Source organism: Notamacropus eugenii, chromosome 3 (genome assembly GCF_028372415.1).
Source record: "Notamacropus eugenii isolate mMacEug1 chromosome 3, mMacEug1.pri_v2, whole genome shotgun sequence".
Lineage (NCBI taxonomy): Eukaryota > Metazoa > Chordata > Mammalia > Diprotodontia > Macropodidae > Notamacropus > Notamacropus eugenii.
Genome location: NC_092874.1, coordinates 5,786,383 through 5,918,626, shown reverse-complemented (window position 1 = coordinate 5,918,626; position 132,244 = coordinate 5,786,383). Strand labels below are relative to the sequence as shown.

General features: G+C 46.1%; 2 protein-coding genes across 3 annotated transcripts; one reads left to right on the top strand and one right to left on the bottom strand.

Annotated features, from left to right (window-relative positions):
- Positions 1–13,611: 13,611 nt before the first annotated feature.
- Positions 13,612–57,936, top strand: VWDE (von Willebrand factor D and EGF domains). The gene is given in 32 exon segments (XM_072650320.1): positions 13,612–13,800; positions 15,556–15,784; positions 19,439–19,686; positions 21,660–21,749; positions 23,504–23,639; positions 25,705–25,922; positions 27,125–27,198; positions 28,695–28,965; positions 30,847–31,055; positions 31,288–32,246; positions 33,555–33,691; positions 35,595–35,750; positions 36,779–36,883; positions 37,515–37,616; positions 38,845–38,959; positions 39,640–39,890; positions 40,266–40,485; positions 41,072–41,096; positions 41,417–41,517; positions 41,752–41,877; positions 43,322–43,450; positions 47,372–47,751; positions 47,753–47,918; positions 49,341–49,436; positions 49,519–49,614; positions 49,832–49,927; positions 50,580–50,675; positions 52,191–52,286; positions 53,387–53,482; positions 53,573–53,668; positions 54,241–54,336; positions 55,105–57,936. Coding segments are annotated over 32 exon segments (5,529 nt in total). The 3' UTR covers positions 55,230–57,936.
- A 38,771-nt stretch (positions 57,937–96,707) lies between these two features.
- TMEM106B (transmembrane protein 106B) lies at positions 96,708–119,242 on the bottom strand. Of its 2 annotated transcripts, none has more exons than XM_072650797.1 (8): positions 119,111–119,242; positions 115,394–115,622; positions 110,028–110,091; positions 107,155–107,314; positions 101,267–101,407; positions 100,937–100,986; positions 100,288–100,341; positions 96,708–98,248 (listed from the first exon to the last, which is right to left on the bottom strand). In XM_072650797.1, the coding sequence occupies exons 2-8, from the start codon at positions 115,611–115,613 to the stop codon at positions 98,110–98,112; spliced, it is 828 nt and encodes a 275-aa protein (XP_072506898.1). In that variant the 5' UTR covers positions 115,614–115,622; positions 119,111–119,242; the 3' UTR covers positions 96,708–98,109. The 2 variants fall into 2 exon arrangements, with proteins under 2 accessions (XP_072506898.1, XP_072506897.1); XM_072650796.1 differs by lacking the exon at positions 119,111–119,242 and adding an exon at positions 118,120–118,231.
- Positions 119,243–132,244: the final 13,002 nt, after the last annotated feature.

Sequence of the window (132,244 nt, the reverse complement as noted above, 5' to 3'; positions counted from 1 at the left end):
TGTCACATTTCTTCTCCCGCTGTTTGCCAGTTGCCAAGATCTCAGTTGGTTTTTTGTGTTTGTTTGGCTTCAAGCCAGCTGTTACCCTCTCCTCTTTCATCCTCATTAAGAGGCTTATTAATTCACCTTCACTTTCTGCCATCGGAGTGATATCATCTGCATATCTGAGATTGGTGACATTTCTCCAGCTTTTGATTCATCCAGCTTAGCATTTCACATGATGTACTCTGCATATGAGTTAAATAAATAGCCTTGGACTCCTTCTCCAGGCTTAAACCCATCAGTCGTTTCATGTTCAGTTCTAACTGTTGCTTCTTGGCCTGCATACAGGTTCCTCAGGAGACAAGATGATCTGGTGCTCGCATCTCTTTGAGGCCTTGCCACATCTTGTTGTGATCCACACAGTCCAAGATTTGAGTGTAGTCAATGAAACAGAAGTAGATTTTTTTTCTGGAATTATTTGTTCTCCAGTTCCTCTGCCTCTTTGAAAACTACCCTGCTCTTCTGGCCATTCTCAGTTCCCATATTTCTGGAGCCTAGCTTGCAGAACTTACACACAACCTTGCTGGTGTTTGAAATGAGGACAATTCCATCGCCTCCACCAGTGTTACTGTTGGCAGTGCCAGCTTGACTGCATTCTCCAGGATGTCTGGCTCTAGATCAGTAACACCATTGTGGTTATCGTGATGCTAAAACCTATCTTGTGTAGCCTGTATTCTCAGCATGAGACCAAGGTATGAGACAACAGACACATAAAAAGCTGATGCTGCTCTAGGAATCGGAGAGGCACTGTGCCCGGTACAAGGAGGCAATGGTTCTGCTGTACTCTGCCCTGGGCAGGCCACCTGGGTAATGCTGCAGCCACTTCTGGGAGTCCTATTTTAGAGTACATGGAGACAGGATTACATTGTGGTGAGGCGGCAAGGATAGTGAATTTGGAGTCCTAGGACTCAGGATTGTATCTTGGCCATGTTATTATTACCTGCAACCCTGGAAAAGTCACTTAGCTTCCTTAGTCCTGTTTCCTTATAAGTAAAATGAGGGGCTAGAACCAGCTGGCCATGGAGGTCCCTTTCAGCTTGTGCTCTGTTTTCCTATGATTAGATGAGCTCATATAGAAAAAGGAGAAATTTTGGATGCTGTGGGTAAGTTCGCTCCCCTTGGCAGTACACTTTCCAGGGATGGCCACATAGATGAGGTCAATGCTTGCATTGTCAGAGCTAGCTCAGTGTTTGGGAGGCTCTGAAGAAAGTGTGGGAGAGAAAAGGTATTATACTGACTACCAGTCTACAGAGTCGTGCTGACCTTGTTGTATGACTGTGAAGCCTGGACGGTCTACCAGCATCATGTTCTGAACCCCTTCTATTTGAACTGTCCTAGGAAGATTTTGAAGATCGTCTGGCAGGATGAGGTACCAGATACTGAGGTCCTTTCTCACACTAAACTGGCAAGCATATAAACTCCACTGCAGAGAGCACAGCTCCCTCTTGGCTGGCCCCATGGATCAAATGCCAAATGTACATTTTCTTAAAAGACTATTTTACAAAGAACTCACACCAGGCAAACGCTCACATGGAGGGCAGAAGTGATACAAGGACACTCTCAAAGTCTCATTGAAGAACTTAGGAACTGATTGTGAGGCATGAAAAACACTTTCAAAGGACTCCCCAGCATGGCGTGCCCCCATCAAACAAAAGTACTGTCCTCTAAGTGAAGCTGAAAAGAAACACGAAGTGAGCAAATTTAGAGAATCCACCCCAAATGTCTATATGGCCTACTTGTGCCCAACTTGTAGTAGAGTCTCCTGAGCTCATATTGGGTTGATCAACCACAGCTGGACACACCGAACCTTGACTCCAACATAATGGCATCATCTTGGTCCTCTTCCAGAATGGACAACAACCAGAGATAACCTCTGATTTCTTTTCTATTTCTTAATATGAGATCTTAGGACTTCTAGTACAAAGGCTGATGTTGGCGGAAAGAGTTGAAATTGCTAGGAAGAAATTAAGGATGTTTAGCTTAGGAAAAAAAAATCTTAGGAAGCCCATGCTAGCTAGGGAAGAGGCCAGACTGCTTAATGAATTCTGTTTGGACCCAGATAACAAAACCGGGACCAAGAGGGAGGCAAAATTAGGATTTGTGTCAAGCCATTTTGAGCTGTCTCAAAATGGAATTAACTTCTTGGATAGAGTAGTGAGGTTCCCATGCTGAGAGGTTTTCCAGAGTGCTAGATGCTCACAGTGGGGTATTCACATTTGGGATTTGCTTATTGGGTGGCCTAGACATTGCCAACACCACCATCCTGGGATTCTTACAGTGAAGTAGACTTGCCTTGGGCAACCTGATCTCATAAATCAAAAGGAAATTCCCTTTGAAATTTTCCTGGGCTGTTTCAAATTACTCAGCCAAGAGAAACCATCAGCCATCATTGAGAACGCTGTTTGTCCTTAAACTGCAGGCTCTGGGCTGCTACTCAGGTGTGCCCTTACAGTTTCTAAATGCAGGGAACTGCACTGATCCTGCCACCCTTGGGATGACTTTGAGGCTCCAAAGATCTTGGGACTTGGACAGGAACCTAACAGACAGGAGCAGGGACAAGAGACTTCCAGCATCTCCCCCCTGCCCACACCTCTGCTTCAGCTGTCACACAAGCCTAGATCAAACACTCCAGCAAGTCAATTATGAGGGGAAAAAAAACAAATAGGAATTTGCAGCATTAAAGACCTTGAAAAATGTCAGAGGGAAATGACAGAAATCCTGTCTCAGGCAGACACTTCAATTAACAAGGCATTTTGTAAAGTATATGCCCGCTATAAACAATGTTTAAGGATGAAAACTGCTTTGAAACCCTTTGAACACATGTTTAATTTAGTCCAGGAAGAGACAGTCCAGCTTTTAAAAAGGCCTAACTTCCAATTTATGTCGCCATGAAACATGGTCAATTGAAATGGAGGTGGAGGCTTGCAGAGCCAGTGGTTTGGTTGTGAGAGATGTTTTGCTGGGAAATCCCGGCAGCAGCTGCTTCCTGGGAGCTACCCCTCCCCAGGCAGCATCTACACGGGCAACTAGAGGGCATGGAGGATCAGGTTCAGTTCATGGAAAAATCCAAACCAGCCTAGAAACCCATTCCTTTAAACCGAAGCACCGAATTCCATGGAAAGGAAATTGGCAGTCAGACAATGGCTCTGATTCTCTTTCCACTTCTTGGTATCACTTAACACCCCAAAGAATCACAGACTCTCCAAGGGAGAAGAGAAACTTAAACAAGGATCCTCTCTGAGACATGGAAGACACATGTCCACACTTCCCTGGACCCATGAGCAATGCCTAGAGGCTGGCCTCAAAGTCAGGAAGACCTGAGTTCAGATCATACTTCCCTGCCTTCCTATCTGTGTGACTCTGAGCACAGCATAGAACTTCTCTGTGCCTCAGTTTTCCCATTTGTAAAGTGGCTGTGCCACTTAGCTGCCTCATTCTAATCAGATGCCCCTCTTGGGGAGGAGACATCCCCCAGGCCTTGCTTTCCCCTTCCTCCTGTCTCCTATCCACCCTGCTAGACTGAATACACACAAGTGGTTGCATCTTTCAAGAAGGAGCCTGACTAGCCAAAGTTGGTCCAGAAGAGATAACCAGGAGGGGGAGGACCCAGAAGACCAAAGGTTGGGGAGAAGAGGGGGATGTGATGGCAATGTTCTTCTTTACAAGCCTGTCCTCTGGGACAAGGGTTGGGTTTGTTCTATTGGGTTCAAAGGCCGGAACCAGGAGCAGGGGGAAAGACACAAAGAGGTTGATTTTGGTTGAAACCAAGATTAGAACTTCAGCCATCAAAGATGCCCCAAAGTAGCTGGGGCTGCCACAGAGGGGCCCTCTGGGGGAGCATCGAACTACCTGGTCATTGAGGGCCCTCCCAATGTGAAAATGAGGGTGTCAAGGTTCCAGACATTCTCCCCAAGAAGCGTTGCTCTATACCCTCCCTTTCAGCACCCCCACTCCATTCTGATGCTACCTTGTCACCTTGAACATATAACTCTCATAAGAACCCAAGTGCACAGATCCCTCTTCTGGGGCTAACTCCAACAAGATGATTAACCTCTCGGGTCTCAGTTTGCTCACATGTAAACTTCAGGGGTTTGAATATGAGATACCAGGAGAGGCTTTGAGGGGACTGGAAAGGAACGAGGTTGTTGAGAGGAGAGGACCAGAGGAGACCAGTGAGCTTCCCATGGAAGTGGGATCATGTAGGTTCTGGTGGGAGGGCAGTCCGGAGGGATGTGCAAGGTGGGTTTGGTGGGAGCTGCAGGAGGCAGATTCCAGCTCAAAGGTAGGAGAAGAGCTCTGACTAATCCCCTGTCCCCCATGGGGGCTCCAGGGGATGGGACCCCACCATGTGAGGCTGCAGGGTGTTGCCTCCTCTGGGCAGTGATGGCTCCTGGATTTGGGTCCCCCTGAAATTGATGTGGTGGGAGCTGGGCAGGTGTTCATTACTTGTATGATATCTCCCCAGGGGGATGCTTTGCCTTTATCCAAGCCAGACTTGTTTCTTGTCCCTTCCCTGACCACCCCACCCTGTCAGTGCTCCTGGGCTCCTTGAGTGACTTGGCCTGAGGTCAGGCCTCCCATGGGGCTGAGCTCCGTTCTTCAGGCCTGTTCTGCAGTAGAAAAGCTGAATCAAGCTGGTCACAGAACCAGCCTCTGAGCTTGGATAGGACATGTCCTCTGTGTCCTCATCAGCCCCGTGGAGCCCCTTCCAGCCATCCTCTAAGCAGATTTCCAGCTGTCCAGCGATCTGGACTCTCTCCAGATGTCCCTGGCTCTCCTCAAACTGACTTCCTTCTATTCCTGCAGGCCACAATGACTTCCTTTGGGGGCGGCCATCAGCCAGTAGAAGGTGGCTGATCCCGACTCTGCTGAGACTGTACATGTGGATTCCAAGAGTAAAGCAGGTCACTGGCAGGCACTGGAGTGCAGAGCAAGGGCTGGACGTGATGGCTGATGGGCCCGCCCATTCAGTCGCAGCAGAAAAGGGGGTGACACCCCGAGATGTCAATACCTGAAGATGATGACATCCCGAGATGGCTTCCTGGGGCATTCGCTCCACTCCAGCAAGCATTTATTGAATGCCTACTGTGTGCTAACCTTAAGACACAAAGTGAAAAAAACACGACAGTCTGCACCTTCATGAAGTACAACAAAAACGCAGGGAAATAGAATAACACCAGCAGTGATGAGAATGGATAGTCCTGTTTCTGTAGCACTTGGAGGTTTTCCAAGTGTTTCACACACAGGCATGGATATTTGATGTGCAATGAAGAGGGTGCCAAGACCTGGGAGGGTCAGGAGAGGGACCCTAGGAGGAGGCACTGGGGCCCAGGATTCCAGGGGCAGAGCGGAAGAGGGAGGGCAGGCCTGGCATCAGGCCCAAAGGAGATGGACTAATCTGGCTGGGACATCTCATGCAGCGTGATGAATGTCCAAGTCTCAGAGCAGCTGCAGAATTGCCCCAGATGGCCAAGTCAGCTTCTCAAGGAAAGCCCCACCCTGAAGCCTCCTCTGGAATGCAGGTGGCCTTGAGCCACACAGAGTTGGCACCAGGAGAGAAGCCTGGACAAACCAAGGGCTCCCATCTGCACCAGTACAGGGAGTGACCCATCCATCACTCCAACCATAAGAAACAATAAAATAATAGACATTCAGACCATGCCTTTATACATGCGGAGCACTTAATGGACAAGATCTCACTGGACTCCCAGCTTTCCTATGCCAAAGGGATGACAAATGTTCTTCCTGTTTTACAGATGATAAAAGGGAGGCTCAAGGATTTGTCTAAGGTCATCCAGCTCCTCCAATGAGCTCATCCTGGCAGTGTCTGTGACTTTATGCTGAATGATTTTCCTCTCTTCAGCTGAGGAAATCACCATTTATCCTCCTGATCCCCTGGGACCCCAATATAAGGACCTACTTACAGACCCCATGAACATGGCCTGAGGTTTTCTCCTTTGTTTGAGTTCTTTTCTGTGTCCCATGTGGAGTCTCTTTCAAGTAGAGAATAGTTCATTACTGTGATGTGGCTTCCTCTCAGTAAGCTGACATGGGGATGACCTGTGTGTCTTACCACTCTATAACTGACTGACCTTGGGTGGCACATGCAAATCTCTTCAGGAAGACAAAGAAATAACTAGGAAAGGCCAATTCACAGGAATTCCCAAGTCTGTCTGGTTCTCCCTGCTCCTTTATTTTTACAGATGATGAACGTGAGGGACAGACCTAGCTATGGGGTCACACAGTGAGCGAGTGTCCACAGCAAGCTTCAAGCCCAGGTATCTCCTGGATTGATGTGTCTCCAGCATCATTTCCACTCCAGTACAGATAAGTTGTACCAAAAACAAGAGAGCCTCAGATAATGGTGGGATTGGATAGAAGCCTTAGAAGAGAGTCCGGATATGGGCAGGAAGACAGGAGGGGGATGAACATTCCAGGGGAGATGGAGGTGAGAAAGCACAGGCCTCTGTGGACATCAGGTGGCTGGGGTGAAGGGCTTGTGTACAGGGCCAAAGAAATGTGAAAGTATTTATTAAGCACTTACTGTGTGTGAAAGGCTGGGAACACGAGTGGAACGTTGGACAATCATTGATCTCAGCTGCAAATCAGACAGAAGATCTCAGGGTCCTTAGGGCATGGCAGCCATGGAGCAGGCTCTGCTTCTTCTTCAGGTCATCTCCAGTGATGAAACCATACCTGTTTACGACATCGAACCAGCTGACAACACCAAGGACTCTGCTGGGGGAACACTTTCTTTCCTGGTTCTTCATTAGCCATGACCTCAACACTCACCATGCTGTTGGGGGGGGGGGGTAAGAGGAGGACATCTACATGGGCACCTCTCTCTGGCATTGGGAGACATTGAAGCATAGTCCAAACGAGGCTTTGCCCGATTTGGCCCAATTCACTTGAAAGAATTCATTTTTACAGCGAACTCAAGTATTGAAAGGATCTAAAATCACCCATTCCCTTGACTTGTACAGACACAACTTTTGGCAAAGGATTATAGCAACTTTACCCTCAATCGAGGACAGATGACGATAATGACAGTTCTCAGTTCTTGAGTGATTTAAGGCTTAGAAAAACTCTTTCCTCACAACAAGTATCATTGTCCGCATCTTATAGATGAGGAACATGGGGTTCAAAGAGATCCACGGTCACAGACTTGCCCTGGAAGAAGTCTGAGAGATCATTTAGTCACACCCCCCCCCCTCCATTTTACAGAAGAATAAACAACCTCTTAGTAAAAAGCAGTTACTTAAATGGTAGAGCAAGAACCTTAGTTACAAAACATTTTCCCCAGAAGCCTAGCATGCACTAGTCCATCAATCTACACAGTATCCATGGGAAATGTGGGTGGATGTGGGGATGTAGGAGAGAGAGAGAGTGTGTGTGTGTGTGTGTGTGTGTGTGTGTGTGTGTGTCTCAATGTCTCCTGATTCTCAAGACGAGAAGGTCACTGTACACACACTGATTCTGGGGATAGGAGACAACTCATAACCACTCATAAATGGTAGATGGGAGCATGATGAGGCAACAGCCTGCTGTGCAGATGCACAGGAGCCCCTCTACATTCTTTTCATTTAAGATCCCTCCCTCCTCTGGATTAGAGTCAGAGCATTTGGCAACTTCAAGGGTATGCAGAAATAATTCTGACTCGCTCACCTCTCTCTCAGGCTTCATCTACCAAGAGGAAGCAGTACAATGGGAGTCTTAAGGAGAAACTGTCCAGGGTCCCATCTCTCTGGAACATATGGAAGTTGGGATAGAAGCCTACCCAGACAGGAGGTTATAAAGACACCCATTAGGGGAGGTGCCCTCTTCTTGCTCTATACTCTTTGGTGTGCTCAGCATCATTTCCACTTAGTTGAGTTCAATTGTTGTCTCTCTGCACATGCCTCACAGATCTTCCTATCTAGGTTAGTCCTAGAGGGATCCCAAACTCAACATGTCCAAAAAACTAAGCCTATGTCTCCCTCCAAACTCTTCCTCCCTTTCTGAAATTCCTATTAGGGTCAAAGTCCAATGGCATATACAGTCCTTGCCAAATCTTGAGGTCGTTTCTTTCTCCCTAATGTCTCTCAAACACGTCCCCTTGTTTTCTGAAGCCCTGGACAAGTACTCTCACCACCAAGGTCCTTGGCACTGCCAAATGGTTCAACATCAGAAATGAACACTGTGAGGAAAGAAGTAGCCTGATCATCTGCTTTGTTGCTGCCCACTGGAGGCTTCCCTTTGACTTGCAGCTGAAACTTCACCAGGTGTGGTCTCCCCCATTAAAATGTGAGGTTCTTGAGGGCAGGGACTGGCTTATTTTTTCTAGGTGTATATCCAGTGGTTTGCATATACTGTGCATGCAATAAAATCTTTCACTTCCTTCTTCTCTCCCTCCCTCCCTTCTTCTCTCCCTTCCTTCCTTCCACCATCAAAGTTATTTTCCTAAAGCACAGTTCTCTGACAATGTAATTCTCGTCCCCCCACCCAATACATTCCACTGGTTCTTTGTAGGATGAAATATAAACCCCTCTTTTTTGTCATGGAAAGGTCTTCACAACCTGCTTCCTCACCCTACCTCCTACCTCTTCCCCATCTCTCTCTCTCTCTCTCTCTCTCTCTCTCTCTCTCTCTCTCTCTCTCTCTCCCACTCCCTCTCTCTCTCTTTATATACATATATACATATACACACGTACACACATATCTATAAATCCCTGATTTCCTTTCTTCCACACTTTGCTCCACATAGTGCTACCCAGTTTGAGGGGATCACACCTCAGAGGATGAGTGAGCCTCCACTCTGGGGAAGCCCAGTGAGTCAGGACCAAGGTAGATGGCAAAGATCAGTCAGGAAGACCAGTTCTTATCTGAACTCTTACTCTGCCTCCATGACTTTGGACAAATCACTTGGTCTCGATTTGCTTCAGTTTCCTCAGCTGTAAAATGGGGATTATAAGGGCCCCTGCTTCCCAGGGTTGTGACCAGACTGGTAAAGTGAAGTGTCTGCAGTAGTAGGTGCTATGCAGATGCTATCATCACTATCTTTTGAGCCTCAACGATTTCTTCAGTGAAATGGGACTGATGATTTTAGCTGTCCATTCTGCCCGCAGCAGGGGTGCTGTAAGACAAGGGCTGTCTCCGGCAGGAGCCTTCCCCAATGGAAGAACGCTGCCCCTTCTCCATCCCTCAGCCCTGTCTCACAGACAGACCCAGGAGGGGGGGCAGCATATCCCCCTTTTAGGGGCAGGCCTGTCTTGTGTATAGAGGCAGGTCAGGTCTGGATCCGCCCCCCCCAGCCCTGGTAGCTCATGTTCCCTGCACCCTAAACCCAGAGGACAACAAGCTGCTGGGGAGGGGACAGAAAAGGGAGGGGAGAGAAAATCAGAGGGAAAGGGGTAATGTGTTCAGACATCCTGGCCCAAGCTGCTGCTCCCTAGCAGCAGAGAAGGAGGAAGTGGTGGGAGGAGAAAGTAGAGGCTCCAGGGCTAGGACCAGAGCATCTTGATGCCCCTAGTCCCGCCCTGAGACAGCTGCAAAGCCAGCGCTGCGCCTCAGTTCTGTAGGACGGCGGGTCTGGTGGAAGGGCTGGAGAGTATCTCCGAGCGGGACAGGGAGGTGCAGAAGGAGTGCCAGGAGGCTGGCAGGGAGGGGCGCTGGACAACCTCTCTCCTCCCTGAGAACTTGGGGCTTGCCGGTGGCCACGATGGGTCTGGGGACCCCAGCTGGAGGCTCCCCGGTGCTCTGGGTACTGATCATCGGCTCGTGGCTGGTGGAGCCAGGGGCAGAGGCGGGTGATCTAGGTAAGAGCCGTGGGGAGCCTGGCGGGGGGAGAGGGGCTCCTGCCAGGGCATCTGCTGCCCGTGCCCCGAGATCCCGCCGGGGTTGGGGGTTATGGCTCTGGGCTCCTTCTGTGTTTGCCTGGAGCACACGTGCTTTCAATCCCGCTCCAGGCCAGTCCCCCTTCTGTCCAATCCCCCAGCCACAGGTGTCCTCACCTGCCCCGAAGTGGCCAGTGGGAGGTTCCCAGGCTTTCCCATTGACTCAGCGGGAGCACTTCCACCCCAGAAATCCACAAGTCAGGCCGTGTATTATTTTGTTGTCTACCTAGATGTAAAAAAGTGTTAACAATGCCGATAGAGCAAGTATGTGCGCATGCTTTTTGAAGCTTTCTTTCCTGGAGAGCCCGGTTGTTAAATACTACCCGCACACCCTGTAGTGCTCTAGACTTGCGGGTGCTCAGCAGGAGGGCTGTAGAAGGCTCTGGGAACAAGGACACCAGCAGACTAGAGGTCTGGTGACTGTAGGCTAATGACTCTAATAACTGGTATTTACATAGCGCTCTAAGGTTTGCAAAGTGCTTTGCATCAGTGTCTCATCTGACCCTCAGGACGCCCATTGTCCCCTCCCAGTCAAAGGAGTCCGTGCCTGTAAAACAGAGCTAGCCTCAGTATCCCGGGCAGGAGAAGGATGCCTAGTGTCCCAGTCTCTGCCTGGTCATCAGAGGGTGGACCTGCTCTTTGGGCTCCTTCCTGCCTAGACAGTCACTGGATACATCCTGATAGTGTCTTGGATCTGGGAGGGACCCCCTCCCCCCATTCCCCAGTTGCTTTGACCTAGAATAGACGACTGAAATAAAAAGGAGAAAGACCCTCACGATCAATCTGTGAAGCCCATCTAACAGCTGAGGAGACTGGGGGCACTGTATCCACTATAACAAATCGCCCTTCAGTCTTTCTGGGAAAGCAGGTTGACCAGCGAACAGACTAGGACCTGCTTCTGTTTTTCTCCCCCTACCCAGGAGCCTCTGCCTCTCCTCAGCATCCCAGGGGCTCCAGCGAGAGTAGAGGTAGATGTACTTCAAGTAGTAGAGCACCTTGCCTCTTACCTGGTATTCATTTGGGCAAGCTGGGTCACAGGGCAGGTGAGCTCACTTGTAAGGCACTTGTGGGCTAAGATAGCCCCTTTCACAGATGAGGAGTAGGATTTGGATCTAATCCAGCCTCGCCCAGACCGGCCCCCTGACTTTTTTCAACTTATATTGGTTAATCAGGGCAGCTGAAGGCATTTTGTCCATCCCAGACGTTCCTAGCAAGTGGGGTCCTTTCAACCTTTCCTAAAATTCCAGACATGGAATTCTTCTGGAAGCAGATTCAAAACTCACGGTCCAAACCTCTCTTAAAGCCCTTTATAAAAAGTGTTATGAGAAACCCTGCTCCAGACTAGGAGAAAGGAGGTCACCCCAGTAAAAGCCAGTGAAAAGTCTGAGCTAGCCTCAGAATCCCAGAAGGGAAATTAGGGGAAGGGACTTGCTGGGGGGAGGGGGGAAGGGCTGGAGAAAGGAGGAGCTGTCTGGTTAATGTTCTTCATGTCCTCACTTTGTTTCTTGTATTAGTTTAGAGGATGAGTACAGGAAAACCTCCCAGAAGGAGGCAGTCTTCTCTTGTTAACTATTTTTCCTTTCTTAGAGGGGATTTTGCAGTTAGTGGCTTTGGTAACCATCCTCTTAATACCTACCGAATTACGATTTTATAGTACCATGAATTGGGAGGGCTGGTGATTAAAGGAGTGATCACAGGTTGCTTTTAATTTCCCCTTGTGATGCACTCCTTGGCATTTCAGTGAACACCTAACTCTTCAGTATCCATTCCTATCCCGTCCAGCAAGTCAAGGACCATGGCTTCCTTGTAATGGTTTTTATCTTTGTACAGTGATATCTTCATGGGGGCCTGAGGGGGGAGGAAAGGCAATTTTGATTCCAATTTAGCTAATATTTGTAAGTATGACATTCCCTATTTGACAAGAGACCCGTGACTCTGTTTCTGTCTTGATGCCAGATAAAATCACAGCCAATACATCCCTTTTTCACAGTGCTGAATGTTATTCCATCACTCCAGGAAAAGTAAAAGCCAGGCCTTTCTCATCAAGACGCTGGCTTATTTCCTAGAAGAAAATGGCTGACCAATTGAGATATTATCTCATCCTCAATTAGTTTTTATAAATTTAGGATTATAGATTTCTCTTTCTCCTACTAGATTAAATATATTCAAAAAATGAAATCCTAATGGATACGAATGAATTATTTTGTTCATTTCTCTGGGCATAACTGAAGGGAAGTTACCAACTCCTTATTTGTCACGTGATCAGTGTCCATATCATGGGAATTTTTTCCACCCAGGAGTTCTTAACCTTTTGTGTGTTATGATCCTATTTCCACCAAGTCTTTGAACCCCTTCTTAGAATCATGTTTTTAATTTAAAAAATAAAATACACAGGATTACAAAGATAGTCAATTATGTTGAAATACATTCCAAAAGATATTTAAAAAAACCATTTATGGACCTCAAGTGAAGAATCCCTATTCTACAGAGTACCTAAGACATATTAATGCCCCTAATACATTTACAATGTAAACTATTTGATCAAGATTGATTTACATAAACATTTTAAAATGTCACATATGTAAAGTCAGACATATATATGTAATAAATCCTATGACCAAAGAGGTTGGAGCAGAGCAAAGGGGCCCCAAGGTAACTTCTGTCTTCTACAGGAAAATTCTATGTTTAAATATATTAAGTAGCTTGACAGAAGCAGGGGCAAATTGCTTTCTCACACACAAATGTTGACCTTTCCAGAATCCATCACATTTAGAATTGGATGAAACCAATGAATCTAGGAAGGGAAGATGACTTTCCATTAGTCTCCTTTTTGAGTTTCTTTTAAGGAGAACCATGAGTGGCACTTTGGATAGAGTGTCTGACCTGGATTCAGGAAGACCTGAGTTTTCAAATCCTGCCTCAGACATTCACTAGCTATGTGACCCTGGACAAGACATTGAAACCTGTTGCCTCATTTTTCTCATTTGTTAAATGGGAATGATGATAGCACCGGCTTCCCAGGGATCAAATCAGTTAACAAGTGCACACGATGCATTCACAAACCTCAGAGCACTTTGGAAATGCCATTTATTATTTACTTCTTGGATGAATCTGTGACCCTGATGATCTGGTCCTCCCTCTGATCCTGGCTAGCCTCGTCTCCTCTTGGTAAACCTTGTCCTTGTCCTCATTCTCTAGGGCAGGCTTGGGTTCCTTCCCCTGAGCTCCTGGTGTGTGGATGCCAGGGGAGGACATGGGATGTCCTGCATTCCTGCGAGGGGATGGGCATTATTCTTCTCTCTGACAGCCTCCTTTCTGCTGCTTCTCCTGCCCAATTCTTCCTTGGAGAGATGCTGTAGCAACTCATGGCCACCATGCACCCTCCATTGCCCTCTGGGTCACCCTCAGTTCTCACTTCAGGGATCATGGTACTCTAGTACCAAGTCATGTAGCATCACTGGCACATGGACTTTGTTTGAGGAAGAAGCCTCAAGTCCAGACTGTGACCTGGATGGCCCAGGATCCTGGGTAGATCCTGAGAATGGACCAAGAGCTGGAGGAGGGGAATGGGCTGGTTGGCAGATCTTTAGGAGCTGGCCTAGTGTTTGTAATGACCCCCAGGCTTACACTGGAATCAGGGCTCCTCCTAAGTATGCCTCCAGACAGACAAGACAGACTGCATTCTAAAGCTTCATCCATGTCCCCAGCTCAGGAGTGCTCTCCTGAAGGTCACCAGATCCTCCAAGATCCTCGGAGGAATGTGCATTTTGGAGCACCGGAAGGGCAGCCGTCGGTGGGGCTGATTTGTGACCGTTCCCTTCTCCCAGGCTGGTACCGCTTCCAGATCTCAGACACTCCTGCCGAGATGCCAACTGTCTGTGTAGAGGTATTGTCTCACTTTATCTCAGCTGCACAGAAGGACTCATGATGTCTCCTGTGCTTTTCTTTCATGGTCCAGTGAATCATTATGGCCTTTGGATTTTTTGGGGAAAAGGATGGGGTAGGAGGGAAGAGATGAGAGGCTGCCTGCTGAGCAGAGTGGCCAGGAAATTGCAGGAAGCACCGACCGTGTAGGGGGAGCCATATCTTCAAAGCCCAGTCTCAGCTCTCTTTGGAGGTACTTCCAGCAGGCAGACGCACACCAGGGAAATGCCCGTGGTCAGGTGGAGGTAGTGGAGGAGGAAGGCAGGGCTGCCCCACTGAAAGGGAGGAGGAACATGCCACTTACGCTGAATTCCTGCTCAGTGATGTTTAAGCCTTCAAAGGTTAGAATCCAGGAAATAACAATGGAACTTTCCAGGCTTAGTGAGCTTCCTAGGGTGGGAACGTTTTAGCCTCTGGTTTTCTTAGGGTGCTTGAGGATATGACTGTGTATAAGTAGGTTTTTCTTGAAACTCAAAAATGCCATCCCTTAATTTATGCAGAAGGTGTGTTTTTGATAAAATATATGTAAACAAAGTTTTGTAAATTATACGACATTTAAGTGAACATGAACACACAAAGCCTGGGGGACAGGTACATAGTGTAAATATCGTTATCTTCATTTTACAGATGAGGAAACTGAGGCCTAGGGTAGTCCAATGCCTTGTCCAAAGTAATATTGCAAGTATAAAAGTCAGCATTTAAACCTGGGTTTCTCTTTATGCTGCCCCTTCTTTTACTGAGCAGAAATTTACTTTATCCATAAATAATTTTAACTGGACAAACCATAATTGGTTTTTGGAAATGGAAATCAATTGGAGAAAAAAAAGATTTTTCCTGATTCTTCTGCTCCAGGTCTGCAGAATGAAGGCCCTGCCAGACAGGGGAGCACCCAGGAGAGAGAAAGCAGAATAGAAACTCCTGGAGCAGGGACCACTTGCCTTGGGTTTTGGAATTCCCAATGCCTGGCATGTGCCTAGCACAGAGTAGGTCATTAATCAGTGCTGGCTCCTAGGAACCCCTGGGCAGTCCTGGGTGGGGGGCTTTTGTGGTGTAAAGTCCATGGTGGGATCTAGATCAAGGTCTTTGTTGAATCAGAGCGCATTTAATCTCATTCCTTCTTTCGTGCCTTGGATCTCCTTCTCTACTTGGTTTCCATTCAGAGAATCAGGGCATGTTCCACTGGAAACCTGTAGCGAGCATGGAAGCTTTTTTGTGCATCCAGCTGATTTAGAAGGAAATCCCCTGGTATGTCTGGCTTGGGATGGCCGTCAGCCTGGAAGGATGTGATGCTTGGTCTTTTAAACCCACCGATAAGTACAAGCACAACATATGCTACAGCATTTCTAGTACTAGCAGCACTCCCGAAGCTGGTGGTGTGCTGGTCTGCCCCCCCCCCCCCCCTCCACTCCACACACACACTCACACAGACACAGACACAGACACACACACAGACACACACACACACACACACACACACACACACACACACACACACACACACACACACACACCAGAAATAGGAATCTGCTCAGGCTCGGCTCCAGTGAGAGCTGCCTGGGCCGACTTTGCTGCTGCATGAGTCCTTGTGCCTGCAGGTTCTTGGGACGGGCAGATGCTCGATCCACCACTCGTGTGCCCCTTGGGAAAATGACCCAGAAACCTTTCTTGTCCCCTCCGTTCCTGCTGAGTCTTTGACTCTTTTTCCTTCGTGGAATAGGTGAACCGCTGTGGTACCCAAGTACCGCTCTGGTTATCGCTGAGAGAAGGGGAGGCCTTGCCCCTGCCAGGGGAGGCCAAGCAGCTGACAGCCTGTGCTTCCTGGGAGTTCTTTGGGGCTGCCAAGGACTGCTGCTTGTTCCGGATTTCTGTGACTGTGAGGAATTGCAGACACTTCCTGGTCTACTTCCTGCTGCCCACCCAGGGCTGTATGGGGTACTGTGCAGAAGGTGAGAGAACTCCTCTGGTGCCAATGGCTGCCATTCACATGGGCTTTCATTCAGAAATGGGGGAAAATGTCGCTATGGCATTGATGAATGAATCTAGTCCTTGTGGGTCACTGGGATCCCAGGGAGTATGAAGGTCAAACAGGGAGCATGGTCCGTATTTGAACCCAGCACCCTGACTCCAAATCCAGAGCTCTTTGTATATCTTCAACCTGCCCTGCCTCATTGACTGAACAAAGAGTGATGAAATGTTTCCCAGGTGCTCTACTTGGTGCTGCTAGATGCATAGGCACAGACACACAAGCCTGGGGTCTTTGCTCCAAACCACTAGGTGGGGGCAGGTGAGGTAGATTAGAGACCTGGTGATAAACCTGGTATCCTGTGCTTGGACAGAGTCCCAGGCTGCAGAGCATTATGGATGTCCATGGTATCTTGGGTTTCCTTGCTCTTTTTGGTCAGTTTTCCACTGGATGGTTGGAGAAAGAGTCCAGAGGGGCAAAGGAGAGAAGGGGGGACATATATAAAGTGCTTACTGCGTGCAGGCCTTGTGCTCAGCCCTGGGAATACAATACAAGCCAACGGGACAGTCCCCACCTACTATGCATTATTTCCTGAATTTTCCTATAGTGCTTCATTTGCTTTTATAGTGGAAAACCATCTTGCTACTGGAACATGCTTACAGGACTCCATTCTGTTCTGAGGCCAATTACTGTGTGGAATGGAGAGCTCTGAACTGAAGAAAGAATTATGCTCCAACTCCAAGGTTTATTTGATAGATTGGTCATATATCCTGAATTAAAATGCATTTAAGGAATTTGATAATATTGGAAAGGGATAATATTTAAGGTTTGTATTACTTTCCTCTTTTTTCTGGAATTTTAAATATGTACATTTCTGTGTCCCCTGCAATCTTTCTTTATACAGCCAGGCTCAAAGCTGACGCTTGTATAACCTTACAATACTATGGATTAGCTCAGCCTGATTTTCTTTTTTTCCTTTCTTTTAAAATTAGTTTTTGCTTTGTATTTTGAATATAAATATCCGATAGAATGGGCATTTACATAGACATAGGAGAACAGAAAAGAGGATTGTACACATGAAAATGCATAAAGCTCACTTGTCCTATTTAAACAGATTAGTTCAACCTGTTGACTTCCAAATGTGTTATGCTTTTAGGGTTGCTTCCTCACCTTTCTGTTCATTTCTCTCCATTAAAAGAGGATGTCTCAGTGATTGATCTTCATTCCTTCCTTCTCTCCCCCTCCCTCTCTTTCCCTCTCCCTGTCCCCCTTCCTCTCCCCTATTCCTAGTCTCCTTTGTCCCCTACCTCACCCAATTGGGGGAAAAATAAGAAAATCAAGGCCCTGTACAAATATGCTTAGTCAAGCAGAGTAAATTCCCACATGGCCTAGTCTGGTTTCACATTTCTGAGTTTAATAGAAGAACTGGTTTCTTTCCATTAAACAGTTAACTTATATTTGCATCACTGGAGCCTAGCATAGTGCCTGCCCTGTGGTGGTCACTTACTGCTTGCCTCATATCAGATGTGAAGAGGGTGATTGACCAACATCAACACAGGTCTGGAATGGGTCCAAATCCCAGGACTTTGTTCCAGATGAAAATGACAAACGTTCCCATTTACAGATGACAAGGCCTTTACCCAGTGACAGTCAGCGCTGCCCAGTGGGGTGGAGTACCCCGAGCCTGTACTGTGACTTTGAGCATGACATCTTGCTGAAGGGCACTTTCCTTATTTGTAAAATGAGAGAGTTCAACTGGATAATCTGGAAGGTCCTTCTCATTGCTAAATCCTATGATACTAAATTTTATTATCCCCATTACAAATTATGAAATTGAAGCTCAGAGAAGTGAATCACTCTCACCCCTAACTTCCTGTGATCCTGTAAACCCATATGGCCGGTGGGAGCCCGGGCTTAAGCCCATTTCTTTGTAGTCCAAGTCTGGGGCCTTCCCATCATGTGTATGTGTGCTTGTGTGCACACACATATTGTGCACATGCAAGTATACACATGTGAATACTGTGTGTATATACATGCATGTATTCTATGTATGCCTCCACAAATAGACATATACATATATATATGTGTATAAAATCTTGAGGTCATGGTGTCTTAGATCTAGAGTTGGAAAGAAAATTTAGAAGATATCTAGTATAAGATCATTTTATAGCTGTGGAAACTGAGGCTGTACCTGAATTACCTAAAATTTTAGTGTGTCATCTCTTACGTTATTGTTTGAGACATGTTGTTATCTGAACTGGGACAGAAAGTAACCAGCATGGAATCACTGTGGACACAGCTCCAAGTTTCTTCATTCTGGGTTAATGTTTATGACCGTCTTTGGCACTTAGTAGGTATTTAATACATGCTTATTGATTGATTGATTAATTAGTTGATTGAGTCTTATTCTTAAAGCTCCTTTATAAAAATAGACTAAGTTTAGATGTGTTCTTATAGCTGTTTCTGTCCCACCATCATCAATGTGTGCCCTTGATGAAGCAGATGTTGGCAGTACCTGTCAAAGTATGGATAGGACTTGGCTTTTCATGATGGGCTCAATTACCTTGACCTTTTTCCAGCAGACTTTCAGGATAATCTGTGGTTTGGGCTAGTTATCCTGTGCTGTGTCCACAATGGTAGAGGCATGTGCTTGGCCCAGATTGCCTGTCATTGGATGTGGCTCAGAATGGATCTTCCAGCTCAAGACCCAAATTTAGAAGCACGGTGTTTTCTTTTGGAGTACATGGGCATGAATCAATTTTCCCTAATGTTTCACAAATCCTTATGTTCAAAATTATCACTTAATAAGGGACCTGCTCTTTTTATTTAAAACAAAATAAAGCAGAACAGTGAGGCTCTTAGAAACTCTCCAGCTCTCGGAATCACTTTTAAATTTAAAATTGTAAAATCCTACTTCAATTTCCTGAAGGTAATGAGAGTGCATGCTCCTGCAACCCTGAGACAAAAGACTAGGGTCGGCTGTTTCTTAGCATTTCATGCATTTCATTAAAAAACTGGCATCACTCTTCGAAAGAGCAAGTCTTGGAACAGAGCATGCTGGTGAAATAGTATGTCGTTGGGTTTTTAATTAGGAAACTGTCTCCTTGGTAAGCTGTGGAATTGTAATGTTATCCAACTGGGGAGGTTTTATGTCTTTGGGCCACCCTTTGGAACAACATCATTGCTTCAGGGGCCAGAAATTGGTTTAACGCTCAGTCACTGAGCTTATCTCATGAGTGGAAACAATCAATGCACATAGTTGGTAGTTAACCACGCTGCCATGGAGAATTGCTGTTCCACTGGGGTTTGAGGGGAAATACATCAACAAAGAACATTTTCCACCTTGTTGAGGACTAGAAAATTACGGTGAGTTCCTTGAATTTTCTGAAGGTCATATCTCAGGTGGTCCCATATCAATGAATGGGGTCAGGCTCTTTCTCAGCAGCTTCCTAGGACCCATCATGTTTGCAATGTTTGATACTGTTTTTTATTCTAATATTTGTTCTAATGGCATGGAGGTAATTTTACTAAGAAAAAGTCATTTAAATGACTTAAATCTTGAAGCAGAATTGTTGTCTTCTCCGTGCTCCTATTTTTTTTAAGAAACTAAGCAACATTGATAAGATTTTCCTCCTAGGTCCTCCTGCTATCCCATCACCACCCTCCCCTCCAGGAGCCCCAGAGGTTGAGGTCAAGTTGATTGCATCCAAGATCTTTCTCCAATGCACCTTTGAGGGGTCCCCCACAAACAGCTCCCTGGGATTTGTCATTGCTTGGTCTCGACTTTCTTCAGAAGGACTCCGAGAAGAACTAAAGGAGGAAATCACAGTAGAGGAGTCCTCCCTTATAGAACTTGATGGTGTGAATCTTCGGCTTGGAGACAGGGTAGGTTTGAAGGATGGGACTTTCCAAATGTTATTTCCTTATCTAAAAATGGGTTCTTGTCTCCATCAGAGAGAGTGTCTGGAGTGGTTGCCATCACTTTCCTTGGCATTCATGATATTTCCAGTTATAAATGGGTGAAGGTAGAACTGTCTGTGAATATGTGAATGGTCGTTATTCACAACATCTGCCTAAAGATTTTGGTCAGTGTCTCTTGAGGTGAATGCCTTCATCTTCTGTTTCAGATGGACACACCCATACACTTTGGATCATTTCCTGATTTTCACACCTTTACTTCAGACCCATAGTGTTTAATGGATTTGCTGACCACCACTTCGTGGTGTGGGGGGACCCTGGGATGTCAAAACCTGTGTCCTTGGAGAATCAGCTCTGGTGGGCTCTCCCAGTGCTGGGAAGGCTTCATCTACTGACCTGGTGATTAAGTTCTTCAGCTGGGAGAGACTCATCACCTGCTTGGTCAAGGGAGGTTTCATTTGGGGACCACAATAATTCTCAAACACTGTCTTCTAAATAAACAGTGGGTTGGGTAAATATTCAACAATTCAAGTGTGATTCTTCATTGTAAGAAAATAGACCTCAAAGCTGTTTCATAAAAATGAACATCAAGATTTTAGGGGAAAAAAATCCAGTAATGTCCATGACCCTTTCCTTCCCCCAAATAGAGAACATTCTGAACCCTAGAAGTATAGATCATCTCATTCCTGAAGGGAATATCCATAAGATCTTAAAGAGAAAGCTTATACATTACCTAAAACACACTTTCTTTTTGAAATTTCACTGACTTTCAAGGTCAAACTTTCAAAACACCACATTATGAAGCTATGAAATATAGATTATTTTGTTAGTTTAAGCCTTTTGTCCGAATGCTGAATCTAACAGAGATAGGAGATGGGATCTTCCTCTCCCTGGCATTATTCTGTAAAGCCTGGTGCTCTGGTAGATAAAATAGTCACTCTCCTTATTGGCATAAAAGTATTGGGAAATAAATTCATCTCCCATAGGTTCACTGGAGGAATCACAGCTCTGGGAGCAGAGCAGGAGGGCCTCTGTTTCTTCCACCAGATCTCTGCACCCATTATTGGGGAAGGTGACCCCTCTTTAAAACGTTGTTCTTTAATTTTTATTGAATGGTGTTTTGTCTTGGGAGTCCAGGACAACAGTTTGGTCAGTGATAATGGCCCAGGACTAATACAGTTTGTTCACTGAATTCTCAAGGATATTCCACGGTCTGGATTTGTAGAATTGGGGACTGGGTGTCTATTACTTTGGGAAAGAGAGCAAGCTTATCCTTACCAACATCTCCACTGTAGCCAAGGTCAGCCCTTTGGTGGCTCTGCCTTCCCTACAATCCCTCTGCTGGTTGGCCTCTGGGCCTGGCCTCTTGGACTTCCATAATAATAGTTTCTTCCCTCAAAAACAAGCATCCTAAATTGAAATATCTTCTGATCCCTTTAGCCTTGTGTCTGGGTTCAAGCTGCTCAACCATGAACTCAGTCATGGTGTGTGCGTGGCTGCCAACCAAGCAATTGACCCCCAGTGTGTCTGCTCTCCTTTCTTAACAGCCTCCAACTCATGACTTCTTGACCTAGAAATGGGCTACTTTGGGGGAAAGGGTCTTTCCCTTCTCCCCCACCCCGGCCTTCCAACAAAGGCTGGATAGCCTTTTGTTGGGGATACTATAGAAGGGAGTCTTGTTCAGGGACAGGTTGGATGTGATGCCTTCTCAGGTTCCGTCCCCTTCTGAGATACTAGTATTCTGGGACGTTCACAGAGAGGCTGCTCTAGGGCTGACCAAGGAGTTTGGATCAAATCTAGGGTGAAGGAGAAGATTGAGTTGGGTCTGTGATCTTTTCTACTTTCCCTAGTGTGAAATAGAGTTAATTAACTTTCAAAATAAATGCTTTAAGAAAATGTCCTCAAAGATTTTATTGCTAAAACAGCAACTCTGTCTGCAGATTTTCTGTAGTGCGTCTGCCTTTTTCCGGGAGAACCCAGGTGTGCAAAGTGTGGTCATTGAGAGTAAAGAATTCTTTGCTGGTATTAAGGTAGGTGGAGGATAGACCTCTGGGAGGTGTCGGGAGGGAGGGAGGGGTGAGGATGTCGAGATGGGAAAGGAAAGTGACAGTGGATAGTTGTGATCTTCTATGAGCATTTCCTAGGGATACTGTCCTTGCTCAGGAGACCGAGTTCAAATCCTGACGCTGACACTGCCTTCAGTTTACCTGCTTGACCCTGTTCCCTCATCTGTTACTGGAGAAAATAGTGCAAATATGATTGGCTTCATGGGGCTGCTGTGGGGAATGTGCTTTGCTAACTAAGTTTAAAGCAGGATATCAAAGAGGATATAATGGACTCCTTGATGCATTGCTTAGAGAATGATTTAGTCACTTGAGTTCTAACCGGAAATGAAGAATGGGGAACATTTCGCACCTGTCTTATTTGAAAAGAAAAAGATGACATCCACTTTCCATAGCTTCTTGCTTGTGTGCCCCTTGCTTCCTCCCCCACCTTTGCTGTGAGGACACAGGGAAGCCTCTGAGGGACCCGATGAAAGCAGCTCACGTGTAGAGAGTACTTTCAGGTTGGCGATTTTGTTGTTGTTCAGTCATTTCAATCATGTCCAATTCTCCATGATCCCATTTGGGTTTTTTTGGCAAAGATATGGGAGTGGTTTGCCATTTTCTTCTCCAGATAATTTTGCAGATGAGGAAACTGAGGCAAACAAGGTGAAGTGACTTGCCCAGGGTCACCCAGATAGTAAGTGTACGAGACTGTATTTGAACTCAGGTGTTTCCAATTTTAGGTCCAGGACTATATCCACTGTGACACCTAGCTACCCTGGGCTCTCAAATAAATATCAACAAACAGTGAATGGCACTTCAGTTCAAAGTAATAACCATTTATTAAGCTTTCCTACTATGTGGCAGACCCTTATAAGCACTGAGGATACAAAGGCAAAAATGATAGAGAGTGGGCCTTCAAAAACCTTACATTTTTCAGTTGTTTAGGCCGAGGGGCCCCCAGAGGCCAAAGATGATCGGGAGTAGCTGGTCACCATGGGGCAAGCCTGCCTGGGAGGTCACTTTCAGCCTTTCCGTTTTCATTTTGAAATGAAATCTAGTGCATTGCAATGCTGGAATGTCGCTCAGTCTGTTCTTTTCGTTGACTGATCATCTCCGGATATTCCAGGTGGATTTTTTGACATAGTTTCACTTTGTGATGAAGCAATATGGTTTAGTGGCTGGAGTCTTGGACTTGGCCTCATGAAGGCCTGGGTTCAGATTCAGCACCTGACATTTACTAGTGATATCAAGTACCTTAATGTCTCTGAGATTCACTTTCCTCATCTGATAAAGAGGAAACCGTTATACTACGAGCCATTTAGAATCATTGAAGGACTGAATGTGTAAAGGGTTTTGCACTTCATGATGTTCTAAGGAACATCAATAAATGTTAGTCATTTCTATTACACAAAATACTTGCGAAGTAGAGTCCAGCATTCATATCAAGCACCTACTATGTGCCACGTACTACACATGTGGGAGCTACAAAGAAAGGCAAAACCAGTCCCTGCTGTGAAGGAGCTTATGATCAACTGTGTTCAATTAGCACAATGCTTGATAGCTTTCCTTATCTGTCCATATTATTGGCAGTAAAAGGAGTTACCAGAAAAGTTCCCCATTAAAATCCTTATCCTCTAAGGGAAGTAAGCAACCACAACGTAGCAATCAAGCAATGTCTCTGCAGCAGGTGCCATTACATTTACATGGTCAATATTCTAGCTTTCTCTCCATGCCAGCTCCAGCCAGAGGCAAGCACTATCTCTGAAGATGGACGAGAGCACCGACTGAAGATACAGAGCACGGTTCCTGTTCTCTGTCCTGAGCTCAGCCAAGGATGCAAAGTCTCATTGATATTGAAAACCATTGACCGGGGTAAGAGTATCTCACTGGAAGCTGTGTTACCACAACCCTCTTGGAATATGTGTTTCCCGTAGCCAGAAGTGGACAGGTGGTTATTAGGGGCAAGCCTAAGTGAACCCCAAGGAATCCTTGCTCTGAGCTGTTGGGTTCCACTGTGTGACCTCTGAGGCACTTTGAAGCAACATTTAAATGCTTCTATAACCCTTTAGTGCAGACTCAGCTTCTCTATTCACAGAAATATCTACTTCTCTGCACCGAATGAATTTAAACTCTTGCTAAAAAGGGCACCAATGACAGACCTTTTCAATCCAGGGACTGTACACCCTGCTACCAGAAGCCATCTTCTCAGAAGACCCATTTAGGTAATTATTCTTAGAGACTGATAAACACCAACCCCTGGTACACAGGCAAGGAGTCTGTGCCCCTCTCTGTAAGACTAGAGCACCCCTCTCTTCACATCCCCACCTGGGGTGAACAGGCTGAGAGCACAGCTCACTGTGCCCCCTGGCACTGTAGCCATCTGTCATGGTGTAAAGTCAAGGTGCCCTCCCAACATTGCTGAAAGTTCTCTCTGCCCTCAGAAATAGATTTTTCTGCATTGAGTCTAAAACTTCAAATGGAAAAAAGTCATTTCTAATGAACAAGGTCTTACCCATAAGAAAGAATGGCTGAGGTTTTGGACATCTACCTCTGGACTTGGCACAAGATGGTTGTCAGTGAGCAGTGCCTGACACTTCAATGCTGGGAGAGAGTGCTGCTGAGTCATCTCTGCAGTCCTGAGACTTAGGCAGCCTCCATTATTTCGCTGTTCTCACCTAATTTTGAAAAAAAGGAAAGCTCCTGGTCCCATTTTGGTCTAATTGACTCCCGAGGAAGAGAGTAGATTATATTTTCTGAAAACAAAAGTGCCCCACAAAATGCAAAGTCTTAGTTATATACACCAGGCAGTCTTGGCTCTATGGGACAGCCCGAGTACCTTGCCCTCATGGCCAATTAGGTGGTACAGGGGATTAAATGTTGGACTTGGCATCAGCAAAACCTGAGTTCAAAATCTGTCTCAGATGTTTTCCTAGCTGTGTGATCCTGGGAAAAATCACTAAATCTTTGCCAGACTCAGTTTCCTTGTCTATCAAATGGGAATTATAAGAGCTTGTACCTCACAGAGTTATGAGGGTCAAAGATAATGTATATAAAGCCCTCTGCAAACCTTAAAGTGTTCTAAAAATGTTAGTTATAGGTACAGGCAATACCCCTAAATGCCTTGCCCCTCTCTTCCCTCCACTCACAACCTACCTCTAGTCATGTGCTTAGCCAGTGAACTTTTTAAAGAAAAAACCAGCACCAACACACAATTAAAAGCAAATTATAGCCCAGTGAATTGATAAGCTCCCCAACTCATTTTGATACCGCCTCAGAGCAGTCATGATTCATAGCCCAGACAAGGCTCGATGCTTTTCCAGAGGCTCTTTTGTTGCCAGAATCACCAGATAGACTGAGTACATAAAAGACCTTGATGCATAATTTTCATTCCCCACTGTGGAATTTTATCCAGGTGTATAATATACAGTATACAGTACAAAGTAAAATAAAGTATATTGAATACTTTAGGCAATGGGTAAGATAGAAAGAGCTAAGAGGAACTACGCTGTAAAAAACAATTGGAGTTGATGCTAAATTCTGAAACATTTTGTATGTATCAATTTGTCCAAACATTCCTTTCCTGATGTACTTGGTGGGGAGACTGAGCAAGGTATCCTGACAACTACCATGAGCAGCCAAGCCAAAGAGGCCATTTCTTTAGATGGATCAATTCCAAGGGAACTCCAAGAAAGATGGAGTGGGATCTCTTCCTGGTCTGGGACTTCCTCATATCACCAAGTTGCCTCATCTTTATCAAAAGTCATTGTCCAGCAGCTCTGTAGAGTAGGAATGACCATCTGTAAAGGACAGAGAAGTTTTTCTGTCCCAAATCTGTCCTCTGGCATGTGCTAAGTCATTGATCCTAAAATTCTTTGCCATGTACATGTCCCTCTTAGAGACAAACTCTGATCTTTTTTTTTTTTTCTCACTAAAACAGGTAATGAACCACAAGGTTTCAATCTGGCTCTTTCTCATTGTCAAGTGGACCTTCCTGAAACATCATCCTGTGAGAATGGAACCTGCAGCCAGGCCATTATTTATTTCACAGCCATAATAGACTTTTCACGGGATGGAGACAGAGTTACTGAGATTGTTGCAGAGCCCGTTGTCAGTGAGAACTTCCTGTGGAGCGGCTACATTCCCAGAAGCACACAGGTGGACACATAGCCAAGACCTCTCTGAAGAGAGAGTCATACAACAAACACACATGCACGTGTTGGGGGAGGGGGAAGAAGGCTATCCATGAGGAAGACCTTGCACCTGTCACTTGCATGGGACACAGGGACACCTGCTGTCTGAGTCTGCTTGTTCTCCCATAGGCAGCTCTTGGTCCCGGAGAAGGCTCATCACCAACATGTGGTGACGTTCATGTTCTCCCCGGGTTCAGAGGAAATACACTTCCCCAGTCACCTCTGGCTCCCGAGTCTTTACCCATAATTTACATTAAATGTATTGACGTAGTCAGTGACTCACAATGACGCCTTGAAGATCTTCAACATAGCCATTGCTTAGCAATAAGGGAAAAGAAATACTTCATGATAATAATGTCATATCTACCCATATATTAAAGCAAACTGCCCTTTTTTGAAAAATGTATATATGTCTACAAACTCCCTCTTAGAATTAGATGTCAGATTCTCATGTTCAGTCCCTGCTTAGGGCACTTAAATTTAACCCCAAACCATGCAACCTTTCAAGTGTCCATATCTACAGTTTCTGGTGATAATAATACTGTCAGTTCTATTACATGTAATCATGTATTGTTAATATGTTAAGCAGTATGTGTTACATTTAATATCTTAATTATTGTATTCATAATAGTAGCTAACACCTATTTGGGGCTCTAAGGTTTCTGAGGTACTTTATGTATGGTCTATGTTATATACATGTTGTATGATATAAATACACACATATACATACTCACAGATATATTTGCACGCATGTAAATGTGTGTGTGTATATGTATATGTGTCTATTTGTCTATCTATCACATGTCACAGTCAGAGGGGACAGAACTTGCTTGTCCCAGAATCCTCCATCAGACTTGACCTTTTTTTAATAACAAAAGTTTTTTATAACAACAGTTTGTTTTGAAGCTCTGAGCAGTCTTAATTCAGCTACAAAACAGGAAGAGATGGCATATGATAGACACATAAACATGTATGTATTTAATACAGTTCGTGATTTCTAGCTGAAAAAATCTGCTTTATTTTTCATTCATTTTCTGTGATATTTTAGAAGAGAAGTGAACAATAATTCAAACAGAAGATTAATCGTGTTGAGGTTATTTCGTGATTTAGTCTCTCAGAAGACAGTAAGTGGTGATATAACATGCTGAAAATGTCTTTTCTTTCCAGATCGAAGTAAAGGACCTTCCCACGGCCAGCTGCTACTCGTTTACTGATCCTCATATCATTACACTGGATGGGAGGTAACCCACTAATTTTGGGGGGGAAAGAGAGTTCTGACATTTAGGGGCCCACAGAACCACTTGGTTATTTCAGTGGAAACCCTGCCTACCTTAAAAAAACCTTAAGGGTCAGTGAGGACATATTTAAGTCCACACTGAGTTCTTACAGTATTTGTAACCTTTTAGTTGTGGACGTGCTTGGATATTTCCCCTAACATCTCAATTGTATCATCAGGAAGCAATGATGAGTTCTGTTTCCTCAAAATGTGAATTCCCACCTGAAATTTCCCTTACTGGAAAATAATCCTCACTGTGTTGTTGGCATCTTACTACTGGGTCACAAGGAACACAACTGTTCTTTGTACCAGAATTCTGTCTACTAGACGTCTTTGGGTTATTGGAATCTTATTCAAGGGTGGAGCAATGGGGCTGGCTAATGTTCACCAAGAACAAAACAGAAAACCCAACTCCTGTCTTGTTTGGGCATAACTTGTGTTGGTCATGGATAGATTTCTTCAAAGAAGGGAGTGTTTATCTACCTTTAGGAAGGGAGGGTTATGTTCCATAGGATGATAAAGTGTCCTAGATTTGAAATCACAAGGTCTGGGCATGACCCAAGCTCTGTGTTATCTTGGACAAGTCCCTCCTATCTCATCTGGGAATGAGGAGGTTGGTCCAGACGATCTCCAAGGGTTTTTCCACTTCTAAAATCCCACTCTGAGATGGGCAACCACCACATTCCATCTGTGCTTAAAGCTTCTCACCTCTCACTTTTCCTAGAGGATAACTGGAATCTCCAGCCCAGGGCTGAGATAAGCCAGCAGCATCACGAAATCCAGGCAGCACATGAGTGCTAGGGAAACCACCTCTTAATCCACTCCACAGATGGCAATTCTAACATGATCAAGTTTCATTGAATGTTAATGATGCTGGACTAAAATGACCACATCTGGATGCCTAGAAGATAACTATGGGACAGCTCCAGAAGGATGATACTCTAAGCATTCAGAAATGTAAAACATATCTGGAAATGGTGCCATACACAGGGACATTATTTAATGACCAAAGCTCATTCTTTCTTCATCCTGGTGGTTTATGCCTAATAGTGTGTGTGGGGGGGGGGGGGCGGGGGATTCCAATAGTGAAATTACTTTTTCAGATAGATTTACACAGGTAGTGTGGAGAAGACTATTTGCTATTTATAGTTTGTCAGTCAACAAGCATTTATTAAACATCTCCGATGTGCCAGGTGCTGGACATGTAAAGAAAGACAAAAGCCAGTCCATGCCATTAAGAGGCTTACCTCTCAATGGGTATATTACTAATACAACTGATGGAATCTTAACAGGAGGTAGAGGCCATGCCAACTTCCTGAGAAACTGAGACCCAGGGGAGTTAAATAATGGTTTTCCTAAATTTCCTAAATAAGATTTTCCTAAATCTGAACAACACTTATAGCACTAATACTTTGAGAGATAATTATTTTCAGCCTGAACCTTTTTCTTCTCTCATGAAAGGCATTATGAACACTTCAAGACTGGAACTTTTGTGCTCTACAAGAGTGTGTCACGAGATTTTGAGGTCCATGTTCGCCAGTGGGACTGTGGAAGCTTTCACTACCCTGTGTCTTGTAACTGTGGGTTTGTGGCTAAAGAAGGAGGCGATGTGGTTGCGTTGGACATGTGCGGTGGTCAGCTCTATGAGTCACAGCCCTATTTATTTGTGAAGAGCAGAGACCCCACCAGCAATATCAAGATTAGGGAATCTTATTTAGGAAGAAAAGTCACGGTATGTAATAGATGGAATTTATTGTGAGAATCCTCTCATCAGATGTCTTTGTTTTCCTGTACAATTGATAGTTTCACATCCAAAGTGTTTTCTGACTTTATGATAGCACACATCATAAAATTGTTCAATTGGTCTTCTGTCCAGTATCAAATGCAAAATTAACTCTAATCTTCAGAAGCATTACTTCTGTCTCCTACAGATATTTTTATGCTGGTAAAACTTGAATCAGAAAAATCAGCAAATGCCTTATTTGATGCAAAAGAAGGTTCTTGTTGCTAGTGAAGATAGAAAAATGTCGAATTTATAATCTGAAAGCTACTATTTAACAGAGATCAGAAGGATATGATCAGAAGTTTAATTTGATATATATTATTTAATTAGTATTCATAAACATTTTAGTTATGGCATGAAATTGGCAAGATATCAGACGCTTTGATGGGACCATACCTAAAGGGGCCAAGGTCTCCCAGTGCATCCTGGGCCATCTCCAGTCATCCTGAGGAATATCAGGTCTCTGGATTCAGATGGCTCTGGAGGAGAAGTGAGGCTGGTGACCTACACAGCCCTCCCTCACTCAAAACAAAGTCAAGTGCAAGTCATGTCATCATTTCTCTAATGGCATGATCTTCTTCAGCAATGAAGGATGAACACACAAAACCTCCTACAAAGACATTCCATTCAATATGTACCTATTAGTCCTTACAATGTATGAGGCATCAGAAATTATACAAGGGCATGGATGAAATAGTCCTTGCCTACAAAGTGCTTCCAGTCTACAGGGATTATCATCCATTATCTTTTCATCCTTTCCTTCTACGTGATTCTTTTCTATGTTCTTCTACAAATGCTGCAAAGACAATTTACCCAACATACTAGAAGCCTTTCTCTGCAGTTTAAAAACAATGTCATAGAAACCACGCCCCCATGTATATGAGGTCCTTTCTTATCCTTCTGGCTGTATCTCCCTGCCGCCAAATTTATTTTGTGTGTATGTCTGTATCTACATGTGATTTCCTCCTATAAAATGCAAATTCTTTGAGGACAGAGACTGATTCATTTTTACTTTGCATCTCTTGGGTTAGCCCAGTGCCTGACACATGGTAGATGCTTACTAGATGCTTATTGGTTGGTACCATTACAACCCTTTGGCTATCCATGTCTTACCTTTCACTCTTTCTATTGGACCAACCCATCTCCTTTTCCAGTCATGCATGTGCATGCAGAAGTCTTTTCTACCCCTTCTTGTGCACAAGTCATTGGTAATATGCAGCAACCAACTTACATGCCTACCATGCATGCTCTGTCCCTTACCTAAGTCACCCACAATTTTGAGTCATTGTGTCTCTTGATTCATCGCTATCTAATATGATCAGAAGGATTATTTGTGTTGAAAATGTGCTTTCACAGCCAGATATGGGATAGTCTTGAAGAAACATGTTATATTTGAGAGATATTTTAATGAAATATCAGTAATATTTAATAAATGTTTAATATTTAATGAAATATCAGAAATATCAGTATCTGTGGGATAGTGGAAAGTGGCTCAAGTTTGAGGTCAGAAGTTGGTTCAAATCTTGACTCTGCCACTTAAAAACTATGTGACCTTCTTGGTCTCAGTTTCCTGCATGGTCTAAATAAGGCGCATGGGCTAGACAACTTCTTGGACCCCTTCTACCTCTAAATCTGTGATCTAGGAGCTTTACATTTAGATGACAAATTATGAAAATGCCTTATCACCTAGTATGGATGCAAAAGTCAGCCTATAATCCTGAGTCAATATTTATTCACCCACCTGAACCTTTCAAGCGGTGAGTACACTCAGTGAGATATGCTTAGATGCCAGATTGCCATCTGCCCATCTCTCATTGTGTTTGTGTTCAGATATTCTTTTCTTCTGGAGCTTTGGTTCGTGCCGATCTTAGCGAATGGGGCATGAGTTTGACGATCCAGTCTCCTAGCTCAGACTACAAAAACACCCGGGGACTTTGTGGCACCTTTGATGAAGACCCAGAGAATGACTTCCACGACAAACATGGCACCATGATCAAGAACCATCCCAATCCATACCTCTTTTTTATTAATGAGTGGAGGTAAGGAGGTCAGTTTTTTTTTTCCATTAGGGTGTGTGTAGGTAACAATTTGAATAGTACAAAGCTTTGCATTCAGTAGTGCTTAATTAATGCTTCATCCATATCTTTTAAAGGCTCTAACATACTCTGTATTTCTCACTTCCATACCCTATGTTCTTTTGTAGTGTGAATGCATCAGTGGGTCAACTGTCTTTTTTTTATTCTGTTATCTTGTCTTTTTATCCCCTGGAAGGATATCACCAGGAAAGAGTATGTTTGATAAACTTCCAATCTCTTTGAAATCTCCTGGAAAAACCTCCTACTGCAGTTGTGTAGGAGACAAGGCTAGATTCCAATCTGTCAATCCTCTGGAGAGTCACCTTCAATCAGAAGTCACTTCAGGCTGCAATGACAGTGAACATGTCAGACGTCCTTCTTTGATACCAGATCTAGACATCATTATGGAGTACATCAGCGCTGACGAACTGAGTGGAAGTTTAAAGAAGCGTTCATTGAAAGAAGAAAAAAATCCAGGTTCCCTTTTTTCAAACCAAGAAAAATATGTCAATCTAACGAAAGGAGATTCCAAGGGACTGAGTCCTCATAAGGACAAAGGGAAAACAGTCCCTTTGAAAGTCAGGAGACGTATACAAAATTGGGACTACCGTCTCCAAGAAAGACAACCTGTCCAAAACAGGCAGAAGAGACAACATTTGCATGAATATCCTCCCACATTTTCTTTCCCCAATCTCAGCCCCACTGACCTGGAAGGATTAAGCTATTTTTTTCCTGAGGACCATGCTACCGACACACACCAAGAGTTTGTACCCTCATGGCCCACACCTTCTGGACTGGTGGAAGCCCATGTGTTGGAAGCTTGCCATCAGACCCTGGCTAATTCCAGCATTGGAAGGTACTGCGCAGAGTTTCTTGGTGAGAGAACAGACAATGTTGTTGAGATGTGTGTGAAGGACGTGCTGCTGAAAGATGACCTTAGCTGGGCAGAAGCGGGTTTGGCACTCTTAGAAAATGAATGTGAAAAGAGAATTTTGGAGGAAAGAAAGTACAACACAGAAGGTTATGGCCAAGCCATTGAAGAAATTCTTCTCGTGTTAAAATGTCCTAATTTGTGTAGTGGACACGGACAGTGTATGGAATGGGGATGTGCATGTTTCCAAGGCTTTAGTTCCTTTGACTGCAGTGTCTTGTCTGGTAAGTAAAAGAGCTGGAAAATATCAGTGTGCATTGTATAAAGAGAGGCCATGTTGGTGTTATTAGTACTTTCAAAACACTTTCTTAAGTCTAGAAAATCAACACAATAATAAATCAAGCTCTTGATTATAGCATTTGCAGAGATGTAAATGTTCATGCTGAAAACTGAACAGTTGGCAAAACTTGACCCTTGGAGACTAGCCTCTCTGTTCTCCCTGATGACTCTCCCTGTCTCACCTCCAGGCGTTTCCGCTAGTCTCCCTGTATGCCTGGGAGGTGCTCCCCTTTCCCCTTGGCCCCAGTGAATCTCTCGCTTTCTTTGAGATGAAGCTAAAGGATCATAGGCTACATGAAGCATTTCTGATCCCCAGCTTCTGGGGCCCTGCTCCAAACTACCTTAATAATGTTTGCTAAACTTTGGATGGTGCTCTAAGGCTTAAAAAGCACTTTATAAATATTATTTCATTAGATCCTCACAGCAACGCTGAGAGGCAGGTATTACTCTCATCTCCATTTTACAGAAGAGGAAACAGAGGCAAACAGAGGTTAAGTGACTTGCCCACAGCCCCATTGGTACTAAGTGTCTGAGGCAAGATCTGAGCTCAGGTCTTCCTGACGTAAGCCTAGTACCTTTACCCACTCTGTTTCCTGGATTTAATGACTGTGTATCTATGATTATTTATCCCCTCTATCCTGACGTGGTGCGTTTCCAACATTCCTTTGTTGTCCCCACTATGAGCATGTAAGACCCCTGTGAGCAGGGATTGTTTCCTTCTTGGTACGTGTGTCCCTAGCATCTGGCACAGTGCTTGGCACTTAGACAATACTTGATTGATTGATCCATGTGTGCCCTTGGTGACAACATTCAGGAAAGCTCATCACCAGCCCCTCCCTACCACCTCCTTCAGCCTCTTGGTTACCAGCTCGCTCTCTGTGCAGAAAGGACAGGGAGGAATGGAGGAAGCTTCTTAGTAGCCACCGAAGAATGAAGGTGGCACCAGAAACATGTCTTTGGCATCACCGCAGGGAGCCAAGGCCACAGCAGTGCCCAGTGGGCTCCCCCTCCACCCCAGGTGCCCAGTGGCTGCACCTCATCCCTTGATTGATGCGGCACAGTTCTATTTAATGGATCCCAGGAATTTAAAACAATATGTGATTAGCACACACCTTCCAGCAGAGGCTACATAGTATTTCATTCGGGCCATTCAAAACATTTTGTGGCTGGTTTTTTTTTTTTTCCTACCAAGTACATGTTTTCAACCTTTTTATCAATGTTTGATGTACTCCCCTCCCTTCCTCGCCCCCAAGACCAGGCTCCAACACTCACTGAGCTTGAGAATGCTGGCTTGTGTGACGTCCACCTGGACAGCTGTTCAACAGTGAGAGTTTTTGGGCACGGATTCCGAGAGTCACCAACCCTTAGATGTGAGATGAGTCGGCAGCAGGTAGGTCAGTTCCTTTCAGTACAGAGAATGTTGGCAAGGGGTTCTCCTCACCACTCTTCCTTCCTTCCCCAGGTACCATGTCCTCCCTCCCCTTACATACATGAGTCTTCTTCTCTAGTAGAATGTCACCCGCAGGAAGACAGGGATGGTTTCCTTTTTGCCTCGGTGTCCTCAGCACTTAGCACAGCGCTCAGTAGATGCTGATTGGCTGGAAGGGGAGGGGTGGTCTGGGCTCCCAGTGTGAAAACAAGATGTGCCTAGCAGCTTGTGGTGTTTCATGATCTTCCGCGCGGCCCATCCGGTTCTTTACTCACATCCCATTCCATTATAAGACAAACAGAACAACTTTCAATGTGGGAGGTCATTGTTTTTAAGGGTGATTTGACCATTAACACGTTAATTCATGACTTCACGTTGCTCTCAATGAAGTATGGAACAGTTAGATTTCATCTACATGGCCCCAGAAAACTAAACCAGCAGTAATTAGTAATAACAAAGTGGTAAAATGTGTCAGGAAAAAATATATCCTAAGAAACCAGGAGAGCCGTCCAGAAAGGGGAGGGGCCACCTGAGGAGGGAAGGAGCACCTCTCAGAAGTCTGCAGGCAAGGGCTGGCTGACCATTTGTTGGGTATGGTCTAGTGAGTCCTTCTAAACTGATTCTGGATAGGACTAGATGGTCTATGAACCCCCTTCTAGCTAACATTCTGTGACCCTGAAATGGTTCTAGATGAACAAAGCCACCCCCTAGTATCTCCCATAATAATAGCATGCAGCAAGGAAGATTGTTAGCTTTGTACCCAAGAGCAGTGACTCCCAAGAACTACAGTTATTCAGAGAATTTGCCCTAATACCCTATGTAAACAAGCAATGAATTTATGAACTTTTGTTGCCTTCATAAGAAGATAGTGTGTGAAACAGTAAAACTCAGTAATGGGAAAAAGATAGTTGGACTCACAGTGTTTATTTGAGTCAGTATCTCTGAAGAGTGCGCAGTCTCTTGGTCTTGTGACAAGATCCTTAGAGTGACATCAGATAACATTTTTATGACTTGTCAAGCCCAAGCCCAATAGATGTGTGCTGTCAGGGAAGGTCTACCAAGTACTGGTTTTCTGACCTGAGACCATTGTCAATGCCTTTCTCCTGTCTCCTAAATACAAGGGAAGTAGAATGAAGAGTAGTCATTGATGTCAGACTGAAGGATTGTCCTCAACCCAATCATATCTGCACTAAAAAGGGAAGAAGTCTCACACCAGCATGGTAAAAGACCCACCAGACCCCAACGAATTCACTGCCTCCTGAATTCATTGTCCTATTCTAGTTTCAAATATCTTTAATAATTGGGCGGTTCCACTGCAACTGCCAACAACTCTGTTCTGGCTGGGTTTTCTTAGTCCAGTAGATGCTGTAGTGGGGGGCTTCTGGGACCAGCTGTTCCTCAGCTGCCCATGATGGGGTCATCCCTGCATGTCAACAAAGCTGTCATTCCCACTCAGTCCTTCCAAGACCACTCTACCTGCCCCACATCTTCATAACTAGACATCAAGAGCCAACATTTTGTGTTTGCTGCTGAGACTTTCATTAGACAGTGACAAGTTATATCAGATCTTGTCAAATGAAGGCAGTCCTTTTTTGCCAATTAGAGGGAAAATGACCGCCTCCACAGTGTTACACAGTGTCAGATTCCCTGGTGTTTCAAAATGATTTATTTTTATTCCTTGATGTAGATTGGGAATAAGGTTTAAATGAAAAAAAATTAATACATTTCTGGGCATAATGTGACATAACCCATCTAAAATCTTTTCAATTTAAGAACTTCATGAAGTGGACATTGATTCTTCTTGAAATTTTCTGTGATTGAAAAGGTGAAATACAATTCTTTAACTTTTTTTTTTTATTTTTAGTATAACAGTAGCCAAGGGATCCTTGAAGCACCTGTATACACAGATGCCATCTTCCAAAATAGTACATTTGTCACTTGCCAGCTGCCCGCCCATATCCAGAAGTTACCCACAATGGATCTGAGGTGGGGTGGGCCAACTGCAAAGTGGCAAGTCAAGGTAAAAAGGCAACCACAACCAAAAAAACGATTTCTCTAAGAAAATATCAGAGACCTGGTTGTGAGATGGAGAGTTCAGAGAGAACAAACCATCTGGCACATCATTCCATCTTTTAAAAATATATATAATATTTTATTTCCTCCCAATTACATGTAAAGACTATTTTTAAAATTCATTTTTTTAAAAATTTGAGTTCCAAACCTTCTTCCTCCCTCATTTCCCCCCTCCCTGAGACAGTAAGCAGTCTGATACAGGTTATATATGTGTGGTCAGTATTTCCATTAGTCAAGTTGTGAAAGAAGATGCAGACTCAAAGGAAAAAAAAAACACAGAAAGTGAAAATAGTCTGCTTGGATCTGCCTTCAGACTCCATCTGTTCTTTCTCTGGAGGCGGAGTCTGCTTCATCATGAATGCTTCGGGATAGTCTTGGATTATCCTATTGCTGAGAATAGGCAAGTCATTCACAGTTCTTCATCAAACAGTACTGATTCTCCTGGCTGTGTCCTATCACTGCCTCAGTTCATGCAAATCTCCCCAGCTTCTTCCGACAGCATCCTGCTCATCATGCCTTATAGCACCATAGCATTCCATTACAATCATATACTATAACTTGTTCAGTCATTCCCCAACTGATGAGCATACCCCCAATTTCCAGTTCTTTGCCACCACACAAAGAACTGCTATAAATATTATTGTACAAATGGGTACTTTCCCCCCTTTTAAAATTTTTCTGTGGGATATGGACCTAGTAGTGGCATTGTTGGATCAATGATGTGCACAGCTTGGTCACCCTTTGGGCACAGTTCCAAATTGCTCTCCAGAATGGCTGGATCAGTTCATAACTCCACCAACAGTACGCGTGTCCCAGTTTTCCCGCATCCCCTCCAGCATTTATCATTTTCCATTTTTGTGACATTAGCTGATACAATGGATGTGAGGTGGAACTTAAGCATTGTTTTACTTTGCACTTCTCTCATCAATAGTGATCTAGAGCATTTTTCCCCTATACCATCCTTCCTTTTTACAGGTTTCTAATGATGGCTTTGGCTTCAGTAACCCCCAGATTCTGACAGTCTATGATGGCACTTGTCAGACATGTGACCCCCACGCTGAGGGACGATGTACATTTAAGGTATCCCTTTATGATTTGGGCTTATGTTCATGTTTCTACCTGAGCTGGCAATGTTCCAGCCTCCAATGCTGGTGGTCTCTCCCCATTTGGTTCCAGGGACAGGTTATGGACCCAAAGAAAGCCTCCTGAGGCTGACAGTGGGGGACTTTCCCCTGCATCCTGCTCTCATGTGCTCCCTGGGGGGGGGGGGGGCTGGAAATGTTTCTCCTCTCCACCATTTGGGAGGGTGGGTTGTGTTTCCTTTGGAGACAGAAGGGTAGAGAATCAGCCCAGACAGCTGAGGGTAAATGAGCTCTTTCTGCTGATGGTGGTCCCAGATCTTTGGGTGATCAGCTTGGCGCTAAGGGTTTCTGTGTAGACCAAGTCATCTTCTGTGGCTAGTCACATACACTCTTCTCTGTGGGGGTACAGTTCTGGGCTTCTGCCAGACCCCTGCTTTGCATACCTGCTTGCCAGTGTGTACACTAGCCCAGCCTAGCATCCATCTGTTCCAGCAGGCTCTGGGGGCCAGGAGGGGACTTAGAGGTCAACTCATTTAATCCCTTCATTGTGTAAACCTGAGCAGGAATCCTCACCTAACAATCATCCAGCCTCCATTCAGAGACCTCTATTAAAGGAACCCCCTACTTAGAAAAGAGATGACCTCCTCTACCGTGAGGCCCACGTCTACTTGTTACTAGGCATCGTGGAACAGCTGTGGCCGAGTGACCATGCACTGACCTCAGAAGAGAAAGTAAGGCCTTGGTCAGGTCTGGCCTGAGACACATACTGACTGTGTGACCCTGGCCAGGTCCTCTGCCCTCTAGTCACTGGAGGTAGCACTGGTACACAGAGTTCCCTCATTTGGCCCTTCCTTTCCCCAGATGTTTTGCTTTTCGATGGCTCACAAAGCTTTCTGGCTCTGGGGTAGCTGCTGTCTGTGAGGTTCTGGGCCCCCATTGGTGGGCACACTCTCTCTGTGATGAGGAAGGAGGAGTCACAGATAGGCCAGCCCTGTTCCCACAAGTACATTTTCCTGATGGAGTGTTTCCTCCTGCCAGGCCAGAGGGGATCCCCCTGCACCCGAGGGGGTCAGGAGCAGGCTGGCTCATCCCCATCCTGGCCCTCCTGACAGAGGCCATCCTTGTGCCTCTGCTCAGGAAGCTGAGAGAAGGGCTGGGTCATCCTACTCTGAATACTAGGGTCCTAGGCTCCTCATACTGAGCTAAGGTCTCTCTCTGGTTCTCCTCACTATTCTTGGTTCTCCCCTTCTGAGGCCAAGCAGAGTGAATCAAGTCCCTCTTCCCCAGGTTTGCAGATGACCATCACGTTCCCCGCATCTTCCCTGGGCTAAGTGTCCCCACGTCCTTCACCCTGGGCCTCACTTTCCTCTGTCAGTGGTGGTGGGGGCAGTTGGGAGTGACCTGGCTGACCCCTGAGGTTCCATCCAGCCCTGAGCACTATGATTCCAAGGCCAGCTCCAGCCCCACACGCTTCAATCGACATACCCACACCTCGCTTCACCAACCGTGACCCACCATGAACTTCCTACAGATAACAGCCCAGGGTCCCTGGACTCTTATGGATACATGGGGAGAGGGAGGCAGTGTGCAGGGTCATTAATGGGAGGACAGTCTCATTGTTATTTTTTCTGGTATTTACACATTTCCCTCTTTATTTCTTTAAATATTGTCACCTGTTTAAAAAAGAGCCCTTATTTTTGTCTAGCTCTACAGAAACTCCTATTGATTGGAGATGACTGGTTTTCTAGGACAAAGTGATCATTAGGACAGATCATTAGCAGGAGATATTTCCAAACCCAGATCATAATTGGAATTTTTCCCTTTGGAAATGGCAGCAGAAGGTTGGCAGGCACATCACCTGCCTCAGGCAAGCGGAGCTGCCTTGCCCTGATAGCCCATGGCCATAAGTGATGGATGACTGCACCTGTGCTGGTGACTTTTAATTTCTGTTCTATTTAGGAAAAGCATTGCTACCTCGATGGCCTCTGCTATAGAGAGGGGGAGACCAGTCCAACGAGCCCTTGTCTGCTCTGCAGAAGCAGCCTCTCCAAGTGGACTTGGTCTGTCTCCGAAGGTATGAAGGCCTTTGGGGACTGCTCAGGCCATTACCACCCCCTAGAGGTCAGGGATAATGTGACCTTTCAAAGGCATCGAGCTGTCACTGGTGACAACAGCAGATTTCGGTCTTCACTCTGTCCTGCCTCATGCGTTTACATGATGAAGACAGGATAAAGGCAGCAGCTTCCTGCTTGCTGCTATGGCCACAGTGATATGAATTTTCCAAGCTGATTTTCACATTTGCTAAGTCAATGCAATGCTGATTACCTGCAGCTGTGGGTCACTGAGTTCTCCAGTCTCCATGCTGGGCCAGTTGATTGCCAGTAAACTTACCTTTCCCTCTAGGCTTAGGAGCCCAGAGAACTGGGGAAGGCAGGAGAGGGGGAACAGAACAGGTTAGCTACTTCCAGCCTGGGCTGAGGGGTTCCTGGCCTTTCCCCTTCCCTGCTCTGGACTTCTGCAGTTGTGAGGGGTCCCCAGGCAATTCTGGAGGGGTATGATAAGCTGACATATTTCACTCCTTCCTGCTTCCTGAGGGAGTGTGGGGACCCAGGAAGACATCTCGTGGGGTAGGAAGTGGGGGAGAGCGTCAGCTCAGATGATACTCAAAGGACACTCAAAGGTGCCAGGGGGCAGAAGAGGGAGATTTTCCTTTTTGCTTCTGGGCCTTTCACAAAAGTGTCTGCTCTGTTATAGACAACCGACCCCCCGTGTTCCAGGAACCACAAGAAAGACTACAGGCATTTTATGGGGAAAACTTTGTGTACCCGTTGGTGGCTGTGGACCCAGAAGGCTCTGCCGTCTTTTTTGCTCTGACCTCAGGCCCGGAGGAAGCCAGTGTCTCTCCCAGGGGTGTCCTGCACTGGAAAGTCCTGTCCCAGAGTGCACAGACATTTACCATCAGCGCTGTGGATGACTGCGAGGCCGAGGCCAGAGTAACCCTTGAGGTAGTGACTTGGGGAGGGCAAATCATCTCACATTAGTGACAGAGATGGAGGATTTCCTAGAGCACTCTAAGTTTGTAAGACTCTTCCCAAAGGTGATCTTGTTCCAGCCCCAAATGGCCGTGTCAGTGAGGTACTCCAGGCATCACTGATCCCATTTCACTGGGTGCCCAAGGGGACCTCACAAGCAGCCTCATCTGCTGGTCCTCTCACTACATTAACATGTGCTCTCTTTCCTTGGGGAACATTGAAAAGAACAGACCCTTGAGCAGCTACTGGGTCAGAGCTGCCTCTCACACTGCCGACCAGTACGTGTCCTTCAGACATCTTCTGGGCTTAAGAACGAGACAAGATGCTTTCCTTTGCCTTCCTCCACAGGTGTCTGTGGAGCCCTGTGACTGCCTGAATGGTGGATCCTGTGTACCCCAGGGGGCCGGCCCCCGAGGACATGGGCTGTCTTGGTGTTCTTGCCCATCTGGGTTTGAAGGCATCCGATGTGAGGTGGACATTGACGAGTGTGAACCTCACCCCTGTGGTCCTGGCCAGTGCAGGAACATCATTGGGAATTACTCTTGTGAATGCCCAGAGGGGTGGACAGGTTGGTGTGCTTGATCATCCTGTGTTCTTGGAAGGGTAGGGTAGCTTGGTGGACTAGGAAACAGGAGGACTCAGGTCTGATTCCCACTTCATACACTTAGGAGTTAGGGATCACCTTGTAAAAGGGGGACACACTGGAGAAGGAAATGGCCAACTACTCCAGTGCCTTGCCAGGTTATGTCATGTCAGACATGACTGAACATGGGAGAGAGTCCTCACGAGGACAGAGGCCTGAGCTCACGTGGTAGGGGAATCATAGGAAGGAAATGGGGATGTGCAGAAGAATGATGCGTGCATGAACACATAAGCATCTATTAAACACTTACTGTGTGTAGAGCGCTGAGGAGTCAGAGAGGACAATGGGATGGCCCCACCCCACTGGATGGAGCAGTGGAGAGTGCTGGGCTGGGAGTTAGAAAGCTGAGACCCTGGGCACGTTCTCTCTCCCTCAATCCTTCCAGCTGTGAGATGGGCATGATCATCCCTAGAAGGTGGAGGGGGTGGACATGAGGTCACACATAGAATGCTTGTTCATACCTCACAATGCTGTCAGGACACTGGCTCTTGTTACTATTCTCGGGGGACAGAGCATATTGGAGGTTTCTGTTACAAGTGAGACAGAAGGGCCCAGGGGCAGTGGCAGCAAGACAGATGGTGATGCTGCATCTTTAAAGCATGGCCGTTAATTAAACCACATAGGGGCTGATGTTGAAGACTGAGGAAGGAAGGGGCATGGAGGGGGCAAAGAGAGCTCCCTTCACGTATTTGAAGGGTGACCCCTTGAAAGAGAGATCCCAAAGTCAGAACCCCGAGCAGGGAGAGTTAGGCTTCATGGTCTGGATGGCTAGTGAGCCCCATCCCAGGATGGAGCGCGCCCTCTGCTACAGGCTTCCAAGCAGAGGCTATGTGCACACATCTTGGTGACGGTCCAGAAGAACCCAGAGCTGTGTTCCTGGAGAGAAGCAGCAGGTCCTGCTCGTTCACCACATAGAAGAGGGGATTAGTGATGAAAATAGGACGATTCATTCCTCAGGTATTACCTAAGGGGATGCGCTTCCCATGTGCTAGGCCCTGGGCTAAGGCTAGAGATCAAAAAGGAGACAGTCCATGCTCTCACTGGGTTTCCACTCTAATGGAAGGTGGTAACACACCTGCCCATAAATACACCCTCAGGTGGAGGGTGATTAGCCACCAGAGGATGCTGGGAGGACAACCCATATCCTGCTTCTCAGAGCTTGGTCCCTTCACCTTCAATGTTTCCACGCAGGAACAAATTGCCAGGAAGATGTGGACGAATGCAAATCCAACCCTTGCCTGCCCAGAGGACGCTGCATCAACGTTTTGGGTTCCTACCACTGTGTGCAGTGTCTCAGAGAGCGAGAGGCATGCCAAGGTAAACTCTGTCAGAACGCTGCTCGCCCACGGGCGCAGTTATGGCAGGTACCCGTTCAGCTAGCCGACTGTTCTCTGAGGTTGGCTCTGCTCCATGGAGAGGCAGAGTGTCATAGTGGTATTGGTCAGGGATTCAGGAAGACCCGACAGCATTCTCTGTGTGACCGCGGGCTTTCTCAGCCTGCTTCCTCATCTGTAAAATGAGAACAATGACACCAGCCGCACTTGCCCTGTAGGTCTGGGGTAGACTCAGCCCAGACAACAGGTCAGAGTTTTGTGGATTTTAGAGCACTGTCGAATGTGTGCCAATCTCTCAGAAGCCACTTTGTTTGAAAATTTGTTCCCATGAGCTCTTTCTCATTGAGTGAGGTAGTGGGGTTTTGTTATCTTTTAAACGATATTTAATTACACAGAACGATGATGATCAGCACTGCCCAGAAACACAAGGTGGTGATGGGAGTCCTGATGGTGCTCGCGTCAGGACTGTGACGTGCCCAAGGGCATGCATCGCCTGCACGTGGAAGCCAAAGTGCTCCTTAGCACGGCCTTCAAAGCCCCCTGTGATATGGCCCCATTCACATGTCCAGTCTTCTCTTTCACTGCTCCCCCCTGTGCCTGACCCCGTGGCTCCGGCCTCCTGGTTCTCTGCTCTCCTCCTGCCCCCCTGTTCATCCAGCCATGTGCTGTCATTTAATCAATAATTGGCCCAGTGTTCTCCTCATCCTCTGCCCTCATGTGACACTGTCTTCAGCTCTGAGTGGCCTTTCCCCTCCATGCTGGGAGACCACAGGGTGTCTGTAGGCAGGGGCAGGGGTGGCAAGAACGTCTCAATCTCTGCTGTGCCCCCTCCCACTTGCATTGGGCTTTCCCAGATCCCGGGCCTTTCTAGGCCCACTGTGCCCAGGGGTAAAATAAAGGATGTTGAAAAGCCAAACATGTTCGTGTATCTTTGGGAAGTGCTGTTATCATCCCCTGCTCTAGATGAGAAACCTGGAGCTCAGGAAAGGTTCAGTGACCTCCCCAGAGTCACGCAGTCTAGGCGTCAGAGTCAGGATCTGAACCCCTGTCTTCCTAATTCAGTGTGGTCCAGGCTTGCGGGGACAGGAGGGATGCCCTCAGATAAAATGTGACTGGATTTCTGGAGATCATGAGTTTGAAGGGCCCTCAGACTCCACTAGTTGCCCCTTCCATCTGGAGAAACACTTGTGCCAGGGACCACCTGGAAACTCAGAATCTTCCGTTTGTATGGCCAGAGCCAGGTGTTCTACTTGGTGTCAGACCCATCTGTGTATGTGGGGGTATCCTTCCCCCAGGGGATTGCAGGGTCCTGAGCAGAGGGTCTGGGTGGTCTCAGGCAGTACCTTGCCCATGATTGGGACTGAACTGAATTGAACTGAATTTGTGCTGCACAGGCCTGTGAGCCATGACCAATGTGTTCCCTACAGGTGACACGTTTATGAGTGAGCCAACTCCCCACGCCAGAGTCCCCAAGACCTCTGAAGAGAAGGAAGCCCAAGGAGGGCTGGGCAAGGTTCCCCAGGAGGGAGACGAGACAGGAAAGCACAGGGAAGAAGGTGAAGCCAGTGAGGTTTGTTTTCAGTTCACTGAGGATGTTCCTGGTGCCTGTGAGCCTGGGCTGCGGCCACCCAGAAGGCAGCTCCCCCCCACCATGGGAAGAGGGAACCCTGGGTGGGACGCAATGCTTCGCTCTGGGGACATGCCTTGAGTTCTCTCTTCTGAGGGAAAGGAAGCCCTCACTTATTAAGTGCCTAGCAGTGCCAGGCCCTTACAAGAATAATTCCAGAGGATCCTCACAACCGCTGGAGCTGGGGGCTGTTATTATCCCCATTTCACAGATGAGGAAACTGAGGCAGGCAGCAGTGAAGTGACCCAGTTAGTGGAATGAGACTGGATTGGAACTCGAGTCCTTGCTGCTTACTGAGATGTGATGGGCTGAGCAAAGAATGGGGAGATCTGAGGTGATTTTAAAGACTCTGAGCAGGAATAGTTTGGAAGTCGTAGTGTTACAGAGACACGGCTACGAGGGACCTGGGCGCTCAGCTAGTCCAATGGCCCCATTTTACAGAGGGGAGAACCGAGGCCCAGAGAGGGGAGGGATGGGTCTGTTGTCACACAAACAAGCATTTATTAGGTACCTTTAGTATACTAGAGACTGTTCGAACCCGGGACCTCAGTTGTAGCACGCTTTCTGCATTCTATTCCAAAAGCTTCCTTTTTTTCTGAGAAGACGTGAAAGCCTGGAATATCTATTTTCTAGAATTGCTGGTGGCTCCCCTTAGACCCTGGCTCAGTGGATGAATGGATCCCATGCCAGTAACCATTTTGGGTGACTCCAGAGGGAGGAAGGTGGATCAGCAAGTCAAAGGTGGATCATCCTCTGTCCCAGGATGACCCAGGGCTGTTTTGGGGTCTCCCACCTGAAGCCCGCAGGTGTCACTGGGCAGGGGCTGTACCCGCTCCCCCCTCTTAAACATCTGGCCAGTAGTCTGCAGAGCCCTGTGGCCACCAGGCAGGGGGCATGGCCCTTGAAATGAAAACTCTGGCATTTTATCCAAGTCACTTAGGACTTGACTCCAAAAACCAAGTTTTCTGCAAAATCATGGCAAATTTCCTTGTTCCTGGAGGAGCATTTCTATCAACCTGGAGCCATTCACTGAGCCAAAAACAAAGCCTAGCACTGCCTTGTGCCCCCCCCCACCCCGAGGGTGTGGGCAAAGACTTTGTGTCTGGCCAAGGCATCCATGGATCACGTCTGGGGGTAACAGTCAGGAAGCTGCCCGACATGGCTGGGCTGCTTAGTGAGGGCTTCTTGGTGAGGAGAGTCTGCAGTGAACCAAGCCTCGTGTGCTCCACAGGGAAACAGTAAGGTGGCCAGGTGGGGAGGTGTGATGGAGCAGTGAGGCTTAGTGGGCCACGTTGGCAATGGAGAGCCCTTGAGTGAAAATGCACAATGCATGCACACATGCACACACACATGCACACAACACACTCGTGCACACACTCACACACAAACATGCAAACACATACACACATGCATATACATACACACCCCACATACACGCATGCACACACTCTACACACAAACATACAAACATGTGTACACACATTGAGACACATGCATATACATACAATACATGCACACCCCACGCATACACACGTGCACACACTCTACACACATGCGCCCACAAACAGGCACACATACGTGTACATGCACACACATACACCCCTCACAACGAACAGGACAGAACCACTTGGGCCTGGCCTCACCATGACCCCAGGCAGGGGTTTAAAGCAGACCCGGCTGTGATAGAGGCATAAGTGGACACTGTGCAAGCTCCGTGTCTTTAAACCTGTAAAACCAAGCTTAGTCTCAGGGCGCCCCCAACGGCCACCAGAGGGCAGTGGTCCACCAAAAAAACTTGGTTTGGGGTTTCCATAGAAAACCTAAAAGACGGGTCTTTACCCATTTCTAAGGAGCCTAAGATGGGCAGAGGGCTTCCCTCACTGCACCCTGGGAGGCAGGAGGCCAATGGCATTCCGTATATACGAGGAAACTGAGGCTTGGAGGATCCAGTCATTCGTCCAAAGCCAAAGTCATTAAGTGCAAGGTGGGATTTGGCCCCAGTCAGGGGAAGGAAGGCTGGGCTTGGGGTCTGGGGGCTGCTCTGAACTAGTGTCTCTTCCTTTTACCCCTGTGGCCCTGGGCAACGACTTGACCTCTTTGTCTTCCTCCTTTCTCCATCTGCAAAGGGATCCGGAGCTTCCAGGGACTCTCCTTAGATATCAGCTAGCCCACCCTCTGGGCTTACAGACAAGGCCAGGAGCTTGCCCAGACACCCAGATGTAAGGAACTGCCAACTCCAAGCCCTCCAGGTTCACTGCCCCGCACGCCTTCCATTATGAGCCACTCTGCTTGCCCCCCCCTCTCAGCTTTGGGTACCCGGTGTTACCTGGTCCCAGGACCAAGGATGAGGGGCTGTACGGCTTTCCCAATAAACCACAAGCAGGTGGAGTCTCTGAAGGAGAAGCAGGAATGTTCTATCCCTTCTCCCTGTTCCCCACCCCCAACCACATGCATGCACACAGCCACACACGCTCTGCCACCCAGAGTACATTTCCCCTGAGGTCATTTACTCCTCTAAAGTGCTTGATGAACGTTCCCCTCTCCCTGAACCGCAGCACGCTGCCTCCTTAGTTCATCCTGACTCTTGGAGTCTGCACCTAACTTCAGGACCCATCCCCTAAAATAATGCATAAGCAATGAAAACAGCAAGAAGCCAGAGATGTCCCAAGGGGGAGAACTTTGAGAATCCTTCCCTTCAGAATTAGAGCCATCCTCCCTGGATGGGCCCAGAGGGTCCCTCTGTAGAATTCCCTCCTTTGGGCTCTGTAGGCATTGAACACCTGGACCAGGGAAGGCTCCGGGCATCCTGGGAGTAATACCACACTCTTCCCAGGGGTGCTGAGGGTAAAATGAGACCCTATTTGTAGAGCACTCAGCAAAGTGCTTGAGAAGTGTAGGAATGTGGTGGCGGTGGCTGCTGCTGCTTTCTCTCTACCTGTCACTGGTTGGGCACTCCCAGTCTTGACACTGCCCACCCATCTAGAAGTGGCCTTGTTCTCTGCCCTCTGCTGCTTTCCCCAGTCAACTCTCCATCCTCCTCACCTGATATTTTATACGGTTATTAACTCTTATGCCATCTTTTCCTGTGTTTTTTTTTCTCCCCCAAGAGAGTAGATGGACTTTGAGGGAGGGGCTCATGTTTTTTGGCCTGATTGCCCACCTCCATGGATGGACTTGCAGTGGGCTGGAGGGGCCCCAGGGGCTCCAGGCTCTTCCAGTACAGTAGCTACCATGGAAGAGAGCAGGGGGAGCATGGGGGTCAGTGGCTGGCAGACCAGCTTTGCTGGTGCCTTGAGCTTCATTGTCAGTAGGGCTGCAGGGGGATGGGGTTTTTTTAGCTGTGACAATTCTGAAAAACGGGAGGATGATGGTGATGCTATTTCCATAGGGCCTTATTGTTTGCAAAGTGTATTCTAGACCTTAGCTCATTTGTCAACTCCCAGTGCCTAGCACAGTTCCTGACTCGTAGTAGGTGCTTAATAAGTGCTTTATTGACTTGACTCACCTAACTGTAAGGGGTTCAATCTGTCTTCATCAGCACAACCTGGGAAATTGTGGAGGAAGTATCAGGTATTTTGGTGTAAGAACGTCACTTTCAGCAAGCCTCAGTTTGCGCCTCTGTAAAATGGGAGTACTATGCCTTCAGCTCCTCCATCCAAGTGTTCTTGGGAGGTGCAGGTGAGATGGCTGTAAAGAACTTGGCCATCTTCAAAGGCTTTTGAAAATTCCAGGTTTCCTTAAATAACAGGACTCCTAAAGTGCTGGATTGAGGAAATGAATGTTAAGTGCTTGGCATGGTAGATGTCCACCAAGACTTACCAGTGGGTTGTTCTTGTTGGTGTTATTTTAGATCTAGCATTTCAGCCACGGTCCTCTGAGCAGCCCTGGGTGCTCGGTGTCACCAGCTTTCCTCCCCTTCCTCCATCTACTGAAGAATCCATGGCCATGAATAGCCACCCTCCCAGGGTGTCCCTGCATAAGTCCTTCATGACTCTGACAGCTGCCCAGCTCCCTAGGACCACAGCTGTGGAACCCAACCTGAAGGTCAGCAGCAGCTTAGATCTGAGGAGAGGGCAGGCTGAGGATGACCGCTTTTCGAGAACCAGCCCAGACCCTTCCCTGATTGGGACTAGTCCGGTGCAGACACAGTCTGGAGCCTCCTGGACCTCAAGCAGCCTCAGCAAGGAGCTGGGGGGGGGCTGGTCCCAGCACAGTGTTCACACCACCAGCAAAGCTTAAAAAGGACTGGAGTCCCACCAGTCCTGGAATGGCTAAGTCGCTCACCTGTGCTGACTCCCCTTGCTTCCCGGGTGTACCCTGTGCATCAGCCCTGGACGGAAGCTTTCGCTGTGGCCGCTGTCCCTTTGGCTACTATGGAGATGGGGCAAAGTGCAAAGGTAGGCTGGGCCATCACTGAGCTCCACACTTCCACTCTCCATTCCTTCCACCTTCTTAAGCACCTGCTGAGTCTGTGCAGGGGAGGAGCCATGGGAGGGTTGCAGGAATTCAGAAGATCGTGCTTGTGTCTGGAGCACATCTGGAGCACAACAGCACATTCCCCTTCTCCTCAGTGATGGCCGGAGCTGGCCTTCACACAGGGTGCATCCCAGATCCCTAGGGAGCAGGCTCTTGAGGGGATGGGCATCCCCTTTTTACAGGGGAGAAGGTGCTTTTCCAGAAGTTTCTACAGCTGGGAAGGGCTAAGGATGTGGTTGGAGTTCCCCTTCCAACTGGTACCAGGTCTCTCCCATTTCGACTTCAGCCCACTGTCTCCTACTTCTGACACTAGGCTAGTGGTCACTTCTTTACAGAATTCAAATGACAAGATCTGTGTAAAGTGCCAGCAGCCCTTAGCATGGCATACATAAGCTAGCTGCTGTTACTTCCCCTCTCCTCCCATGCCAGCTCAGGCTTTCTTGCTGGTGGTCCCTATGACCCACCCCCCACTGACCCTTTGGACTCAGTGAGTGTCACTCCTGATTCATGGCCTTTGCTAATGTGGGGGACATGCTTTGTTCTACTGGTTGTTCTCAGACAACTTGACCTCAAGACTGGGAGCATTCAAGGCTGGTCCAGTTTGGTGTGGTGCTCCTAGATGCCCTCAACACCCAGAAGCAACCACTTTTTTGCTTTTCTCTAAGAAAGGAAATCCAGCCTAAATGTGTGTGTTCTCTCTGGGCTAATCTTCGGTGGTCAGGGAACCCAGAGTCATTGAGAAGACCCAGACCACCCCAGTCATGGCCTCATAACCCCTTGGAAAATCTCACCAGGACTGGCCATCCCCAGAGGGCCCCTAACCACAGCTTCTGGATTTCAAGGCTCAGTCAGAGCACTCACACAAAGACCAGAGGTGCCTGTGTTGACCTCAACAGTCATCTCATCCACCCCCACCTTTTGTGCAGCCAGAGAAGTGGGTGACAGAGGCAGCTAATGGCTGAGACTGGTTTCAGACCCCCAATCCAGCCCTCACTCTGCTGTACCAGCAGAGAAGAGACCTACTTTTTTAAAAGAGTGCTTTTCACTTTTGATAGCAGTCACTGGGTGATACTCTGCTCCCCCTCTCTGATTTCCTCCTTGTAAAGGAAAAGCGATTAAATGGGACTCACCAACACAGTGTCTGAGTCTAGGGATAGAGCTCCTACAGGGCATTCATGGGTCAAAGCCTCTGCTGACTGTGAGGAAAAGTGAGACTCAGAAAGGGGACGTAGTTTACCCAAAGTCCCTCAACTCAGAAATGCCAGCTCCAGGCCTCTTTGCCTGCCTCTTCAGACCTGAGAGCCATGTATTTTCTGCCACATCCTCTTTCCTTCTCTCCTCAGCCATCTGCAGGCACCCCTGCGGCAGGAGCATGGAGTGCGTGAAGCCCAACATCTGCAGATGCAAAGCTGGCTTTTCCGGTGCCAGCTGCCACACTGGTAAGTTCAGGGCATGGCGATCTTGGCGGACTCGTGGGGAGGGAGCACTCACCTTTCTAAAGCCTTACCTCTCTTAACTCAGCTCTGTGTCACCCCAGCTGTAAGAACAATGGGAAATGCGTCAAGCCTGGGATCTGCCAGTGTCTTCCAGGCCTTGGGGGAGTCAGCTGTGAAGAAGGTACGGTCTAGGTCTATGTGGGGTCACTGAGTTCCTGCCTTTCCTTTCCCACAACGGGCGCTTCTCTTCCCTCAGACATTGTCCTGCTCCATGACCATCAGTTCTATTACACTGCTGAGAGAAGGTCATTATGGGTCTTGCATCAAAAAAAAAAAAAAAAGCTGAAAAAAATCCCTGTTACAACTGATTTCATAGTAAATACCATCTCTGCCTACAGCCCAATGCAACCCACCTTGCCAGCATGGTGGGACGTGTTCGACTCGAAATCTCTGCACATGTCCCTATGGCTTTGTAGGACCAAGGTGTGAGACAAGTGAGTGGCCTCCTGGAGAACTGTTGCATGATGAATTGTCCCTCTACGTTATTGATAATTCAGAGTAAAGTGGGAGATTTTTCTATTTGATGTTGCAAGTCAATGACCACCTGAGACCTCAGACCTGAGGATTGTTTCTACCACTCTTATCACCAGCAGGGAACAAGGGGAATTTGGCATCCTCTTGTCCCTTCCCTTGATCCCCTTTGGAGAAGAGCAATTCTGAATGGAAAACCTTCCCAATTTGTGTTTAGTAGCCTATGATTTAAGGACACACTCATCCCAAAGTCAGCTACCTGGCATTGATTAAGCACCTACTGTATGCCAGGAACTATGCTAAGCACAAGGGGTACAAAGAAAAGCTCCTGCCCTCAAGGAGCTCCTGGTTGGATGGAGTCTGAGAGTGCCCAATGGTTGTTGCGGCTTTCTCCAGACTTCCAACAAAAGAGCTCAAAGGGCAAAGTGGGCTGACCATGTCCAGTGACGCTGGAGAAGTGAGTGTCTGGGGCACCAAAGCTGCATAGGAGGGGGCTTTCAGAATCCTTCAGTAGCATGAATGTTGACTCTTCCTAGAATGCAGCACAGACCTCCAAAATCAGGCTGCTTTCACGGCTGTAACCACTTCCCCTTTCTCACTTTCTTCTCTTCCCAGTGGTCTGTGGCAGGCATTGTGAACATGGAGGGCAGTGCCTCACTCCAGACATCTGCCAGTGTCAGCAGGGATGGTTCGGCCCTAGCTGTGCCACAGGTAAAGCGAGGTCTTCTGGTAAAAAGGAATCCATTCCCTGTGGTGCTAGGGCCATGATCAGAGACTGAGGCTGAGCCTCCTGCTTGCAGATCATGTCCAACTCATCTGCCAGCCTCTTTTTCTCTTCCCTTTCAAAATGGTCAGGACTTGAATGACCCCATTCTAGAAGAAGTGACAGCAGCTGTGGTGGTCAGAGCCCACCCAGAGAGAAAGAGAAGAGAGAGCTCAAGACTAGACAGTGTATGCATATGCATGTGTGTGTGCACATGTATGAGTGTACGTGTGTGCTTGCATGTGCATGTGTGTTTGTGTGTGTGAAAATAAGAAGAGACAGAAGCGTTCTCCAAACGTGTGTGAAATTGCGTCAGTCGAGGACCTGAAGCCAAGACGTGCAGATGAGGAATCTCGTGCCCACTGGACCCCTCCAATCACTGGCAAAGTCCCGCTTCTGTCTCTCCTGAATCCTCCACAATGCCGTATCGATCTTTCCCCTTGGATTGTTTCATCACTCATTTTTCAGTCATGTCCACCTCTCTGTGACCCCATTTGGGCTTTTCTTGGCAGAAATACCAGAGAGGTTTGCTATTTCCTCCTCCAGCTCCTTTTGTAGATGAAGAAACAGAGTCAAACACGCTAAATGAGTTGTCCAGGGCCATCCAGCTAGTCGGTACCTGAGGCCAGATTTGAACTCAGGAAGAGGAGTCTTCCTGACCCCAGGCCTGGGGCTCTATTCACTGATCCATCTAGCCACCCTCTTCATTAGCAGACATGAGATACTTTGGTCTCTTTTATGCATAACCATGCTTAGTCTTTAAGGCTCTTTGAATTGTCTGTTGTAAAGTCTAGATTTCCCCAGGTTCCCATCATGGTTTTCCTAGGTCTTATTTATACTCCCGTGCATCTGTGACACTCGTCTTTACTCTCTCTACATTTTCTATGGCCTCCTTAAATTTCAGATTTCACAGTGGAACGTGGCTTGCTCCGCATGGAATTTAGTGGGCCTGTGCATGCAGCCCTTCAGCGATGTGATTCTCTCCACACCTCAGGGGATCGTTTTTCCCTGATTGCAGTGCCACCTTATTGGCTTATGTTCAATTTAAGGACCACTGGGGCCCCGTGACATCTATTAACTGCAGACATGGGATTCCACTCTATATTTCAGTTATCTTTGTAATACCCTGGTCATCTCCCTGCTGAATTTCATTCTGTTCCTTTCCGCTCCTTTCTCCAATTAAACAAGGTCATTTGGAATTCTAATCCTGTCCTCCAAGTTCCTAGGATAGTGTTATCTATAAAATTAATGAGCAAACTTCCTATACCATTATCTGGTTATTTCATTTGTTGCCTTTTATGTTCAGTAAAGTTGAATTAATGATCAGTTATGGGCTTTACTTGCAGTAAAAAATGAAGTATTCCATTATCCACTGTTAGATACATCCATTCAGCTTTCTTTTGCCTTTTTATGTTTTTCTGTGATAGAACTTTGACTCTGTCTTTCTCTCCTGCTGTTTCCAGCTTTGTGTGATCCAGTTTGCCTCAATGGTGGTTCCTGCCATAAGCCAAATACCTGCCTCTGCCCACCTGGATTCTTTGGTTTGAGGTGTCAGAATGGTAATTCTTAACTCTCCATTTTTTCTCTTTTTTTAAAGTATAAAACAAGTTAGGTTCAAATCCAAGAAATAATCTGACCAATCACTGTTAGAAGGGGCATCACCTGGGCTGGATGTGAGGATTTCTGACATTCTGGTGATGACACGCTGAATTTAATTTTCCTCATCCCTAATGGTCCAGCCTATGCTCCATTAAGGCCCTTGACACAACATCCTGAGATGCTGGGATTCCCTTTACAGCCACCATGGACTGCTGTGGTGGGATGAATCTGCAAGTAGCTAATGTTCACAATTTTTTTCATTTAACTGACTTCTGCTGCATTATTCAATACTGAAAATTTCCACTTTCATGGTGAAAGAGCTGTAACATTGAAAAGGGAGCTTTTAAATGATGGATGAAATTTAATTAAAAACTGGGTTCTTAGTCTCAAGGTACCCATGTAGAGTTCTCTACATAGGAATGTAAATTTTGAGTGAATTTCCCATCATGAGTTGTTTTAAAAATTGGAACTTCTAGTGGCTCTTTTTACGATAGCTGCCTCTAAGCAGCCCATTGCCACATACTGGTCTGAGTTAGGAATCTGACCCTTACATGGGATTAGAATTCCAAATGATCTTATTTAATTGGAGAAATGAGTCAAAATCAACTGAGTGAAAAGAATGCTCTTTCATTGAGTTCAGAAAAAGGGCTTCCTCCTGTACAATTTTCTCTGGAGAATAGGGTTAAAGAATCCACATGGACTGAGGAGGGTGTGCTCTCTACTCTGTACATAAACCACATTTTCTCTCTTTGGAGTAAGACAATGGAGACAGCTCCCTGCTTTCTAAGGACAATAGCCGACATTTCTAGGCTCTTCTTTGCATCTGCTCATTGGAGCCTCAAGCTGTCCCTGTGACTGAGAGACCAGAGAGGCCAGTGTGTCCATTATAGAGATGGGGAAGCTGAGGAAGGGGGTGAAGTGACTAGTCCATGGTGGTGCAGCTAGTCTATGCCCAGGACACTTCTGGCTGCTGCGTCCGCTTCAGGAAGGGTTCCTGGGCCTTGGGGTGGCAGATGATGAACATGATCACCATCTGCTCATCTTCTGTTGTCTCCTTTAGCGATCTGCAATCCTCCCTGCAAAAACGGTGGCCACTGCATGAGAAATAATGTCTGCTCCTGCCCCGAGGGGTACACTGGACGGAGATGCCAGAAAAGTAAGCTAGGGCTGGGCAAACCAGGAGGTGAAGGGAGAGAAGTCTTTGGGTGAGGCGCCTGTCACTGGTGACCCTCACTTTTGCCTTCAGGCATCTGTGACCCTTCATGCATGAATGGAGGCAGGTGCGTGCGGCCCAATATCTGCTCCTGTCCATCTGGGTGGCGAGGGAGAAGATGCAGCTCACGTAAGAGGGGCTCTTTGGGGACTCCATGAACCAAAAGGGGCATTTTCTCCTCATCTTAATCTAGTGCACACAGAACTTACTGAATTGCACCAAATCCTTGTACTTTTTAAACACCCTTATTCCAAGAATGAGGAACAAACTATCAATCCTTCCTGAGCCTTTATTTTCCAGTACCTTTACCAGAAATGGTGAGCCACATGCCTTCTCCCCTGGAAGTGCATCAATCTCTCCAGAGTGGAGCCTAAAGGGGGCCAGCCCTGGCCCTCATGGAGTGGTTCTGCTGTGGGTGGCTTGGCAAGCTGATAATGATCCCCACACCCCTGCTCCAGCTTGCCAGCATTTCGCTCTACTCTGTACACGTTCTGTTTGTGCTTGATGTTTGCATGTTCTCTTCCTGGTAGTGTGTGCACTCCTTAACGGCAGAGGTCATCTTTTCCCGTCTTTGTACTCGGCACAGTGTCTACCATTAAATAAGCGGGGACTGACTGATTGATTGAGGCATCCAGCAGGAAAGCTTGCCCTTTCCCTTCTCCTATTGATTAGTAACCTTTGTATTTGACCTCTGATTATAGCAATCTGCCTGCCAGAATGTCAGAACGGGGGAGAATGTATTGGCCCTAGTGTGTGCCATTGTCTTGCTTCTTGGGGAGGATTCCATTGTCAAACAGGTAAGTCTTGGTCCCCAAGAAGAGTCTGTATGTGATCCATGGACCTTATCCTCAAGGTGAAATTTTTCAAAGTGATCTACTACCAACTTCCCTGAAGTTCTCCCCTGGCATGTCATAGAGTCACAGAAGTAACCCTGAGCTCTTGGAGGCTCTGCTAGCAGACCATGAGCTCTGGAAGATCCTGGGGTTGAAAAGGCTCCAAAGACCAGTCCAGTGACAGACTAGGTGGATGCTATCCAAAGACCAGCCTAGCTAAGCAGAGAGATTACTCTCTCTAAGTCACTCAATGAACAAAACAGAGTCAGAAACCCAGCAGAGGAAATTGGATAATGGATCCCAACTGACATGAACAAGCATGCAGATGAGCTCATATGGAGGTGTCTGTGGTAATAGTACCTTTTCTGATGTGTCAGGGAGGACACGAAGGATGCAGGTGGAGGAACAGGAGGGCTGGATCCCAAAGGACAGGGCCAGCTGAGTTCAAATCTAAGCTCTCCCATACTCTTAGGACTGGTAGGATCTTGGCCAGTTAATTCCTCATTGTAGACTTCAGCTTCCCAATCTGAGCAAGCTGGTCTAGCTTCCAGGTACAGCCCACTGACTTGTTGGAGCAGAAGAGGGAATGGTGGTCTGGGGTGGGAGGGGGGTCTGAGTGCTTCTGCTCCACTACCGAGGTCCTAGGTCTGAAAAGCCAGGGCTCCAGAGCTTTGGAAGCCTCTCTGGGCACCCTGTCCCATTGCAAAGATATGAGAACCTTGTGTTTTGCAGCCCTTTGTGACCCAACATGTCTGCATGGAGGCAGATGTGTCTTCCCCAACACCTGTGCCTGTCGGCCAGGCTACACTGGAGCCCTGTGTGAGAAGAGAGGCCCAGGCCCAGAAAAGGGGGTTTGAAGAGGAAGGTATGCCAGAGGCAAAGGTGTCTCCATCGAGTCTCTCCATGCACAGCTCCATCTTATCTTGACTTCTCCTAGCCCCAGGATCAAACACCACAAAGGGACCTTACAGACCAGTTAGTCCAACACTCTCTTTTAAAACTGAGGAAACAGAGGCTTCCAAATATAGAGTGACTGACCCAAGGTTACAAGGTACCAAGTGACAGAGCTGAGATTCAAACCTGGGTCCCTTCACCCAGTGCACTGACCACCACACCACCTTTGGGCCCAACTGTAATGCCTAGAAAGTCTGGTCCTCTCTTCTGCAGTAGGGAAGGAGCAGCCAGGTTCTACCGGAAACAGTGAACTGTCAGGCTTGGGAGAAAAGGACCGTGCCTGAAAGTGCATTTGCTATGACTGGTGCTGGACAGCTCCCTTCTGGGACATCCCACTGGTCAGACAAGGGGCAGAAAACAGCTACCGAAATGGCAAAGCCCTGCAGTATCTCTGCCAAGAAAACCGCAGAGAGGTCACAGAGGCAGACACGGCCGAAACACTGGACAATAACAAGTTAGAGCTGCAATGAGGTAACATTTGCACCCATCACCAGGCCCTCTGGCAGGCGGTGCATCCCTTGTGCTCCAACCTGGATTTCCAGGACTTCACATTCCACACAGTGACCCCAAATGTTGCACCCTCTGAGCTCTTCATGTCATGGAGACAGGGTCCAAGAGCAGGGAAAGGTGCAGGTATGGGGTGGGCAGGGCTGATACAAAGGCCCCTTTTTGGAAACAAGGCACACACCAGGCATGGAGAGGAGAAAAACTTGATTTTTCTGTCAATAGTTATTAGCCCAAAGGGGCTCCCAACCTCCAGTTCTTGCTGACTTCTTGATGTGCTTGAAACTCTGGGAACTCCTGCCTGTCCTCCAGCTCCTCCTGGCCCTGGGTCTGGTGGGAGGGTCTCCTTTCCTGACACTGCTCTGAGGCCTGGGATCAGACAAAGGACACAAGGACCTCCACCCAGGTTCTTTTCTCCAGCCCCTCCTCTGGCAACAGTGACCGCCCCCCCCCAGCCCCCTCCCCCCCCCAGGGACTACTCCGGGCTGCTCTCTGCTCCTGGACCAGGTCTTTATGCAGATGCTGGCCCTAAGGACTTGGAGGTCCTCCTAAGGGAAGCCAGCTGCCATTTCTGACTTTTCCCTGTTCTCCCTCTCACTACAGGCCTGATGCAGATGCAAGGCCCCTAATGAAAGATGCAGACATGGAGGGCTGGGAATCAAAGACTTCACAGACCATCCTGAGACCAGCTGGAGTCTGGCTTAGGTGTCTTTAAATTGTGTGATGCTAAAGAGCATGGACATAATGAGGCCTGAGCTGCCTTGTTGCATGCTCAGCACCCAGCTATGCATGTTAATAAGGGGACCAGAGAGTGATCCTAAAGCACTTGTGGGGGTCAAGGGGAGTGGGAGGAGGTGTATTTTGGAATCCACCTTCACACTTGCCTTTTAAAAATATGGGATGTCTACCCTTCTGGGAACAAAATCTGGTAGAGAATTTGCTCTGTGATATGCCAGCTCCAGATATGCCAGGGTCACCTGTCATCTATCTCCCCCATTCCAGCCTTTTTCCACCAGATGCCTCATTCCTAGGGAGGTGCAGACACAGTCCTGAATTCATCTGGAGACCATGGTTGGGTCGTCATGAAACTCGAGGGTCAGACGGCTGCAGTGCCAAAGGGGCCTTCTCAAATCTGCCCAGTATTTCTTCACTCTCTCTTATGAGGCTACAGACATATCATCATTTATTCAAGACATAACTGGGTGACCCTAGGCAAGTCACCTCACCCCCTAGTGTCCTAGGTCGTCCCATCTCACAGTGGTGAGGACCAACCTTACAGTTCAACAACAGGATTTTGTGCAAATATTTGTTATCAGGACCCAGTTCAGTCCTCCAAGCAGCCCTGGGAGGTCAGCAGTACATATTATATGTTATCACCCTATTTTACAGAGAAGGAAGCTGAGGCACAGAGGGTATTCAAGGCATCCACCAGGTCATATAGCTGGTAACTAGAAAAGCCAGGACTCGAGCCTGGTTCTCCTGACTCCAGATCTCAAGATTTTTCTGTGACTTCTGTGAGGGTTCCAGATCCTTTAACTAGGACAAATCTGCTCTGTAAACCCAGGGCCTCCAGCTGCCTTCACCAGTTATCACAGATGGTATCCTCACAAAGCCAACAATTCTATCTCGTGCATCACTGGACAGGAGTTCTCCGAAGCCCCTCCAGGAATCTCGTCTGTTGCCATTGCCCATCCTGTGGCACTGGAAAGGACCTGAGCGAGTTTCTGTTCTATGGCTGTCATTTTTTGGTTGAGTCCCAGGAAGGCACCAAAGGAAAGAAACTGAATTTGATCCTTGGGAACCAGCCCTGCCACCTTCTACTCATGTGACCCTGGGCAAGTTACTTGGCCTCTGCGAGTCTCAGTTTTCCCATTAGGAGAATCTAGTGGTTGGATTGGATGACCTCTAGGATCTCAACAGCATCTAGTCCATTTGCACTGGGACTTGAACCCAACTCTTCTCAGTCCAAACCCAAGCCTCCTTGCCCAATGTCACTGTACAGGGTTTCTAAGAAGCATTTTGATGAACATAGAACTTCAAATGGTTTCATTTAAATTCCTGAGAATTCCAAAATATAATTCCTCAATAAAATTAAATTCCTTCCCATTTTAATATCCCTTCTGGTTCTTTACAAAACAAGAGCCTTGATAAGTGCCTCCAAAACAACAGCCAAACCCCCTCTAAGAATAAATGTTTTCTGAGAATTGAGGTCAGGGCTATGAAGAGATTTCTATATCTTCTGTCTTGTCTTTGCAGCTTTGATTTAGGAAGCTAGCCCACTGCCAAGCTCGCAAGCTAGCCTGCTCCCTGGCAGGCTTTCTGAAATGATATGTGCATAGTTTGCACTTTCTGCAGTTAAAAATATAAGAACTGCTGAAGAAGGGATGTATTTTGGGAGGCTCGAGTAAATGTGGCAAACTTTTCATAACCTTTTCAAAGATCCATACCAGCCTCCCAAGAGAGACTGAAAAGATGCCACAGGGCAGCAGCTGGATTTGAGTGGACCCACATTACAAGTTAGAAGGTAGTTTGTTTCACAGATTCTCAGGGACTAATGGGGGAAAATAAAAAAAAAAAATCCAGGGAATTGGGGAAAACTTCAGAACTGCAGGGAATATAGTTAGATTACTGGTTATAACTCAATGACAGTGTTGCATCACTTCATCAAACATGAATTATTTTGTTAAAAAGAAATTTGTGAGCTGTTCAAAGTAGTGATGGTTTACAACAAAGACTTGAGAATGGAAATCAGTGCTTTTACGTTAATAGGATGCTACTGATATCCTACAAAGAGCTAATGAGGTGAAGCCTGCAGCTCCTCTTGAGAGAGAGTTCCCCCACAATCCGCTACCCAAGAAATGGAACAGGCTGCCTCGAGAGACAGTGAGCTCCCCGTCCCTGGAGAGCTTCAGGCAACCCTGGTTGGAGATATGCTGGGGGAGGGCGATACCTGATTTGGGCTCTTTGGCTTCCCAGATTCTGTGACTCTGGGCTTGTTCTTAAAAGAATAAAGATCATGTTGTTGAAAATGGCTAACACCACTGGGAGTTTTATTTTTCTTCTGAAGGACAGAATATGCCAGTCTCCCAATGGCAGCAGAAGCCTGTTCCCAGTCCTTAAAACTCAGAATGTTGAGTCTTAGTATGACTCACAGTTGGCGAGGGGCTCTGGGGCTGGCCATTTTCAGAGGAAGCAGCGCCTCCAGTGGCCAGAATGAAGTTCTCAAATCTACAGCCTAATGGAGAGAGCTCAGTATTGGCACATGATAAGGTACTGTGGAAACTCGAGTTCATTGTGTAGGTATAGGGGCCTCTCGTAACATGGACAAAAACTGATGACCTCAGAGGTTTTTATATTGGATTGTAAACCGGGCGCTTTTGCAGTAAAAACACAATTTATCTAATGTTTTCATCTGTTTTAATACTGTTCATGGTAACAACACAAATTGTGGCAAATTGTTTTAAAAACCACAGACTTACAAAATCAAACATGACATCTAAGCCCAATCCAATTTTGGATTTCATGTTTCCTACCTGTTAACCAACTAGTAGGTGCTGAGCCCTCCCTCCTGCGTGCCCAGCATGGTGGAAGGCACTTTTTTTTTTTTTTACTGTCACAAATATTTAGGGCTGGAAGGGACCTCAGACTTCATCTCTGTTAACTTGTTCATTTCACAGATGGGGAAATTGAGGCCCACATAGATTAAATGACAAGGTCAAACCCAGGATTAGGGCCAAGGTTCCTGGCTCCCAGTCTAATGATATTTAGATGAGACATCTAGGAGGCTCTGGAGTTGGAAAGACCTGAGTTCAAATTTGACATCAAACACATCAGTTGTGTGACCCTGAGCAAGTCTTAACCTCTGTCTGCCTCAGATCTGTAACTGAGGGTATACTCTGCCCTAAGGAAGGTAAATTTTTTGACAGCCAAAAGCTACCTGGTTAACTTTGGGTTTACTGGCTGAATTTCTTTCTCAGTCAAAACCTTAAACCCAATTCAGTCTGGATCTCTTGGGCCCTTCTGGTTCAGAGTGAATGTCAATAGTCATTGTTTCTCTTCTGACCAGCAGCCCTGAGGGTCTTCCCCTCCCACTTTGATTTTGTTATTATTATTATTAAAAGGGCCATCCCTTGAGTCACTTCTTAAAGAGGTCTGTTCACTGAATGGGCATTACCTCACCTAAAGTGAGAACCTGAAAAGGCCTTAGCCTAAAAGGGCCAGGGTCTCCCGCTGCATTCTGGGCCATCTCCACTGCCCTGATCCATATCTGGCCACTGGACCCAGAGGGCTCTGGAGAAGAAAGTGAGGCTGGTGACCTTTCACAGTCCTCCCTCACTCAAATCCAAGGCAACTGCAAGTCATGTCATTTCCCTGATATCATGGTCCTCTTGGAGAAGGAAGGACAAGCCTCAGATCTGTAAAATGGGGACAACAGCAGGGCCTCCTTGTGACTCGGCTGTTTCTATGTGAGGGCCACAAACCATCAACCATACCCATTTTCCAGAATATAGCGCCCTCTGCGGAGCCCAGCAAATTCTTTGTTTAAAAACAGATACTGGGTCAGAGTGGACATCTGAAGAAATCAGACTTTTGTCAACATTTTATGACTGCCAGAAAACAGAAAACATCTGTCTGCAGGTGGCACCATGTCTTCGGTTCCCACCCAGCTAGTGAACCTTTAGGGAAGAAAGCTCATTAGAAATGTGCCAAGAGGGCCCCATCTCTTTTACAAACAAAAATTTCCCAGACACAAGGAAAAGGCGCTCCAGAAAGACCCCCTGGAAAGGGAGGCCTTCCTTCCGGGAATTCTGGGAAATACAGTCACATGGAGCCACCTGCCCTTGTCCTTGCTGCCAAGGCCCAAGATCCCAATGACTTAGATGAGGGTCAAGGAAATTGGGAGGGAGTGCTGAAAGAAAGCAGGATGGGAATGAATCCTGGAGACAAACATGTAGAGCTGAGGTTGACTTTGAAAGGCAGGACTGGAACCCAGGACTTCCTGACTCCATGGCTGGTTAGCTCTCTACTATGCTATGTTGTACATGGGGGACGTGGGTGCTGAGGGAGGAAAAGGCCTCTGATGTCGGGGTTACTCATCCACTTTTGAGGGGTGAAAGGGGTATAAGAGCTGTTTAAGGAGGCCTAGCCCCTCTGGGGTGAGGGCTGCCAAACTTTTTTCTGGACTGCTTATCCATCTCTGGTATCCACCTTCATCAAACTCTCCCCTGTGGCTCCAAGAAGCTGTAGCATGTGCAGCGGCCACAACCTGCTAAAACCATCTTGGCAAATAGGCTAAACCAGGTTGAAGGTATCTGGACCAACCTCCAACTTGTTGGCGAGTTAGAGAGATGTCTGCCCCACAAAGGGTAGACATGAAGATTTCTGGGTGAGAACAATGTGTTCTAACAGTCATGTGGGAGGCTGAAGCAAGTGCTGTGGAGAGCTTAGAGCTTGGACAGACATTGAAGACCCCAAGGTCATCCACTACATCCTGGACAATCGCCAGCCATCCTGACTTTGGTTCTGCCCCAGACTGTGATGACTCAGGAAGAGAGAGTGAGGCTGACAACTCATCACAGGTCCGCCTCACTTAAATCTAATTCATGTGCAAGTCAAGACATCACCACATGATGTCACCAGTCCTCTTCAAAGATGAAGGACAAACGGTAATGTCATGCTGCACATAGTAGGCAGATGTTTGTTGAATTGAGCAGGAGAGTCAAGAACCTGAATGAGTACATGAGATCTCTCTCTTCCTACCTCTGTCTCTGTGTCTCTGTCTTTCTCTCTTCTCTGCCTCTCTATCTGTCTCCCCTCCTTTCTGCATGTACAGCCTACCCTTCCCTAAGTCCTAGTTATCAATTTGTGCAAAGGGGCCTCAGACGTCACAGAACCTCAGAGACCATAGAGTCCAACCCATCTCTGAGCAAGAATCAAGAATCCTCTCTACAACCTCCCATCCCCCCCACATCATCCAGCTTCTGCTCAAAAACCTCTAGGAGAGGGACCCAGAGCCCACTGCACCTGGGACAGCTCTGAACATGCACTAGGAAGCTGCCCTTTGCTAAAACGAAACTGCCCTTCTTGCACTGTGTGGCTGCAAGTAACCTTCCTAGTCACCCACTAGCCCTTCCACAGCAAGGGGGTTTTCAATCATCGCTCTTCCTGCTCCACAGTTTACTATAGATAGATACTGACCCACAGACAAACATGCAGACAGAGAGACAGACAAGGAGATAGATAGATGGATAGACAGACAGACAGACAGACAGATAGATAGATAGATAGATAGATAGATAGATAGATAGATAGATAGATAGACAGATAGATATAGATACATAGATAGATAGATGGATAGACAGAGAGACAGACAAGGAGATAGATAGATGGATAGATAGACAGACAGACAGATAGATATAGATAGATAGATAGACAGATAGATAGATAGATAGATGGATAGACAGATAGAGAGTCAAACAAGGAGATAGATGGATGGATAGACAGACAGACAGACAGACAGACAGACAGATAGATAGATAGATAGATAGATAGATAGATAGATAGATAGATAGATAGATAGATAGATATAGATACATAGATAGATGGATAGACAGACAGACAGATATAGATAGATAGATAGATAGATAGATAGATAGATGCTTACATGCACACATAAAAATGTTTAGTACCCTGCCATCTACCATCCACAAAGCACACCATGGTGACCCGAAAGTTTAGAAAATGTCCCAAACAGAATTATGTAATAGGAACCTCAGAAGGCTGCATTCATCTTTCACAATTGAGCTGTGAGTTGTCTCCTCTCTATCCCAAACCTTCATTAGAGAAGGCCAACATTTGAAATATATATATATATATCATATATGTGTGTTATATATGACATACACACATGTGCAACACATGCTTCCACATATCAGTTCCTTCTCTGGAGGCGTGTAGCATCTTCCTTCATAGATCTCCCATGTGTGTGTCTATGTATACGTATATCTGAGAAGTAGTTCAGGAGTACTGTGTGTCCAGTGTCAGTTTCCAGGCTGACCAGAATAAGAGTCAATGTTCATCAATGTTATTGACAAGGGCAGTCATAATTCCTCTCTGCCCCTAAATTGTGATTCCTGATTAATTTATTATACTCAACAGAACTGGCACATATTTACATTATATATAGGTCAGCTAAGAGATAAAGTGGACAGACTAGAGTCAGTGAGTCCTGAGTTCAGATCTGGTTTGGAACACTTAATACCTGTGTGACTCTGGGACAAGTCATTTCATTTCCACTTGCCTCAATTTCCTCATCTGTTAGCACCTTCCTCCCAGGATTGTTGTAAGAATAAAAGGAGAAAATATTTGTAAAGAACTTTAAAAACTTCAAAGTGTTCTATAAATGCTAGTTATCGTTATTAATTGATTCATATAGTATGATATAACAAGTGCGGGGCAGCTGGGTAGTGCAGTGGATAGCACCAGTGCAGGAGTCAGGAGGACCTGAATTCAAATCTCAGCTCAGACACTTGACACTCACTAGCTGTGTGACCTTGGGCAAGTCACTGAACCCCAATTGCCTCATCCTGGATCATCTCCAGTCATCCTGGTGAATATCTGGTCACTGGATTCAGACAGCTCTGGAGGAGAAGTGAGGCTGGTGACCTGCACAGCCTTCCCTCACTCACAACAAAGTCAAGTGCAAGCCATGTCATCATTTCTCTAATGGCATGGTCTTCTTCGGCAATGAAGGATGAATACACATATGTATATGTATATGTGTGTACATATATGTATATGTATGATTGTGTAATGAGTACCTGCACATGAGTATTTATAATACTCAGAATAACTTGGTCTTTCAGAGTTGTTCTTTGAACAACATTCTCTTGGTTCTTCTCGTTATTTCATACTTTTTTCATGTTTTTCTTAAAGCAATCAGGTCATCATCTCCTACAGCACAGTAATATTGCTTCACAATCATGTACCACAACTTGTTCAGTCATCCTCAGTGGATGAGCATCCCTGCAATTTCTACTTCTTTGCCACTGCAAAGAGAGCTACTATAAATACTTCATCACACAGAGGTTCTTTTCCTGTTTCCTTGACCACCTTGGGAAACAGACCTAATAGTGCATTGCTATGTTTCGTAACTCTTTGGGCATAAATCCAGATTGCTCTCCAAAATAGTAGGATCAGTTCATAGTTCCACCAACTGTGTATTAGGGTCCCAGTTTTTCCTCACCATTTCTCATTTTCCCCTTCTGTCATTTCAGCTAACCTGATATGTGTGAGATGGTATCTCATAGTTGTTTTAATTTGAATTTCTCAAATCAATAATGAATTAGAGCATTTTTTCATATGATTATATATAGCTTTGATTTCTTCTTCCAAAAACTGCTTATTCATATCCTTTTATCATTTATCAAGTAAGGAATGACTTATATTCTAAGTGTGACTCAGCTGAGATATGAGGCATTTATCTGTCTATAAAGTTCTTTTTTCAGTTTTCTGATTTCCTTCTGATCTTGGCTACATTGGTTTTATTTACATAAACACCTTTTAACTTAATATAATCAAATGCATTCCTTTATTTAAAGACCGTTTAAAATTAAGTATTAAGTCTGAAAATTAAGAATGAAATTACCATGTAAAATCGATAAAAATCCCAAACCATGGTCTCCCTGCTAGTCCTGTGCCTAATTACAGAGGGAAATGTTTCATCATCTCATTACTGCCCTCATGTTAGAAGTCAAGGACTTCTGTATTTAGAGTAGGGACGGGGTACAGGGGGATGGCTGTTTGTGCTCTCAAGGGTGGAATCAGGGCATTAACATTCATTCCTCAAAGTCTCCCCTATTCAGACACACTGGACAGGTAATCAGTCATGGCTAATGTCATTAACTTGTTCCTCATTAGCAGATAATATGCTTTTCATGTTACTGGGAGAAAAGTTCCACTGCTCAGGGAAATGACCCCTGCCTCTTGGCCTTCATTCTTCTATCCATGGATCCGATTTCCAAAGGGTTGGAGTAGTCATCTGAATGATTCAAACACACAGCTTTTATTGGCCCCTCCTCAAGTGCGTGGTTACCCCTATAAACAATACGGTCCATGTCCATGTCTCACAGAAGGACTTATATGTAACAAGCTTCAGGGGACTGAATTAAGAGCATCATGCAATGAATTAATGAACCTTCACCTTGGTGCAAGAGGCAGGCGGCAAGAGGTGGAATTCATTTTCCACCTGTGTGCACTGACATGGATTCTGGGTGGGCAACTTTCTCAAGGACGCAGGCTCGGCGCATGGAAGGATTCTGGAGTCCTGGGCAGTGCTCCATTCTACCAAGGCAGAATCAGCTCCCTAAAGCAAAGGCAGGGTGTCTGCCTGGAGGACCGTGAAGCTCACAGAGGCTCAGCAGCTGCACGCACCATGCTACCAACACACTCTTCAGCTGCATTTTATCCATCTGCTTTTGGTGACAGTGTCGTGAAAGTTCAGAATCCCAATGGCGAAGCTGACAGCCAAGGGAAGCCCCTGCTTTTTGTTCCTGGAGCGATTGTGAACAAGCCCCTTCTCCTCGGAGGTCCCATGGCCTCCATAAAAGGAGGGCAGACTAGGGAATTCCTAAGGTCCTTTCAGCTCCAGATAACAATTCTAAGTTCCAGGACCTGCCCTTAGAAGTCATTCTTTTTTTTGCCACCCTGACACGGCGCAGTTACCCCCAGCCCACACAACATCACCTGTTCTGTTTGCTTGGCTTCTAACCACTCTCTACCACTTTGGCTGATGTCTCACTGTACGCCATTACAGCCTGCATCTAAACAGACACAGATTTAGAATGACAGTAAAAGATGATGCCCTTTGCTCCTGTCCCTGCAAGCAAAGAGTCGTGGGATTTCTTTTATCTCATCCCTTGTCCTTTGCTCCTTTCTAGGACACTGTGTTAGTAGATCCTGACATTTCTTCCTGCCTAAATGTCTCCAGACCAACAGCTCCATACCCTTAATGTCTATTCAGGCCTCTTTCTTGACCTCAATCAATCTATCAATCAGCAAGTGTTGGTTAAGCCCTTAACTGCTATGCAGCAGGCTGTTAAGAATGAGTAGAAAGGGGAAACAGTCCCTGCTCCCAAGGGGACCATGTTCTCATGGGACCAACAGCATGTAAAGAGCCAGGTTGCTACAAAATGCACAATTGGGCACAGGGGACATTCCATCATTCTTTTTTCACAGTGGGCCAGCCACTCTTTGACTCCTCTCCCTCCATGCTGGTGGTCAGAGACCTGTCCGGGCTCCTTCTGCTCATCATCTAGCTTTCCAGATGTTCTGTAACTTGGGGGGTATTTCCAGCTTCACATTGTGTATTTCTGAACCTCATCTGATGTTTTTGGCAACCATGTCCTAATGAAGGTTTGTGCTTTTTGTTTTAATTCCGTTGCTGCCGATTCCAGTTTCTTACAAACTCTCAGAACTAGAGGAGCCCTCAGAGGCCGTCTACTGAATCCTCCCTTTTCTAACACAGTCAGCAAGCAGTTAGATACATTTGATTTGTTTAAAGACCTTCTAGGAGGGGGACACATATCCTCCTGGGACACTCATTGCATTTTTAATTGTTGGGAAGGTTGTTCCAGAAATTGAGCCTAAAGCTCCTGTCTTGGTACCCTTTTCTTTGAAAACCCAGATGTTACTTATACACAAGAATCCTCCTCTTAATACATTATATCAAGTTAATTTAGTTATTTTTAAAAATTCTGTTTAATAACGTCTTGCCATCTGTAGTCAGTGCCTAAGGGCTTATAAACCTCATACATGAACATTCCTATATTTGATGAATATAAATTAATATACTAAATATATAACCTGTTATATATATAATATACTAATATAAATTAATACATTATTTAACAACTCAGCCTTAAAAAAAGGCACGTCATTGGAGAGACTTGGCCATTTCTTACTTAGAAACATAAATTGAAAGTCTGGAGTAAAAATCTCTGCAGTAGCCTCAAGTGTGCGGTCTTATGTTCAAGGTAACAAAGCCCAGCTAGTGCTGGGAGGTCTTGTGGCTGGCACGGAGTGGGGTGGGAGGTGAGGAATCCCAAGGAAGGGCCGCCTGTGGCCCCAAGGGCAGTGAGGCAGGACAACCAGATGTGTGCCAGGAGGCATCTGGGCAAAGGGGAGCTCAACCAACCACTTTCAAATGGATACACTGACATTCTGGTTTGTGCAAATCAGTGCTCAGAGCCTGACGCCTCCTGGATGGGCCCAACATAGTCTATCTGTCCTTTCTCCTCTTTCTTTCTTTCTTTCTTTCTTTCTTTCTTTCTTTCTTTCTTTCTTTCTTTCTTTCTTTCTTCCTTCCTTCCTTCCTTCCTTCCTTCCTTCCTTCCTTCCTTCCTTCCTTCCTTTCTTTCTTTCTTTCTTTCTTTCTTTCTTTCTTTCTTTCTTTCTTTCTTTCTTTCTTTCTTTCTCTTTTTCTCTCTTTCCTTCCTTCCTTCCTTTTGTTTCTTCCTTTTTCCATCTTCCCATTCTCTGTTTCTGTCCCTGACACTGTCTTTTTATTGGGCTCTGTCTCTCAGCTGGTTGTAAATCTATCACTTGAACTTTCAGTTTATCAATTTTTTTTTTGTATTTCACAAATAAACTGTCCTAGACATCTAAACTCTGAACTCCATGTAGCACCAGTTCTTTTCTCTACAGTACTTCATTCTGATAACTTGGTCTTTTTTGAATGCTCAGTTTCTTTTAGAGCTAACAGGAACCTCTGAAATCACTCTAGTTTGCTCTCATTAAGTGCACATAGAAAAGAAGATGAAAATCAGAGATTATTTTCCTGAATGGTAATTAAAAATACTTGTCTTTGATACTCTATGTATGACAAATATTATCAATATTTTTTTGTGAATAGAATTTCTCCTTGGTGAAAGTTTATTCCAATTTACTCTTATGATTTCTGAAAATATCCAGAGGATAAGAAAACCTTCCAGGAGAAGTACTTGTCTAACCTTGCATAAAGAAAGTGCTTCTGAATCTACTTTACATAAATTATAGGTAGAGGCTAGCTCTGTCAACAGATTTATTACTTCTTTGTACACTGAATTTTTCTTGAAATATAGCTGAGCTGTATAATGGGGGTTGGGGAGAAGACAAAAACAGAGACAGAGACAAATATAAAAACAGAGACTCAGAGATAGACAGGCACACACACACAAAGAAACTGTCTAAGGTTCATAGTCAAAAGAATGTCAAATGTGAGGCCGAGTTTGAAGATTAGGAAAGGCAGATTTCCTAAGAATATCTTCTTTCTAAAATTAGTTTCACATGAACGATGCTGACATTTGAAAGAGTCTCTAACATGGATCTGATATTTGCACCCAAACAGCTCCACTAAGCCGAGGCCTCCAGTGCACAGACAGGATCACCCAACAGGAGGCAAGATGAGAAGGAACAGAGCACAGAGAAACTCAAGAAAGGGATGCGGGGAAAGCAGAGAGATAGGAACCTTTCCCTAAGCACTGCTTTTGCTGCAGAATGAAATCCTGATGTCCTTAAAGAGCCTTAAAGAGTCTCCAAAGGAAAGAAGGAACAGGCCTCTATGTGGAACCTCTATGTGCCAGGCACCATGCCATGTGTTCTACAAATGTTGTCTCACTTGATTCTTCCAACAATCCTAGGAGACAGGCGCTGTCATTATCCTCATTATACTTGAGAGACATTGTGTGTGTTCATCCTTCCTTGCCGAAGACCATGCCATCAGAGAAATGATGACATGACTTGCACTTGACTTTGTTTTGAATGAGGGAGGGCTGTGCAGGTCACCAGTCTCACTTCTCCTCCAGAGCCATCTGAATCCAGTGACCAGATATTCATCAGGATGACTGGAGATGACCCAGGATGAGGCAGTTGGGGTTGATTTGCCCAAGGTCACACAGCTAGTAAGTGTCAAGCGTCTAAGGTGAAATTTGAACTCAGATCCTCCTGACTCTTGCACTGGTGCTCTATCCACTGTACCACCTAGCTGCCCCTATGTATATGTATGTATGTGGGTATGATTATAAATAATTTAAAAGATTTTGTACAAAAAAAATCCAATAAAGAGAAACAATTAAATGGGAAAAACCTTTAGTTTCAATAAATGTCTCATTTCCAAGATGTTTAAAAAAATGGATTAAAATTTACAAAATAAGAGACATTCCCCAAATGACAAATAGTCTAAATATATGAACAGAGTTCTAATTAAACAAATGCAAATGACCATACTTCTGAGATTCTACCTCCAGTGTCAAAGATGACACAAAAGGAAAATGATCAGTACTGGAGGGTCCAGCTCAGGGAAGGACAGTTCCACTCATGTACTATGGGTAGACTTGTGAGTGGGTACAACCATACTGGAAAAGTCTGGTTTACACACAAACAATTACTAATCGATCAGGTCCTTTGAGCCAGCTGTATCAAAGAGATCAAAGAAATAGCAAAGGCTCCATAGAAACAAACTCATTTCTATCAGCTCTTTTTGTGGTGACCAAGACCTGGAAGCTGAGGGGGAGCCCATCCAAGAGGAATGGCTAAAATGTTGGAATGCTGCTGTGTGGAGGTGAAGGAGCGTTCGGCCAGATGTGGGACGATGTATGGGATCCCAGATAGAGGGAAGTGCACAGAATCCCTCGGGGGAGCAGGGCCCCAGGGAGAGGGCTTCTCCTCAGACAGAGTCTCTCCTTGATAGGTCTGCTGAGGAGGATGACTTTCAGGACCAGAAAGCATTCTGGGAACACAGGTGTTAAGGCATGCTTACCAGGTGTGGCCAGGTGTGTTCTGGCACAATCCTAATGTCTCAACAAAATTTAAGTTCTAGTTTCTTTAGTTTAACGAATAAAAATGTTCTTTAGAATTGGGTCAGGCAGCAAAGGGGGCATCATTCTTATCAGCTGTGAGGCTGCAGCGTGCCTCAGTCCCTGCTGGGCAGGGCTAAGAAGGAGCTGCTCACAAGAAAACAAGGTGCCTTCTTCAGCAAAGCTAAGTTTATTGGCAAAGGAGACTCATGTACTTATTGAAACCAAAATGGAAACAGAGTTTTAGTAATGGGAAAAAAGTGTTGTGCCCAGAGAAGAGATAAGGAAATGTCCCTCTTCTTTTACAGCACAGAAATGACAAACTACTAGAACGGAGAGTTTTATGTGTAGCCCTGTCTGTGTTTGGTATCAGACGTTTTTGCTTAGTTGTTTCAATTTGTCACATGGGACTATTCATCAGGGGTGAGGGCAAGGGTGGGGTGAGGATGACTCTGATTTAAACACCCAAATAGATGGAAATTTAAGCTCATGTTTGGAGGGATAGGAGACTGCGGATTATGGACAGCTAAGCTTGGAGTAAGCCAATCCTGCGTTCTAGTCTCATTTCAGACACCTACTGACTTGGCTTCTCCTAATGTCCCAAGGCCCACAGCAGTCCTTTAAGACTGGATGCTGCAGAGCTGGCAGTGATCTCTGTCAGTGAACAGAGTTTCCACATCAGAAGTCCTCTTTGCTCAGGACAGTCATGTGTCCTGATCCCTCCAAGTGGCCCCTTTTCCTGCTTCCCTCAATGCTCCCTGCCTGCCGAATCCCAAATTCCATGGACATGGGAGAAGCTGCGTCTTTTGGCTGGCGTTTGCTTGGCTTGTCAATATGAATGAAGCCTGGAAGATTTTCAGAATACTTTTTGAGCCGCCCCTCTTAGCGTTTTCTTCTCCAGAACAAACTTGATTGAAACAAAACTGTCTGGTGATGTGGACCTTTGGCCTTCCTCCTCAGAACTGTCCTTGTTGATCACAGGTTCTATTTATGGAAAGCTCTCTCCTGCTGGAGGCACATCCTGCTCCAGGGAGGCTCAAACAAACAGACTGGCTGCAAGAGCAGGCATTCTGGAGCACGTACCAGGCCCACCGAAGCTAGGGGGAGCTCAGCTCTTTTCCACTATTTCCACTTAAACACTTCTTTAAGAGATTCAAGTATGGTTTGCAAAAAAGAATAAATCCCATTTCAAACTTTTTTATGATGAATGGAATTCATTGAGGGTTTTTTTTAAGGTCATGCTAACCTAAGTCTCAGGTCAGCGAGCTTCATGGCAGGACCAGCCACACAGAGGAGGAGGCTGGGACGCTGCTCCTCAGGTGCCACAGTCATCCATCCCGTCCTTTGACAATGTGCTTTAAGGAACCGGGGGAGGAGTCCAGGTCAGGGTAACTGACCCATTTTACAGATCAACGACTCCTCTGTGACTTAGCCCTCCAGAGGGCTCAGACAAGTTTCACCACAAGCTTTGAGCTCAAGTCTTCACACCTCGGAGGCCATATAGCTGCCAAGTTGTTTTTTTCTTTTTCGTTTTCAAGACTTAATAAGGCAAATACTTAATAAATTCATAAAGCGAACTGAATTGAAATGTCCTAGTTCTGAATACGTGGTTTCTATGAAATAAAACCTCTACAGGAATATGGACAAGAAGAGTTCAAACCTTCCCCTCCTTCCACCACTCCACCTGGAAGGGAGTCTCTAGGAGAGGTATGGTGTGCCTCACATCCAATGACCCAGCAGAAGGGGGAAGAATGCAGCTGGGTCACCTTGGCCCAGAACAGGGTTTGAAATGCAACTGGCCATGTCAGCACCGCATACATTTAGCACATTCCCATTTCTCAGTAACTTAGTACTAGAAAGATGACTTTGTACTCATTAGCCTTCAACCCACTTTGTCACGCTGCCTTAGGAGACAAGTAGGACTAGAGAGCTGGAAGGTGCCTAGAGGTCATCTCATCCAATAGCCCCATTTTACAAATGAGGAACCTAAGGCTGAGAAAGGTGGGGTGATCTGGGTGGGCCTCTCCCCAGAGATGGTGTCTCCAGACCATCTCCTCCCACTTCGACAAGGGAACTTTGCCATCCATGTCAAAGATAGTCCAGGTAACTCAGGCACCAAAATCAGATGTAAGTGATTTTGGTCAGCCACTGACATTCATTAGTAACTGTGTAGCTGGTAGCCTCAAAGTAAATTCATAGTTGAATAGAGTGGTTCAGATGAGACATAGCCAACTAGGGCACTGTACTAAACTTTTAGGACAAACAAGAATTCATGGAACCATGAGGCAAAATGTAATTTGAAAATTAAAATAACTATGCTTTTTCTCATGGCATTATGACAAAACATGATTTCATAATCTTTTTTTAAGGATTATGGGGAAACTATTGCTCAACGCAATGCTTGAATCCGTTGGAAGATTTACAGGGAAACAGAGATATGTCCACACAGCCCCTCAATCTCGATCTCCCAGCCGTGTTTGACAAGCTGCTCTTGGAGGCTGGGGAGAGGTTGGTGGAGGTATGCTGATTCCTAGTACCAACTTCCAAGGCCATAAATGTCACAGCAGAATCACTGGCTAAGTCTCGAAGCCCTGCTTTCCTACCAGCTTCCAGTGCTTCCTTCACATACCTGTGTGAGGACATGACTTGTAGCATGGTCACCTTCTCTGCAGGTCTGACTCCAACCCTGATGAGGAAAACCACACTGGGGCTTTTTCCCCTTCAACATTGCTTGAGAATATTGCCAGCAGCAAGGAAGTATTTTCATATCACTGGCCAACATTCTCCCATGGTATGGTCTTTGAGGAAAATGGAGAGAAGTCAAAGATATAGGATTAATTTAAAATCCAAGAAATTAATTCATCCCAAACTAGGAAACTTTTCAAACAGCCTTTCCACAGCACTGTTCTCTGAGCTAATGCTACCTCATTCACAGTACTCTTCACTCTATCCTGGTTTTCCTCCAGCACCCACCTTTTTGGCCTGATTTCTATGAAGCAAAACCCTTTAAGCATAATGGAAGACCAAGACTAAAGATGGAGGAGGGTGGGCAGGGAGCCAGGACAGTGGAGCAAGTGGAGGAAATGCAGTCACACTCTTCTTTACACCTTTGCCAAAGAGATCTAGAGAACTTGCCAGACTCAGTGCTTACTGGGAAATAGAAAAAATTCACAGTGAGTCATTTTTCCAACAGAAGACAGCCTATGAAGTCTGTGGACCCTGGAGAGGCTGTCTACCCAAGAGCAGCCAAGAGGGAATGGCTGGGCACCATGGACAGAACCCCCCAAATCAAGCCCAGAAAGACCTCAGCTTGTGCGAGGCACAGAAAGAGCTGCCACCCAGCAGTTCTGGGGTCACAGAGCCAGGGCAGAGGAGGAGGGATGAGTAGTCATAAACCCTAGGCAGAGGCCTGAACAAGTGTAGATTCAGAAGCTTCATGGCCATGATCCCAGGAGGAGAGAGGGTCCAGCCCAGTCAGAAGCCTGGAGAGGAATAATCAGGGCAGGAATCAAGGCCAAAGCAGAGCCTAATGTTCCATCCCTTAGAACCTATGAAGTTCTGGTCTAGCAGCATGGATGTGGGGCTGGCAAGACTACAAACCTGTCAGAGAACTCTGAACCAGGCCATGCATGCCCTCTCTAGGCCTCACTTCTCTCTGACTTTTCGTGGTTGCTGACCTCGGTCCTTCTCCAGTCTTCCCTCCCTCTCCATAGCCAAAGTGCCATGTCTTATCTCCTGGCCACCACCACATGTCTTGTGCATCTTCTCCCAACTCCCACGGCTGCTGCCCAGCTCAGATTCTCCTCATCTCTTCCAGGGATGACAGCAAGAGCCTCCTCACCAGTGTTCCTGAGTCTGACTCTCTTGAGGTCACTCCTTGGCTCCTCAGGCCCTCTGCTGGCCACTGAAAGTGTGCTGTAGCCTCTGGCACTCTGCACTCCATAGTCCCCCCACAGCCTCCAGTTGGCCTTTCCAGACACATTCAGGGACTGGCCCTTGTTGGCTCATCATACACAGCCAGGTCTCTACTATCCCCATGCTGGGATCACTCAGTTTTCTCTCCCTCCCTGGCACACGCCTCCTTCATATGCCTCCTCACTCTGGGCTTCTTTCAGCACTCAGGAGACTGAAATTCATTCCCAAGTTACTTTCAGTGTATTTTGTGTTATTTGTGAAAACATTGTCCTCTTTTCCATCGAATGCACTCTCCTTGAGGGTAGGACCATTACCCAGGAGATCCTAAGTGCTTAATAAATGCTTCTCAAATGAAGAGTAAGCAACAGTCTTGAGGGAAGATGCTGTCTGGCTTCCCCCTTCTCCATTTCACCGAACTTCCTGTTTTGAAAGTCACTACTGACTTCTAAGGAACACATTCAATGACCTTGTCGTCCTCCCAGTGCTCGGGCCTTCTCTGCAGCAGGTAATGCTATTGATGGGGAAACTGAGCTTTAGCCAGGTGAGCAGGGTCTGAGGCAGCCTACAGAGATGAAGGCGCAAGTAGGTGGCACAATGGAAAGAATGCTATCAAGAAGACTTTAGTTCAAATCCAGCCTTGGACACTTACTAGCTGTGTGACCCTGGGCAAGTCACTTAATCCTGTTTACTTCAGTTTCCTCATCTATAAAATGAGCTGGAGCAGAAAATGGCAAACCACTCCAGTGTCTCTGCCAAGAAAATCCAGATGGGGTCATGAAGAATCTGACAAGACTGAACAACTCAACAACAAACAGAGATGAAAAGGAGCTTAATATTGGGTAAATTAATCTTAAATTAATGAGTTTCTTTGAAGTCTGATGCAAGAGTAGAAGGGGTGCATCTGTCCAACAATCCCATCCTGGGATTTAGCTTGTCTGCTGGGCATGTGATGCTCACTCTTAAGGGCTCCAGAGTTTTAATTATCTAAGTGTAGGTCGTTTTTGACAAGAAAATCTTGCTAATCTCAGGCTGATTTTCCTCAGACACTGAAGGACAAGCAGTCCTTTGATGTCTCCATAAGCAAGGGAGATGTGCTCAGAGGGGCTTTGCCAAGCCCAGGGAGGCCTGGCCTCAGGCCTATCCAGGAAAAGCAGAGAACCAGAAGCCTTTCCATGGTTTCCCTGCCCTGAGAACAGACAAGGGGAGCAAGATGACTTTACACACCTTGCCTCTGTAGGAAACCAGCATGACAGGTAGCCAAGCAAGTCAGACTAGATTTGCATGTTCGTTTTTAAATTTTGCAATGAACTGAGGGGTCTTGCTTTAGATTCATTTCAGGAGGTGTTGAAGTAGTGGAGATGCCTTCTAGGTGTAACAATCTGACAGAGAATGTAACTCTATACCCCCACTCCCCAAACTTCCACCCCAAGCTAGACAGCAGGAGAGCAAAGAACACTGACTCTGGAGTCAAAGCCTGTTCCTCTGCCATTTCCTAGCAGGGTGACCTTGGCAAGTCCTTGCCTCCTTCGGCCTCAGTTTCCCCCTCTATAGAAGGAAAAGGCTGGTTAGGGACCTAAGAGGCTAGCATCCAACGGTCCTTGGGGATTGTATTACATGAAGTCACCTGTGCTTGGAACCAAGGTCTCCTCCTCTGTGAGGGTTAGTACAGTAGCTCCTGTGTCCAAAGATAAGGCCACGGCCATGAGCCCTGAGAGGAGTCATGGGTCCCTTGGTCAGAGGTTTCCTCTCATGATTTTCAGCCCCGTCCCAAAACAGCAAGTTCTTGGAGCGTGCAAAACAACCCGATTCCCAATGCCATTGGAGAAGAAGAGTCAGTCAGCTGTCCAACAGTCAGTCAAAGATGACCAGAGCAGAGTGGGACCAGGCAAAACTGGTGGCCCTTCAGGTGGGATGACAAGAGGCTTGGCAAAACCTCCACTGGTCCTAAAACTGTTAGGGACACATTCTTGCTGGAAGCATCACTGTCGTCAGGATGGCTGGGATGGCTAATGGAGCGTTCAGCTTTTGAGAATTATGGAAGGCTAGTTATTGTGAGGGTTTTTTTTTTTTTCAGTAAAGAGCAAGCCTCTCAAAGAGAGAAAGAGAGCTGCTGGACTCTTCTGGACTCTGGGCTTTTCTTGCGGAGATCCCAGACAGCACTGGAGGTTTTTATTTTATTTTATTGGGGGTGGGGACCTTCCCTGCCATCCCGCTGATTGATATGGAGATTACTGTCTGCTATAAACCCTTCGGCCTTTTCACGTGAACTACTGTCTAGCTCTGCATCATCCACTCTGTGCTCAGCCACTGATTTCTAGACCCTGAAGTAGGATTTGGAATTTATCAATATTACATTTCATTATACTATGGATTTGGCCCTTGAGCTTAGCTTGTCAAGATCTGGAATTCTGATTCTGTCCTCGATTGTACCTGTTCCTGTCAGCTTTGCATTTGAAATATGGGGAAGCATGGCTTTTCTGACTTCAGCCAGTGCACTGGAAAGATTTTAAGGAGCACAGGACTACAGATTAAGCCCACAGGCATTCCGTATGATGATTTCCTAAAAGAACACAGAGTGATCGTTAGAGACAGAGCCCCTGCATTCAATTATTTATCAAGCCCTGGTGATCCATCTTCACATAATCTCTTACCTCCACAACCTCTTCTCAATACAATTTATTTCAATTAAAACACTTTTACTAAGTGCCTTTTGCCAGCCATTAATAACTGAGAAACATCTCAAATGCAAGCAAAGAATTCATCTTAAACTGTTTTGTGAGCAATTCTGTTCTTTGGGGGAAAAAATATGAACTCTGCAGTCAGTCAACAAACCCTGAGCAGGCTCTGGTGCCAGCAGTAAGGGCTGATAGGGCCAGCAGGGGAACTCCATCCCTCTACACATGGGTTCTTCAGGAGGGTCTGGTAGCCACACTTCTCCACCTTTATTCCACCTTCCAAGCTAATAATACTGGTTTCTCTTCCTATTACAGATTCCTGAGCTCCCTGTGGGGATTGATGGGAAAGAATCTGACTAATTCCCATGATGGGAAGAGCTCTTGCAGACAGTGGGCCTCAGCTCTATGGTATATAGTGGACCCCATCTCCGCCAAACTGTTAATGCTCATGAACTCAACAAACCTCTTGATGCCAGGGGGAAAGCTTGACTTTCTCCACACTACCAGTGAACCTGGGACCATCATGGCTTCAGGAAAGTAGAGATCATGGAGCTGTCCAGGATGGAGCATCCCACTGACTTGGTTCATCAAAGTGTGTGTGTTTGTGTGCGCATACACATACATGCACATGTGTCTTGAACAAGGAGATCTAGCAGGTACACAATAACCTGTCCTGGACCTGAGCCAGAGGAGCAGGCCAGGCTGGAGATAGCTCTGGGGAAATTAAGCAGTGCTCTCAATGAGCTCAAAGTATTTATTTCTTTGGCTGTGAGTGGCTATGGTAACTCCCAACAGTGGGAGGGAATGCAGAGGCTTCCAACAGTTGGGCCTGCCCTGTGAAAGGCATAGGAAACACAGCTGACATGACATACTGCTGCCCACAGGTATCACAAAGGAAAGACAACGAAGGGGACAAGCCACCCCCAAGCCTCCAAGGTACCAAGGTACCAAAAATAAGAGAACAGCACCCAGCCCACTGGGGAGAGATTCTCTACAAAGAACAAAGGCCCTAGAGATGAGGCTATAATCCCCATCTGTGTAATTGGGGCTCTGCCAAAATACCAAAGACAGAGGCAGTCAGAGGAGGGATGCTGCCTCAATTACAGGTCAAAACACTGAGGCCCAGAGAGGAGAATGACCAGGTAGCCATTGCATGGTAATGTGCAACCTACTATGTGCCAGGTTCTGTGCTAGATGCTTTGTCAATATTATCTCATTTGACCCTAACGCTCTATGAAGCAGGTGTTATTATCCCCTACTTCACAATCGAAGAAACTGAGACAGGCAGATGCCCAGGATCCCATACCTAGTGCCTGAGGCTGGACTTAAACTCAGGTCTTCTGGACCCCAGGCCTAGCACTCTATCCACTGCACTTCTAGCTGCTAGATAAAGGGATCCTGGGGGAAACTGACCTCCAGGAAAGTGGGAGGCATGGACCCACTGACAAGCTACCCTGACAAGTGGGGGAAGGCAGACGGGAATGACAAATGTCACAATCAGAGACACAGGGGCAATGTTTTACCCTGTCTCTTGTGGGCATGAGGCACAACAGAAACAAGGGATGATGACAAGTCCTACAAAGCTACAGAACAGAAACTGTTTAGAAGCAGCTCAAAGTGGATTCCTTTGGAGCTTTAATGTCATGAGGAAGACAGAGACTAAAAAGGAATGAATAAGTATGAGGCCATGGGACAAAAAATAGAAAGTCTAGACTAAATAGAAAAGGCAGAGAAATAATGAGGACACAGAAAGAAATACTTTATAGGGAGACAGACACAGAAAATAGACAAAAAATTCAACAAACAAAACAAGTTTGAAGGAAGGAGAGAAGGGAGATTTTTACTTGACTACTTAATAAAAAGAATGAGAAAACTAGATAAAAAGAAGTAAGAAAAGTGAATTAGTAAGTGAAGCAAAACTAGGGAAACAGGTGACAGTGTGTGGGGGGTGCCCAGCAGAGCTTGAGAGTGAGAGGGAGGAAGATGGTGGGGATAGGATGTCCTTAAAGTAGATTGAGCGAAAATAACCAATGAGGCAAAAATGCTGTCATTACAGAAGAGGAACAAATAAAAAGACTCATGCAAGGATCAGACGTATGTGAAAGGACGTAATAATCCAATAAAATGAAAAAGAGACAGACCAGATAAGAAAACAAAGCCCTACAACCTGGTGCTTACAAAAAACAGATCTAAAAAATAAAGACATACGCAGACAAAAAGGAGGCCTTTAACCAGATTTACTACGCTTAAGTGAATTTTTAAAAGGAAGAATTGGTCATACTATCAGATAAAGCAAAAAACAAAATTCACAACATGAAAAAGAGATAAGGAAACCAGATTATGCTAGAAGGAACCACAGACAACCAATCCATATCAAAATTAAGCTTATATGCTCCAAAATGCCTTAGTATCTAAAGCATCAAATTCATGAAACAAAAAATGTACAGAATTACAAGAAGATATAAGACAGTGAAGCAATGGTGACAGGAGATTTTTAACATTCCCCCTTTCTGTTTTGAGCAAATCCAACAGAAACGCAAAAAAAAAGGAAAACAGAGAATTCAACAAATTGCTGAGGAAAGTAAAGCTAAAAGTATATACACACACATATGTATATGCACACACATATATGTATGCACATATGTGTATATATATATATATATATACGTGTGTGTGTGTGTGTGTGTGTGTGTATTCCTTAATGCCACAATAAACTTTTACAAAAATTGACTCTATACTGGGGCACAGCGATATTGCAAACAAATATACAAATATAAAAAGGCAAACATCGTAAGAACATTCTTTACAAATCATACCATAGGATAAGTAAGGTATTACTCAGAACGATTTGTGTTTCAGGGCCTACATACAAAAGAAACAGACTCAAACTGAGGCTTTCTGTGAAGTCCTAGTGCTTAGCAGAACATCTGGCCTTAAAGAAGTGCTGCGCCAAAATCTGTTCCCTGACCAGTTTTTCAGAGAGTGTGACTGTTCTCCGGGCTCTCTGCTTTCCGCAGTGCGTGTAGGGCAAGGTTTCCCTAAATGTGGCCTTAATATTTCTCCGCTCCCCCACACCCTCCTCTGGCATCCTGCGTAGGTCAGCCTTCCGTACAGCTGGTGCCCAGGGCTGGTCCAGCCTCTGTTCTTGCATTCACCTGACTGAAGTCTGCCACCCATGAGGGTACCAGCCTTGAGAGTGGATGCAAAAGCATGGCAGCAGGAATGCAGGAATACCATGTGGGTAGGAAAGCGAATTCAAGTTATTGCTGAGTGTGACAATGGAGGCTGCAAGACATGGGAGGCCTATTTTAATTCAAGGCACCTATCGAAGCTTCCACTCCTGTATATACGTACCAAGGTTGGTGACCAAAAGAAAGTTCCCATATAGATCAAAAGATTTATATTTACTGCAACCCTTTTTGTAGTAGCAAAGAACTGAAAACAAAATAGATACACCCGTAGATTGGGGAATGACCAAACAAAATGTGGAACACTAAGATTAAAAAAAGATGCATTATATATACATGTGTATATATAAACATTATATGCATATACATATGTTATAAACACACACAATCTATATACACACATATATGTACACACACACACACATCCATCAAGTACTGCTATATGTGAGGCACTGTGCTAATCACTAGGGGATACGGAAGAGAAAAAGAAAGCCAAAGCTGGCCCTAAACTCAAGCCTGCAGCCAACGGGAAGACGAGATACTAAAGAAAGATGATCGATGACGGGAATGATGGAGAGAAAGCAAGGGCAACACCTGGGGCAAAGGGAGACATAGCTGGGATTGGGATCCCTCTCTAAAGGAGGCTGGGGGGAGGAGTGCTCCACAATCCAGCCTTTCAGTCAGAGGGGAAGAAGAGGCAGAGGGCATGGACAAGGTGTGAACAGCTCCATGAGGACGGGATTCCTGGAGATAGGAGGAGGTGAGCTGAAAGCAGGCTGAGCATCTGGTGGCAAATTAATGGAAATATTATTGTACTGAGAGGACAGAGGCGCTGAATGCAGAGAAGTGTGGGAAGTCTATGTATATGAACGGATGCAAAGTGAAGTGAGCAGATCCAGAAAAACACCAGGAACCACAGAAAGGACATCAGCGATACCCACAAAAACCTGGAACTGAAAGCTGCGACATTACATAGCAGGCTTGATGACCCAGAGCTGTCAGAAGGCCTGGCTCCTCTTCTTTATGCAGGTGGGGAAAGGTGGACAAATGACACCATTTAATTCAATTTGTTGGTTTATTCTACTGTTCTCTCCCTCCTCCACCCTACACAAAGTTTTTTAAAATTCTTTGTTAAAGGGCTGGCTTGAAAAGGCTGAAATACAAGAGGAAAATGAGGCAGAGATCCAAGGAACCTGACAGTGCTGACCACAGAGGGGCCACAGGAGGAGAGAAGGAAGGCTGGAGCCTTGGTGAAACCTGGCAGAAGCCTGCTGGAGACATTACCCTGTGAAGGACTGTACCAGGACTGACTCTTACCACCATTTGGTCTTTGACTAACACAGGCCCCCCCATCTTTTAATGAGCGGTCTCCTTGCCTGACTCTGCCACTTCTATAATAAATCCTCTACACAGCCATATCTCAGATATTGTGGAATAAAGCAAACATGACATGAAGTGAATCACACAATTGTTTTTGGTTTCCCAGTGCCTCTAAAAGTTATGTTTATACTATGTTGTAGTCTACTGAGAGTGCAATAATATTATAGCTAAAAAGCCTCCAATGTACATACTGTATTGCAAAAAAAACACTACCCATCACCTGAACCTCCTGTGGGTTGTAATCTTTTTGCTGGTAGAGAGTCTTGTCTGGAGGTTGATGGCTGCTGAATGATCAGAGTGGAGCAGCTGAGCATTGGGATGACTGGGGAAATTTCTTAAAATAAGACAACAATGAAGTTTGTTTTTCTTTTCACTTGAACATTTAGAGATCACTGTAGGTTATTAACTGGCCTAATTTCAATATTGTTGTGTTTCAGGGAGTAGAGAGACCCCAGGAGAGGGAGAGAGATGTGGGACCATCAGTAGGTGGCACAGTCAGAACATACACAGCAGTTACTGATTAAGCTCACATCACCCCACACAACTACAGTAATACCATCAAAGATCACAGGTCATAATTCACCAACATAGATATAATGAAAGTGAAAAAGTGTGAAATACTGTAGGAATTATCAAAATGTGACACGCATGATGTCAGCACTGGCTATCGGGAAAATGGCACCAATCTACTTGCTTGATGCAGGGTCACCACAAACCTTCAATTTATAAAAAACACAGTATCTGCCAAGCGTGATGTCTGCTTGTGCTTTCTTGGAGGAAAAAAAATGAGCCTCGGGGTATTATTATGATACACCAAGAGGGAAGGAACATTGGGAAATATTGGTGATACAAAAACAAAATATATTCGTGAAGTTTTATGTTAATAAAATAGGTAATAAAGAGTCATTGTGGTTTTTGAGCAAGGACTTACTGAATGAAAATTGTGTTGGCAAGGACTTAATTTTGAAATTATGGACATAAAAGATTAAAGTAGGGAAAAGCCACCAGTGGTAGGACATCTCAGAAGCTTATGAAGTCAGTAACTCAAGTGTCTTGTCAAAGGTCATAATTACAATAAGGGGGCGTATGGTATGGAGTGGTGGGAAGGTCACTGAACATGATTTGGTTTTGGTCTCTGGATGTCTGGGTTCAGATCCTGGCTCAGTCACTATCTATGAAGCCTTAAGTGACTTTTTATCATCATGCACTAGTTTCTGAGAGGTTTAGCATATCTTTTCCCCTAGAAGTCACCCTCTTACATCACATAATCTCAATGGGCCCTTGTTGGTTGTAACAAGGGAGACTTTTTAAAAATTCATCTATTTATTTGTAGTTTTCAACATTCACTTTCATAAGACTTTGAGCTCTAAATTTCCCCCCCTTTCACTCCCCTCTCCCCAAGACAGCATGCAATCTGATATAGGCTATACATATATGATCATATTAAACATATTTCCATATTAGTCATGCTATGAAGAAGAATCAGAAGCCAAGGGAAAAGTCATGAGGAAAAAAAAACCACAAACAACCAAAAAAAAAGAAAGAAAATAGCAGGCTTCGATCTGAGTTCAGACGCCGTCATTCTTTCTCTGGATATGGACAGCGTTTTTCATCATGAGTCTTTTGGAATCATCACAGATCACTGCATAGCTCAGAAAACTCAAATCTAACAAGGCTGGTTATTGCACAACGTTGTTGTTACCGTGCACAACGTTCTCCTGGTTCTGCTCACTTCACTCTGCATCAGTTCACGTGGGTCTTTCCAGGTTTTTCTGAAGTCCACCTGCTCACCATTTCTTATGGAACAATAACATCCCTTTACATTCATATACCACAACTTGTTCAGACATTCCCCAATTAATGGACATCCATCCCCTCAATTTCCAATTCTTTGCCACCAGAAAAAGAGCTGCTAAAAATATTTTTGTACATGTGGTCTTTTCTGACAAGGCAGACATTTTATTCCTCTCTCATTGAGCTCGTATCCCAAACCTTCTCCCTCCTCAAGGCTCCTACAATGCCTTTTTCACTCTTACATCCTCCTACTGAATACCTTCTCTTTTAGCTTTCCTGTTTCTCCTCCTCCCTACCTGACTGCACTTTCTCAGTATCCTTTGCTGGCTCTTCATCCATATCCTGCTCCTTAACCATGGTTCTGTGTTAGCAGTCCTTCCTTTTCTCTACATTATCTCACTGACTGCCATGACTTTAATATCATCTTGATGAAGCTGAGCTACCATCATGCATTTGAAATATCCTCTTTGACATCCTGTAGGCATCATGAACTCAACACAACCAAACAGGACTCATTGTCTCCTGCCCTCCTCCAAACCACAGTCTCTTCCTAACTGCCCCATTACTGCTAAGGGTGCCCACACCCTCCTCACAGTAACCCAGGCCCACAACTGAGGCATCATCCTGGACTCCTCACTCATTCATCTCCCATTAACTGTCTTTGACTTCTCACTTGTGCTTGCCCCAAAATACCATTCTACCAAATCTGGTCATTCCTACAGCTGTCCTATGCATGATCTTTCTCTCCACTCAAGCACAAGTCCAGTTTAAGCTCTCATCACCTCTTATCATGGTGGTTTTCATTTCTTCTGGAAGCAATTGGGGTTGACTTGTCCAGTCATATAGCTAGGAAATGTCTGAGGCTGGATTGGAACTCTGGTCCTCCTGACTCCAGGGCTGGTGCTATATCCACTATACCACCTCTCATAGTAGTTTTCCAACTGGTCTCTCTGCTTCAGATTTCTCCCAAATCTTCCCATACTCAGCAATGTATTTTCCTAAACCATAGGTCTGTCATCTTCCTGCACAACAAACTACACTCTGTCTCTCTTACTTCCAGGATCAGATATAAACTCCCTTGTTTAGCTTTGACAGTTGCTGATACATGTACTCAGCTGTGCTCACCTCCTTGTAGAATCTCAGACACCTGGGATGTTGGCTCTCCTTTGCCCTTCCAATGACCCTCCATATACTCTACATACACCTAGCAATTTACCCAGTGCCCTTGGTTATAATATGAGCTTCTGGGAACCAGCAACTCTTCCCCCCCCCCCCCACCTTTTTCCTGTTTCTTGAGCACATAGCACAAAATAAATACCTAATAAATGCTTGCTGACTGACTAAACCTGGTGGGGGAAATTTGGAAAGAAGCAGACAAAGGTGAGTCTGTGGTTAAGTTGCTGCCTGGAGGAAGCAGACTCTAGGGGAGGAGACAGGCTCAGGGTTCCACAGTGTCATTTCAAAGGTACATTTAAGAAAATGGTATCTAACTCTGATAGTTAACAAGAATCTGGAAAGGGAAGATATCAGAGCTGCAGGTGGAATTTAGATCAGCTGACTAGTGGGAAGATGTCAGGAGGTGTCCTAGTGGTCACTGGGCAGACTGTCCTGAGTAGATGAGTACGCTGTATATACGTAGTAACTGAAAACAGGTACAAAAGAGCGAGCAGAACTAGTATGGGAGGAAGGCCTCTAGATTAAGGCTGAGCCCAGGACAATACAGAAGGGCAAACACTCCTGCTGATGGTGGCATTGATGGAAATTTCACAAAGGTATGAATCCTCTACCAGTGGGTCTCTGAAGAAGTCGTGAATCCCCAAAGCTCTGGCATTGGCCAGTTCATCTTCCATTTACCAAAGCCATCAAATCCTGAGTATGATGGATAGAAAACTAATATACAATCTCCACTGCCTGGATGAAGTTGTCTAATGTCTGTGTCTACCATGGCAAAGGGGCCAGGTCAGAAGCAAAGTTAAACAGTGATTGGATGGCTCAACCTGCCTCCACCTCTCAGGTGCCATGTCAATTCCACCTCACAGAATTATTCTCTAGGGAATCCCTTTGTGATTTATACTGGCTGGAACCCCATACCTGCTAGCTTAAAGTAACTTCATCTTCTGAGCACAGCCTCTGGACTGGTCAGACATCTCTGCAGCTCAGCTGAAGTCCCAAACAGCTAATACAAATGATTGAGGTAATTTGTAAAGTAATAAGTGGAGAAAGCATGTGGGCAAGGACTTAGAGCCTAGCTCTGGAGGAATGAGATAATATGCTCATCACCCAAAAGCAATTGTCCTTGAAAACAATTTCTGTGTAATTGGAAAGCACAAGGTGGCTTATTGACAATGGCTACGAGGCATGAAGTGGACTGATTCCTGGTAGTAGCCCTGAAGAACATCATTCAGACTTGCCTGTAGCTAATCAAGTTTCCCTTCAGATAGCCAATGGAGATTCATGAGCCCCAAGAAATATCCCATATCCTGAGGATCCTCGTGAGCCTCATGGTGCCAGGCTGTCAATCCTCTGGGTTATCCACCCCAGGTCAAATTCACAGCCTTAAGAATCTACAGATTTCTAAAGTACCTCCCCAACCAATAAAAGTTACTTCACAAGTCCTAAGGTTCTGTGACAATGACTATGGGCAAGGTAAAGCAGATTGTATTCCTATCTACATTATCTATACTATGCATGTATTATATTCTGATAGGCAAGCTGTTGTCCTTGTAGCTGCAAGCACTAATCACAGCTTTAGGAGGTAAGCTGGGAAGGGGAGATAGAACAAATGTACCACATGTTGGGCCCAGAACTGATTGAGAGGAAAACAGTAAGCCAGACTGGCCTCAGGAAACTGCCCTGCCTAGTGTCCTTCAAGATGAGCAATATATTCTTCATCCATTGAACGTTCCGGTGAGGATGGCTAGGCCAAGTTCTCTTGGGTGGCCACAGGTCCCTTCCAGGGTGCTCTTCAATGTTCTGGTGCTTTATGTATTAACATTCTGCTTCTGGGAAGCGCTGATGACTTAGAATGAAGGTAGCCAGCTCTCCACTTCGGAATATGCACAGAAATTCTCATGCTGTTTCTGCTACACTTACTATGTGTCTTTTAGATTGACTGCTGAGCCAGAAATGGGTATGCATACAAAAGATACCCATGAGGGCACAATGGTCTTCTGTGCTTTACTGGTTTGAATGAGATCACGCTGTAAACTCTGGGTGAGGTGAGCCTGGGACCTCAGCCCCTGGTCCTCTAGCTATGCTTTTCTGCATTTGCTCAAGTCCTGTCAGGCTAGGCTTCAGCTGTCTTGAGTTTCAGGTTTGTAGAGGGACAGCATGGGGGTTGAGAGCTGGAGTCCATGATGGATTTTTTTGGGCAGCCAAGGCTTGTGAACACAAAGTCCCGTTGACCCACGCAGAAGTGGATCAAAGGCAGCCAAGAGGGAGCGACAACAACTCATTCCTTAGCTAAGCTGCATTATCAAACTCAGGGGCAACAAATGAGAGCAGTTGCTTTTCAGGCTGGATCCATTGTCCATAGGCACTGAGGTGATACCTGCACATAGTAGACACTTCATAAACGTTTATCAATGAATAAAGCAGTGACCATCCTTCTCCACCAACCCTCTCAACAATGGAGAGAAAGGCTCTATCTCTTCTTGCTGAATCTTCTCAGTAAATACTCCTTTTAAAGGGCTCATTAATGCCATTTGGCCAAGTGACACTGGGGCATTAATCAGTGGAGACTATAAGGGGTGAGTGACATAGAGAGAGGACACACTGGAATGATGGTTCAAGTCAATAGTATTGGAGAATATCCTTGGTGCCCCTGAGGGATAACTCTGGAAACCTGAGATGTTGAGAGACGTAGGCAGCCAGAAGACTGAGGGGGACTTTCCTCATCAGTGGGAGTTCAGAGAAGGATTCCAGGTTCTGGAGAGCTCCAAGTTCTGGTAGATCCAACAGAAAAAAGGAAAGCTCACCAGCAGAAGATTGACCACCAGAGAGCACTTGTATGGGGCACAGCAAGTCATTAAACTATCTCCCAAGGCAGGGGTAGCTGGAAACATCAGAGGAGAGATGAATTCACAGATGTTTAGGAGATATTGATAAAAAGATTGAGAACTGCTGGAATGCTCAGACTCAGGGAACAATCATGAGTGGATCTATGTTGATTTAAGGAGATGTCCAGTGAAATGCTCCATACTCTGCCCTTCACCCTGTGCTGTTTGAGATTTTTTATCAGTGAAAGGGGCAAAGGCAGAGGTAACATGTTCAAATCTGAAGATGGCAAAAAGCTGGGGGTGGGGTTAGGGAGGAGAGCAAACATGTTTGATGACAGACAGGGTCCAAAAATATCTTGCCAGGTCAGAATACTAGATTGAATGCAAGATGGAATTTAATGGACAGATTCTTGAGGTCTCCTATTTAGGCCCCCAAAAGGCTTTATTAGGAAAAGCAGAGCTCAGAGTAAGTGGTGGTCTTAACTTACCCTTCCTTGGTCAGACTGCAATGACAAGGTAGGACAGCAACAAGATGGAAAATGCTCAGAGGAAGGTGACAATGGCATATGAAGGGCTTGGAAGTCACTCCACACAAAGATCAAAGGAAAGGAATGGGGAAAAAGAAGACAGACATTCTCAAGAATCTGCATGGACACAAGACGAAGGCATTCAATGTGTTCTGCTCAGGTCCAAAAGTCAGGAGGAGGTGCGATGGGCAGAGTGAAGACAGATTAGCATGGTAGAAAGCCATCACCACTGCTCACTACATGAGCAATGGGCTGCCTTTGGAGCTTCTCTCCAACTGGAAGAGTCTTTTTGCAAAGGATGTGCTGAAAGTTTGTTGTGCAAACTGCAGAGACTATTTTTCAGTTATGAATTGGACTAAATCATCTCTGAGGTCTCTTGAAACTGAGATTCTGTAAGACTAGGGGCTTTTGAATCCAATGCTGTCTATCTAAAGTTCTTTAGGTTCTAAATCATGGCAGACTTCTGGTTGATTGGACATTGAATAACGTCTATTCACCCCCTTGCCCCACTCCCTCTCCTCCCAATTACCATGCCAGGCATGGCTCTTACAAAAATGATTTATTATCTCTGTTTCACTGCTTTTTACCCCCAAAAGATATGCAATCTTGTATCTCCTATTCTTTCCCCTGTATTTTTAATTCTGGTGACACACAGACAGAAGATGCAAGGCCATTCAGTCTTCTGAATCCTATCCTGTCCTTAAAAAGGAATGAGATATTTCTTTCACTTTTTTAGATTTCTGGTCTCAAAAGGCACTTGTGGCATCGCAGGTAGTTAGCCTTGGAGTCAGGAAGACCCCAGTGGATGATCTTGGGCAAGTCCCCTGTCAGTGGCCCAAGGGAGTTCTCTAAGATGTTACACACAGGAGGTGGTGCCAAGTGTTGGGGATACGATGACAGCTACAAAACAACTTCTGATCTCAGGGAGCTTGAGACCCAAAGAGGAAGACCTAGGACAAATGGCTCTAGAGGTTTTGGCCTCACAGTGCCAATGACCTTCCTCGGCCTCCCTTCTTGGCCACAACTCAGCCCATGGACTTCTTCTGCTTTCTTTCTCCTTTCGGTCATTGCTCCTGAGCTGCCACCTCTGTCCAGCTCAGTCTGTGGGGGGTAGAGGTGAGGGTTGGGGAAGGACAGCCCATTGTAGCTGCTGCTCCTCCTTCCTCTCAGTCTGTAACGAATAACTCCAGGGACTGATCTGACTCCATTTCCTGACTCAAACATCAAGACAGTCCCAAATTTCTCTCAAGGCTGGAAGGGTAATGCTTATGTCTCTGAACTAAGACGCTAAGAGCCCGTCAGCTCCCAAATAAACTCCTTTTATTTTGTCTACACATTCACAGGCTATTAGAAGAATGTCTGAATGAGGGCATTGCTTTGGGAGGGCTGTGAGGAGTAAGTGCAAGGAACATGAACAGGACGTGGCGGTGACTGAATGGATGTGGAAAGGGGGAGGCAAAGGGAAGTCAGTCAATTTCAGGGTTTGGATGCTGGACAACTTGGGCAGATTGTTTTTGGAGGGAGGGGAAAGGCAGATGGCACGCAGAGTTCTGGCAATGAATCTGAGGGGGCAATGGGACCTAGACAAATCTAACAGGAAGTTGGAAATAAAGGCCCCAGGCCTCACAACCTCTCTCCCCCTTAGCAGTCCCATGAATTTCTAGGCAGCCACGTATCTGGTTATGATCCTCTCTGAACCTGAAATGGTTCCCAAGTATTGTGTAAGATAAGAGTCCTACACCTGGCAACCATGAACTTGTTTTGATATTCTGACAACTACTTCAACATATTGGTTTCCTTTGTAATGTTTGCATTTTGAAAGACTTTGAGAAGAGGCACACAGGTTTCACTGGGGTGCCATTGTGGTTCATGACAGGTTAAGAACATTGTGGTGAGGGGAAGCCCAGATGATCTGGGTCCTTAGAAAGGAGAAGCAAAGTGGAGGTGAAAGGCCTCTAGACCACTCCAAAGGGAGACACTCTGACTCCTTGCTCAAGGGAGTAACTGGGAAGTAGGGAGCCCCAGAAATCAAGAGGTTCACTACAGTCACACAGGACCCAAGAGGTAGCAAACTAGTGCATGTCCATCAATCAGTGCCTCTCTTCTTGCCCCGCAAGCCTGGGCAATCACTTCTGTGTAACCCTTTGGAAACATATTCACCCAGAACATGTGTGCATGCCTCAGTCCCCCAGCCTCACACACGTTTGGTATGTCACTCAAGAATCTGTGCATACAGGCCTGGTCTCAATCACTGAGACTACAGGGCTAAGGAAGGTTCCCAGGTCTTTCTAGGGTAACAGGAACTCCCATGAGACCTGCCTAGAACCAAATGAAAAAGCAGCCATGAACTGCCTTATAAGGGTGCACACTTCACTGGACTCCACGCGTCTCCAAGATCCTTAGAGTCTCTCTTAAAGTATATGAACTGAACCCTGTTCAGACCTTGACTACAAGGACTAGGTGTCCAACTTAGTAGAGGTTCCCTCTGAAATATTCTTGGGTTTAGAGAGCACTCAATGATCCATCAGGGCAGATGGGCCCAACTGATGTTATCTAGGTGTGTTAAAGTCTAGTGCAGGCCTATACAGATTACACTGTCTCTGAGAATATCTCATGCAACCTGGACCTGAACAAGAATCTTCAAATAATGATCCCTAACAAAGGATTGGCCAGCCTTTGTTTGTCCATACCCTGCCAGGTCCACCTATGACCATCCTTTCCCCAATGAGAAGCTAATTTCACCTCCACACCTCCACTGAGGCATCACAGGACTTGAATGGAGGAGATGACATAAACTCTCTTAATTTAACCCAATCTAGGGAAACAGCCTGAATACAACATGTTCAGGCCACCTGAGTACAGGCCTTGTGCCTGGCATATAAGTGATTAATAAACAAAAGGATTAATAAGTAAACCAATGACCAAATGGCCACGAAGACTTACAGAAAACACAAAGTGGTTGCAGCATAGTCAGAACATGCCATCCAGGACACCAAAGAGATGCATGACTGAAGAAACTAGATGGCAGTTAAAGGGCTCCAGAGAACTCAGTCCACCTGGACCCATGACCCTGGACCTTCGGTGCTGGACAGGATACAAGGGAGGCCATGAACAAGAATCCCGCCAGAGAAGGACTTCCATGACCGGGTGCAGAGGTGGCAGCTGAAGAACATCACACACTGTAAAGCAGTGTTTCTAAATCAAGAGAAATCATGACAGCCACAATGTTGTAACAGCTCACACACCACGGCAGAGAATGTGCACAGAACAGTTCACGTTTATGAACTGTATTCTTCCTTCCTAAATCCACAGTTTATTTCATAATCACTCTAATCACTGGATAATGCAGAGCTCTTTGATTAACAGAAGTTGTTCCCAAACAATTTAAATTGGTAACAGAAGGTTAAATAGAAATACACAGTACAGGAACTTGTTAACGAACTTTTAGCAGACAATACTATAGAATTTTGATCATTTCTATACACAATATTGATGACTGATTCTAGGTTGCCAAAGACATCTAAAACATATTTTAATTAAAAACCAGCACAGCCCTTCCCCCAGTAGAATTCAGACATCTTTAAATATTATTTTTTAAATAATTCACTTTTTTTAAGTGACTGAGGAATCACATGAAAAATGTTCCTGTACAAAGTCCTTGCTAAGAATTTTAAGGCTAGGAGATTCACACAACCTTAGATTATTTGATTCTAATGAACTCAAAATACATACCCAAACTCACTTTGACAGGAAGAACTTTTATTTTTCATGCTTAACTAATAAATTTATTACAGATTCTAGTTTGACACACATAGTTACAAGAGCAACAGTTACAACTTTGAATTACAAAAATAGTTCTACTTTTTCCCGTTTCTGTTTTTATTAAGTACGATCTGCATAATTGATTCAGTGAACTGCGACAATGGTTAAGCTCACACACAAACACTTGCATTGAAGAGCACAGTGTGTTCACTAATATCCTTGATGAATGTTAATACAAACAAAAAGTGCCCAACACACACCAAGTTCTAGGTTCTGTCCTTCACCCGCCATGAAAGAAAAGACTAGAACCCACCTAGAGCTGTTATCACTAAGTCAAGAAGGTCCTGAGCCAGTGGAGTCCAGCACACAGCACACACTGAAGTTTACTCTTTAAAAACTGTATTAAATAATCTTATTCTACCTCTGAAAGGTTGTCCATAAGGCATATTCTACAATTTATAAGATTTTATAATCCAAATGGGTCACAAAAAACCAAAATTTCTTATCCAAAAATAATCCATCATTTAGAATCCACTGTGTTCAACTACTTAAGCAACAACCCAAGTCTGACATTGCATTAAGGATCTCCCAAGGATAGGAGAGAGACAACAGATCCCCAGACCTCAAGGTATTTTACAATTCTGGGAAAGAGAGTTTGAGCTCAGATCATCTACATGGTAGTAAATAGTATTGTCTCCAGGCCATTGGCCCAATACTCAACCTTTTTTGTTCTATTACTAAAATATGCTAAAAATTTACCCTTAAACACATTTCAATTAATGTAATACACAGAAGGTAGCAATTTCCCTTCTTAGAAGTTATATTTTTCTATGAAAAACTTCCCAGATACTTTCTGCATTAATTTATATACAGACCTGAAACTAACGAACTCTAACAAGGTCTTGTATAGAAAGACACAGAGTCGCAGTCTTTGCTTTAGGGCTTGTGCTAAACACAAAACACAGAAGGACAAAGCCGGATCAAGACAGCTACCCGCAAGAAGTGTAAACCACTTGGCAAAGAGCCCAGGGATGGGGTTCTACCTTTTCTATTAAAAAAACTACATCAGTAACTCAAGTGCCATTTAAAAGAACATTAAAGTTTCAATAATCAACAATCAGGGTATAGCTGAAAAAGTCATCCCAGATTTGTGCTCTCTATGCACACACAAAAATATAACTGACTCAGTCACAACAAAATGAATTTTGACTAATAGGAAAAAATAAATATAAAAATTTAATGTTCATCTGGGACACAAACCTTCAATTTTTAAAATTGGTAAATATATTTTGTTTTAAACAATGTGATATTTCAAATGCTAAAATCACAGAAGGGTCTAAAATACTTTTAAACAATCCTCCTAACCATTTAGAAATATTTTTTTCCTCAAGTCAAACTTGATCCAAGAATAATAACATTTTAAATTCAGTAACTGTATTTACTAAAAGGAAAGGAATAAATTATCCACTGAATTCCTCAGATAAAAGAACTCTAGAAGTAAAGTACTTGCTGCCTCAGTGGAATTATGTATGAAGCAGTAAAGAGGAATATACATTAACTTAAGAGTCTGCTGGTAACCTGCTTGCTCACAATCTAAAATCCTTATATTCAATTCATATTACATATAAAAGGCTAAATATTTTAATATTCAATGAAGATTATGAAGATGGATACTGTCAAAGTATTTTAACATTTCCCTTCCAAAAACATCTTTTAAACTGGAAAAAGGCAAAAGAAAAACATTAATCTGACACTGACAGATCTTGAAATATTTTTTTATCCTTACAATGACTTCAAAATATGAAAAGCTCTTACTGGATCATGAAACATCCAAGGAATTTGAAATGCACATTTAAAGTACCCCAGGCTCCCTCATTAAAATCTATTTATTGAGACTAAGTAACATGGACACAGTCAAATCCCTCACAAACGCTTCATGAAACTGTTCTTCGCTGTACTGTGAGAAGACAGATTTCAACGTAACTTCACATACTAAGGTACCACTGTTTTGTTAAGAGATGTAATTATGTGGAATTCATGCTTATTTCCAGAACTAAGTTTTCAAGAGAAGAAAAAAATGCAGTTTTACTAGTTATCATCACAAAACAGCAAAAACGTGACCATGGGGAACTTGGTGCATTGAAATAATGTGGGGAAGGAGATGGACGAGAAACCCAAAGTCTATTGGAGACATGTTCTGTGGGCAGTCAATCTAAGTCCATCATAACTGCATCAGTGAAACATCAGCCATCTCAGCCCTCACCCCCTTCCCATGTAATGAACAAAGCTCAGCTCCTGATGGCCTCCTCCACAGGTCACTCCACTACAAAGCTCTTTATCCAACCTACTATGGCGGGGGCAATGGGGAGTTAGGCTTGTCTTTGTAGGGAGGAAGAGAGTGCCCTTCCCCACTGCTGAGGTAGGATCCTCTGTTGCTAGCCTGGCCCAGGATGGCTCTTTTCTCCACCCCAAGGCACTGTAATGGCAGTGGGGTGAAGAGAGGTCCCAGGGTGATGGCAGGCAGGCCTCCCTCTGCACAAGGTGGGTGCAATCCAGCGTGGGGGTTATAACATCGCATTGCCCCCTAAGACAGGCCCAGGATAGCAGAGAGATGACTGAACATCTAACTGGGGGAGCAGCAAACACTTGGAAGCTACTTCTTTCCTATGAATGTGACATGTAATTGAATTTTCACAAATATCTGTAAGAATCCTCATCACACTGGCCAAGAGAGATCAAAATGTAAAAGGCTTATAAAAGAGATACCATGAAAATAAAATCCTTGTAAATACCTTTCAAAGTGCTTTTCTGAATGAAGGTGCTACTTATTTATCTAATAGCCTCATTTTCTTGGCCAACCTATTTAGGGTCAGTCAGAGGTTCCCAAAGTGGGCGACACCACCCCTTGCGTGGTGCTGGAATGTTCCGGGGGTGGTAGTAGCCTTGGGTGCAATTAGAGGGCATTGAATAAAAAGAAGAGGGTGGTGGAAGCCTAAGGAGAGAAGAAAACCCATTCTTATATGTTTCATCTGTCGGGTAACAGTTACAAATAAACACACAAAATGCAAGTTATAATCAATCAGCAGTTGAATCTGCCAACAGGTTTTAAGAAGCAAGTGTTAGCAGGTGAGTATGTTGTGCGTTGTCAGGAAGTCCAGCACGCATCCAGAGAAATATGTGCATGTAATAACTTGTTTACAGTTACATGACACAATACTGTGTCATCAAAATCTCAACGCAGGAAAGACCTCACACATTTATAATAAATTACTGTTTGTCATTTTTTAAAAAATTCATATTTTTCTGAAATGTTGCAAATTAAAAACATTTGTCAAAGGGTTAAAGAAAGCAGATTTCCAGGGAGGTGCTGAGTAATATATATGTATATTTTTTTTTTTTTGAAAAGAGGACAGTAGGTCAAGTAAGTTTGGGAACCTCTGGGGTCAGTAAAGGGAGCTTATTCTGACATTTTCTACTGGAATGTTACTAATAAAATAATTAGTGAACACTGGACTTACTTTTTTTAGATCAGTTAATCCTCCATTTTTAGGTCAGTTTTGAATACTATTTAATGTGTCCTTAGAGATACTGGAAAACTGATTTAGGAGTGGGGAATGATCCGAAGATTTTAAACATTAAATGAGTATAAACTTGTATCAGTCACTACTAGTCCAAGAAACCACTCATTTCTAAGTCTGCTTATGAGTATCTCCTAACTTTTCTTTACAATGAAACACTGAAGTCTGAAAGTGATGTCAAGCACTGAATGTAAAAAGGCTCCCATCATCTCACACCCAGGAAGAATCCAAGGATCTTTCAGTGAAAGAAAAACAAATCCCAAGGAGGACAGGGAGCTCAAAGGTTCCTGTCAGACCCTGCAAGGGCACAGGAGCTTTCTCATAATGCACACCCCTAGTCCTGACTTTGGGCAGAGTGTTATCAAGGAGGAGGGTGGGGAACGACCACTGACCTCACAATTCATTATGAGGAGGTCATCTGGATACTGTGAGGTGACTGGTCTCACAATTTAAAAATTCAAACTGCACATTTACTCATGACCAACAAACAAATTTCACCTGAACATTTTCATCAAATGGATGCTCAGGTTTTACTTGGCCATCCTACACCAGTGATAAATATCTTGGAAGCTCAGCGACTCTCTTCAAAAGGGATCATACTCAATATCGTTCATGAATTCAGAAATGTCTTCTTTTCCTTCCAACTTCAGAACCACTGAAATCAAGTGAAATGTATGTCTATGATCAAAACGTAGAAAAAACCTCAAACAAATCAACCTTGATTCTGAAGCTCTGAGATACATATTAGGGTAGAGTATTTTTTTAATTATAACTTTATTCGCATTCATAGACCCTAGTCTGATTGGTCAACATTTGACTGATGCCTGTGTGCAAACCACATATCAAGTGGGGAGCTAGCAAGGTTCATAGGAGACCACCCTAAACTTATCAAGGGCAATGAGATGTCTGAGAATACAATGCATGCATGTGTACACAAAGGATGATTAAGAACCTTTGCAAAGCAATGCAATTAGAAGAAAAGGGCAGTGAGTTTACAAATGAAACCTGTGCATAGGGAGCCCAATGAAGAATTAGCCATAGGTGGGTAAGCAGGAATCGTGGTTTCCCAAAGGAGATGATGACTGTGATTTGGAGGAAGGGTGGTGATAAATGCGCACAAGAGGGGAGATCTAAGCAGAGAGGTAGGCTTGGCAGGGCTTGGCTAGGGCTTGAAAAGGGAGGAGAATGCCAAGAATGTGAACCTGGAGCATCCAAGGCGCTCCTGCTATGGACAGCGATTTTAGGGGAAAGAGAATCACTGCAAATTCAGGAGAAGGATCAGGGTTCCAAGGTCACTTCAGAATCTTAATCAGTGAGTACTACCGTGTGTGAGCAGAGTGAAAAGATGGCTTCCAGGTTAATGAGGACATTAGGATGAGGAATCAGAAACACAACAGACTGACCTGAAAGGCTTTCAGAAAGTAGAACCAGAAGACAAGAGCACCATGAACAAATGAAAGGCCAAGAAAGCAAAAGAGGAAATGCTACATTAGAAACCTAAAGGGTCAGAAAACACACAGAAGTTCTCCATGCTGAGCCACCAAGCAAGGAGGAAGAGAAGAGCAAGAACTAATAGGGTGAAAGGAAGATCCTTGTCATTTGTCACAGAGGGAGCACAGGATGCAAAGAAAGCACAGGCAAGAGAACTCAATGTATCTGATGCTGAAGAACACTCAACATGATGTAGTGAAAAAAGCATGGGAGACCTGGGTTCAAATCCCACCTCTCCTTCTCACTAGCTCTGAGCTCCTCTGAAGCTGTTTCCCCTCCTTAAAAGGAGGCTTCATGCCACCTGGAGTAAAGGGTTGTCATGAGGATCAAATATGAAGGGAAGTGAAGTGCTTCTCGAAATTCAGAGTTATCAAAAATGTCAGTGATTGTGACTCCATAACAAGCTTGGGAACTTTAGGGGGAGCCTGAATTATCTTAGTGAAAAGAATCCTGAAAGAAATAAAACTCAAAGAATTGATTAATTGTTTAAAATGATGTAAGATACAGTCTGTCTATGGTATCCCCACAGGACCTCACCCAGGAAAATGCTCAGTGCAGGTAATGATGACTTGTTGAATGAAAAGGGTCTCACTTGGGGAAAAGCCTGCTTAGCAAAAATTAAATGCAAACACAGTCATAATATCTCTGTAAATATATGTGCATGTGTGTGCAAGAAAAAAGTGGTTTGGTTGAGTTTAGATTACGAAACAAAAGCAAAAAGGGATTCAACAGCCAAATTAGCTAAACCATGATTTGTAATTTTTTTTAAACACAAAAGACTGATTCCAATTGTTTAGTAATGTGTAGAATTCCTTCACGTGTGCTGACCACAGTGACATTCTTTATGTCACACAACAGAATCCAAACGCTCTTGAGGTAAACGTATGTAGAAGTGAGGATTTTTGTAGACCTCATGAAATCTGATGCACATACAAGAGTCGAGTTTGTTTTCTCTTTTCTGCATGTCATTCACACTTCATAGGCGCCTGATGACAGTGAAACACAAGGTGTCTTGGATTTGTATCACAACCAGTTTCACAATTAGCTGACTGAGTCCTTCACAGATAGAGTCAAATTGTACTTCTAATAAAACTACATGGATGTCATGCCCAGCTTCATTCTTTACAGCCTGATACAGATGATTATTGGTTATGCTGATGCCTTAAAATCACACAAATCTGCAAAATCTCCACTAAAAATGGAAAGACAAGGACAAGCCTGATTATTCATCCTTAGGGACCACACAGAACTTCAGACTAAGAATTTTGCAAAACTCATTTGGGCTTACAAATCTGTCAGAGCATCAATCAAGTTGACATAATATATGAAAAGCTAAAAAAACAAGTGTTTCACACCTCCAGTTCAGGAGTGAAAAGTGTGTGGGCCTGGGACCTGGGTTCAGATCCTGCCTCAGCAGCCACCTGCTCCCTAGATGACCTTGGGCTGGTGACCCCTAGTTAGGGGGTTGGACTAGCTGATCTGCACCATCCCTTTCTGATTCCCATTGGGCCTTTGGCGCTACTTCCATGTGACAACAGACCTCAAACTCTCAGTTCTCCGATGAGAATGTTTTAAATGGCAGGATCACTTATTTGTGATGAGATACTTGAATTTAAAAACATTCAGAAATACAGATCTCTGTAATATTGCTCCCAAGCTAAAAGCTCAACCGTCCTAGAGCCAAAGTCTTTGTTTTCCTACTAAGCTTTTGTAGAAACAGGCAGGGTTCTCCGAGAAAGAGTGAGCCCCAGGAAGTCAGGAGGATCCGGGTTAAACCCCAATCCCATCCTTAGGAACCAGAACTGTACCAAGTCACTGACTATCTCGGAGACTCAGTTTCCTCCTCTGTAAAATGGGGATGAACACCACACACAAGTTGCTGTGAGGACCAAAGGACATAAACAATACATATGGAAAGCGCCTGGAGAGTCCTAGAGCACTGTGTTAGTGTCGGCTATTATTATGAAATACAACACCACAAGAGAGGAAAGTTTCAGCAAGAGCACGCCTACGTATTTTTAACTGTACCCCTAAGACAGCAAAGTGAAGTCGAGGTCTGCCTGCAGCGGTGACAATGGGTCTTCCTGAGAGCTGGGCTTGCTAAGAAGCAGCCCTCTCTCAACCACATCCTCACAGCCTCTACTGAGGTGGCTGCAGCGCGTTCAGATACTCCGACTGGCCCAGATGGTAAGTGGTGTTTCTTCCACAGTCGACATACTGGTACCGCTCTTGGGATATTTGCTCCGAGTGCCCAAAGTAAGTCGTAGTCACGGTCACTCTTAAAAAATAAAAACAAGTATGAGACAGAAAAGGACATGCACCTATGCCTGGCAGTTACCTTAATGAACACAATGGAGACTGTCCTGCTCCAAGAGCTAACAACTCAGCCTTGGGGTCAGTGGCCAGCAAGGTTCGATTGCCACAAAATGTTCTCCTCAGCAGGGGCACCTACTGAACCAACACAATTTTAACAAAGCAAATTCACTTGGAAATTTTGGCAATTTTTCAAACATTTGTTTTTTAAATATGTTTAATGATTATATCATAATTTATTTTTTAATTCAAGGATCACTCCAACTTCCAAGACAAGAAGTATGGGGGGAAATTCAGAAATATCAAATCAAAGTCTTACTGAGGCCTTCTCCAGCTCACAAATGGGGATGTCTCATTCTCAGTGTCCCACCCACAGAATCACAGAATTTACCTCGATGGTTCCCAGGATGGCTCTCCTACAACACCCCCAACAAACGGCCAGCCAGTCTCTGCTAGAAGACTTCCAAGGAGGGGAAGGAAGCATTCTACTTCCGGATTGTAATGACTGGCAAGTTTTTCCTGAGCCTGACCTTGCCTCTTTACCAGTTCATTGCACAGTCCTTAGTTCTGCCCTCTGGGGACAACCAGAACAAATCTCTTTCTCTTCTACATGCCTATCTTCCATCCCTGAGGACTTCCCCCATCTCTACCAAGTCTCCTCTGCTTTTAGGGCCTGTTGCCATCTGGGCGGCCCTCACCTGCACCCTCTCCAGCTTATCAATGTCCTTCTCAAACGGTGATGGTCAGAACTGGCTATTTAGTTTAAACCAGCTGTTCAGAAGAGTTTCCCATAGAAACAAAGTTAGCAATGGAAATGAGGTCCCAAGGTCCACACACAACTAGCTTACTTAATGACATGCAGATGAAACATTTCATATGTCAATTAAAAAAAAACCATCCTTAAATGGAAGGAATCCAGGTTCTGTTCTCTCTCTGCCAATCCTCCTAGAGCCAGGCCAGCCTCTACCAAGGCCTCACAATTCAGCTGTCTGCCTTGGGGCTAGCTCCTTGCGGTTCTAGTGAGTGCTGCTTTCAGCACATGTGGATAGACTTCTACTTATTCATATTCTTATGTTAGAGTCCCAACAAAGACAAATGTGAGGCTGTTAGAGAGAAAAGCTGGTTTCTGTTGATTCTTCTTTCACTTTATATCATGCCCATTGGTGCTCTTAGTAAAAAAAGAAATGGAGACCGTGGATCCAGCCACCTAGATCTGGGGGACTCTTTGTTTATTTTCCTGCTTCTTGAGCTAGACGTTTAGTTTATTCTGTTTATTTTTCTGTAGTAAAGGCAGGCAACTCAGGGACAGAAGTCTGGCCCTAAGAACTGTCCTGCTGGGTTGTTATCACGTCTTTTTGATGTTCTATCATTTTTCTGATTTTTCTTTAACCCAATAATTATTGATTAGGTTTTTTTTTTCAGTTTCCACAGAATATATCTCTTCTTCATTTCTGGAGAAAGATAAACTAATACCACAATTTTATGACTTTCAGGAATTTCCTTGGAGCAACTCTGCAAGGAAAGCCACATCAGTGAGGCCTGTGACCCCACTCTGAGAGATCTGGGTCACTTCTTGTGCTTTAGGAAACATGGCTCACGGAACATTACACAACCAAGTGCTCACTGAAGCATAAGGCATCGCCATGGCAGGGCCTGCACCAGGAACATCATTTCTGTCTTATGTCAGTCAAACAAAGCAGATTATTGCACACTTGGCTTGAGCCAAGCATGACTATAAAGACAATCTCGCTACCTCCTAACCACAGACGGGCAGGCTGAGTGAGTTTAGCAGCAGAGGAGCTCCACAGGGATGGATAATCCAGCCAAAGAGTCAGAGCCCTATGGAGGACCTAGCAGAGCTATTATCTCTGCCACTAAAAGGAGCACAAAAAACATAGGCTGTAGAAACCAATCAATAAGGGAATGTTAAGAACTTAGAGGTCCTCTAGTTCCCATCTCAATGTTATCACCCAGCCTAGACAGAAAGCAGCCACTCCCACTTACTGCATCATGACCACGATGTTGTGGACCTTAATGGAGATCAACGTGCAGAAATCACTGTTAAAGAGAACATGGAAAAAGAGGCATCAATGATGAAAAAAGATGAGTTTCTCCTCCCCCTCCTCCACCCTCAAACCTGATGGTCATAGACATGAGCCACCTTTATTCAGGGGTCTTCATCATCTGAATATGTCAGTGGCTTAGTTCTTTAAAGAAACTGTGCATACACAGACATATCAAACAGTTTCTCTGGATAAGCTGTTTGCCTCTTTCTTTTTAAGTCTAGAGCTGGGATTTATAACTATGGGGACTTTCTGGTCTTAAAGAGCTCTCAGAGGCACTGAGAAAGGTCAGGACTTGCCCAGGGTAACACAGTCGACCTGAGAAGAGGCAGGAACTGAGCCCTGGGTCTTGGGACTCCCAGGGTGTTCCTCCCTCTGGGGCCAAAGAATTGAGGGCTTTCTTACCACCTTGTGCTACAGAGAAATCAAAGTGGGTAGTTTACAAAATGTACATTCAAGCTCATAATGCAACAGATGAGAATTCTAAAATAAAATTTTATAGGCAAAAATACTGTCATGTAGGAATGAGACCAAGGTTCAGTTTTTAAAAGAGGTTCATACTATTGATTTAAAAAAGAATTTGAACTTACTACATATAACTCATTTCATCTACTATAGTAGTAGGAACTGTGTAATCAATCTGAAAGATAAAAATGATATAAAAATGGATTAAAGTGATGCTAAATTTTAAAAGAATAATTCCTCAAATTCCTAGAGCCACGATACCCTTTCCCCCTTTCTAAAATATCTGATACTTCTTTGTTTAAATTAATTATTATTTTAAATGAATTAAATAATTAAAAGCTGTTGAAGAAATTTAAAACCAAGCCTTCTAAAGACAGTCTGACACACTCTGATGTATTAAAAATGAAGTCAGGAATCATTTATAAACTTAAAAAAGTTCCATTGCCACTCTTTACCTGTTTCATATCCAGTGGCCCAATAATGGTAATGTTATTTAATCTTGCCTTTCCAATAACAGTTTTTGAAAACTGGACTTGTGCTGTGATGTTTGCGACTTCCACAGAGTAATAGTTGTTGTTTGTTATATTTAGGGTGTTCTGCAAAGAGAAGGGACATACATAAATTGTCTCAAACTGTTTTGTTTCTAAAATTCATTCACTGACCAAACACCTCTGTGAAATCCTCTCCTCTGAGGAAGGCTGGGAAGGATCACCCATGGGAGCTGCCATCAGGGACAATGGAGGCTCTCAGTTACCAGGAAAACAGAAAGCAGGGATCCCAAACAGGCTAAGTAAGATACAACAGTACCATTTTGTGGGAAGCAACAAGATACATTTACCAGTGATGTCCAACAATTTGGTCTGACTCTGTACACAGAGAGGAATTCACACACAAAGTGAATGTTAACATGGTAGAAGGCAGGGTAGAGCAGTGAACACAGCTAAATCTTGGAGACTTGTGAACCAGGTTAAAGCCCAGGTTCCACAACTTAACACCAGGGTCACCTGAGGCAACTGTGATCCTCATCTCCACCTTAGATGGCCTCCAACAACCTTCCTGGAATCCATTTTCCAAACAATGCTAAAGGACTAAGACTAAGACACAGGTCTGATCACATCACTCCATTGCTTAAGAAACTACCCTGGGAAGGGTGCAGAGCCAAGATGGCGGAGTAGAAAGATGCACATACTCTAGCTCTTCCTCCACAGCCCATAAAATACCTGTAAAGAAAGACTCTCAACAAATTCCAAAGCAGCAGAAGCCACAGAACGATGGAGTGAAGGAGATCTCCAGCCCAGGGTGACCTGGAAGGCCGATGGGATGCTCTGGATGTGGAGTGGAGCCCAGTCCAGCCTTGGCCCTGCAAGATGAGCAGGACTTAAGCAGGCCTTGGGGGTGGAATCTATGGCAGTGGAGGTTCCTAGATCCCTTAACCCACAGGCGCCAAAGGTCAATCAGAGGGCTTTTTCAACCAGAGTGAAAAGGGAGCAGGGTCCACCCCTAGGCCTGGCCCCAGGTGGCAGCAGGCGGTAGCAGCCAGCATCCATTGCTCCATAGATAGAGTGCTCAGCATAAAGCCCCTGGGGGAACTGGGCAGCTGATCTGAATCTCAGCCCTGAGCAGGGTCTTGGGGCATGGCAGAACTCAATTCTTCTGAGGAGTAAACTCCCCGCCCTTGATTGTGCCACCCTGGAGGAACTAAGATCTAACACATCCCCAGAGTATACCCTACTCTAGACAAATGACCCAAAAGTCAAGTAACTGGCTGGGAAAATGCCCCAAAAAAGGGAAAAAAATAAGACCATAGAAGGCTACTTTCTTGGTGAACAGGTATTTTCTTCCATTCTTTCAGATGAGGAAGAACAATGCACACTATCAGAGGAAGATCTAAAAGTCAAGGCTTCTGCATCCAAAACCTCCAAAATAAATATGCAATTGTCTCAGGCCATGGAAGAGCTCAAAAAGGATTTTGAAAATCAAGTAACAAGGTGGAGGAAAAACTGGGAAGAGAAATGAGAGCAATGCAAGGAAATCATGAAAAGCAAGTCAACAGCTTGCTAAAAGAGACCCAAAAAAATGCTGAAGAAAATAACACCTTGAAAAATAGGCTAACTCAATTGGCAAAGGAGGTTCAAAAAGCCAATTAGGAGAAGAATACTTTAAAAAGCACAATTAACCAAATGGAAAAGGAGGTTCAAAAGTTCACTGAAGAAAATAGTTCTTTAAAAATCAGAGTGGAGCAGATGGAAGCTAATGACTTTATGAGAAACCAAGAAATCACAAAACAAAACCAAAAGAATGAAAAAATGGAAGATAATGTGAAATATCTCATTGGAAAAACAAGTGAGCTGGAAAATAGATCCAGGAGAGACAACTTAAAAATTATGGGACTACCTGAAAGTCGTGATTGAAAAAAAGAGCCTAGACATCATCTTTCATGAAATTATCAAGGACAATTTCCCTGATATTCTAGAATCAGAGGGCAAAACAAGTACTGAAAGAATCCACTGGTCACCTCCTGAAAGAGATCCAAAAAGAGAAACTCCTAGGAATATTGGAGCCAAATTCCAGAGTTCCCAGGTCAAGAAGAAAATATTGTAAGCAGCTAGAAAGAAACAATTCGAATATTGTGAAAGTACAAACAGGATAACACAAGATCTAGCAGCTTCTACATTAAGGAATTGAAGGGTTTGGAATAGGATATTCCAGAAGTCAAATGAACTAGGATTAAAACCAAGAATCACCTACCCAGCAAAACTGGATATAATACTTCAGGGGAAAAAAATGGTCATTCAATGAAATTGAGGACTTTCAAGCATTCTTGATGAAAAGACAAGAGCTGAAAAGAAAATTGGACTTTCAAACACAAGACTCAAGAGAAATCCCAAGGGACTTATTAAAGTTGAACTGTTTACATTCCTACATGGAAAGATAATATTTGTAACTCTTGAAACGTTTCTCAGTATCTGGGTTGTTGGAAGGATTTTACACACACACACACACACACACACAGAGACAGAGAGACAGAGACAAAGCAACAGAGAGCACAGGGTGAGTTGAATAGGAAGGGATCATATCTAAAAAAATAAAATTAAGGGGTGAGAGAGGAATAAATTGGGAAGAGAAAGGGAGAAATGGAATGGGGCAAATTATCTCTCATAGAAGAGGCAAGGAAAAGCTTTTGGAATGAAGGAGAAAGGGGGGAGGTGAGAGGGAAAAAGTGAAGCTTACTCTCATCACATTTGGCTCAAGGAAGGAATAACATGCACACTCAATTGGTATGAAAACTTATCTTACATTACAGGAAAGTAGGGGAGAAAGGGATAAGCAGGGTGTGGGTGATGATGGAAGGGAGGGAAATGGGAGGAAGGAGCGATTAGAAGTTAACATTCTTGGGGAGGGACAAGATCAAAAGAGAGAATGGAATAAATGGGGGCAGGATAGGATGGAGGGAAATATAGTTGGTCTTACACAACATGAGTATTATGGAAGTCATTTGCAAAACTATACATATATAGCCTACATTGAATTGCTTGCCTTCTCAGTGGCGATGGATGGGGAGGGAGGAAGGGAGAGAAGTTGGAACTCAAAGTTTTAGGAACAAATGTTGAGAACTGGTTTTGTGTACAACTGGGAAATAAGAAATACAGGTAATGGAGTAAAGAAATTTATCTTGCCCTACAGGTTAAGAGAGAAGATAGGGTTAAGGGATCATGTTCGTCCTTCATGGATGAAGAAGACCATGCCATCAGAGAAATGATGACATGACTTGCACTTGACTTTGTTTTGAGTGAAGGAGGGCTGTGCAGGTCACCAGTCTCACTTCTCCTCCAGAGCCATCTCAGGGATAAGGGAAGGGACAATCAGAATGCAAGGTGTTTTCAGGTGGGGGAAGGGGAGAGATGGGGAGAAAATTCAGAACTCAAAATTTTGTGGAAATGAATGTTGAAAACTAGTAAATTAATTAACTAATTTAAAATAAAAGAAACTACCTTGGCTCCCTATTCCCTCTATGATAAAGACAAGCTCTGTTAAAGCCCTTCACAGACTGCCTGCAATTCATCTTTTCAGAATGATCAATCAATAATGATTAAGCAGCCACCAAGAGTCTATGTGAAGTGCTAAGGATTTAAGTACAAAGGGCAGATAGGAAGCATGTATACATGTATGCAGTATCTACAGATATAAATCATCAGTCACTCTATAAACATTTTTTAGGCTCCTACTGTGTGCCAGGCACTGTCCTGAGCAATGAGGATACAGAAAGAAGCAGAAGACAGTCCCTGCCCTTGAGGAGCTCAAGATCTGATGGGGGAACCAGAAGCCAACAGATACGTAAATACAGGCCACGAACTGGAGAAGTGGGAAGTAACAGGAGGCGGAGGCACCACGAAGACAGGTTCTGAACGGCTTCCCGTAAGTCCACGGCCACCTGAGGAGGGAGGGTGCTCCAAGCCTGGGGGTGGCCTGGACTGAAGAGGACATGTCAGGAGTGAGGGGTGAGGAAGGCAGGAAGGACTAGGGACTTCAGCGCCAAATATAGCACTTTGCATTTGATCCTGGAGGCCAGAGGGAGCCTGGAGCTTCCTGAGGCTGGGGTAGGGAGAGATCTGAGGCAGACAGACCCAGCAGCAGCAAGTGCAGGATTTTGGCATGAGGGCTAAGGGCCCGCACCAGGGTGGGGAGAGAAGGAGGCATACACAAGAGACAGTGTAACAACCGGGACAAGGGGCATGGGGAGTGAGGAGTTTGCCTCAGTTTGCTCTACTATAAAGTGGGTCTTATAGTAACAGAGGCACACTGCAGGGTTGTTGCGAGAATACATCGAGATATTTGTAAACTGCGTAGCACAATGCCTTGCATACAGTGCCCATTCACTCTCCCTGTGTCTTTCCTTCTCAACAGAACTACAAGGTGGTGGAAACTAATTCAGAAGGCAAAGAGCCATGAGTACATCCACAAAAATGCTTTCAACAAAGTGTGTTTGCTGAAAGTCCAGTGGAACAGAGCGGTGGCCTGGGGAGCTCTCCAAGGTGACGAGTGATTTCCTTCGCACCTTCAGGGGCAGGGTCTGGCCTCTACCGCTCCGAACCACGGATCTGTCTACTCAATCTCTTGGCCAGTCAGCTGCAAACTACCATAGACAGCAGAGTCAGACAGGGCCAGACACCCCCAAGAAGAGGTCGAGAACATGCCTCGTTCTGGGTTCCAGAAGGACAATGACGACACTCAGTCAGTCTGCACTTTAGGGTCCCTCACTCCTTCAGACCACCTGCTGAGAACAGAGGCCTAGAAAAAAAAACTGCTCTTTTTCCTAAATTGACTGATGTTTAGATGATCAGACTTATCTAAGAGTCCCAGGTACAAGAGAGTTGAGTAAGAGACTTCTAAATGATGGAGACACGGGTATATCTTCAATTAAAACCACTTAATTAAATTCTGTCAAGATGAAGTCTCAATGACCAAGTGCTATAAATAAAAATAAGGAGATGAAAGTGGGCACATCTCAATACCCAGAAGGACTCGCCCCTTGCTGCCACAGGTAAGCAGGGGTGGCAGTAATCCCTGGTTGGGACAAGTGCAAGGGAGGAAGGGCAGGCATATGGGAGGAAGGGTCTTTCACTCGCTACATCAGGCTCTTTTTAAATGGATGGAGCTCTGTCTAGGGTAAGTTCCCACTGCAGAACCTGGGAGCTCAGCCAGCTCCAGCAGGGAGGCCATGCCCACTCCTGGTGTCTCTCCTGGTGGTATGGTGGTTTGCAAACAGCTCTGCCCTATTTTCCCTGGAGAAATTTCTCTCTATGGAGTTATTCTTGGAGGGAAAAGTTTCCCCCAATAATTGTTTCTTTACATTCTGTAGTCTTAAGTAAATGCACTCTTGGTTTCGGGGAAAGACCCACGAGAGTCACTGAGTACAATCCACCAAGACACAAACTGTCAGTCACAATGAGCAGCATCTCTGTCTCACTCTGCTCTGTGTCCCATCCCAGGCAACGACACCATGAGGTGTTTCTCTTGTTATAACCAAGCCTCCTAAGTAATATCCAAATTCCTCAGCCTACGTATAGCAATATACTTCTTGAATTATTGTGTGAGATTGAGTTCAGTTCAGCAAAAATCAGGGTGAGTCGGAGGGGAGGTGACTGATGCAGGGTCACACAGCTAGTGAATACCCGAGGCTTCCTGACTCCAGCCCCAGAGCCCTATCTTCTGGGCCTCCAGCTGCTCGACCCTAAAATGGTGAGGCTCCTGGGAAAAATACATATTCAGCACATATCCATGGAAGTGAATGGTTAAAAACAAGGAGCAAAGTAAGAGATTCTGCATGACTGTCTGCAGTTACCGTGATATTTAAGTAGATCACACGCTTTGCATCATCGTAACTGACATACGCTGACTTCATACCAACGTATTTCACGTCAATGGATCGAGGAAACAGGAAGAAAACGGCTAGGCCAGAAAGAAGCAGGCACATGAACACAGACGCCATCACGTAGAGCTTTCTGCAAGTCACAGAGAGAAAGAAAGGGAAGCTTAAAATGCGGACACACCATGACCTGGGTGGAAAGCGCAGCCTAGGCATGCGCAGGCTGAAACTTATTCTCCTGCATTCTTGTCTTTTTTAACCCGATCTGGGACAAGACATTCTAATGAGACATGTCCTCTCCAGTGTAGATGGCAGGGGCTGAGGAGCCGTTGGAGCACTGGGGATCACCACCAGGACACATTAGAGCTGGGCCTTCCACTCCCCTTGGCACTCAGCTGGCCGCTGTAAAATACACTTACTTTGGCCCATTCTCCCCCAAATCTAAATATCCATACTAAAGGTGATCCTAAGGTTAGCATGGGGTCAAATAAAATGTTCAACTGAAGAGATTTCAATTTTTTGACTGGCTTCTTGATTAGTGTGAAAATGTACAATATTTTACAAGTTAATAAGAAAAAGGATACGAAAGTACATTTTACTAAAGTATTTAATAATGCCTAGTGAACAAACTTCAATCTGCATCGTGTTAAAATTTCACAAATAATATTTCCCATTGAAATTAGATAAGCCTTCCCTAGCACCTTAAACAAATTAAAATTTTAACGATGTACTATATGTGACTGTTAGGGAAGACAGGTGACCTGCAATTTTCTAAGAGCATAAATTACATAGGACATGTCCGTCTGCATCCATGGTGGGAGTTTCTACACGAAATTACATGAACCCCCCCTCCCCATTAAACACACCACACTACTGTGCTGTAGCATCCAGTGTAGGCAACCTTTAAATTTTATGCTTAATCTCCGAAGATTTGTCAGTTTAGCAGTTCGTTTATCTTGAAACTGGACTGGATGGGCACATTCTATGAAATATCACTGCTTTAAGTCAGCGTTCTCCAAACTTTCAATCAGACACTTGGGAGCCCACTCCTACCATTAACTGTACTCATAAATCAGACATATTACATAAAGTTCACAAAGAGTTGGTCACATGGGCATTTCAGAAATCACTCTGGTAACTGGGCAAAAGACAGCCTGGATGGAGGCTGGGAGACCAGGAAGGAGGCCACTGCAGCAGCACAGGCGAGAGGTGATGGGGTCTGAACCGCGGGCTCTGCTGTGGCAGGAAAGCCCAAGGGGAGAGAATAACAGATGTGTGGGTGTGTGAGGTGTCATGAGTGAGGGGGGGAGGTGACAGCATCAAGGCTGGGGACTGGGAGATGAGAAAAGGGTGGTGTCCTTGAGATGGCTAAGGAACCTTAGAAGAGGGCAGGATTTGAGGGGAAAGATGATGTCATGACAACCACATCCTGGGGTGGTGGAGATAAAGAAACCTCACGTTTGCCAATCACTGGAGAACTAGACCCACTGTTCCCAAACTGCTTCCTTAAAATGCATCTGGGCTTGGTCGCCTGCATTTTAAGAAAACTTGTTCTAGCTAATGAGAATTAATGGGAAGTAAGAAGGTGAAGTGGGGTAGAAGAAAGGCCATACTTTGCACTCATACCCTATCTAGTTAAAGTTCCCAGTATGTACACACCACCTAGCTCATGAAGGACAGCTGTGGTGAGTGCAGAAATGGGGGCCTGAGCCACATGGGGAGGTCTCTGTCTCAGGCTTGGTTCTATCTATGATCTCCCAGGTAATCTCTGAACATGCCTGCCATGAGGGCAGAGCTGGAAGTAGGACACATGGCCTTGGACAATCTCATTACTCCTCAGGTACTCGAAAGAGGAGTGGAGGGGAGTAAAGAGGAACAGACAGCCAGTCAGCCTTCAGGGGACTTCTGACTGATGCTGAGGCTCTTGGCCACAAGAAGGGGTAAAATCGAGCTTTCCCAAAAGGGAAGGGACATTGCCAGTTCATGGATTTGGGCACTGCAGCACTTCCTCCTGGAAGGGACTTTTTTCTCCTCAAGAAAATAAGATGGCTTTCACAGCTGAGTTCTCATGAAGCTTTTGAGTGTAGGGGTGTGTGTGTGCATGCGTGTGTGTGTGTGTATGTGCGCACGTGTGTGCATGTGTGTGGGCATGCACAGTCATGCCTCAACACTTGCAGGCTTGGTTGTTCGTAGGTTGGCCATCAATGACCATATGGACATTTTTGGAGATCTGCAGTTGTATGTGGCAAACTTCAGGCAATGTGCATATATAAAGAAAACTAAAAGGAAATGAGTAAGTCACAAATGCATGAACTGTGCATTGTCCATCCACTTCATTATTCCCTACCAGAAGTATGCATGGGCAAAGGGATTCAATTTCCTTAAAAGTTTCGATACGCTGAAGAACTCCAGCTGCAACACCACCTCCTTGTGTCAGGAACTTTTTGAAGGAGAAGGAAATCCCCAAGACTCTATCTCATGTGTGAGATGAATCTTTCTCACACAGAAACTGTACCGTTTCAATGGGTGTAGGGTGTGTATGTGTTCAAGAAACCTGATCCAAATTATTACAAACAGAGGTGTGGAGGCGGAACGGGGCCTAGAGCTAGAGAATGTGGTTTTACACAGTGAGGGACGAGGGAAGACAGACACGAGAACGCACCCTGCTGGGCCCTTAGTCCAGAATGGGCCCTAAGGCAGGCCCTCTGTGCCCTGAGCCGCAGTCTCCCTGCAGTCGCAGACAGTTTAAGCACTGGAACCCTACATCTCTCCATGACATGTCTGCAGCCAGGGCAGTCTCTCACTAACAGACAGCGTGCAGACACTGACTTTCTTTTATTGTTACTTACGTTCTTCTCGGCCTCAGTCTCTGATCACTGTATGGAATCAAGGCCACGAGCTGATTTTCCTGACCTGCAAACACAAGAAACACATTAAAGATAAATGCAGATGGTTAAATAGAGACACATCAGACACTGCTGCGGTGCTGGTGAGGGCCAAGAAAGTGACAATTTAACAGGCGGTCAGCCTATGAAGTTACCCCAAGACATGCACCACCGGGACTCCACAGGAAGGAGCCTGTGTGAGCCAAGGGTAGGTGGGGGCTTCAGTGAGGGGGGCTTACTCTAAACAACTCTAAAAAGCTGTAAGGAACAAAAACATGCCTAATCAGAAAGTCATTTTCCCAAACAAATAAATGAAACCAAAATTACAATTATATTTTCTATTATGTACATGAAAATGCAATATGAAACTTTAAGAATTTTTATAGATTTTCAAAAGACCCTCATACAATATCCAAGAAGGAATACATTAATCAGGAATTAGCCTTCTATGTCAGAAAGTTTTGGCCTTTTTTGCGTTATGGATCCCTCGGGCAGTTTGGAGAAACTCATGGAATCTTTGCCAGAACGATATTTTAAACGCACAAAATAAAACAGGATTACAGAAGAAAGCAGCTACACTGAAACAGTCATCACAATACATTTTGAAGCAGAACAGATGTCTAGTCCAGAAGCCCTGTTCTGGGTCATCTCCCTGTCACCTTGTCTGCCTATCTTTTCTAAACCCTCTTGGCCTCCTCCAGTTCCCTTAACATGCCAATGATAAGACTCATCTTGGTGTATCACCACTTTTAAAATCATGAGAAACTTTGATAGCTCCTTCCTTCTTACAGAGGAAAGTTCCAACTCTTTACTCTGGCATTCAAGGCCCCTGACAACATATGTTACTGCTTTTTCCCCAAGGGATTCTCCCCCCTTGTCTAAACTGAAGGAAATGAGCATACATATCAAACCCTGCACCTAGAATTCCCTAATTATAAAAATTATAAAACTCTTCTCAATTTAACAGCCAGCAGCACTCTTCCCCCTTCCCATAAATGCCCCTATTTGCCAGACACATTCTCTGTGATCCCCCTCCGAGCTCACACAATTAACTATAATGATCACTGGCCAGGGAGACCTAACTATGTGGCCTTTAAACTGTTATTTAACATATGCATTGTAAATTCTTACCAGTTTACAGCTTGTAGACATCTTCAACTAAGAATGTCCAAAACCAACTGTTTTCTTTCCTTCCAAACACCTCCCCCTTCCTAACTTTCCTATTGCTTTCCAGGGCACCAACTCTTCTCAGTCCCCAAGCTGACCCCTCACTCTCTCTCACTGCTCCCCCCCCCTCCCCCCGCAAAAACCAAGCCATTGTCAAATCCTCTCAATTCTCCCCTCATAGTATCTTTTACAAATGCCCCTGCCCTCCCTGCCTCCCATCTCAGCCCATTCTAGCCCATCCTCCGCTAAATTGTCAAACAGAGCGTCCTCAGGGTCAAGTCTGACCATGTCACCCACTTGATCACCTCCAGAATCCATGGCTGGCTTTTAGAGGCCTTCATCACTGACTCTTCCCCCCTCTCCAGGCTCCTTGGACTCTACTGCTTTCCACGCTCAGCAATTCAGTGACACCAGCTTGTCCATCTCCCCAGTCAGTGCATCTTCCCTGTGTGGCCTTCATGCCCGGATATCCTCATTCTCCATTCGTTCTCTCCCTCTTTTCCCCCTCCCTCTCTTCCCTTCCCAGTCACTCCCTCCCCCACCTTTTACCCCAGTGTCCAGACCCTAGCAGATACTTAATAAACGCTTCATGACCACCGAAGGCAAGAATCATGCCTCATACATATTTGCGTCCATCACAACCCCTGGTACAGTGCTTTTCCTACCATCATCTCTCATTTTCTTGTTGATTGACAATCACCCTGTTACATTCCTTTGGAAAATCAACATTTGGAGAGTGGGCCCACAGTTCCAAAGTCAGATACATGTTAGTGTCAGTTCTGTTTTCTGTGGGTTTAGGAGTTTAGGCCAGGCCTTCTTCTAAGACGATGCAATGTATGTGTAACAGCCACGTGTGAACAAAGGTTAGTCATGTGGGGTGAAGTGGGACACTGTGCCAGGAACTGACAAGAGAGAGGCAAGTTTCCAGGGCCTGGGGCAGTTCAGCAGATGTTCCCCTGACCCAAATTTCTTTGGCTAAGCCATTAAGGAGGCAAATTTGCCTCTCCCAAAAGACTGACCTGAGCTCTGGCCTCACCTCCTGCCTAGGAAATCCAGTGCTTTGCTTAGTGCTTGGCATGGGACCAAGGGAGGAGGAGGGGGAATACATCCAGAGCAGCAGAGGAGGATGGACAGGAGGAATCAGGCTGACATTTCTGCCTGGTCCTTTATATCTAGCTGGCAAAGACTACTTCCAAGGTGAAATCAGTAGTCCTTTTCAGGGTAGAGAACAGAGGGCTACATTGGACAGGGGACAGTCCCATACAGGACTTGCTTGCCAGGCTAAGTGAAAGCAGTTTGTTCCCCAGAAGTAAGGCCACAGTCGGGGCTGAGCAAGGGCACTTAGCCAAGGAGGAGAAAGCAAATGGCTTCTTTCTGGTAGACCTGATTGCTACTTTGTCCTGGCCCCTCTCCTTTCTAGCCCTCCTCCACAGGAACCCTGAGGTGGGAGTGCAGAGAAAGAGAGGAAAGCCAGGCATGGCTGGACACACACCCTTGATTTCCGGAGAACAAATTTAAAGACACTCAGTTAAAAGGTACGATCCCAAGTCAGTACGAGAGTTATGGGAAGCTTTCATGAATGAAGCAAAACAGACACATAGTAATAAAGAAGAAAGGGAAAAACTGCTTATGTGGAGGCATAGGGAGCTTATTGGCCAAATCCAATTTGTAAATATTGGTCTAAGGCACGCTGATACACTGCCGGTGGAGTTAAGAGCCACCGGAACTATTTATTCAGGATGATCATCTGAATCCACACCAAAGAAGTGCCTAAAACGTCCATACTCTAATCCCAAGAGACACAAGACAAGAGGAGGCACCCGCCCCAAGAAGGTCCAAGACAGCCAATCAACACGGCTCTGTGAAGTGCCACTAATGGGCAAGTAATCAGCTCTCAATCCCACAATGGAGCCAGGTGTGAGGAGTTTTAAATGGCAAACCGAGGAATTTCCATTTGATTCTAGAGGTGAGAGGGCTTGGAAAAGGGCCCAGACTTGCCAATATAGTAATAGCAGGGATTTTAAGAGCTGGAAATTGGGTAGTCACCTATACTCTGAGGAATGGCTAAACCCACAGCAGTATGTGAGAGTAATGGAATATTATGGCGTGCATGATCATTCTCCTCCAACTATTCCCTCTCCTGAATGTCCCTCTCTCTGTTAAGGAAGCCACCATCCAGGTCCACGACATCAGGGGAATCTCCTCAGTTCCTCCCCAACCTACATATACGATCAGTCACTGAATATGTCATTTCCATCACTGAACACCATTCACCTCCATCATTCTCTACACACACACACACACACACACACACACACACTCTCTCTCTCTCTCTCTCTCTCTCTCTTTCTCCTGCTCCAGTCCAACCTTCACACAACTCAAGTGATTTTCTAAAGCAAAGAGTTAATTGTGTTCCTTCATTCCTCAATGAAGTCCAGTGGTTCCCAATTACCTTCAGAATCTAACAGAAATTCCTCCATTTGGCATTTAAGGCTCTGCCCATGAGGGACCCATCCTGCCTCACCCTGCACCTACCAGACTACTCCTCCCCCACTGTTCCCAGAGCAGCCAAGGGGGCCTTCCTGACCTGAATTCTCTCCTATGAACACAGGTTATGACTACCGTCACTGAGGTCAATGCACCCAAGGCACAAACCAAACACTGAATTCTTTGCAGAGGAGAACCCAAGGCCTGACTTCTAGTCTGGCAGAATCCCCTACTCCCCCTTTTCATTCCCCCTGTTCATGACACTTAGGATTGCATCTAGACTCCAAGTGTCCTTCCCTCTGAATCCCAACAGCCCATCAGCAAGCTCTCACAACCATGTCTGACCCTGCCTGCATCCCTTCTCTTTTCCTCTCATCCTTGTTTGGGCATTTGTAATTTAACATGTGGACAGCTGCAATCATCCCCCTCTTGTTCTGACCTGTAGCTCCCCCTCCCCAAATGAGAACTAGGTTCCAGAGATCTTCCTGTTCCCCACAATGCCTTGCACAAGAGACATGCTCCATAAATATGTCCTAATCTTTTTAGAAAATAGATAGTTTCTGAAGTTCTTGGATGACAAGTACAACTCTTAATGAACTTAAACTGCCTTGTCTCCTCTCCATGATTTTAGCCAACCTCTGAGTCAGACTGTTCATTCTTCCTTCCTGTCCCTTGAACAGATACTGAACTGTTTTTCCATGGCTGCTGTTCAAGAAATCACGGTTGTGTGGCTCAGACCCCGTCACTCTCCCACTCCAACAGTTTCAGTTGTTGCTTCTCAAACACAAGACAAGTAGCTCCTTATCCTGGAATTCCAAACCTGCTCCTTATGACTCCATCAAAGCCTGATGTCAGATGCTCTTTTTAATCTCCCAGCCAGATTAGCCAGCTCTCTCTGTGCCCCCACCCCACCCACTGCCCTCTCAGCTTTCCATGACTGCCTTCGGTTGGGATGGCCTCCACCACGGCTACCCGGGTTACCCCCTTCCTCCACCTCCACATGGTAAAATCTCTCCCTTTATTCACAGGCTGGCCCATAAGCACTTCCTCTAACAGGCTTTCCTGGTGTTCCCTCCCTCCTCCACCATAGTCCTTGGTGTTCTGTGACAGCCTCTTCCCTCACCAACCTGTGCAAATGCTTCTTTCCTATGACTCTTGCATTGCCCTTGAAGACACACAAGTTTATCTGCTGGACCCTGGCTTTTGAACCCTCTCCCACTTCCACACTTTCGAATATACTGTCCCCACTTTCCAGCTCAGGAGTCCCTTTCTTTGGCAAGGCTGTAGTGATCCTTCCTGTAGCTTAGGCCTTCTCCCTCCCCAAATGACCTATCTAATTATTCAGCACAACAGTGTTCTCTTTTCCTTCTGGGTTTGTATGCCCACTGAGTCCTTACTGGTGGCAGAAATATTCCATTTGGCATTGAAGGCAGTCCAGCTCCATACCCTGAAAGCTTTCTGAAGACAGGAACTTGGGGGGGTGGCACTCCTCTAGGGCCAGAGGCAGAGCTCTGCCCACAGCCATAATCAGTACTTTTAAAACTGAATTCTGAGGCCTTTTTCTCTGTCCAGATGGCTAGCTAACATGCAGTGGGGCTGACAACAGCGGTTAGGCTTACTTACTTTTGAAAACTGTCTGATTTGGGGGGAAAAGAAAAAAACCTGGCATTCCTTACCCCGGGGAATCCTTCCTGTCCCCTGACAAGTAGGGCACGTGACACTGTCTCTTCCGGTGAATTCCACATATGGAAACTGAGAGACGTCTCCATTCCTTCCATCTTCATTATGGCTTTCAGAATGAATTATGCCATTTCTCATGTTATCAGATGACGTCATTCCGTCATAACCATCGTCTTTACATAAATGCAAAGGCAAATGAGAAAAGGATTTACCCATGTCCGATACCTACAAAAGATAATTATTGTCAATTTAAGGAAAAATAAACACGCTGGAGTCAAAGGAAATTTTAAGTTACTATTACAATGATAATAAATTAATACACAAAGACAATTACAGGACCTTTTAAAGATATCCACTAGTTATTTTAATATGTGAATTCTGGCATGTTAAAAATATGACTTCCTGAATTTCTAAGGATTGAGCTATTTTTATCATTATCAGCAAAGAGAGGCAGCTCAGCCCAAGTGTCAAGCTTGGAATCAGGAAGACCTCTCTGCCACACATTGACCTGCCTGTCTGTTCCTCAGGAAATGCTAAGTCTGTGAACTGCATTCTCTTCTCCAATAAAATCATAGATTTTGAGGCTCTAGACACCCATCCTGGAGCTGTCCACGGCGCTCTGCCGGGCAAGTCCAGGCTCCTCTGACTCCCTCAGCCCTGGGGCACCATTACAGATGTGCTCTGTGATGGGGGCCTGCTCTCTTCCCCTTCACAAGCTGTACTTCTCTGATCAGTAGTACGATGGAAAGGTCTCACATGACTGGTTTAAGGAAGGAACAAAGGAGAAAGCATACAGAGCATTTTACTAACATCAGAGTGCTATGCAGTCTGTCAGCAATCGTTATAATTATAACAGTTAACAATGAGATTGCCCTTACTATGTGCCAGGCAGTAAGCTGAGCACACTCTGGGAGGAAGGTGCTACTATTATCCTCATTTTACGTGTGAGGAAACTAAGGTAAACAGAGGCTAAGGGACTTTCTTAGAGTCACACAGCTAGGACGTGTCTTGGGCTGGATCTCAAGGGAGTCTAGTCTTCCTGACTCCAGGCCCAAGTGCCCTCTCTGTTGGGAAGGTGTTGGCCTTGCTGAGATCTAGCTTTGGGGCAACATTCTGAACGACTTCTTCTGTTCTCTGAAGAAAAACAGCTGATTCTTATTTCAGTTTGAGTGTAACACAAAATAAAGGATATTTTCCGGTGTTTTGGACTGCAGTTTTATTTCACTGGCATAAGGGACTCTCAATAAAAAAAACTTCTTTCAGTAGAATGGACAAGCACTTGACTGCACTTTTGCCTTAAGAGAGCCAGCACATCGAGAGTTAAGATTCTGAGGTTAAAGAACTAAATTATCTCACCTTTAAGAACAAAGAGCTAGTTTTAACCACTTGTAATCACTTGTACCAAAAGTTACCTTGAAAATGATCCTTATTTTACAATGATAAAAGAATGAGACTGTGGTTCCAATCAGATTACAAATGCAGGGAGAAAATAAAAATAAGGCTCTGGGGACTCAAAGCTGGAAAGGTCCTAGGAGACTCATCTTGTACACTCATTTTACAAATAAGGAAACTGAGGCGTGGGAGGTGACCTGACCTGGCAAGTGCAGCCAAGTCTGGCTTCCAGGCTCCACAGATCCTCCCACACCCAGCCTGGTCCTAGCACCTCTTAATGCCAAAGGGCAGGCCCACAGCTTGGGAGTTCTGATTGCCAGGCTCCAGGCCTCACAAACCAAAAGGGCCAGAGAAGAAATTCTGACTGGGGGTGACTCAAGTGCTCTGGCCACAAGTGCCTCATCCGGCCGGGCCCCAACACTTGCCCCATCCACTTCCCAAATGTGTGAGGAGGGAAGCCCGTGCCCTGCCCCGCCCCCAGCCCCACTGGGCTTAGACAGGCAAGCAGGCAGGCAGGCAGGCAGACAGACAGACGGACAGGCAGGCAGACAGACAAGCAGGCAGATAGGCAGACAGGCGGACAGGCAGGCAGACGGACAGGTAGATAGACAGATAGACAGGCAGGCAGACAGACGGACAGGCAGGCAGACAGGCAGACAGACCGGCAGGCAGGCGGGCAGGCAGGCAGATAGGCAGACAGGCGGGCAGGCAGGCAGACAGACAGACAGACAGGCGGGCAGGCAGACAGACGGACAGGCAGGCGGGCAGGCAGACAGACAGATGGACAGGCAGGCAGACAGACAGACAGGCAGGCAGGCAGACAGACAGACAGACAGGTGGGCAGGCAGACAGACGGACAGGCAGGCGGGCAGGCAGACAGACAGATGGACAGGCAGGCAGACAGACAGACAGGCGGACAGGCAGGCAGACGGACAGGTAGATAGACAGATGGACAGGCAGGCAGACAGACGGACAGGCAGGCAGACAGACAGACAGACAGGCGGGCAGGCAGACAGACGGACAGGCAGGCGGGCAGGCAGACAGACAGATGGACAGGCAGGCAGACAGACAGACAGGCGGGCAGGCAGACAGACGGACAGGCGGGCAGGCAGACAGATGGACAGACAGGCGGGCAGGCAGACAGACAGATGGACAGGCAGGCAGACAGACAGACAGACAGGCGGGCAGGCAGACAGACCGGCAGGCAGGCGGGCAGGGCGCGAGGGGCCCCGGGCCGCTTCCCGGGCCTTCCCAGACCACCACGGTCTACACCGTAGTCACCACCACTTCCACCTAACAGCCCGAACCATGGCCATTCCCCAGGACCCACCTTACTAAAGTGCTAGGGGCCCCGCGGGGCGAGGGGCGGAGGACGGGGCTCCGGACCGGGTGGCCCAGGCTGAGTCGCTGCCCTGGCCTCAGGGAGGGCGCCCGGCTTGGGGATCTAGTGGGGTTCACACAACGTGAGGCGTAAAGAGCGCCAGAAGGGTCGCCCCCGTAGTACGGAAAGAAAACAGAGGCTCGGCCAGGGCGGGAGTCCAGATCTGCACTCAGCGGGGCGGGCCTGCACCCGGATCGCCCCGCCCCCGCCGCCTGGCCACGCCCCCGACCACCGCCTGGCCACGCCCCGCCCCGCCTGGCCCTGCCCCCAGTCCGGCCCCAGACCAACGCCTGTCCCTGCCCCGCCCCCCGCCTCCGACCACCGCCTGTCCCTGCCCCGCCCCCCGCCTGTCCCTGCCCCCAGTCCGGCCCGAGACCACCGCCTGACCCTGCCCCGCCCCCCGCCTCCGACCACTGCCTGTCCCTGCCCCGCCCCCCGCCTCCGACCACCGCCTGTCCCTGCCCCGCCCCCTGCATCGCCCCGCCCCCGACCAACGCCTGGCCACGCCCCGCCCCGCCTGGCCCTGCCCCCAGTCCGGCCCCAGACCACCGCCTGACCCTGCCCCGCCCCCCGCCTGTCCCTGCCCCCAGTCCGGCCCCAGACCACCGCCTGTCCCTGCCCCGCCCCCCGCCTCCGACCACCGCCTGTCCCTGCCCCGCCCCCTGCATCGCCCCGCCCCCCGCCGCCCGTCCCCGCCCCCGGCCCCGCCCTGCCGGGGCGCCCCTCCGCTGATCTCGCTGGTCGCACACTAAGGGCCCCTCTCCGCCCCCCGGGGGATCGGAGGGGGGGGCCAACCTGAGGCGCCCCGCCCCCCGGGGGGTTATTCTCGCGGGTGGCCCCCCGCTCCCCGGGGGCCGCTCCCCGCCGCCGCGGCCGTCGGGGGTCTCGGGCCCCGCTCGGCCGCCCCACAGCCCCCCCGCCCCTCCGGGGTCCCCCTCACCTGGACGGGCCCCCACGGGCTCCCCGTCGGCGCCCCGGCTCCTCGGCTCCTCGGCTCTCCGGCGCTCCCGCACTGCGCCCGTGCGGGGGACGGGCGGGGGAGGCTTACGGACGGCGGATGGAGCGGCGGCAGCGCGCGCCCTGCCTGGAGGCCGCCTTTCTCCGCGGGGGCCTCAGCGCCCGGACGCCTGGGTTTCTTTCTGGGCCGGCATCGGCGGTGGAGAGGCGCATGCGTCTGAGCCCTCGCTCCCGGATTCCAGGACCGTGCTCCCCAGGGCTCGCTTGTCCCCGGATTCGCGCATGCGCACACGCCCGCGCTTCGCCTGGCTTGGGATCTCCCTCGGTCACCGCGAAGGGCATGCGCCCGGGCTGCTGGTGCTTAACTCCTTGGGAGAGCGGGGAAAGAGGCCTCCAGGGCGGTGCGCGTGCGCTCTAGCTCCAGGTCTTTCCTACCTTTTTTTTTTTTGGCAGGATTGGAAGTGTCGCTTGCCCAGATGCGCCTGTGCTTAGGCCGCGCATCCGCGCCCCCAACCTGGGAGCTGGCGTCATCCGATCCCCTGCGCACGCGCACGCGCGGCTGAGCCTTTCTTCCAGAAGTCGGTTCTCAGGGTCGACGCCGATCCCAGGATGTCCCGACTTACGGGCCTCGCTGTCCCCGATGCGCATGCGCCGGGGGTCCTCCCTTCCCCCCAGTCACCATCGCCTCTTCTTTCCCTCCAAGGCCCGGACCCCACGACTGTCCCCCGGGGGCCGCCCCCTCCTCCCTCGCGCTCGCTCGGGGCTTCCCTGGGGGTGGCGCGCCCTGTGCTTGGACAGTGGGCGCCCGGACAGACCTCCTCAAATCAGGCCCGCGGGGGTGGGGGGCCCGCCTGTGTGAAGAACCAGAGGGCCCCGGGGGCCCCGGGATCGTCCTCGGGGCAGGCCGAGCTCCGCACGACCCGCTCCGAGCACCCCTGGGGGCGGCCGCGCGGTCCCCGGCCCTGACCAACCGGGCCGCCGAGGGGGGAGGCTGTCCCGGGTGAGAGGACGTCGGGCAGCCCCCTGCGTGCGCGGCCGAAGCCCCTGCCCCACCTCAGACTGCTGGGCCCCGCTGGGGGTCCGAGAAAGACGCCTCGCGGGCTTTCTACCGTGGGGCGTGCCCGGCCCGGGAAGGCCCCTCTGGATCCTCCTCGGAGACTCCCGCTAAGGAGAAGCCGGGTGCACACAAAGCTAAAGGGAGACCCTTCTGAGAGGGGGCGCCAGGACCCGAGGTCCGGGGCCAGCGAGCCGGGAGGGGGGAAGCGCTGTCCTGGGGCCCCGGCCCACCTCCGTCCCTTTGTCCCGGGCCCCCTCCCTGTCCCTCCGTCCCCGCGGGGGCTGCGCTCACACAGCCTCAGGGCGGGCCGGGGCTGGTCTCCCCGTAGCCCAGTCTTCGTGGACCAGGAAGGCAGGGAGCCTCGGTGGTCAGTCCTGGCCGCTCTGCTTGCACCTTGTGTCCCCGCAGGCAGCTCCCCTGAGGCTCAGGCACGAGCTGTCCGGACGGACTTGCGGGACCTGAGCTGTGCCCACTGCCTTCCAGACCTGCTCCTGGCCCAGCCCTGGTTCTGGAGGAGGGGAGGGCCAGAGCAGAAAAGAATGCCAAGCCCGTGACCCGCGGCAGGGGTTGGAGCCCCAGAGGACAGACCCCCGCCTCTCCCTTCGTCTCCTGGGCTTTCCCAGGACTCCGAGGGAAGCCCGTGTGGAAACAAAGTGTTTCCTTCTTGCCGAAGGGAGATCAGTCACTGGAGTCAAAGTAGCCAAGAGAGGAAACCCGGCGGTCACCGTGCGCTCGTGGTCCTGAGGTCGTGTTCGAACGCGGTTTAAACCTTGTGTGGTGAAAGACTAGGAAGGAATGCTTCTGCAAGGAAGTGCTAACCTTGAGGAGACTCGGGGCATTACTCGCATTAGAGCTAGACTAGTTAATGATGGTTGTTCTCCAAAGGAAAAGAGTGTCTTCTGAAATACTCAGCACCAGCGTGTTCATAGGTGGAAGGCAACAACCGCCCGCTGCCCAGTGCTGTGGAGACACAGAGACAGCCACAGGCAAACTTGGTCACGGTGATGCGCTCCCCCTGGCCGGCACTCCAGGGGGTGCACGATGACCTTGTGAGGGGAACCCTTTTTACAAGTGAGGGAACTGAGGTACAGGGAAGAGAACTGATTGGTTACCGCACATGTGCTAGGAAGGAGGCAGGAAGGTTCAGATCCAGGTGTCTTGCCCTCCCTCCAGTGTGCCTTCTACCGGGCCAGGTTGTTTCTCAGAATCTGGTGACAGTAAAGCCTGCCTTCCTTCCTTTCTCCTTCTTCCCATCCTTTTTTCCTTCCTTCCACCCTTTCTTTCCTTCCATCATTCCTTCCTTCCATCCATTCTTTTTTCCTTCTTTCTCTCTCTCTCTCCCTTCCTTCCTTCTTTCCTTCCTTCCTTCCTTCCTTCCTTCCTTCCTTCCTTCCTTCCTTCTTTCTTTCCCTCTTTCCTCTTACTCCTAGGCTATAGGAATTCTTTCCAAGTTACCTTCACCCCCCCACCCCCACCCCACTCCATTTCCTCATACTTTTTTGAAAATAAGCATGTCCTCACAATTCAAAAGCAAGTGTGTCAGTAATGAATGCACAGTAACAGCAGAAATAGCAGTCCCTCCAGCAGAAACTTCCTCAGGAACTTTTCCCATGAAGCATTGAGCTACAAAGACAAAAAAAAGCCTAAGTCAGACTTGACACAGGCCATACCAGCAGTGACCATGGTGGCAGCCTCTCCTGACACTCAGTAGGAATGCAGACAGTTTGCCTCATGGCATGGCCTTGGGTTTTGTAGGCTCAGGCTCTGGCCTAGCCTGAGCACTGGACTTCCCCACCTGGTTCAGAGGATTCCCCCCTCCCCCTCTCCCCAAGGTGGCTCCTCTTGCTGTGCTGCTTTGGCTTGCTAGGATCAGAGTCAGGAACCTCTGCTGAGAGCTCTGTGTCTGTGCCCTTGTAGCTACATGCAGATTCCTACCTTCCCAGGCCCAGAGTCAGGAAAGAGGGACTACCCACTCATGGCAGTGCCAACACATAGAGAAGGAGCGGTGACCACCTTTTCCAATAGCAATAGCTGGATTAGTTTGAGTGTAGTTCTTAGAGAAAGAGGAGGAGAGTAAGGGGGAAGAGGTCAGGAGTCCATGCAAAGAGGCTAGGGCAGAAGGTGAAGCCCAGCTGGGCCAACTAGGTATGGAGCAGGCCCTCCAGCCACACAACCTTACACTCACATACCAATCCCGTGGAATGAGCCCAGAGCAAGAGGTGCAAAAATGAATGAGCCAAGTCCCCTTGGGCATGATTCTGGGAGATCCTGGATCATTGCAGACTCAGGTGGGATGAGCTGTCTTGGCTGCCATTCACGCAGTTGACTTCTCAGGAGAATTGTGGTCCACTCAGATGCCTAAATCTGGTTCAGATAAATTGCTGTCCGACCACAATTCCCCTGTCTTGGTTTTATGAACCCAAGCATATGTCTTTACAGAATGCATTTTAAGTTTTGAATTATCCTCAGATCAATACTCACCGGTTAATATCTTTTTTGATCCTGACTCTCTTTTGCCTTGTGGTAGCTTTTTCCCCAGCTTTGCATCATCTGCATATTTTATAAGCCTATTTAAGTCACTGATGATAATGTTTAGCCACAAGTGCACAGGGCCAGCCACCCATTCCTGGGGCACCACCCAGAGACCTCTTTTGCAGTTGACATCAGTCATGAGTGACTGCCTTTAGAGTCCAGCCATTCAACCACTTTCTAATCCACCTATTTGTACAGTTGTCTGTCCATGTCTTGGTACAAAACTAGCAGTAGAGACTTTATCCAATGCTTTGCTTGGTTCTAGGTCAGCCACACCCATAACCTCCTGACTTTGAAGTCTCCTTACCTTGTCAGTAAAGCTGGTCTGGCATGATGTTCTCAACGGAGCCGTGTGATCAGTACTTCCTTTTCTAGAACCACCCATCTGGAATTTTGCCACCTTTTAAGAGTCAGGCTTACTGACTGCACACTTGCCAACCTCACTGTCCTTTTTTGAGCACTTAGACATTGGCCTTTTCCTTTCTTGGGGCCTCTTTTCTATTTGTGATGATCCTTGAAGGACCACAGATAGGCAGTAAGCACCTACTATGTGCCAGGCACCAGAAAGACAAAAAGAGGTGGAAGACAACTCTGCCTTCAGGGAACTCACAATCCCATGGGGACAGTCCTGCCTAATCTCCTTCACACATTCTTCTCACTTGCCTTTTCTTTTCTCTATTTTTTCTGTTTTAGTCTTTCTCCTTCTCCCACCCCAGAGCTGCACTGTCTGCTCCCTGGGGGGAGATGAAAGTCCCTAGGCTTTTGTTTTTATGAGATTGCTTTACCTTGCCTGCTTGAAGTCGATTGTTCATCTTCCCTTCTGTGCAGTCCTTGTGCAGCACTAAGCCCTGAGATGGTCCCTCTAACCGCAGTTTGGAAAAAACACCTAATTAAATCTCAGAAAAATCACTTCTGTTAGTGGTGTGCTCATCGAAACGCAGATTTAGTATAACCCATCTATAAACCCTCAGTAATTTCTTGTTAGATTGTTTTAGTGCATGATGGATACTGTGCCATAATACTTTAATTCTCTTCTCCAGAGATTCTCAGCATTATCAGTGTTTTCACTAATGACTCTATCTGTGTGTGGAAAGATTCTACATGCAGAAAGCCATCCACATCTCTCTTCCATTACAGGCGTCGATTTACAATTGTGACTTCTCTGGTTATTTACATCCCTATAAACACATCTCTCAATGAGTAGTAACTGATTGCCTCTCCAAAGTGTTTCAAGGCTGATATGGTTAGAGAATCCCAGAAATTCAAAGATAGGAGGGAACCCAGAAACCATTTAAACTTTATTCGATCTCCTGTTTGCCTGTAATATTTTGTATTATATATTATACAGCTGATCCTCCAGCCATTCTTGAAGACCTCCTTTGGTCTGTGGTGCTGGGGGTGGAGTTCATTTAAGGGGGAGGGTCACTATATCCCCAGGTGGCCTATTCCTCTTTGAACAGCTCTCCGTGGTCATAAGTATTTCGCTATATGAAGACTAAATTCTCCTGCTCCTTTGAACCAATGATCCTAGTGCTGACATCTGACAGCAAATACAAAAATCGAGTTTCTTTGCCATGTCACAAACCTTCTGCTGTTTAAAGACACTGTGTGACCTCCCCCTGCCCAAGACTCTTTTCCTTAACACACACCTAATCTTTTCTCATATGACATGTACCTGAGGCTCTTTCCTACCCTTGTCTTCTTCCAGAGGCTGTACAGCTTAACAATGTCCTTCCTAAAACATCACACCGAAATGATATCCAACACTCCAAGGTGAGTCAGCAAGCCTTCATCAGGCATCTCCTAGGTGCCAGGCATTGTGCTAGGGATTGGTTATTGGCTGACTATGGAAGAATGCAGCTCAGTGCAGAGGGAGGGACACTGGGCATGCTGGGCACAAGGCCCTTCCCTTCTGGGAGCCACCATTTCCTGACTGTAAAATGAGAGGGTTCCATCTCTTGATGGAAGATCTTGGCATCCTGTGATTAGAGTCGATGACGGTTGGTCTCTTCCAGTTCCAAGTCAGCGATTCTTTTGCACAAGGCACTGCTGACTCATCCTAAGCTTCAGGTTCACCAGGCAGGTCGTTTAGAGAGGAGTTCTTTAACTGTGCTTCCCAGCTCTTGCACTTTGGAAATGATTTTTTTTTTAAGGCAAGTGTCAGGCTACAACCCTTTAATCCTGTGACTTCATGCTTTATTGGATTCTGCCTAATGTTCTAACCTATCCACACAGTTTGTTTCTGAGTTCTAATCTAATATGTAAGCTTCATGACATTTGCCCATTTCCCAAACATGCTGTACGTACCTTTAGCCAAGAAATGTGCAAAAATGTCAACTAGCACCGGGTCATGCACAAATCTCTGGGCATTTCACTGGAGACCTCCTTCCAAGGGGATGTTCAAGTATGAATGATCACTTTTGGGGTCTGACCATTGAACCAGTACCTAATGCACATTACTCTTAATGGTCCAGGTCATGCCTCCTTACCTTGTCCAGATGTAAAACGTGAGGATGGAATACTTGGCCCAATAACATGATAGATTTTCTGAAATGTTCTACAGAAATCTTAGTCAGTTCTGTCTACTGCCCTCCCCTCTGCTATCAACATAGTTTTATTTGATTCTCACAGCAATGGTACCAGGAACTCTCATTCATAAAGGGAGATGTACAACAGTTCTGTGATTGAGAATACTGGGGCACTGTGTTTGTGACTGGCCCAGCGTCACACACAGCCAGGGTATTTCAGAAGTAAGACTTGAACAAGGTATCCATGTTTTTGAGGCTAGTCCTCAACCCACTGTACCATGTTACCTCTCTCAAGGTGGTCAGCTTACCAAAAAGGCCAAGATGTTTATCTCTCATGACCCATTCTGGATGTAGCCATCTGGTCATTCCTTCCTTTTCTAGCCCTAACCATCACTTTCATGGTCTATTCTAGAATTTTACAGGCAATGAAGTCAAAGTCACTGGGGTCTTGCTTTCAATATTAGACCTTTTAATTTTTTTTTTTTAATCCAGAAAACAGGGAAAAGACCTTCCCTTGTCATCTAGGACATTTCTCCCATTCTTCAAGTTTTTTCAAATGTCTCTGGAAATAGCTGTTCATTAACCTGAGATGTGGGGGATTTGGGCCAATGATCTTGAAAAGAACAAGGAACAGGGAAGTGGAAAGGAGAAAGGAATAAGCCTTTATTAAATACCTACTATATGTTCACCTTTGGTGTCCACCTGCCACCCAACTCTCACCTATGGCTCCAAGAATCTATAGCATGTGCAGCAGCCACAACCCAGTAAAACCGTCTCAGCAGACATACCAAACCAGGTTGAGGGTAACTGACAGGCCTCAGATACATCAGTGAGTTAAGGGGTATCTACCCCAAGCACTGAAGACTTCCTCTGGTAGAACGGGCAGATGAGAACAATTTGTTCCAATGGCCAATGAAGGTGGCTGAAGCAGGTCCTGGAATGCTTAGGCCTTGGTCTGACATGGAAGACACCAAGATCATCCACTACCTCCCAGGCCATCACTGGTCATCCGGACTATTGTCCTGCTACTGGACTTGGATGACCCTGGAAGAGAAAGTGAGGCCGATGACTTTCTACAGCTCTGTCCCTCTGAAATCCAATTCACTAACAAGTCAAGATGTTGCCCGGTGCTGTCACCTGGTCCTTTTCACAAAGAAGGATGGACAATAGGAACGATGTGCCAACTTTGTAAAGCTAAGAGCTTTGCAAACATCTCATTTCATCCTCACAACATCCCTGGGAGGTGGGTGTTTGTCCCCATCTTATAAATGAGGAAACTGAGGCAGACAGAGGTTTGGTGACTTGTCTAGGATCACACATCTAAGTGTCTGAGGGTGGATTTGAACTCAGGTCTTCCTGACTCCCAGAGCCCATGCTCTGGGCACTCTGCTCTCCCCTAGCACCCAGTAGTTGTCCTGGCTGTCCTTTATCTTTCTTATCATCTTCCAACAGTCCTGAGCTTCAGTGTCACCTTCAGGAGTCTTTGTGTGCCACGGCTGGACAGATGCCTCTCTTCCTAGCAAAAGCCTGAGTTGGTCGATGGGTGTCGTGGGTTTGCATGTCAGTCTCCTTGGGTGATCACCCCTTTAACTGTCCTGCACCTTCAGAGTCTCCCAGGCCTTTTATGTTGCCTTGGCCTGTAGTTCATGTGCTTTCTCAGAAACTTTTCAATACGTTCTGCTCAAATCTATTTGGCTGGGCCTCCCTGGGTCCTGCTCTCCTGTGTCATCAACCCAAAGGGAAGACCCCCTTCTGCTCTCCGTTTCCCTTCTTTCTCTACCTACTGACTCTTCTTCCTTGTTGGGGAAAACCACATCCAAGGCAAATCCTAGAAATGTTGCTCTCCTGGGGTGAACAGGGTGTGTGTGTGTGTGTGTGTGTGTGTGTGTGTGTGTGTGTGTGTGTGTGTGTGTGTGTGAGAGAGAGAGAGAGAGAGAGAGAGAGAGAGAGAGAGAGAGAGAGAGAGAGAAACAGACAGAGAGGTAGAGACAGAGGGAGCAGAGAGAGACACAGAGAGACAGAGAAACAGACAGTCCCAGCGGACATTTCCAAGTAGCATCTATCCATCTATCCTAAAGTGTCCCTTTAGGGTTTGCGAAACACTTTACATAGGATATCTCATTTGATTCTGACATCAACCCTGTGAATTAGATACTCACATTGTTCCTATTTCATGGATGATGAAACTTGAGCCCAGGAAAGGCTAAGTGACTTGCTCAGGGCCATTCAGCTACTAAGTATCTGAGGTAGGCTTGGAGTCAGGTCTTCCTAATCTCAAGCCTCTGCCTCCTGGATGCCAGAGGCTCCTTTGGAGGCCACGTCATCCACCCCTCCTCAGTTTAGAGATGAGGAAGAAGAGTTCCAGAGCACCTAAGTGACTTGCCCATTGTCACCCAGCTCAGATGCTGATGCAGATGAGCCCAGGTCCTCCTGCTTCCATGGTCTGTATTCTTGTCTGCTGCACAATCACATTCAGGGTGTTTTGGTCTTCCTGAATTCATGTGTTTTCCATCTTTCTGTTGAAAGCAGATGCAGACGATGACAGTGAGGTTATCTCTCCCTTCATGGTTTTGAAATGAAATGCTCCCCCTTGTCTATGTCCTGAATTTCCTATAGTTCTAGTTAAAAAAAGCAAACTCAGCCATCTCCTAACCCTACTTTAAATGACTGATGTCCTATAAATTCACTTCTAAAGTATTTTGCAATAACCTTTGCTACGTAGCTACATTTCTTTAAGGCCAAGGGATCCAGCAGGCCACAGTTAGCTGAGAGTTTTTGGTAGAATCCCAATTCTAGTGAAAAGCACAGCTTCTCTGTCTAGCTGGCTGGGCCTTGGGCTCTCCAAGACTGCAGCTTTGTGCTTCAGGAAGCCTTGCCTCAGTACCCACAGTCTTGAGTGGGGTGCACAAATTCAGAAAGGATATTAGACAATGTATAATCAGTAATATATTTACTTTTTGATGGAGGTTCTTCTAACACACATGTATACATACTCACACATGGACTACACACATATGCATACATAAGCACAGACACACACCACATACATATATACATACATACACATACCCCAAGTTCTGCAAATCATATAGCTTTGGCTGGTAACAGATTTCACCTTCAGAGCAGATTGGCCAGTTCCACACATATCTTTGTCCCTGTCTTGGGAGAGATGTATGTCATATAGATGTTCACCTGAGCCTAGTTAATTAAACGTATGATTTGTCTCCCTACCTACACTTTGTATCAGGGTTTTCCCAAGAGTTGTTTTGTTTTTTTCATCTCCTTAGCTTGTCACCCTACCTTGAAAATCTGAAATGTTCACTAGATGACATCCAACGTGTGGTTGCCAGCTCCTCACGCATGTATGCACCATACCAAATGCAAAGAAAGATTTTATTTATAGGTCAGATAGAACAAACTGAACTCATAACTGCATCCGTGGAAATTCACCATGCCTGCCAATAGCGATTGAGCCTGGGGAAGGCTCCCAGCAGGATTTGCCCGTCCTAGGTCTCCAGGGTATTTGCAGATTCCCTGCAATTCTCTGTCACTCCCAGGAGAGGACATCAGCCAACCAATGAACCAATAAGCATTTGTCAAATGCTTAATTTGTCAGCCAGGGCAGCAGTAGGGATACACAGAAAAGTGAAACACATCCCCTGCCCTGCCCTGCCCAAGTTTACCTTCTAACTGGGAGTGCCACTGAGGTAAAGAGGAAAGACCAAGATAAGTGGAAGATTCATGGAAGGCCCCCAGAGAGGGGCTGGCTCTAGCAGCTGGAGGGATGAGGAAAGGCTTCCTGCACAAGGAGGTGTTTAAACAAAGTCAGAAGCCAGGGAGTCCAGGAGCTACCTCCTGAAGAGCAGCTCCCATCTGAGGTGAGGGTGGGGTCTTCATGCTGTTTCTACTGCACGCCCTGCCATGGCCTCGGTGGACATGACTTGCTGTCCCCAAGCAACAATGCTTATTTGTACTGGGCATCCCAACTCCTCTGGGGCTGGGGAATCACTTCCATAATTGAGGAGGGAAGGAGGATGAAGGGGTTGCCTTTATTGTCCCCCTGGCACTGGAGGGAAGGGGTGAGATGAGGTACTCTGGAATAACCAAGGAGCGTCAGAAAACTCTTCCCCAAAGCCAGCTGTTCAAAGCTTAATTTGAACCAACAACTTCACTTTAAGAATGTAAATAACCTCCAAGATAGCTAACTCTCTAACTACAAATTAAAAAAAATAATTTGAACCATTTACAAACTGAAAATAGTGGAAAACTTTAATGACATGCAAAAAAGGAGTGGAAAACTTTAATGAAAGGCAGTGGGATTCATTAGCGTAAACATGTAAGGCTAATTTGGGGTGAGTGGGTCTCCCTGTTCTATGCTCCTCTTGGCATCATAATCAGAAAGTCATTGAACAAGTTCATTTCAGTTCCATCTTTCAAGGACTCTTGTCTGGTTTGGACACACACAGAAGACATCTTGATACTTCAAGTGCCATTTTGCTCTACCAAATGAAAGGCTTTCTATGGTCCAAACCCAATAAGGGCTCTTGAATCTCCTATACCTTGAGGATCATCTGAAGGGCTAGGGGAGGTTCATGGTGGGCTTGAACAGGCTGAAACCTGTTACCAAGCAGTCACTGTGCATGAGAACTGAGGGTATCATCAGACTGAGATGGGACAAAACAAAAAGACAGGATAGTTACATAGCATGAGAGCAGAGTAATTGATGAACAGTACACTTATGCCATTGGGATTATCAAAGTTAAGGGTCTAGAGAAAGTGTTCAGTCCCTTGGAAGCCACCCACCCCCATGGGTACACAGGAGCCACTCAGGGTGAAGCAGACATGAATAGGTTGTGACGGGGATCATTGAGGGGAGTACGTATTGATGACATTACAGGTCATCAAAGCATCTTTAGAGATCAGCTTGGAGACTGGATGTTTATCAGTTTTTCTTTGTTGTTGCTGCAGTTGTGGGACAAGGATTGCGTGGCGGGGTCACTTTAGATGTGTTTGCCCGTGATTGCCAGCAATCCCAATGGTCTCAGATAGGAACCTGACAGGGTTTCGGGTATCCTGGACTGTGAGGTTAGGCAGGTGGCAGGTGGTGGGAAGGGGGATGGAGACTGGCAGCTACAATGGCTCACAGTCCAGAGTTTGCTTCCAGAAGGTCAGTGAAGGTAGGGAGCAGAAGGAAATAGTCCCCTGAGCTTTTTTTTCCACCCTCAACAAAAGTGCAGAGTTTAACAGGCACCTGATCTTTCTTGAATTGTATTGCATCTGTATAGGAAGGCAAGGAATATTTATAGGAAAAAAAGACAAAGAATTGGGGCTCAGGTGGGGCCCATTGGTCCAAAGAGGGAAGGATTCAAGGCCAACTATAACCAGAATGGAACGGTTGGGGTTTGCCCTAGAGAAGACAAATGAGAGGACAACAATAGCACCTTTCTGGGACTGTTTCTTCTGCCCACTCCATTTCTACATCAGGCTCTATCAGGGACCTTCTTTCTTTCTGCCCCATGATCAGCTTTATCTCTTTTCTCTATCCCCTACCTTTATCTCCAATCACCCCAAAAGACCAATCAAAGGTCATTTCTTCTGACTCTAAAGCCTGTGCCCCAAGCCCAAGCCAAATCCCAAACACAAACCCTGCCTGCACAGTTCTCACTGAGTTCCCATTGTCCAGGCTTCTGGAGACCTAGAAGGAGAGGGAGCTCAGCATTCTTCAGGGTGAACCCCCAGACTTTCACCCATTGCTCCCAATCTATCCCCTGGGGGCCAGCCTAATCTGGACTGAGCATGAAACTCTCCAGATCTCTGAAAGCAGCAGCTGTGTGCCTGCCAAAGGAGGGAGAAACAGGGAGGTACTGGAACCCACTGGGAATGGAGCGATCGGACTGGTGTAGAAAACTCCCCAGGGGATGGAACTCCATCTACTGATGCAGATGGATGCCATCGCCACAACTTGTCATCTTAGTGAAGGTGGCTTTAACCATGTGTGCATGCATGCGTGCGTGTGTGTGTCTCTGTGTGTGTGTATGCACACATGTGCGTGTGTGTGATGGATCTTTTGACAGTCTGGATACCTTCTCAGAATGATGTTTATAGATGCATAGAATAAAATCCACAAGATTTCAAATGAAACCAATTGTAGTAACAATCATTTCTATCTATCTATCTATCTATCTATCTATCTATCTATCTATCTATCTATCTATCTATCTGTCTGTCTGTCTGTCTGTCTGTCTGTCTGTCTGTCTGTCTGTCTGTCTATCTTCCTGTCTGTCTGCCTGCCTGTCCATCCGTTTGTCTATCTCTCTATCCCTGGGTTAAGAACCTCTCTCAGAAATTAAGTGACTGGTCTAGGGTCAAACAGCCCACATGTCCTAGAGTCACAGTTGGGACTTAGGGCTACCGGGCTGCAAAGCAGCAGCCTGGCTCTCTAGTCACTTTCATTATTATCCAAAGAAGTATGAAATCCAGAATCTAGGGAAGTTGGGAATTAGGGTTGTGTCTAGTGACATCAAGGGTTAGGAACTAGGGCAGAGGTCTTAAGTCAATTGTATGAGGAATGTAAGCCAGCGGCTCCAGCCCCAAGAGTCAGACCCTGGATCAGCCATCAGAGGAACTTACAAGGGAGATTGGCAGCAACAACAGAATTTGACCTTGAGCCAGGTGCTTTTGAAGGTCAGGCCCTCTGATATAAACCCCTCTTGGCACACGCCTAGGGCTGTCTTAGCTTATGGCTGGCCTTGGCCTGCAGTGAAGGAAGTAGGAAGTAGGGTATTGATCAAGGCAGTTATGGAGGGAGAGGCATGTCTTGGCAGTGTTTTCCTAAATTTAGTTCAGGGTGATAAAAAAAGAGAACATTTTGCATCAGCCTGGGAGGGGTGGCTAGAAGGGGACTTGGAGGAGCCAGTGGACAGGATGGATTGGTTTGGAGGCAGGAGAGCAGGTGCCACAAGTGGGAGGAGGGGAAAGGCTGACAAAGACCTCAGCTTCC

Excerpts from the sequence above, each read along its gene's own strand:
- TMEM106B (XM_072650797.1), bottom strand. The coding sequence starts at position 115,613 with ATGGGTAAATCCTTTTCTCATTTGCCTTTGCATTTATGTAAAGACGAT. Across the intron at positions 107,315-110,027 it reads AGACTGAGGCCGAGAAGAAC|AAAGCTCTACGTGATGGCGT; the intron begins GTAAGTAACAAT and ends TGTGACTTGCAG. Across the intron at positions 101,408-107,154 it reads TGATCTACTTAAATATCACG|AACACCCTAAATATAACAAA; the intron begins GTAACTGCAGAC and ends TTCTCTTTGCAG.